Source organism: Peromyscus californicus, unplaced genomic scaffold (assembly GCF_007827085.1).
Source record: "Peromyscus californicus insignis strain IS unplaced genomic scaffold, ASM782708v3 Scaffold_3__1_contigs__length_106647218, whole genome shotgun sequence".
Classification (NCBI taxonomy): Eukaryota; Metazoa; Chordata; class Mammalia; order Rodentia; family Cricetidae; genus Peromyscus; species Peromyscus californicus.
This window is the reverse complement of record NW_026294551.1, coordinates 38,811,532-38,937,352: the sequence shown is the minus strand read 5'-3', so window position 1 is coordinate 38,937,352 and position 125,821 is coordinate 38,811,532. Positions and strand designations below refer to the sequence as shown.

The 125,821-nt window shown below is 43.4% G+C and overlaps 2 protein-coding genes across 21 annotated transcripts; both read left to right on the top strand.

Moving 5' to 3' along the window:
* Nucleotides 1-13,069: 13,069 nt before the first annotated feature.
* Nucleotides 13,070-39,194, top strand: Ddx52 (DExD-box helicase 52). Its single transcript, XM_052759729.1, has 15 exons — nucleotides 13,070-13,198; nucleotides 14,092-14,281; nucleotides 18,848-18,984; nucleotides 20,378-20,563; nucleotides 22,387-22,530; nucleotides 23,605-23,716; nucleotides 25,429-25,501; nucleotides 26,278-26,481; nucleotides 27,608-27,698; nucleotides 30,635-30,757; nucleotides 30,849-30,999; nucleotides 31,520-31,595; nucleotides 33,243-33,314; nucleotides 35,623-35,709; nucleotides 38,197-39,194. Exons 1-15 carry the CDS (start codon nucleotides 13,112-13,114, stop codon nucleotides 38,252-38,254), a joined length of 1,791 nt encoding a protein of 596 aa, XP_052615689.1. The 5' UTR covers nucleotides 13,070-13,111; the 3' UTR covers nucleotides 38,255-39,194.
* Nucleotides 39,195-40,557: 1,363 nt separating this feature from the next.
* Nucleotides 40,558-124,996, top strand: Synrg (synergin gamma). Of its 20 annotated transcripts, none has more exons than XM_052759721.1 (23): nucleotides 40,558-40,914; nucleotides 47,892-47,932; nucleotides 54,449-54,570; nucleotides 57,838-57,968; nucleotides 60,373-60,478; nucleotides 61,312-61,423; nucleotides 63,774-64,076; nucleotides 65,362-65,595; nucleotides 66,477-66,554; nucleotides 68,085-68,281; nucleotides 68,907-69,155; nucleotides 73,585-73,718; nucleotides 82,996-83,108; nucleotides 83,310-83,372; nucleotides 92,406-93,338; nucleotides 103,306-103,764; nucleotides 106,566-106,729; nucleotides 107,597-107,650; nucleotides 108,331-108,427; nucleotides 111,511-111,659; nucleotides 122,064-122,174; nucleotides 122,533-122,568; nucleotides 123,678-124,996. In XM_052759721.1, exons 1-23 carry the CDS (start codon nucleotides 40,688-40,690, stop codon nucleotides 123,807-123,809), a joined length of 4,245 nt encoding a protein of 1,414 aa, XP_052615681.1. In that variant the 5' UTR covers nucleotides 40,558-40,687; the 3' UTR covers nucleotides 123,810-124,996. The 20 variants fall into 20 exon arrangements, with proteins under 20 accessions (XP_052615681.1, XP_052615672.1, XP_052615668.1 ...); XM_052759712.1 differs by having other exon boundaries at nucleotides 40,673-40,914; nucleotides 54,452-54,570; nucleotides 103,402-103,764; XM_052759708.1 differs by having other exon boundaries at nucleotides 40,673-40,914; nucleotides 54,452-54,570.
* The last annotated feature ends 825 nt before the right edge of the window (nucleotides 124,997-125,821 follow it).

Sequence of the window (125,821 nt, the reverse complement as noted above, 5' to 3'; positions counted from 1 at the left end):
AAGAAATTAGTGGAAATTCACCTTCATACCGGAAGGGCTTAACAATTCATCTGTTCCTTGAAGTTAAGGACATCCTGATATGTCTCTGTGCTGATGTTAAGCTGGGTCCTGTCTTAACCATGCCTAAGTACAGTAGGGCAGGAACTGCATCTGCTTTACCATGAACTATCCTTTCCTTTATCCATCTCACTCCAATAGCTCCAGAATAGAGCCATCCACGAACAAGACTCTTGATAGGTATTACCAAACTGAACAAGTGAAGGGTACCTTGAGAAGGATTTTATTGGTGGCCTTGCTGGCTTAGGAGATGCTGCAACCCCGAAGCTTGAACACCCCTTTCTTTCCCCCTCATTCCTCTTTTCATTCCTGCAGCTCCTCTGACAAGCCCACAGGCTGAGTGATGGGGGCCCCAATGTACCAGAGATGATTTATGGTGCTTTGTTATACAAATCTTTTCATATTCCTTCCCATCCATTTTGCAACCAATTCATCATGCTATTTCAACACAACTTCGGATGGTGCACTGTGGTTCGCAGTCCTGAGAACAATTGTCCACACCACTCCTGGTATTCAGGTCTAAAAGAGAAAAAGACCACCTCTCTGTTGGGGTTGTCTTAAACTTCTCTGCTTTTCCAAGACCCAGTGCACAGCCAGAGCAATGAAAAGAGAAAGAGTAGCTAGCGTGCAGCTAATGGGCATGGAAGCTGAGGTCTATGACTGCCTGGTAATTACAGCAGTGGAGTGCACTGCACAGAATGATACGGTCCTGTGGTTTCAGTGAGGCTGCGAAACCACTTTGCAAAGAAATCCCGGGGATATATTTTAATCAGTGCTCTGGAAACTCCAGATCTGTTGGTTCCATTTTATTTCCAGTTCTAGACGTAAAATTCAGAGCCTCCTGCACGCTAAGCAAGCACTCTTCCATTGAGTTACAACCCACCTCCCAACCCAAAGTGAAACGCTTTTGAGACTTCCTTCTATTATGTAAATGGACATTAAACTGATCCAAATACCTTTTGTCATGGCTACATGAGTAAAACAGAAATAAGCATTTCCTTCCATCGTTTTTTACTCTGTGTGTGTGTGTGTGTGTGTGTGTGTGTGTGTGTGTATCTACATCTCTGTGTGTGAACATGGTCGTGTATGGAGGTCAGACAAACCACCTCAGGTAATACAGTCCTTGTTTCCCACCTATTTCAGAATGAGCTGTTTGTTGCTATTTGACTGTGTTCTACAAACTGTCTGTCCCGGCTTCTGGGGAGTCTCCTGTCTTGGCCTCGAATCTCCCCATAGGAGCCCAGGGATTACTCTATCTAGCCTTGTTAGTTTGTTCGTTCGTTTGTTTGTTTTTCAAGACAGGGTTTTTCTGTGTAGCTTTGGAGCCTGTCCTGGAACTCACTCTGTAGACCTGGCTGATCTAGAATTCACAGAAATTCCCTTGCCTCTGCCTCCCAATTGCTGGGATTAAAGGTGTGTACCACCACCGCCTGGCACATGTCCAGCTTTTATGTGGGTCAGGGAGCCAGACTCAGGTCTTTGGGCTTTTGCACAGGAAGGCTCTTACCCTCGGAGCCGTCTCCTTAGCCCTCCTTCCTGTTTCAGTCATGATGCTCATAAGCACATAAGCATGCAAATGTGTGCATCCCAGGGAACACATGTAGAGATTATAGTCCAACTTTCAGGAGTCAGTTCTCTCTACTATGTGGACCTCAGGGATTGAATTTAGGTCATCAGGCTTGGCTTCTACTTGCTAAGCCATCTCGCTGGCCCAATATATGGAATTTTAACAATATTTCTTTTAGCCTGAATTGCTGTAAAAAAAAAAATGGCTAAGGCAGTACAAACACGGATGTTTGTCAACCTTGATTTCTCTACTGTAAGCTGGGTCTGAGAATGAGAAGCATGTGTTGGCTGTGATGTTGAATGAATTAACGTACAGAGTCTTCAGAATGGCATCAGGAAGCTGGGCATTACCGCATCATTACTTCATTACTCCAGTAATCCTACTCTCATTTCTGTGTGAGACTACAAAGACTTTGGAGTATGTCTGCGTGAATAACAATAAAACTTTATAGCTACCGTTACTATCAGACATTTGGAGTAAAATTTACTATCTACTACTTATTCCATTTCTTTCTTACTACTTTAACTCTCAGATCTAAAGACTGTAATCTTCAACTACTTTCCTACAATCGGACACATAGAATTCGTCTCTGGTACACAGCAGAGGTTTTAAGGCCATCTGTTAAAAACTGTGTTGCAACAAGTTTACATCATTTGAAAGTCAAGATGTGTTTTTAGATTGTTTTCAAGGAGACATAGAGCTTTTCCTCTTCTTCCAACTCTGAAGTCCAGCTGTGGCTTCCATAGGTGCAGGGTGGAGGACGTGGGCAGAAGTAACTTCCTATAGTACAACCTTTGTCTTGCCGTCCCTCAGCAACATCTTCTGAGATGCCTCCTATTTCGATACAACTTCAAACTTGTGTAAAAATAGTACCCCAACCCTGTGTACCCCTCCCCCAGAGTTTTAAGATATTGGTACCATATTTGTTTTCACATCTGTACTTTGATCGTTTCATTGACATGGTGTCTGACGGCTAACTCTACTCTAAGCATAATTTTCCTCTTTGTAATGAATAAAAATCTTGTAGGGACAGACTTTGTTGTGACAACGGGAGTATCCTGCTTTTCATTTGAATCTCACCCACCAGTTTTCCCATACATAGACGATTATATTATTACTGATGAGTGTCAGAAGATTATTTTCCAATTCTATTTTCACAATTTTTTTCTACATCTTATTTATTTGCTGTTCTGTGGAGACAGGGTCTTGCTATGTATCCCATGCTGACCTAGAACTCACTCATGATCCTCCTGCCTCAGTCTTGTGAGTGCTGGGATTACAGATGTGTGCTATTATACCCAGCTTATTCTACATTTACTAATTAATATTCTTTATTACTGTTACATTGTGTGTGTGTCTGTTTGTCTGTCTGTCTGTCCATCTGTCTGTCTATCTGAGGACAATTTGCCAGCGTTGTTTGTCTCCTTCCACCATGTGGATCCCCTAGGATCAAGCTCAGGTCATCCAGGTTGGCGGCAAGCCCCTTTGCCCATCGCCCACTCCCCTTGACAACCTAACAAAAAAGGCTGACTTGCTCTCTCCCACGTTTATTTATTTGATTGCTTGTATAGCTACATATCTTACTCAGTGGATTGTGATTCATTATTACCACAACTTTTATACTAATTACCCCAGCTTTGGCCAATCAGAATCTCTTCAGGATGACTCTCTTGGTCATCCTGATTTTTTTTTTCTGAGTAATTCCTAACTTACTGGCTTACTCAAGTGTTTAAAAAACACATTTTACTATCCAAGCTATAGCCAATTTGCCAGGGAGCTATGATTCCTTTCAGTAGCAAGAGGAATTTAGAAGCCAAGATGTGAGTGGAAGGTTTGAGTATTGTTTCTAAGAGCAAGGAAACACACACACACACACACACACACACACACACACACACACACACACAACTTTACACTAAAACCCATGATTATAGAGGCTGGGGAGAGGGCTAAATTGGTAAAGTGCCTGCTGTATAAGTTTGAGGACTTGCATTCAAATCCCCAGCACCAACATGACTAGTGACATGAGCCTGTAATCTTGGTGCTGGCATTGGGGCTGGGGTAGTGACAAGTAGGTCCTCAGAAAGAGACCCTGTCTCAAAAGAACAGAGTGAAGAGTGATAGAGAAAGAGACCTGACTTCACCCCTTGACGGCCACATGCTTCACCACACACACACACACACACACACACACACACACACACACTGTGATGGTTTGAATATAATTGGCCCCCATAATCTCATAGGGAGTGACACTATTAGGAGGTGTGGCTTTGTTGGAGTGGGTATGGCCTTGTTGGAGGAAGTATGTCACTGTGGGGGTGGGCTCTGAAGTTTCCTATGCTCAGGATACTTCCTCGTGTCTCTGTCGACTTCCTGTTGCCTGCAAGATGTAGGAATCTCAGCTACTATTCCAGTACTATGTCTGCTTGTGTGTTGCCATGTGATAATGGACTTAATCTCTGAAACTGTAAGCTGCCACCTCAATTAAACGTTTTCCTTTATAAGAGTTGCTGTGGTCATGGTGTCTCTTCACAGCAATTTAAACCCTTACTAAGGCACACATATACACAAACATACACACACATATATGCACATATATACACACATATACATACACACATACACTACACACACATACCAATACACACAATGCACACACACACACACACACACACACACACACACAAACACAATTTTTAATCCATGAGTTAAACTACCTTGCTCAATCCTAACTACCATTATAGAATTCTATTACTCTCCCTTTCCAGATTAGTGACTTTCTTTTCTCTCTGTTAGGAAACTGAACCTCATTATTTATAGCATATTACTTATTTACCTAATCCCAGAATACCTAGAATGAATCACTGGCAAAAATAAGAGGCCCACTGCTGCAAGAAAACACATTAAAGTTTAATATTAATTTATAATTTGCTTTTTATTTATTCTGAGAGTATTTAGCGAAACAACATTGTATATAAAGTTCCTTGGGCTGGGTGGGTCCTCACTACACACACACCTGCTTTTCCATGTGATTATTATCTTATCCACTTCTGTTGCATTTTAGTAAATTTTTTTTGGTATCATATGAACAGGGTTCTGAGACTCAGAACTACACAAAAATAAATACTCATAAGCCAGGAACAGCAACCCATACCTATAGTACCAACTATTCATGAGGTTGAGGCAGAAGGGTTACATTGGCAGAGAGAATTGGGCAACATAGCAAGACTCTATAGAGACCTGGGTTAGGGGAGGAAGCAAGGGGTAAGGAGAGGGAAGAAGAGAGAAATGTCATGCCCGTCCCTCTACTCACTCCAGCCCCTCATTCTTTTTATTTCCTTCCCACTCACTTCTTCTTTTTTTTTTTTATTTTTATTTTTCGAAACAGGGTTTCTCTGTGTAGCTTTGCGCCTTTCCTGGATCTCGCTCTGTAGACCAGGCTGGCCTCGAACTCACAATGATTCACCTGCTTCTGCCTCCCAAGTGCTGGGATTAAAGGCGTGCGCCACCACGGCCCGGCCCAACTCCCTTCTTACAGGTGATTAGTCTTATTTGTTTCTGGTTCATCCTCCCAGATTTTCATTTTTGGTTACAAAAGCAGACACATGCAGATTTTCTCACCTTGTTTTTTTGCCTGTTTTGCCCCAGTAGAAGCATACTAGAAATACTCTTTTACATTTTGTTTTTTTTTCCCACTGGATCATATATCCTAGAAATCATTCCCTATTGACATACATGTTTCTTCCTGATTCTTTTCTACAGATGTATAGGATGTGCTTATACTATGATTTAGTCAACTACCCTTCTTACACACACCTTCACATGTCTATTTAGGCTGGCTTTATTATTCTCCAACTATAAACACAAGTAGTGCAACAAAATAAGCTTGTGCATGTGTATTTTCACATTATTGGAAGCAATTATTCGAGGTAAGTTCTTAGAAGGATTACTGTCTTGAAAGTCAATGTTTTTCAAGTATGTTTATATATACAATGAGACTTTTAATAAATATAAAGTAGTTTTATAATCATGATCATTATATATTTGTTCAGATGGGCACTTTTTGATTTTGAGTCACTGGACTTTGTATAACATGTTTTGTTTTGGAAGGTCTTAACTATATTACCCAGGTTAGCCTGGAACTCATTATATAGCCCGGGCTACTCTAGAAGTTGTGATGCACTGGCCCAGCCCCCTGAGCACTGGGTGTAGAAGGTTCACCACCACACCCAGCCACTTTATGTCTTTCACACAACACAGATACACCTTAACAAAGACATTCTAATGATGATTGACTGACAACCCCTTCCTAAGCAGATTTAGACTCACATGTATTCATTTAGTTTAACTCCAAGAATAATACTGCATAAAAATACTGGGGGTAGGATCCCTTATATCAGAGAAACAGTAGTAGGTAAGGACAGGTGGCGTCTGCCTGTGGGAATGAGCTGAGTCAGGATATCTCTGCATCTCCAAGGAGAAGGTATTTCATCTGCACAGACCTGGAGTCTTGTGATGAATAGTGAAGGAGCTGATGGGAGGGTGCCACAGAGCTGGCAAGTTGTGCTGTAAATCATGCAACACACCAATATGTTGAACAAAAAGCTTCTCTATACATCTCATTTCTCACTATAAGAACATATATATACATATATGTATGTATGTACGTACGTACGTATGTATACACACATAGATTGGTAATTATCTTAGGTTGATATTACCATGGTTTTCAAGTTGATAAGGTATTGAAAATGCTTTATAATTATTATTGAACACTCTTTTTTTTTTTTTTTTAGGTTTTTCGAGACAGGGTTTCTCTGTGCAGCTTTGCGCCTTTCCTGGATCTCGCTCATCTAGACCAGGATGGCCTTGAACTCAAAAAGATCCGCCTGCCTCTGCCTCCCAAGTGCTGGGATTAAAGGCGTGCGCCACCACCGCCCGGCTATTGAACACTCTTGATTGGGCATCCGAGGAGCAAGGACAGCTATATCTTAACATGACTATGCTCAGTTCAGCGATATTATTCTGAGTTTTGTTATTTGTGTCTTCCTTTGGGATGGATTCCCTTATGCAGGGTGGAGATGCTCTGAGGAACGTCTTTCCTGGAGGAGACAGATTCCATTTGGAAATCTCTGGAATTTGGGACGTTCACAGCTGGAGAGCAAAGATAGGAATCACTCATCTCTTCCATTGCTGACCAACAATGGCAAAAAAGAAAAAAAAATCCTCCTTTGTTTTTCCCACTGTAGAAGAAAAAAAAAATCTTCCTATGGTACACCTTTGCCATATCTGCTTAGCCACTTTATACTTTAATAATTTCCTTCACGTGGTTGTCTACCAGGCTTCTCCACTGTAAACTCCCTTCTTTTTCTCTCTGCAAGTAACAAATACCCCAGGGGATATTCTCTGTGACTATGTAAATATTTCCCTTCTCATTTGAGACAAAGTTTCACGAAGAGATAACAATAGGAGCCTCACAAGACCCTTTAAACACTATTCTATGCAAATGAACTCATGCCAACTCCTGCCATGTTTTATTAATTATTGTTGTCATTATGACATTACTCACCAGCTGTGTTCCAGGAGCTCCAGCCCTGAAATCACACAAATGGGTTCAATATCCAGTGTGGCTACTTGCAATGCACAGGAATGAGAGGCAGGCTACTTCATAGTTCTGAGCCCTGATTTCTTTGCCGGGGGAGGGGGGCTGGGGGGCCAGTGTTAGAGCTGTTATAACAATTCAGAGAGCTCATGTAACCTGAAAAGTACCCAGAACTGCAGCAAACAGGAGATGTTCAGTAAGTGATAGCCGTCAATAGTTACGAAGAGATTTGTTTTAATTAGTTTTGAACTCTGACATAATTTCTCTTCCAGACAGACACTTTCTGCCATCCTACACACTGTGTTGTTTGTCCAGTCGTAGGTCAAAGCTGGTCTGAAAGCAGCATAAGCTGCACATGTAATTTCACCCCAGGATACTAGGCTGTGGGGGTCTATGGACCCAGAGTTCATGTCAGCTCTTCACTGTGGACAGTCCACTTAGGAAGAGGAGTCTAGAGCCTGTACTCCAACAAGACTGGAGTGCCACCGTGAGGTCAACTTTGGTGCAGGTGCTATTTCTTTGAATTCTTTTCTAAGGACAGGAATCCCAGAGCAGTCAACTCTCCATTGCGCCTTGTTTACAGTAAAACTGGCAGAGTGATTTCTGTTGACTCTCATGGCAAAGAAAAGAAAAAAAAAGTAGGAAAAAGCAAACACTTTATCTGTATTCGAAGTCTTGGTGTATCTTGATAATTTGGGATTAAGACCTTAGCTTCAAAGAAACTGAGGAGTGGCGTCACTATGCTAATGGCTGCTGGGTTTGTTATCTATAGCCCACCATCCTCTGCATAAACTAGGTTGTAATTGAGACCTGAGAGCTACAGTCCAGGTGTCTCTGTCTCTATTGTCCTTGGAGATATATAACAATTCCTTTCTCCAAACGACCATTAGAAACTCCACTCAGGACTGGGGAGTTGGCCTAGTAAATAAAGTGCTTACCATGCAAGCATGACGTCCTTCATTGAAACTCCCAGAACTCACATAAAGCCAGGTGTGGTAGTGTGGACCTGTAATCCCAGTGCATCTCTAATGAGCTCAGAGGTGGATACAGGAGAGTCTCCGGCAGCTCCCAGGCCAGGCAAGAGACCCTATGTCAAACAGGGCAGAAGGCAAAGATTGACACCAAAGTTGTCCTCTGACTTCCATACAAGTGCTGTGGTCTCTCACTCTGTAGCTTAAGCTGGCCTTGAACTCACAGCAATCTTCGGGCCTTGGCATCCTGAGTGCTGGGATTACAGGCATGTGCTGCCATGCTTGGTATTTAATGTGCTCTGAATCCACTCCTTTCCTTGAGGACCATCTTTGGTTTCCTCGATTCTGGACCTGCCTCTCTTTTGCATTGCTGTGATCTTAAACTTTCAAAGTGTTTCTATCATTGGCTTAACACCCTTGAATGGCTCTCACTACCTCCAAGCACGTGTAAGGCTCTTCACTAGGAAGCACTCATCTCCCTGTCCAGCTCCAAGTCTTGTTACATCCTTGCTTGCAGCTTTCTGGAACTGTTAGGAGAGCCTCAAACACACCAGGCTGATTTCATGACTCTGTACATTCATTGCAGCTGTTTGCTCTATTTCAATACCTTTACCCACCACATCTTTTAGAGAACATTTTTTAATACAGCATCTCATGTAGTGTTCAGGTTAGCCTTAAACTGGCTATATAGCTAAGGATGACCTTGAATTTATTTTTAGAAATGTATTTATTGAGAATGTGTATGCGCCACAGCATGCGTGTGGATGGAGGTCAGAGGACAACTTGTGGGAATCTGTTCTCTTCTTCCACCATGTGGGTTCTCAGGCATGAACTGAGATCACCAGGTTCGGCAGCAAGTGTCTTTACATGCTGAACCATCTCACCAGCTCCATGACCTTGAGCTTTGGACCCTTCTGCCTCTACTTCCCATGTTCTGGGATTATAGGCATGTGCCACCATGCCTAGTTTATTAGTTAACGGGGACTGAACCTAGGGTTTCATGAACCCTAGGCAACCACTCTACCAACTGAGCTATGTCCCCAGCCTGCTGTGCCAACTTCATCTTCTCTACAAACTTGCCCTAATGTTCTACTATGCCCATGCCATTACCCCCAACCCCCAATGACAACTCCTCCACTCCCTATATCCTCTACTGCTGGTCCTGGAACATTTTCTTACTCTGTTTGAGCTCTAGGTCCCTAGAAGACTCTACTCCTTGAGAACAAAGATGGTCTAATTCATCCTTGCATGCCTAGGCCATGGTCTAAGGTGAACGCTGTAAAAACAACACTCACGCTGAAGCTGGTTGAATGATAAGCAGGGAGTATAAGAGAAAAAAAAAATCCGAAACACACCTTTGGGCCATGGAGTGGTCACTCTGTTCATAACAACAAGCTGTCCCAAGCAGCTGCCACCTTGGTGTTGCACAGACTTTGTGTTCGCTGGCTACAGTTGAGAAACCATGTGTATCCAACAATCACACCATACTAGTTTTTGGAGAAATTCCAGTTGTACAGAGCCAATTTCAGTTGTACAGATTCAATTTCCTCTCCACTTTTATTGACAATACTTCCAAATAGTTTTGTTTTGTTTTTCCCCAAGGGGAAGTGTTCTCTTAATGAGTCAGCTGAATATTGTTGAGGCAAGCAATGGTATTTGTCTGCTTCCATTTGATTTCATTCTTTAGTCTGCCAAAAATCTATTAACACAAAGCACCAGCCTAATGAAATGGGTCCACTGCTAAGTTCATAAAGATCTTTATGTTTTTCATCCCATTTCATTAGCTCGGTAAGATTCACTGGGCTGGGAAGGATCCCATTTCATTAGCTCGGTAAGATTCACTGGGCTGGGAAGGTGGCTCAGTTGGCAAGTGGCTCACCATGAAAGCATGAGGACCTGAGTTCAGAACCAGAGAACCTACATACAAAGCCAAGTACAGCAGCATGTGCCCATAGCCCTAGCACTGAGGGGGTGAGAGACATATAGATTCCTGAAGCTCATTGGCCAGTAAACCTAGCCAATTGGATGAGTTTCAGGTTTAGTAAGAGACCTTTTTAAAAAAAATAAATGTGGGTGCTGGAAAGATGGCTCAATGGTTAAGAGGATTTACTACTCTTACAGAGGACCCGGGTTCAGTTCCCAGCATCCACACAGCAGCTCACAACCACTTATAACTCCAATTACAGGGGATTCAGTTCCTTCTTCTTGGGGGAACCAGGCACACATATGGTGCCCATACATACATGCTAGCAAGACACTCAAACAATAAAATAAAATAAATAAATCTAAAAAAGAATGTGGAGGGTCAGAGAAATGACTCAGCAAATAAAGGTACTTGCTGCCAAGCCTAAAGTCCTGAGTTCAACCTCTGGTATCTACAAGGTGGAAAGAACCAACTCCTGCAAGTTGTCTTGTGACCACCACACATGTGCTGTAGCACATGCATATACACACACAAAATTAATCTGATAAAAATAAATAAATAAATAAATAAATAAATAAATAAATAAAGGTAAATCAAGGTGAAGTGCAATTGAGGAGACACACCTGATGTCTGTCTCTGGCCACATACATTTATGTGCACACACATACATGCGTGTACACACCCACACAAACCTGGACATAGACCAAACAGACAAACTACAACACACACACACACACACACACACACAAACTTTATTGATCACTTAATATGAAGCAGACTACACAGTCAGCAAATATATTAAGAAGAGGCATGACATACGACCTCAACCTCAGAAACTGCAAAGACTGTGGACAAATGTGGAGTTATAAGCACAGTGCAGTAAGAAAAGAACTAAAATTTAGAGGCACATCAGCCAGATGTGGTGGTGCATGCCTTTGACTCCAGCACTTGGGAGGTAGAGGCACATGGATCTCTGTGAGATTCAGACTGAATTCCAAGCCCACACTTTTCGAGTAATGGATGTAGAGCACAAATTCAATGAGCAATACAACTCTATTCTCTGAAGGAGGGACACAAGCTGGGTCATTGGTATAATGTTGAACATTTCCTGGAAATCAAGTCCATCCACAGGACTTTCCTCTGCCTTCTCAGCTCCTGAGAGGTTATCTCTCTAGTGAACATCAGTATCAGATGGCTATAACTGGAGGGGGAGCCATAGTAACCTCCACTGTATTTACCTGGATAAACTTTGGCCCTGGCTAAGCCAAAGGCTACAAACTTCTTCGATACTTTACGTGGTCTTTTGCATAGGTTCCCAGGACCAAAGTAGGATGATCAAGTTCACAGAGTTAGTGTCTTTACCTGTTCGATCACCTCCCCAGTCCCCTCAAAGTCCTATTTTTTGGGGGGAGTAATATACCTAAAACAGCAAGATATCCCCACTGTAAGCTATAAGAAGGAATCAGAGAAGAAATCTCCATCTCATCTCATGCTCACTCCATACCTGCTCTACTTGAGTGTGAAAGTGTCACCAGAACTTTCTTTTCTCTGTCCTGTCATATATGTTATAGATATGATATATATATATCATATATATAATGTGTTTATCTCTATCTATGATACAGATATGTGAACTTTGAGTATATGCCCTGTACTATTTATATGTTGATGGCTCCCAATTTTGTTTCTTCATCCTTCACCTTCATTGATTCTTAGGTCTAAGTTCCTACTTCGATGGCTTCACTTAGTCAACTAGAAATCTTCATATGTATAAAACATAACAATTCCATGTTTTATGTCTCCCACCAAAAAAGCTGTTTTTCCTTTTTCTTAGTTCAGTAAATGGCATGCCATCAACCCAGCCCAAGCCCTAGTACTTAATTATCTTTGATTATTTTTCCTCACCCCAGCACAAAATCCCTCAGAGACATTAAACTCACCTCCAAACTATATCCCAAATCTATCCACACTTGCATAGATATCAACCCAAAGGCAACACCATTTCTACTTCACTCTGCATTTCCACTCATATCCATTCTATGTCCCTTCTTCAAATAACTAGAGTAGTCATGTATGACACTTTCACACATTCATTCATCAAACATTTATTGAGAGCATAAAGAACCGGTGTTATAACAGTAAAGCAAAGTAGATCTTCATGTTCATGGACTTACATTCCAGGAGTGAAACAATACAAAGGTTTAAAAAAAAGGGGGGGGGGTAGTTCAAACATAGTGAGGATGAAACTAAAAATCAAATGTGATCAACTAAAATAGTTGCCCCTTCCATAAATACTTTGGTTTTGTAGCATGTTTACGTTAAAATCCAAATACTTCACCATGCCGTTACAATGCTTTGAGATCTGGTTTGTTTGCCCCTTCAAGCTTGTCTGTAAAGCTCGGCTCCAGCGAACTTTTCTTCCTTCCTCCCCTCTCCCTTTCTTCTTCTTTTTGTCTTTCCTTCTTTCTATGGTACCAGAGAGCAACTCGGATCCTGGCTTCTGTTCTAACAATGTCTCAGACCCTTTCCCTTCTTCAGATGGGTTTCCTCTTATTGGGAATGCTGTTCCCATGTCTTGGAAAAGTGGCCCCTTCTCAGTTCAAACACTTGATTAAACTAGACCAATCTAACCGTAAATAGCCTCCACCCCTTCTCTATCCATCAAACCTTTTAATTTGCTTCACAGCACTTTTCATTTTCCTAAGTTACAGGAACTGGTTAATAGTATCTCCGTCCCCACTAGACTGCAACCTTAAGTGCAGAAGGTGAGCGTGCTGCTCACCGAACTATCCCTAAAAGTCTAGAACACTCCGGCGCACAAGACGGGTCTCTTTTGTGAACGATTTACAACTCAAACTTCCACCACGCCTGCCACAGCCAGGCTCCGCCTCCTGGAGCTACTTCCGCCTACGGCCTCTCCGGAAGCAGTCGCGGAGAGGAAGTCGTGTACACAGGCGCTGTGAGGCTGCGGGGCATTCTGGGTAAAGATGGATGCCTATGATCTGTTTCGCCGGCTCGGAGCCGGCGCCAAGTTCGACGTGAAGCGGTTCTCGGCAGACGCTGCTCGATTCCAGGTGCTTACTGTGCACGGGGAGCCGAGTACCCGGGACGGGGCGGGGTCCGTAGAATGAGACCGCTGCCAGCGGGGTAGCGGGCGCGCTGGATCCCCGGAGGCCTGGCTCCGACCACCCCGGGCTTTCCCCTTCTTTAGGGTTCAGCTTGACTTCAGCCCTACTCCAGACTGCTCGATGACTGTTTGCTGAGCCCTGGTAGACTCAGTTGAGCCTGGCACGGACTCTTTGTTTCCTGGCTTCTTACTTATGAAGTTAGAATCCATTCAAAGGCCCCCTCTCAGAAACTAGGAAAGGAATTTCGAAAACAGTCTTTGACGGAAGCCTACCCAGGTTTGACTTAGTGTGCAGATAGCTGTCATGTATTGGACATGGTTCTTTTCAGCGTTCTACCAGCGACATTTTAAGTAAACAACCAGAAGAGTGATGTTGAGATGCGAGGAGGGGAGTCTTAGAGAAGTAGTGGGCACGAAGGGAAACCAGTCGGGGCTCACTTGTGGAACATTTTGGACATAAACGTTACTGTAAAAGAACAGAGCCTTTGTGAAGGGAGATGTCTGTGTTTCTTTGTCCTGACTGCAGTGCTGTGGTTAAATTGGTGTGAGGATGAAGTAATTTTAATATCTAATAAACTTGCTTGACATGTAGTAAGTATATGTAAGTATTCATTATTCATTGCTGTCACTGTTGTTACTGTAAGGAGGCCAAAGAGGGGTGTGGTTTTTTGTTTGTTTTTTGTATTCCATTTACCTAAATACACTACACAACAGATTCTTGGTTTTAACCTTTTCGGTTAAAATGATGAATTACCGACCCCATGTCCTCCTGATAGTCATGGTTGGATGAAAACAGCACCATTCTGGCAGTAGATCTCATTTAAATTTGGGGGGTTTTAGGTCGGAAAAAGGAAATACGATCGCGATTCTTCGGAGGTGCTGCAAGGACTAGACTTCTTCGGAAACAAGAAGTCTGTCTCAGATGAGTCTGGAGCATTACCAACACACCAAAATGAGGAGCAAACAGAAGAGGGCCTGATGGAAAGGAGTAAGGAGCCCAAGAAGAAAAAGAGAAAGAAGATGATTCCAGGTTAGTGCTGGATTTCTGTTTAATTTTTTTTTTCAGTTGCAAGTGCAAGCTGGTAAATCAGATAACACATACCCATTCCTCTGTTGATGACATTTGGATTATATCTAGGTACTCGCTATTAATTGCTGCCATACTCACACATAGCCTTTTGTACAGGGGTTGCTATTTCTGTAGAATAATGTCCCAAAGTGGAGGCACTCTGTGAAAGGGTATGCACAATAGCTTTAAATAGGTACCACAAAATGATTTCCCATACCTTTGTCAGTACTGGGTTTTTGATGTGAGATAAGGATTCCTAAGGGCTGGGATTGGAGGCCAGTGAGGTGGGATAGCAGATAAAGGTTTTGCCACAGAAGCCGGTGGACCTGAGTTTGATCCCCAGAACCCACATAAAGGTGGAAGGATAGAACTGACTCCACGATGTTTTCCTTTGACCTCTACACACATGCTGTGGCATGGTCTCCCCACTCCCACCCCCAATAATAATAGATTTCATTAAACCAAGGGCTGGGGTTAACCAGATTCTGGGATTACAGACACGAGCTACCACATCTGACCTAGTACTATTATTATTGGTCTTAATTTTTCTTTTTTCTTTTTTGCTAATCTACTTAATGAAACTTTTGATTAATTTAGATCTTACTATTATAATTTTCAGACAAGTCTGTACCCTCAGCTGCCCTTTAACTTCATCTTATAGTTAAGAGTGACCCTGAACACTTGCTCATTTTGTCTCCATCTCCCAAGTGCTGTCATTTTTTTAGATATGCGCCATCACCTGGTTTTATGCTGTGCTGGGGATTGAACCTAGGCTTCATGCACACTGAGCTGTAGCCCTCCCCCTTTTGAATTTTGTGTTTTCTTGATAATTGAGGTTGAACATCTGTTTGTTTTGAGGCAGGGTTGCTCTGTAGCTCTGACTGTCTTGGAACTCACTATGTAGACCAGGCTGCCCTCGAATTCAGAGATTTGCGTGTATTTGCCTTCTGAGTGCTAAGATTGAAGACCCACACCACTTTATCTGGCTTTGAACTTTTTTTTTTTTTTTTTTTTTTGGTTTTTGGAGACAGGGTTTCTCTGAATATTTTTGGTGCCTGTCCTGGATATTGCTCTGTAGACCAGGCCAGCCTCAAACTCACAGAGATCCACCTGACTCTGCCTCCCAAGGCAGTGCGCCGCCACCTGGCTTTAAACATCTTTTTATATGCTTTATGGATGCTTCATTTCAGCTTTTGTGAATTATCTCTTTCTTCCCATAGTTTTTCTTTCCTTCTTTTTTCCCCTGTATAGAAAATACTTTATAGGAGCATTTATGTGTTATGTCTGTTAAGTTTCCTAGCCATTTACCTTTTTTATAAAATAAATATGTAAATTATACAATGATGCTGAGTAAATTTCTTTTCCAATATTTATCTCTTGTTCCCTAGTTCTGTTATATTTTTCTAGAGGTACTGTATTCATACTCCCTTATATCTTTCTTCAAAAAACCTGGGTATGTTATTTTCATATGCTTATATACTTTATAAATTCTCTATATACTTTCTGTTATGACCTTTCCCCTCCTCTCTACTCCTACTTCCTCCCATGTTTTGAGAAGGTCTTGCATGGTCCTGGCTGGCATGGAACTGGGTTTGTAGACCGAGATGGCCTTAAACTTAGGGCAATCCTCTTGTCACTGCGCTCTCTCTCTCTCTTGCTCTCTTGCTCTCGCTCTCTCTCTCAGGTATCTTGGAATTGTTTGGAATCAATAGGAAGTTCACTGAATTGTTCTCTTTAACACAGCATCGTATACCATTATGTTCTACAATTGATTTAAGTTTGATTTCTTTTTAATGGTGTGTGTGTGTGTGTGTGTGTGTGTGTGTGTGTGTGTGGTGTTTTCATACAGTGCTGTACACGTGGAGGTCAGAGGACATCCTGCAGGAGTCTAGTCTCTCCTTCTGTTGTGTACATTTTGGGGATCAATCTCATGTTGTCAGGCTTGAGGGTTAGTACCTTTACCTCTGAGCGGTCTCACCAGCCCTAAAGTTTGATTTTTATAAGGTCATCTGTGATTGACATTTAGTTTATTTCCATACTTCAGCTGTTGTAGTGTCAAAAATCATCGGTGTACTTATCATTGTTTGTTTGTCTGTTTGTATGATTGTATCTGTCCAACAGATACTTAGAATTGCAGACTTGTCAAGTCGATTTAAATTTAGATATTATAGAATAATCTACCAGAAACATTGTGTCACTCAGAAGCAGAATGTCTTCTTTGTAACACGATGTAGTATGCTATGGTACTCTGTAGGGCTAGTCCATACCCGGTTTGACTAGTGCCTGTGTCAGGGACATTTACTATGTTTCCATATTTCTGCTATTACATTGTAGAAGTGTTCTCTTTCCCTAGCTTCAAGGAAGATGATGAAACCTTTGCCTACTGTTAAAAAAGAAATGCCACAAATTTAGAGAAAGGATTCAAATGTTGTGCAATCAGAAATACATAGATGTGTACTGTAACCATTCATTAATAAATGTATGTAGGCTGTTGATCTATGATATATGTATCTATTTTCAATTAGAAATGTTAGGTTTGTGGATTCGTTGGTGATTGGGGTTTATTAGTACTGCTGTCTGTGTTAACCAGGCTTTACCTTGGACTGCTAGGCACAAGTGATTCTCCTCCACAAGCTGAATGCAGATGTGCACCACTACCTGCAGAAGTCTTCCCTCTCTCTCCCTTCCCCCATTCCTCTCTCTCTCTCTCTCTCTCTCTCTCTCTCTCTCTCTCTCTCTCTCTCTCTCTCTCTCTCGTAATTCTTCCCTGAGATACCTCCTGGAAATACAGGGAGTTTTCTCTTTCTGTGAATTTCTCTCTTCATATTTCACATTCCTTTTGCAGTAGGTTATTCATCCATTTCTTCATAGTTTAATAAACTTCGTATATTATGAAAATTAGCTCAGAGTAAAAGAGCCTCTTACATTTTCCTACCTGTTGCTTCATTTTGTAACATTGATATCTTCAATTCTGTTGGTTTATTTGTTATAAAGAGTGAATGGGATGGGTGTGGTGGCACATGCCTTTAATCCCAGTAGGCAGGGGCAGGCAGATCTCTGAGTTGGTGGCCAGCCTGGTCTATATATCAAGTTCCTGGTCAGCCAGGGCTTACATAGTGAGACCCTGTCTTTAAAAAAAGAAAGAAAGAAAGAAAAGAAAAAAGAGTGAACAGGGAACTAAAATCCTTTTCCATAGCTTTGTGTTTGTTTTTTCAGCCTAGTAGGTCCTGTCTCTCCCTCCCTTACGCTGGGATTATAGGCATGCCCAGTCAGACACAGCTCAAATATAACTTTTATTGTAAACTTATTTCCCACTTTTTATTCAAGACTGTCTGTGGACTCTGTTCTATTTGGTTGACTTATGTTCCTGTGTTCTCATACAAGCATCACTTGTTTGAATTGTTGTGACATTATATCTGAAAACAAAACAAAAAGCAGAACAGCAGACAGACTGGCAGGGCATATTATCACACACATATATGTAGTGTACTGGAGACCACCTAGGACCACATACAAGCTAGATAAGCTCTCTGCCGCTGAGCTATATCTCATATACATATACACTGATCCCCAATCCCCCCTCTATACCTTAAAATGTATGCATTTTTCTTGAGTGTGAGTTATGTCTCACACTCAATAATTGTGTTTTTAAAATTCCATAGAGGAGCTGGAGAGGTGGCTTAGCAGTTAAAAGCACTGACTGCTCTTTTAGAGGATCCAGGTTTAATTCCTAGCACCCACATGGCACCTTATACTGCCTATAACTCCAGTTCCAGGGGATCTGATGCCCTCTTTTGGATTCCCTAGATACATGGCATATACATGGTACATAGACAAAACAGTCATACACATTAAAAAATATATATATCAATTAGAAACCCAGGCATTGTGGTACTTGCCTATAATCTCATCACTTAGGTATAGGTATAAAGTTGAGAAGTTCAAGGTGAGTCTTACCTACATAGCAAGTTTAAGGCCAGGCTGGGCTAAATGAGACTCTGTAAAAAACATAAAATATTCAGTAAAGATCTTTGCTCACTACTCATAGATTATTCTCACGTATTTGTTCTGCCATGCAAACATTATAGCTAATCTGGTCTCTAGGACAATTGTGACTGCTTTTAATTGAGCCAGTGTTCTTTATAGATACAGCGAGAATCGCTGTCTTTATAATATTGGTTAGCCCTGTGCATTCTGGTTTTATTGCTGTTGCACATGAAATCTTCCTGTCATCATAATTCTTTCTAGCTTGTTTTTTGGTAAACACAAGCTGCCGTATTACTTCTGTAATTTTCAGTTCATCTCTTATTTGAAGACAACCGAAACAACCAACAAAAGGAAGCGAGCGAGCTTCAGAGCCCTGACTGTACCACCAGTACGGCTTGCCTATTTCTAGCCCTATGTGCACTATGAACCTTTCTTCCCCAGGGGGACCTGCTGATACTTTTTCTGCTTTAGTGTGCCGTGTAGCCAGTGTGGCACACCTAACACTGTTGACCTTGGTAACTTTTGATTTTAAAAATACAGAAATTACTGCTCAAGAAGACTTTGACACTACTATACAGTGGACTTCCTCGGTGGAAGCAAAGATTCAAGAAGAGAACAAAGCCAAAGGAGAAAAGAAGCTAACTTCAGGAAAGTTGGAACATCTCAGGAAGGAAAAGGTTCGAAAATATTTTGACTTCCCAAAAGAATACATAGAGTTTTCCCTGGACTTCGTTTTGTGGATTTATTAAGATGGAAGACTAATTACATTTGTTTAGGTTTTACTGTAGTGAAGTCTTTCTGTAGCCATCGGTGCGGTGCTGGAAGTGTTCGCTTATGATCAAAAATAGATCAGATGGAAAGAGTTTAGTTCTAGTTGTTCATAGGTACATAGTGTGTGTACGTAGTTCTTGACCTCCTCAAGTTTCAAGAGTAATAGTGTGCTTAGAATTAAAACTTTCAAGTTTCTTGGGCTGGAGAGATGGCTCAATGGTTAAGAACACTGGCTACTCTTTCAGAGGACCCAGGTTCAGTTCCCAGGCCCCACATGGCAGCTCACAACCATCTGTAACTCCAGCTCCAGGAGATCTGATTCTGTTCTGGCCTCTGCAGGCATCTCTGTAGGCATCAGGCACACAGTGCTCATACATACATACAGGCAAAAACATTCATATACATAAGATAAATTAATTTTTTATTTCAAATATTTAAACTCCTTTTGATAAACATGAAATCTGGCTCCCTTTCTCTTTGGTGTTAAACTTACTGGTTTAAAAGTATTTTCTCCTGCAAGGATTTCAGGGTTAGAATTCCTTTTGTTGTTTGTTTGTTTGAGATAGGATCTCATGTGGCCTACATGGATCTCCTGATTCTCCTGCCTCTACCTCCCAACTGTCAGGATTACAGGTGTGTGCCACTGTACCTGTGGAGGGTTAAAATTCTTAAGGAGGACACTTTGTGATAAGGGTCTAGGTCATGAAAAAACAGTGACTAGCACCATCACTTCCTGTGCCCTTCCACTTTGCTGGTGGAGATTGTAGTGTTTCTTCAGGGGCTGTGGTGCTGTGCTTCAGTAACCCAGAAGCCAAAATGTGGCTCTCTGTGGACTGGAAGATGAAGAAGTTGCCCAGTCAATATCACTAAACTCTACCCTTGTCACTCCGTTTTAGGAAACACAAGGGCTGATTGGCTTGTTTTTGTTTTTAAATATTAAAGAGCACTGGCATTTGTATGCCAAGATTGAAAACATAATTTCAGTGCTTGCCTTCTAAAAGTTTCTGAAAAGTCATGTAAGTTTACAAGTGTGATGGAAACACATTACAGTGCATGATACATCTCTTAACTTTGATTTGAAAGCACAGACAGGTGGGTCCCATCATCTGTGAGGGTCTTCCGGCTGTGAATACCACAAAATGTACTTAGTGTCTGTGCTGACTGGGGACTTGAATTTAAGCACAAAGTTTCATGTATCATTATAGCTTATCTCAGAACTGTTTCTGCTGTTTTAGAACCTCTAAGGTTGTTGTTGTTGTTTGGCCTAATCCATGGTGGCTCCTGTGTCTCAATTTACAGATCAACTTCTTCCGGAACAAACACAAGATACATATACAAGGAACTGATCTTCCTGACCCAATTGCTACATTTCAGCAACTTGACCAAGAATATAAAATCAGTTCTCGATTGCTCCAGAACATTCTAGACGCAGGTTTCCAAGTGCCCACACCAATTCAGATGCAAGCCATTCCAGTTATGCTGCATGTGAGTGTGAAGATCTAGGATGCCTGTGACATTCCCCTGTGTCCTCATTCTCTTCTGTGTCCCCTGAAATCCTTTCCACCTTTGGTCCCATTAAATCCTTCATTTGCTTTGAAAGTCTGTCTCAAGTGATTGTGCCCATAAAACCTGCTCATCACAAGAAGATTTCCTTTATCAGTACCTCGTGTGTGTAGACATAGCCTTGAATCCATAGTCTTGCTGCCTTTACCTCTTGAGTGCTGGGACTTTGGGTATGTGCCACTGTGTCTGACACTCAAGTATTCTTTTTCAAGAAGCATTTAAACCCTCTTAGCATGAACATTGTGTTTGTCTTTTCATTCTTAGTTTTTTTAAAGTTCTTATACATAATCCAACTTAGTTTTTCCTCGGTACCCTTTATTATTGAACTATCCCTTACATACAATAAAGCACACCGACTTTAAGCATAGTTTAGTGAGTCTGAACAGTGTGTAATCTATGTAATGTAATTGTTCTCCAATGGAGGCATACATTTCTATACACCTCAGAAAATTCTGTTGTGCCCTGCTGTTTATTCCTTGCCCTACCCTGCCCAGAAAAACAACAAAAACAACAACAACAACAGTATTTTGATTACCATATTATGTTTTACTTCTAGGATTTCAGGTAGGGTTGTCACTAATCTTGACTTCTTTTACATAACATTTTTGAAACTTACAACACATCTGTTACTAAATAGCATTCCATTGTATGACTATATTAACTGTGTATTTATCAAATCACTTGTTAATAGATCTGTAAATTAGCTGAGATTTTTGGAAACTAAAATTTTCTGAAGGATTTTTAAAAAATAACAATGATACAGCTGGGCAGTGGTGATGCACACATTTAATCCCAGCCCTTGGAGGATCTCTGAGTTCAAGCCCAGCCTGGTCTACAGATTGAGTTCCATGACAGCCAAAGCAACACAGAAAGACTGTCTCGAAAAGCCAACCAACCAACCAAGTAAACAAACAAATAATAGATGGGGAAAATCCCCTACTTCCCTCTTTTCTTCCGTTCCTTTTTCTCTTCCTTCATTTTCTCCCTTCCGTTCTTCTTTTTTTCCTCTCTCTTCTTCCCTCTCCCCATTTACAAAATAATCAACCTGACCATTAGTTCAGGTAGATAAAGATATGAGTTACCTTTTCACCTATTATATTGGTTCTTTGCTTTGTGTATTGAAATGAGAATATACTCATATTTGAATGATATTATTGACTCACATTTATTGAATTTGCACTTAATTTCCTCTTATGTTATTTCTACAATTATTTCAGCTTAAAGCTTTAAGAATTACAATGACCCCTTTGAAGATTGTCACTTGTAAATACTCTTGGCACCTAGGTCATTACCAGTTTTAAATTCTAACTCTTTGTGTTATTTAACAAAATCTTCCCAAAGGGATTGAGCAGTACAGATACTGGGATAAAAGGTCAATGGTGTATGTGCTTTGGTAACAGAGTTGAATAGGAAAGAAAACTTGAGACAGTAGTTCGGATTCTCTTTGGGTTTTAGTTGTCCATGTTGCTTACCATTCAAATAGACATTAGTGGCTGTGCTCAGAAACACTGTTGGGGCCGCAGTGGCAAGGCTGAGGTGTTAGAAAACAAGAGATGAGGAAGTCAGAGAGGTGGGTAGAGTGTGAACAGTTGGATTTATTTCATTCAGTTTTAAGTGGGTAAGGTGTGAACAGTTGGATTTATTTCATTCAGTTTATTTGTTGTTTCCGTGGCTGCTCACATTGTTTAACCAGGCTCTGAAAACTTGATGAACTTATCCTGTACTTAACTGTGTTCTGTTGTTAGGGTCGGGAACTTCTGGCTTCTGCTCCTACTGGGTCTGGGAAGACTCTGGCTTTTAGCATTCCCATTTTAATGCAGCTGAGACAACCCGAAAATAAAGGCTTTCGAGCTCTGGTTATATCCCCAACTCGAGAACTTGCCAGCCAGGTATGACTTAGAGTTTTTTGTTTGTTTATTTGTTTGGTTTTGGTTTTTTTGTTTTTGTTTGTTTGTTTGTTTGGTTGGTTGGTTTTTTGGTTTTTCAAGGCAGGGTTTCTCTGTGTAGTTTTGGTGCCTGTCCTGGAACTCACTCTGCAGCCCAGGTGGGCCTTGAACTCACAGAGATCCGCCTGCCTCTGCCTGCCTCCTGAATGCTGGGATTAAAGGAGTGCGCCACCATTGCCTGGCTGACTTAGAGTTTTGAGAGAATGCATTCGTGTTTGCTTTGATATCTTTCTTGCTTAAGGGTAAAGCTCTCAGAATGTCTCCTATCATGGCCCAGTGTCCTGTAGAGAGTATTCTGTATATTACAGCATATGGGCTGCTCTTTGGAATGTCTGTAATTTTCTATAACATGATTTTTACAATTATCCTTTTTTTTGTAAAAGCTCCAAGATCTTTGAAGTTGAAAGGGTACAGTGATATAGTCATTGCTGAGATTTGTTTTTCTCATTTAGAAAAGTGAAATATTTCTGGGCATGGTGGCTCATGCCTATAATTCCATCACTGGGAGGTGGAAGAAAGAGGATCAGTATTTCAGAGTCATCTTCAGCTTTAGTTCCACAAGACCCTGTCTCAGAAAACAGCTGAATGTGGTGGCACATGTCTTTAGTCTCAGCATTCTGGAAGCAGAGGCAGATGACCGCTGAGGTTTAGACCAGCCAGAGCTACATAATGAGACCTTGTCTGAAGAAAAGAAAAAAATGAAAGAAACTCCCTCATTTTTCTGAGAAAGTAGACCTCTCCATTGATGAGTTCCACCATCCCATGTGTAGAGTAAGCACATGCTGTGCAGTAGGACGTCTCACACTGCACTCTGAGAACTGCAGCAAATGAAAGGAATTTGCTTTTGTTTCATGGAACTAGCTTAGGATCTTGAGGAAACTGTTGAGTCTTTTTAGCATTACATGTCAGCCTGCAGAGCACTGTGGGTTGGTAATAGATGTGTTAAAGGCATAAGGGAAGCTGTGCATCCTGGCCTAGTATCTTAATGACTTTGGTTTTCTCACTTTTTTGTTTTAGATTCACAGAGAATTAATTAAAATATCTGAGGGTACAGGATTCAGAATACACATGATCCACAAAGCTGCAATAGCAGCTAAGAAATTTGGACCAAAATCATCTAAGAAATTTGGTAAGAACCTCCTGCTTAGTGTGTCTAGGGATTTGGAAATAATAAAGGTCCTAATTGTTATATAAGAGTTGTTACAGTGCAAGTCAGGTGAGTGTGTGTGTGTGTAATTTTTTTTTAAGTCAGGGTCTCATGTAACTCATGCTGTCTTCAAATCTAGTTGAGAATGACCTTGAACTTCTGACCCTCTTGCTTCCGAGTCCTGAGTGCTGGGATCACAGATGTACATATACCACCACACCTAATTTATGTGGTGCTGGGAATCGAATCTAGATCTTTGTGTGTGGTAGGCAAATACTATACCAATTCAGGCACATCTCTAAGCTCCTATTTAGTCATTTGATTTTATTGGACAGGGTTTATCTGTGTATTCCTTGCAGTCCAGGAACTTATTCTGTAGACCAAGGTGGCCTCAAACTCCTGAGTGCTGGGATTAAAGGCGTGGGCTACCATGCCTGGCTTTAATTAGTTTGTTTTTGTTTTTGTTTTGTTGTTGTTGTTCTAAACAGGGTTTCTCTGTGTAACCATTCTGGCTGTCCTAGAACTAGCTCTGTAGACCAAAGTAGCCTTGAGCTCACAGAGATCTACCTACCTCTGCCTCCCGAGTGCTGAGATTAAAGGCGTGTGCCACCACCACTTGGCTCATTAGTTATTTTTGAAGAAGCTGAACATAGATTTTCCTCCCCATTTCACCCAGAAGATCTGTGCCTGCATCCCAGATGACTCTCCCCACCAGTCACCACAGTGACATTTGGCTGTATGTGGGTATTGGTAGTTGTTGCAGCTGGGGAACCAATAGCCCATTGTGGATAGAGGCTAGAAATACCATGAAGACCCTACAATGCCCTAGACAGCTGTCTACAGAAAGTTGTGTGCCCCAACATGTCAGCAGTGCTAGGCTTGGGAAGTCCCACCTCATGCCCTTGATTTTTGCTCTGCCATGGAAATGCCATGGCAGGTAAGAGTGGATTACACATCTCCCCTTCTTTGCACCAGAGAATTTGCTTTTAACTTGAGCTCTGAGAAAGATTTCATTTAAAATTTTTCGCCGGGCGGTGGTGGCGCACGCCTTTAATCCCAGCACTCGGGAGGCAGAGGCAGGCGGATCTCTGTGAGTTCGAGGCCAGCCTGGACTACCAAGTGAGTTCCAGGAAAGGCGCAAAGCTACACAGAGAAACCCTGTCTCGGAAAAAAAAAAAAAAAAAAAAAAAAAAATTTCAAGCCAAGCATAGTGACTCACACCTGCAGTCCTAGCACTGAGGCAGGAGGATCAGAGGAGTTCTTAGGGCAGCCTAGGCTTAGGATGACACAGTGTTGGCTGCTGCAGGTTGAAATGGCTGCAGTATAGTCCAGTGGCCTGATATGTGGAATAGAAGGCCTTGGCTTTTGCTCTGGGGTGGGGAGGAGCACAGCAACCAACGGACTAGGCAGGGATAAGATGGTCATGAGTTTGAGGGAGTCTGAACTACACAGCAAGACTGTCTCAGGCAGTGAAAAGGTTGGGGAGCTGCTCAAGTACAATAGAGTAGAAATAGAGAGTCTCATGCTGTGGTGGAGGAAAAAATGTGTACTGGCTTACTAACAAGCAAGAATTTTTTTATTTAACTGCTCTTCCCTTCCCACTTAAGGTTGTTATCTGAAATTCTGAAGGCTTAATTCTGTGTCAAAGGAATGCCTTTTATTTTTGCAATTTCTACCATTTGTTTTTCCTGTAGATATTCTTGTGACTACTCCAAATCGACTGATCTACTTGTTAAAGCAGGATCCACCAGGGATAGACCTGACAAGGTACAGCATTTTGTATCTTTCGTTTACCTGCTTATTAGTTTTCTCTTTACTTTGACTAAACATATGACAGACTGATTTAAGGAGGAAGGGATATAGTTCATTCATTGGAGCAGAAGGTGAGGCACCAGGTCTCCTCACAGCCACAGTTAGGGAGTAGAAAATGATGGCTGTTGGCTTCTGGCTTGCTTTCTCCTTTTTATTCAGTGCTGGACCTCATCCAGGGGTGTGGTTTGTACAGTGGGTCTTCCAACCTCAGTTAACCTGGTCTAGATAATCCTCACAAACGAGCCCAGAGGCTTGTCTCTGGTGATTCTGGATCCTGTCAGGTTGACAGTCAATATCATCCATCACAGTTCTATTTTGTTCTCAGTTGCTTTTATTATTGTCCTTTGGTGCATACTGTCTGCCAGCTTGTGTCGGTGTAGTGCTGAGAATGTGATAGCTTGATTTAACTAATAGAAAAAAACAACTGGTCAGGAAGAAAATGACACACTTGATAGACAGTTCATGACCCCCAGACCTTTTCACATCTTTCTGCAAAAGCAATGGAATCTCTGTCGTGGCTAATACAGCTTGTCTTTGAGGATTTAAAATAGGTGACTGAGCTACGTTTATAATGTTTCTGTGCTATTTTTTCTTGTACATTTTTTTCTCATTTGATAAAGTGATTCAAAACAGCGTCATTATGGGACTTTTTTCCCATGTATCCTGACAGTTTGGTGAAGTGTCCCAGATCTTCAAGTTCAGTAACCACAGGTTGTCTTGCTATTTCTTAGTGTGGAATGGCTGGTAGTAGATGAGTCGGACAAACTGTTTGAAGATGGCAAAACTGGGTTTAGAGACCAGCTGGCTTCCATTTTCCTGGCCTGCACATCCCACAAGGTCAAAAGAGCAATGTTCAGCGCAACTTTTGCATATGATGTTGAACAGTGGTGCAAACTCCACCTGGACAATGTCGTTACCGTATCCATCGGAGCAAGGTAAAGAGTTGTTCTTTCACATTATCCCTGCACTTGTCTTAAAGTAAGGGGGTTTGTATGTTTGTTTTGACTCAGTGAGAGGTTTGTTTGGCATGACACCAACGAACAAGAAAAGTTTTACTGATAGAAATGTGTTTTTTAAAGTCAAAATTAAGGATTTATTTTCAAAATTGCACAATGAAAGATTCATGTTTGCATGTTATTCTTCCCATCATCATAGCTTTGTTTCATTCACAAAACATGCTATAAGCTCTGTGGCCACTCCTACTTAGTTTCTTTGATTGTTTGTTTAAGTAGGACCACATGGAAAAAGCTGGTGTTACTTAACCACTTGATAAGTAATTCTGGTACAAAACATGATTCTGTTAAGTACCAGGTATAGTTCAGTGATGGAAAGAGCAGTTACTTAGCATGAGATCTCTGTTCCATTCTTCAGCACTAAAAAAGGGTTTGAGGTAGATAGGCATTTCATGCTAAATAAATACACAATCACAGTTTTTAAAAAACGTCCAAGGAAAAACATGGGTTGGCAAGATGGCTCAAAGTAAGGTGCTTTCCACCAAGCCTGCCAACCGGAGTTAGATCCCAGCACCCGTGTATGGAAAGAAAGCCTCAGGAAAGTCGGTGATGTGTCACACAGGTGCATACTTGGTGCTCAGAAGACACTGTCAGGAATTGAATCAGTCTCAGGCTAACCAGTTTACATAGCAGGCCCCTTACCCTCTGTGCCATCCCCTGGCCTGTTTGGTTTTTTTTGAGACAAAGCTTTACTCCATGTCCCAGCAGATCAGCCTTAAACTCACAGACGCCTTGGCCAGCCTCCAAGTGCTGGGATTGCAGGTCCTCACAGCATGCCTAGCTAAAAGTTGATTTTTTTTTTAATTTAATTTTTTTAATAATTTATTTTTTTTTATTTGCATTGGTGTTTTGCCTGCATGTATGTCTGTGTGAGGGTGTCAGATGTTGGAGTTACAGACAGTTGTTAGCTGCCATGTGGGTGTTGGGAATTGAACCCGGGTCCCCTGGAAGAGTAGTCAGTGTGCTCTTAATCTCTGAGCCATCTCTCCAGACCCCTAAGGCTAGATTTATAAAAAGTTGATTCTTAAAAGGTGCATTTTCTTCTCAGGAATTCTGCAGTTGAGACTGTTGAACAAGAACTTCTCTTTGTTGGTTCTGAGACTGGAAAACTTCTGGCCATGAGAGAACTTGTTAAGAAGGTATATTGGACTATATTCTTGACCTTTGGTAAAGGGCATTCATGTTCTATCATCATCCAGCATTATATTTAGTGTTGGTTCATTCATAGTGATCCAGTGGTGGTGAGTCTTGTGTTCCTCGCTTGAGTAGAAGACCTGCCTGGTGACACCTTGATTCTCCATCTGTGTATCCACGTCCCCTTTGTTCCCTCGTCTTTGCTGGTTTGCTTGAGATGATCTGGGGCACTTAGTAAAGAATCATGCCTTGAGTCTGGTTTTCTTTTTTATCCTAAAGTAAGTACTGAGTAGAAACCTTGCTTAGAAAGTTTAAAAGAGAGTTGCCTAGGGGTTAAGAGCCCTTATTATGCTCTTGCAGAGAACCTGGGTTCAATTTCCAGCACTCATATGGTGCCTTACAACTAACTTGAGTTCCAGGGCATCTGATACTCTCTCCTGACCTCTGTGGGCACCAGGCACACACATGGTCACATACATATATGTAGGCAAAACACTGATTTGCATAGAATAAATATTCAAAATTTAAAAATAAATCAACTATTAATGGGTTCAGGAAAAGGAGCAAAAAAGAAATATAAATTGTAAGCCTGCTTTTTGGAATCTGTTCGTACAGGTGAACACAATATGGCAACTGCCTTAGTAGGGGCAGTTAGGATGGTTAGAAGATGGAAAAGAAAGGCATTTGTGTGTCACTGGGGGCTGTGCAAGAGGCATGCCTTAGGAGCTAGGACATGGGCTTCTGAACTGAGCGACCTGGGGATTCTACCTGTACTGTACCATTCTATCTTTGGACAGCTCACCTCCTATACACCCCAACTCTGCAGTTTTCACTTTGGTAAAATATTGTAATATCTATTTCAAAGAGCTATTCTAATATTTAATGTGTTACGCAGAGTACTTATAATAATGTTTGCCTGTGCATATTTACTCCTGTTTAGGATTACTTTTATTTTATTGAGTTAGGATCTCACTCTAAAGCTCAAGCTGACCTTGATAACAAAATCCTCCTGCCTCAGCCTCCTGAGTTCTGGGTTATAGGTGTGTGCTACCATGTACACCCTCATTTTATTGATTTTTTTTTTCAAAGATTTATTTATTTACTGTATACAGTGTTCTGCCTGCATGTATGTCTGCACGCCAGAAGAGGGCACCAGATCTCATTATAGATGGTTATGAGCCAGCATGTAGTTGCTGGGAATTGAACTCAGGATCTCTAGAAGAGCAACCAGTGCTCTTAACCTCTGAATCATCTCTCTAAACCTTTATTGATATTCTTAAGGATGTCCTTTTACTTCTAGGAAATTTAAGGGTTTTGCAGGTATTCATATGGTGAAATTAGATCAGAGATTTTTAGCCATATATGATCTCTGGAAAGTCTTGAACTCCATGAAATGATTCGTAAAAGTTTTTGTAAATAAGTATTTGCAGTTAAAACATTTTGTTCTTTCATTGGATCCCAGAAGAGAATATAAACCAAAGCAAAAAGGAAGAATCCCTGATAGGGACATTTGGAAACATGAGGTATAGGGCAGTGTTTGATGACAGCAAATGTAAAAATAGTGTGCTGGGAGCTGAGTTCATGCTCAGGTGTTACTTGATTCTGTTGGGAATTGGCAGTTTTATTTGGTTTTTTTTTTTTTTTTTTTGGTTTTTTTTCCGAGACAGGGTTTCTCTGTGTAGCTTTTGCGCCTTTCCTGGGACTCACTTGGTAGCCCAGGCTGGCCTCGAACTCACAGAGATCCGCCTGGCTCTGCCTCCCGAGTGCTGGGATTAAAGGCGTGCGCCACCACCGCCCGGCTGGCAGTTTTATTTGTTACATTGAGACAACTAGAACTAAAGACTAAGATAAAGGGAAATTCTAAAGTTAGGGTAAGCTCTGAATTAAAGACATGATTTTTACATTATGTGCAGAATCAAAGTTCTGGGGCTAAGAGTTGGTGGTTTTAACATGGGTATACATTATTGTAGGAAGGCAGGTTTATTGGAATTAGTAAGATAAAGGAATATAGTTCAGGGCTGGAGAGATGGCTCAGAGGTTAAGAGCACTGACTGCTCTTCCAGAGTTCCTGAGTTCAATTCCCAGCAACCACAACCATCTGTAATGAGATCTGGTGCCCTCTTCTGGCCTGCAGTCATACATGCTGTATGCATAATAAATGAATAAGTCTTAAAAAAAAAAAAAGAATATAGTCCAAGGACAGTGAGAAGAACCCATTGTAGAGGGTAGATGATGAGGGAGATGGAGGCAGATTTAGACACTGGCAATGAAAGTGCATGTCTCAGAATTTCTATTGCTGTGATAAAACACTCTGACCAGCCAGGTGGCGGTGGCACACATTTTTAATCCCAGCACTAGGGAGGCAGAGCCAGGCAGATCTCTGTGAGTTCGAGGCCGGCCTGATCTACAGAGCGAGATCCAGGACAGGCACCAAAACTTCACAGAGAAACCTTGTCTTGAACCTGCCCCCCCCAAAAAAAACCCCACTGTGACCAAAAATAAAGCAACTTGAGGAGGAAGGGTTTATTTCAGCTTACAGTTCCACATCAGAATCCATCGTTGAGGAAAGTCAGAACAGGCACCTGGAGGCAGGAACTGATGTAGAGGTGATGGAAGGGTGCTGCTGCTGCTTAATGGCTTGCTACCCACTAGCTTGTTCAGCCTACTTTCTTATAGCACTCTGGGATCGCCTGCCTAGAGATGGTACCACCCACAGTGGGTTGGCCTATCAATCATTAGTTAAGAAAATGCACGGAGGTGGTTTTTCAGGTAATAGTCCCTCTTCCCAGATGACTCAGGTTTTATGTCAGGTTGACATAAAACTTTCCATGACAGTGCACTAAATTGAATGGGTTATTTGTAAACTGAAGACATATTATGAGATGCTGATTGTATTCTTTCTTTCTTATAAGTTATATGTATGTATTTTTGCTTCTTCTAGGGTTTCAATCCACCTGTTCTTGTTTTTGTTCAGTCCATTGAAAGGGCTAAAGAACTTTTTCATGAGCTCATATATGAAGGTATTAATGTGGACGTCATTCATGCAGAAAGAACACAGCAGCAGGTAGAAAGTCAACTGTACTACAAACATTATGCACTGCTTGTTTTCCATTCTAGAATGGTACTAAAGCATTTAACGTGTCTTCTTTCACCAGCGAGATAACACAGTCCACAGCTTCAGAGCAGGTAAAATCTGGGTTCTTATTTGTACAGCCTTGCTCGCAAGAGGGATTGACTTTAAAGGAGTAAACCTGGTCATCAATTACGATTTTCCAACCAGCTCAGTGGAGTACATCCATAGGATAGGTGAGCCTTTCGTTTTCATGCCCTGTTGCCCATTCAGCTTTCTCAGCACCTCTGCTGTTCCCTTTAGACATACTCACTATCTGGGTTTTGGTTCTATGAAAATTCAGTGGCGTGTGTGTGTGTGTGTGTGTGTGTGTGTGTGTGTGTGTGTGTGTGTACATTTTCCTAATTTAATGATGTGTGTGAGCATGCTCATGGTGTGGAAGTTGGAGGAAAACATCAGGTGTTGGTCCTCAACTTTCCATTATGATTGAGGCAGGGACTTCCTTGTCCTTATTGTGTGCATCAGGGTAGCTGCCTGTGAATTTCCATGGATTGATTCCCTGCTCTCTGCTGCCCGTCTTAACATAGGGACATAGGGATTGTAGACACATCTTGGGGCTTCTGGCTTTGCCATGGATTCTGGGGATTTGAACTCCTGTCTTCATCTCTTCAACCCTCAGTGACCATGATGTGAACCTTGAGAGTTTCCTTCCGGTAAAAAACAAAAATCAGGAACTTGTGGTCTGCTTTCTCCTAGGTCGAACTGGAAGAGCAGGGAATAGGGGAAAGGCTGTTACATTTTTCACTGAAGACGATAAACCATTACTAAGAAGGTAAATTAGGGGCTGGGATGTAGCTCAGTGTAGAGCTCTGGTCTGGCATGTTTTGATTGTAGCATCACTCCTACCACCCTCCCCTCCCCCAAACTTAAGAAGCATGTACATTATGGAATATAACTTAGTATTTTAGTTGCAGTTGACAAAATTGCTTCATTATTTTTGTATGTGTATTTTATTACTATACAGTACAGAACGGCTGTGTCCCAAATTCTGTAAGAGGCTCTATAGTGAAACTCTGTCCCAAGAATCAGGAGAGAGATCCAGGGACTGTGTTTTTGCCCTTCCTCTATTAGAATTTGGGAGTGTTGACAGTGGAATATTCAGTTTTAGGTTTTAGAATAACAGAACTCATCGGAGAGCAGCAGTTGAACAGTGCTTCTTACTGCAGGATATTAAGGGGTGAGAGAGAATGAGTGAGTGCGTGCGTGCGTGCGTGTGTGTGTGTGTGTGTGTGTGTGTCAGGGTCTTACTGTGTCCCCTAGGCTTTAGTCTCTGAGTAGCATGGGCTGTCCTCAGACTTAGAGCCTGAGCCTCCCAAATCCTGGGATTACAGGCATGTCCCACCACACTTGGCTTCATTAGTAAGGTTTTAAGTTATCAAATACTATACATGTCTTTTCGGTCCAATCAACACTCTCTTTTACCATGATGCATCCTTTCTCTTACTTTGGGGCCAGATGGAGTTTTATATTTAATCCCAAAATCACTTGCCATAGAGGAAAAAGTATTTTAGTGACACATTTTATTTTTAGTCAGTTGTAGCCCTTTGAAGTCTGGGTATTATACACTTTTAGACTCTTGGGTCTTAATTTAGCCTGTCATTATAGATTTTTATGCAGATTTCTATTTTTGGAGATGGGGTTTCACTATATAGCCTAGGCTGGTCTGAAACTCACAGTCTACCTGCCTCAGCCTCCTAAGTGTTAGTATTACGGGCTTGTGCCACACTCCCAGCTGTAAAGGTACAGGTTCTCTGCATTTTCGCTGCCTATAGTAATCTTTGATTGAAGGATAACTGATAGCACCTCACATTTCTAACAATTGAAATGCAGTTAGGGCAGAGGGGGTGTACTCTGGTCTGTTTGTGAGTTCTGATGAGTGTGATGTCTACCTTCTAAGCCTCCACTCTGTCCCCCTTTGTCTTTCCCATGTCCATAAGTAGGAGTGTGTTCCAAGAGCCTCGATGAATCTAAGGTCTTCACAACCACAAGAATGTGACTGATAACCCCAGCATCAGTGTACCTGTGACCTTTAGTTTTCCACTTGTGAGACTGGATGGTAGACTTTCACATAAAGTGTTGTGATGACTGACTAGGTTATTATACATAGAAACCTTGAAGTGCCAGTCCTTTAGTAAGCACTGTCACTTAATGACTTCAGGCTTACCTCTACTTTCATTTAGGATTTAAAATAGCTGCTACCTAAAGTTACTATCGGTATATTGATTTCAGTCCCATAAATGCTTCTCTCAGGAATCCAGTATGGTTCATTTGGCAGTAACTGGTATTCGCTGAGAAGACTGTGCCAGAATACTTTTGTGTAGTTTTGGTTCCTCTTATGTTGTACAGAAGGCTTTGAGCATAACTAATTTTGTACATTAGTTTAACAAGACACATTCCTGTTTATGGTTTCCTTTTTCAGTGTTGCCAATGTTATCCAGCAGGCTGGTTGTCCTGTGCCTGAATACATAAAAGGTTTCCAGAAACTGCTAAGGTATGCATTTCAGCTTCCTTGAAGCCTTCTCTTTGGGTTTTTACACATGCATTCTTGCTTTTTGCTTGTTTCTTCCCTCTATGTTGTTATTTGTTTCTGCTATTTGGAGGGCCCACCACCCAGCTCCCAAATAAATTCACACATGGAGGATTATTATTACTTATGAATGCCTGGCCTTAGCTTGGCTTAGTTTCTTGTGAGCATTTCTTTAAATTATCCCATCTATCTTTTGCCTCTGGGCTTTTCCTTTTTTATTCCTGTATACCTTTCTTTGTTTCTTACTCTGTGACTTGCTGTGTAGCCGGGTGGCTGGCCCCTGGAGTCCTCCTCCTCCTTCTCTGGCTTCTAGCTCCCCTTCTCCTTCTATATATTTTCTCTGCCTGCGAGGCACCCCCGCACCCCCCCCACACACACACACACACTTCCTTTCTCCTGCCTTGCTATTGGCTGTTCGGTTCTTTATTAAACCCATCAGGTGTTTTAGACAGGCATAGTAATATAGCTTCACAGAGTTAAATAAATACAACATAAACAAGAGTAACACACCTTAAAATAATATTCTACTATACCTCTTGACTTTATTTAGTTTGTAGTTTTAAGTATGTATATCCCAGAATGGTGCATTGTTCAATTTTACATGATTTTTTGTTTGTTTGGAGACATGGTTTCACTGTGTAGCTCTGGCTGTCCTGGAATTCACTGTGTAGACCAGGCAAAATCTGCTTGCCTCTGCTTCCTAATGCTGGAATGTACGTCACTATGCCTGACAAATTTTACATGTTTTTAATTTTACATACAGATGGTCCTTGACTTAAACAGGGTTAAGGTCCATTAAGCCCATTGTAAATTGAAGGTATTATAAGTAGAAAATGGATTAAATGCATTTAATATACCAAACATCTGAATGTAGTAACCCAGTGTGCTGTAGGGTTTCAGGGTTTATGTAATTTTGTTTGTTTTTTTGAGACAGAGTCTCACTCTGTACTCAGGCTTGCCAGAAACTCACAGTAATCCTCCTGCCTTGACTGTCCTAACTACTGAGATTACAGTTGTAGATCACTATACCTTGCTAGAGTATCTGTCACCCTCATTTCTGTAGCGTGGCTTCTGTAACAGTATCACCTGGATGTGCTGCTGAACTCTGTTCTTATCCGATCAGTTTCCCTTGTGTGTGCTGAGTGGCACGCATTGCATTCACACCTGTCTCCAGGACTCTTCCTCCTGCAGAACCTGCACCTCTGTACCCATTAAATAGCACCCATTGGCCTGGCTGGCGGTTGTGGCACACGCCTTTAATCCCAGCACTCGGGAGGCAGAGGCAGGCGGATCTCTGTAAGTTCGAGGCCAGCCTGGTCTACAGAGCAAGATCCAAGAAAGGCGCAAAGCTACACAGAGAAACCTTGTCTCGGAAAAAAAAAAGTGGAATCACACAGTATTTGTCTTTTTGTTTGTTTGTTTTGTTTTTGTTTTCGAGACAGGGTTTCTCTATGTAGCTTCTTTGCGCCTTTCCTGGAACTCACTCTGTAGTCCAGGCTGGCCTTGAACTCACAGAGATCTACCTGCCTCTGCCTCCCAAGTGCTGGGATTAAAGGTGTGCGCCACCAGGCCTGGCTCTAGTATTTGTCTTTTTGTGGTGGACTTATTTCACTTTGCACAATGTCTTTTAGTCAGAATTTCCTCCCTCAAAGCGCAGACTACATTTTGCCTTGCCCATCTGTCTGTCTGTCATTTAGGTTGCATCCGTGGTACATCTGTTGTGAGTGATGCTGTTAAACATTTTGCTTTAGAATATATTATTTCCTTGTCAGCTTTTTCATCTTTGAAATTCAGATTTCTTAAAAAACTATTCAGTGAGTGAAATACGCTTAGACTTACTAGTAATGGTTAATTTTCTGGAGTCAGACTGTTAATGTCTATGGACATAGGATATGAGGTTGTCCCAGAGTGTTTTTTAACCACAGCCAGTGTGTTTTTTTTTTTTTTGTTGTTTTTTGTTTTTTTGGTTTTTCGAGACAGGGTTTCTCTGTGTAGCTTTGCGCCTTTCCTGGGACTCACTTGGTAGCCCAGGCTGGCCTCGAACTCACAGAGATCCGCCGGCCTCTGCCTCCCGAGTGCTGGGATTAAAGGCGTGCGCCACCACCGCCCGGCTAGTGTGTTTTTAAAAGTTGATTTCCTATGTCCTTATGAAATAGTTGTAAGTGCTATCAGCTAATCTGGTTCATTGAAATGAGAGTATAGTCTCACCTAGCTTTAGCCTCTAAATGAACTTGTGTTTAATTAATTTCCTCTCTCATTTCCTAACTTCTAGCAAACAAAAGAAAAAGATGATTAAGAAACCCTTGGAAAGGGAGAGCATTAGTACAACTCCAAAGTATTTCTTAGAGCAAGCTAAACAGTAAGTATATATATGGTAAGAAAAGTACTGCATAATCAGGGTGGACATTGTTTTTCCTTAAGATACATTTTTAGAAGTAAAATGAATAAATAGGTGATCCATTATAGGATATGGTAGAAATTTATTTCAAATTGCCTCTGATTTGGGAATTTGCATATTTCAGTATTGAGTTTTTTCTGTATCTATATGTTAATCATCTGGGTTTCCCCTCATGTTTAAAAATAGATTACAGTTTGCTGTGAATTAGAATTGTACTACACACTTTCGAACCATCTGCATCAGGCCATGCTACTGAAGCCAGTAGTTAGGATCAATGACATTGATTGAGCGTTTCTTGAAGTTTCCATCTTCTGGGCGGGGTTTCGTATAATCCTCTGTTTACTCTGGGGTGCACTGCAACACTTAAAAAGTACTACTTAGCTTAAGGGGCTTTTGGGGAATGGGTAAGAGGTGTTAGCATGGGTCTTGTAGGATACATACAGGTATGTTTTGTCTATTAATACTAGGAAGCTACATGTTTTGGTAGGAGTTTGCCAGAATATTCTGAGTTCTGTTACCCTAGTTAAAGAAAAGGGTACTTTTCACAAATTTCTCAGTACTAGAGTAACTAATAGAATTGATCTAACAGAATTGCTCAGTTCTAGTGATCTCTTATGTGTGTGTTCGTGAGGGTGCCGTTAGTGTCCCAGGATGCTGTGGTGAACTAAGCTAATGCTTCTTTCCATTACCTTAAACCAGGGGGGGAAAGCCATTAGGCAAACTGTTCCGTAGACCAGAACCATTCACTACAGATCACTTGATGCCAGTATGATAGACTATAAAACAGGCCACGTGAGAACATCAGAGTATCTTAAAGAAAGAGCTGGTACAATTACAGGAAGCTTCAAGGAGGTAGATGTGTCTGTGGACAGATGAGATATAGGTCTTTAGAAAGAACAAGGTATGCAAAGTTATGAAGCTATGTGCACCACCCTTGTAAGCAGAACAGGAGTCTTGCACAACATAATAAATAGTACTGTGGAAATGATGTTCACTCCAAGTGTTGACAGTGCACAGTGTCCCAGAATTTGGGTGTATTCTCAAGATTTAACAAGGAGGAATAAACACCACAAACTTATAAAGATTTGGAAGCTGAATAGTTTAAATTCCATTGGTAATTTCTCAATTTTGTGAATTCTTAATATAATTTTGTAGGACGTGTGTGTGTGTGTGTGTGTGTGTGTGTGTGTGTGTGTGTGTGTGTGTGTGTGTGTGTACAGTTTTTGTGGTGCACAGACTTTGTCTAAAGTGTCATGAGGATTATTAGGCATCATTAGAGTCTTACTCCTTGGGAGAGCTGAGAGCTAAGATATCATGTGTTGTCTCTGGCACTGTGTAGAAGCTGGTGGAGGTTTTTCTAGAGGTGAGAAAGTCAGCTGGGGCAGAAGATGGAGGCTGTTGAATTTTAATAGGACGCAGCATTTTTATTTAGATAAAACAATGTTTCGAGTAGCTGTACTTTAAATGTTTTGTGTTTGTAGCATTCTTCTGGGCTAATTAACTTAGCTATAAGAGGACTTTAGGGTACTGGTGTCATTCTTGTGGTACCAGCCACACAGTTAGGGTGCTTTGGATTTCTTTGTTTTCTTCTAATTTAAAGACTGTCCTTAGCATAAGAACAAGATACATCATGATCTAGTTCCTGCTCCTTCTCCATTATAGATATGGGTTGCTTTGGGGCATAGAAGTTCTTATCTTCAGCTCAGCTTCCACATTAAACTTGGAACCTGATTATCTGTTGTCTAGCGGGCCTCACTTCAGGCCCTACAGACTCAACCTGGTGTGATGAGGGGCAGATTTGGATTTGGAGCCTAAAAACCAATTGTAATAGGAACTTTGTTGGGTGACTTTGGGCAGGTTGCTTGTCTCTCAAAGTACAAACTCTGTTCTCAGTGTTAGTTGCTTCAAGAATTACATGAGCGAACATTCCAAAGAACTTCTTACTGTAGTGTGCAAGTATTGTTTATTGTCTCAAAGCTCTTCCTTTTTCTACATCAACACTAGTTAATGCATTCACCATTCTCTGGGCTGTAGAATCAGACTGTCAGTGTTCGTGCCGAACATTTATTACTAATGTGTGATGACCAGCAAGTTTTTATCCATTCTGCCTCATTGACTTCATTTGTAAAATGAGAGTAGTAGGTTGTTAGGAAGATCCCTTGAATTAATGCATGTACAAATAACACTTAACAGCAGTGTCTAGTACTTAACACTGAACCATCAAGTCAAGACCAGACTGTCCTTTGTGCTTGTAACAGTGTAGTTGATTGTGATGTTTTTCATATGGACAGTGATTTTTATGCTTGCACAGAGAACTAGTTAACATCTGTGTTCCGGTGCCTCATTTGCTTTGCTGTACACTAACTTTCAGCACATGTTCATTTACGCCCTTGGTTATAAAAGTCAAGTATATAGAATTGCTGATTTGACATGTCTTCCTTTTTACAGGAGAAAGGTTGCTGGCCAAAATAGCAAGAAGAAAGAAACTCTTGAAGAGAAAAGTTAAAAACAGACACCTTAGAAGGCTATCCCTGCAGTGTAATTTATGAGCTCAGAGTGAATTCTCATGGATACTTAACAACCATCTTTACCAAACATACTAAATCAACAAGGACGTGAGAAAAGAAAATGGTCCTAATTTACCGATGCATCAGGGCAAGCTTCACCTTGTAGGTGAAATTTATACAATGGAAATAACATGCATTGACATTGCTGCCTGAACGCGGAGAGATACTTCTTATAGAAGAACAAGAGTTGATGTTAAAATAACACCCGAATGTGGTGAACTCTTAAGGATTTTGCCCTTCAAGTATGATGCATGCTGTGGAGAGGCATCTGGAACAGAATTTTAAAATAAAATCTTGAGCTTGAATGCACCATCCACACTTGTGTGCATGGAGAGTGTTGTATGTGGGATGCAGATAAGAGCATCACAGGCCATCCACTAGGAAGAAGCCTAGCACTCTCTTTAGTTTGTTAATGGCATTTGTGGTGTGAGCCACAATCAGGAGGTACTTTATCTATGGTTATCCAAGTTCCCGAGGATTGGAAACTTCAGTCTGATCAGCCTCTCCCTCTCTGACTTCATTCTCCATCATTTAACCATGTTCTTTCCTGTCTCTTTCCATTCAAGATGAAAGCTGATAACAGTGTTTTATCCTGATAAGGAAGAACGGTCCTGTTACATGATACGCCTGGCTTCATTTTCTCAGAGGCTTATCTTTGCTGAGGCTTGATAGCCTTCATCCACCCTCTGCCAAAGGAGTGCGATCATATTCAGAGCAAGGCAATGCACGATGTGCAGGTTTTGTACAGTGACATTCAAAGGGACTTTGTACAAGCTGCGGTACTTAGAGCTGGTGCCTAGAGTTACCCGGGATCCGTGCTGCCACAGGACTGCAGTGCAGGTGACTGCCAGTGTCTGAATTAAACCCGTTGAGACCTTTTCAGTGTGGATTTGTTTTGAGAAGGGCTCTCTGTAGCCCAGACTGGCCTGGAACTCACAGCAATCCTCCTATTTCAACCCCTTTACTACTGAGAATATAGACATGAGGGGAGACAAAGATTTTTTTTTCTCATCAAAATTTATTTAAATAGACTGGTTGCTCCAGGGAGTAAAAAATAAAAGTGCATAGGTTTTTATTCTTGCAGATCTCCCGGTCAGTGTGTCTCCTGGAAGTGGGTAAACTGTAGGGACTGTTCGCCTGCTGTGTCCTTCAGTTTCTCAGAGCTTCAACTCCTGTGTCCGAAGCTTTGTAAACTCACAACAAACAGTCCTTCAACAGACATTACGTTCATTATTGTTATTTTTAGGAACATGGGGCTTGCTAACAGCGCCACTCTTGCAATTAAATGGCAGAGATGAAGTACAGGACTAAAATGTGTGGTGTAAGGCCATGATCTTGAACTATCTGAGCAGGACTAACTCAGATGGGGGATGTCATGGAAGGCTGCAAAACAGGGATGCTAATGATCCCCTTGACAATCCATAATCTACTTCCTTATTTTCTCTTTATTCTCTGCTGAGCAACCACCTAATCCATGCAGTAGCTACAAAACATGTATCAGCTTAGATGGTCAAAGGGTCAGTGATGACTTTGAACTCCTGTTCCTGTCTATCAGTGAGGGCTCTGCTACATAAATGTTAGCTTTGTCCAAGGAGGAGGAAGACTGAAAATAGTGAAGAGTCAAAACCAAACAAGAAGAAGAAAAAAAATCCCACAAGTACTTGGCATGGTGCTAGGTAAAGGAACAAGGACTTTGGAGTCAGACTGGCCTGGATTTGAATCCTGGTCTTACTGCTTGTAGTTCTAAGATCTAGGCATATTACATAAACTTCTTTCAAGAGTGATTTTTCTGATTTCTAAAATAGCAGCAATAACTCATAGGGGCACCAGACTTAAATGCATAAAAAATTCCTGTCTGGTGGTTTATGTCTAGTAACTAGTAACGTATTAGAAATTTGCCAGTGAAAGCTGTAAGGCAAGCCGTGGCAGGGACGGATAGTAATTAATCCGTTATCTAAGAGCTCGACAAAGTTTACTCTGAATACATTTTACTTCCAGGTAATTTGATTAGGGCCTAAGGTGTCAAAGTGAAAATATATATATCCTGCATAGGTTCAGCAGAATTGTGCTTGTTATGCCTTGCCAGAGAAGGAAAAACACAACCTGACACGATGGCAGCATCAAACAGGAGTGTATTGGGTTCGTGTTTAAATACTGTCAGTGCCCGTGATGGATCCTGAAAAGAGTGCCAGGGAAAACAGCTGTAAAGCCACCAGAAGCCGTCTGTTGTGTAAAGGATCAGCAGAAGGGCATCTGTGTTCCGTCATCCAGTCCAGAAATCGGTACTTAACTCTGCTAATGCAGACCCGCGTTCGCAAAGGTCTGTGTCAGACCGCAGTGCTGTGAAGCCCACAGTGCTTGATTCCTGCAGCATGCACCGGGGGCGCGCCGCTCGCGCCCGAGGGCTCTGGAGTCACGTGGGCGCGCGGCCCCGCCCCGTCGTCGGCCCCGGCTTGGTGGGGCGGTGTCTGCCCCGGAAGTGCCTGTCTTCGGCTGACAGCTGCTGGCACGGCGGCGGCCCGAGCAAGATGGCGCTGCGGCCGGGAGCCGGAGCCAGCGGCGCGGCGGGGGCGGGCGCGGGGCCCGGCGGGGCAGGCAGGTGGGTCGGCGGGGCGGGGCGGGGCGCGGGACCGGCGGGGCCGCAGGTGGGTCGGCGGGCTGGGCGGGTGGGGCCGGGCTCTGGGGCGGCGGTTGCGGGGCGCGGGCGTCCTGGGGACCCGCGGGGAGCGCGCTCCTGTGCAGGCACCGCCGCACCTGTCGCGGGGCCTCGGGCGCTCGCGTTTCCCTTCCAGGCTTTCTGAGCTTGAGCTACTCTTGGAGCGAAGGCTGTGACAGTCTGGTCACAAAGCTGGAGGAACCGTTTTGAGAGAGTCTGTAGAGTATTGTCTTTCCTCTTATAGAGCGTCCTGTCCTGTCCTTTCTCTTTTCTTCACGTACAAATAGGAAAAGCTGAAGATCTTCGAATTAGTAATTGTCTTGAGACAGAGCTTGTCTTGTAGATTAACTCAACACTTGTCTGTCTCCTTTTTAAAAAGACATTTTAAAACAAAGAATTCACTGAGCAAAATCGGTTATGCTTTTGTTACAACAAAAGCTTCCAGACTTTATTGAGCTCTTAAAAAAAAAAAATCTGCCCTTTGTTATATTTCAGATAATTATTATCCTGTGCTTCCTGTATCCAGAATGGTAAAGTTCATTATCATTTAACGAAATGTTTGTTTCCAGAAAGTCTGCACCCCATTTCTATCATGACTCGGTCTGAGTTTGTTTAATTAACTAACATATACAGCACACACATTCTGAGGTAAAATTAGCTTTTCGTTTTTAAATATCCTAAGTTATCTTTGGAAAGTGAAATGTTTGGGGTTTTTTTCACGTGTAATTTAATTTTAGAATCACTTACACTCTAAATGTGTAAAGGATTTTAAAGTTACCACCTCTTACAGGTGCATATATGTGATATATATATATACACACACACATTCGCACTAGGAAAAAAGCTGTCACTTGAATAAACCAACTGTGTGTGACTGGGTTTTTCACTTCCTCTGTATACCTTTGACTTTAATTTAAAATGTTTTTGTTCCTCCTCTGTTTTTGTTACTGTTTCATTAGGGTTTTTCATTAGTGGTCATTATAAATCATTTTTGCCTGCAGAATATAAATATATACATATGACAATTCCTAAAATATTCCTAAATGGCATTAGTCTAATCAAATGTATGATTAATAATTGGACCAGTTATAAGAATTTTGAAAGAAATTTATATTTTAGGCACAAATGTTTTCTTTCTTTATTTTTTTTTTAAAGGAAGAACCACAGGTACAGGAAGTTAAGTGCATCCCTTGGTTTGATTTATAGTATTTTAACGTCACTGGTCCAACCAGGTGTGCTGATTCACGCCTATAATACCAGCTGTAAGGAGATGCAGGCAAGAGAATCAGGAGTCCAAAGACATCCTCAGCTATCTGGAGAATTTGAGGTCAGCCTGGGCACCCCTGAGATCCTGTTTTAGGAAAAGAACTTAGGAAAAGAACAAGGACAGTGTGTGCACTCCAACAGGTACCAAATATATAGAGGACAGAAAAGTGGTTACAATGGTTCTTTGAAAGGCTTGTGTTGTTATGTTTATTAGATACTTTCTTAGACTGAAAAACTGTATATTCAGTCAGGAATATTTTGGTTTTGGGAAAGCAATACTGAGGGCTAAAGTTATCTGATAAGAAAACTAACATAGTAGTATAGTATACTGGAAGAAAAACAAAAACCAGCACACTCTCTCTAAGCCTTCAGTGGAAAAAAATTACAAACTACAGCTGACTTTGTAGCCTTTCTTCTGCCTTAGATACTACTTCTTGAGTACTTTCTTTAAGCTACTTAGTTTTCTAAAGGCCAGTCAAAGGCAGCCATATGCAAACAGAGGCTTTTGACCAATACACTGAATGGACTATCCTAGAGTAAATAGTTGAGGCTACAAATGATAGAATTTGCCTTTAACCAAGTAAAGCCGCAGAGTTGAAAAAAAATCTTTAGTGACCCTGCATGTGGTCATTAAATGCCTGTATGTGTAAAGTACTGTTTTGAAAATGTTCTTTGAGACAATGTCTTATTAATTTAGCTCAGGCTGGTCTTGAACTCAATATATAGCCCAGGGTAGCCTCAAACTTGTGATCTGTCTGCCTTAATCTCACTAGTGCTGGGATTGTGGGCGACACCACATTCAGCTGAGCATTATTATTCTTGATGCTCTAATGGGTTCAAAAGATTGGAGCCATGTCCCAGTGCTTGGAGTGTGCACAAGAAACCTTAGCACTCCCTGTCTCCCTGCGCTTTTATGAGCTCTGCCAGGGCTTTGTCTCTTCATCTTCTGCAGTTTCTAGAATTTGTTTGTTTGTTTTGTTTTTCGAGACAGGGTTTCTCTGTGTAGCTTTGCGCCTTTCCTGGAACTCTCTCTGTAGCCCAGGCTGGCCTTGAACTCACAGAGATCCGCCTGCCTCTGCCTCCCAAGTGCTGGGATTAAAGGCGTGCACCACCACCACCTCCCGGCTAGAATATTTTTTAATGTAAATATTTGTGGATCCCACCAAAATGGACAATAGTGAAGTTGATTTTCGGCTGCACCAAGTGGGATGGGAGTGGGGTGGAAGGAGTTAAGATTGTCATGTGGGGGGGGGGGGGCGGGTAGCAAGCATTATGGGAGCAACAAACACATCTGCTGTGCCAGATAGGTGATATTGGATGCAAAGAAGAGTTCGATGAGATAAAAAGGAAAGGAAAGGTATGACCAGTCAGAGAAGGCCATGAGAGTGAACTAAGGTAAACTTACGCTGGATGCCAGAGGAATGGCACCCTTTTAAGCCCGGGTGTGCATCTTCTGATGGGATCTTTACTGAAGAGCCCATTAGGAAGATGCCTCTCACCTTTGCTCTATTCGACATATTAGAAACCAGAGCCTGAGGCTGAGAAGACTGTATTTAGGAGGCCAGGCCTGAGACACGAAAGCTGGTAGCAGATGTAGGTTAGTAGCAAAGGCTTGTGACAAGCAAGAGCTCCGGGTCAAAGACTTGGCAGCTCAGTTAGCATTTGTCCCTTCAAGTCAAATTCTTGGAAGCTTTGCTGTCATTCACACCCCGTACCCTACCCCATCTCTGTCCTTCCCTCCAGCTTTGCTGTCTTATAAGCATCTTACTTAGCTGCTTGTCCAGCCAGTCCTAGAATTAGTTGTCAGGGCCTGGCTGGGTGGCAGCAAGTCCCAAGCCTCATGACCTCAGTTCAATCCCAGGGATTCATATGGTACAAGGATCCGAGAACTGACTCCCCCGAGTTGTCCTCTGACCTCCACATGAACACCTGCCCACCCGTCTCCACACACACAATAAATAAATGTAACAAAAAAAAAAGAATGTTAGGGGGCTGGCAAGATGGCTATGATATGAGCACTTGCTGCTCCTCCAGAAGTCCCGAGTCCTATTCCCAGCTCTCACATGGGGGAGGAGGCTCGTAACTGCCTGTAACTCCAGCTCCAGGGATCTGATGCCCTCTTCTGGCCTCCTCGGTATCCACATGCAGAAACACACGAAAAGAAAAAAATGTTAGTCTAGTTATCTAAATATTTCATTCATAAAAATACTGGGGTCACTAAGCAACTTTAGATTGTTAAATTTTTACTAGAAGAAGTTATCAATACAGCTACATTGTTATGTGTGTCTAATTTTTCAAGTAGCTTTTATTTATAATAGGTATTCTTTTAAAATCATTTTTTAAAGATTTATTAATGTGTATGGGGTTCTTGCCTACATGTGTGCACCACACACATACCTGGTGCCCTCAAAGGTCAGAAGAGGGTGACAGATCCCCTGGAAATGTGGTTACAGGTGACTTTGAACCACCATGTGGATGCTGGGAACTGAACCCATGTCCTGCACAAGAGCAGCTCATTAACCATCTCTCCCACCCTGTGATACATCTTCTATCTTGTCTCTGTGGTCTTCATCAGGACAAGCTCTGCAGCAGTGGACACTGGAGCTGCTGTCATGAACTTCGTCCTTAGTTCTGAGCTGCTCCCTTGCCTCTCAGTGGCCACTCTCTGTTCAGTTTCCAGTGTACGACTCCAGGGTTGCCCGTGGTGTGTTCTCGCTGCATGTGTCCACTTCCTTGCTTCCTTGCTGATGGTCTGCATTCTGTGCTTTTGGTTTTTCGAGACAGGGTTCCTCTGTGTAGCTTTGCTCCTTTCCTGGAACTCGATTTGGAGACCAGGCTAGCCTTGAACTTGTAGAGATCCAGCCTGCCTCTGCCTCCCGAGTGCTGGGATTAAAGGCGTGCACCACCACCGGCCTGCATTCTGTGCTTTAAAAAAAAAAAAGACTCTATTTAAAAGATTTATCTGAGCCAGGAGGTGGTGGTACATGCCTTTAATCCCAGCACTCCGGAGGCAGAGCCAGGCGGATCTCTGCGAGTTGGAGACCAGCCTGGTCTCCAAAGCGAGTTCCAGGAAAGGTGCAAAGCTACACAGAGGAACCCTGTCTCGAAAAACCAAAAAAAAAACAAAAAAAAAACAAACAAAAAAAAGATTTATCTGGATCCCTGGATTTTTCTGGGTCTTTCTCTGAGAGGGTTTTCTGTGTAGCCCTGGCTGTCCTGGAACTCGCTCTGTAGACCAGGCTGGCCTCAAGATCTCACAGAGTTCTTGGATCTCAGAGAGATCCACCTGCCTCTGCCTCCTGAGTGCTGGGATTAACGGTGTGCACCACTACGTCCAGCTTGAGAAGGTTTCTAATTGCTTAATGGGTTGCTCCTCACGGTCTCTTCCCCAGCGTCTTACTCCCCAGGCCTGTACTCTAGGCTCTCATATCCCTGCAGTTGTCCCAGCTCAGCACCCCCTCAGCATTCTCTGCTTTCCTACTGCTGGTCCTCACCCTGGCAGCTACCAGCTTCTCTTGAGTCTTCCTTCTTCCTAGCTTTTGCCTACTTTTCCGTCTCTCCTGCCTTATTTATCACTCTTTTTAAATCACTCATTAGGAACCTTGGGGTAGTTTCTTGGCCAGTTCTTTTTACTTCAAGTCTTTCTCTATGCTGCCATTAAAGTAACCTCCCAAAGTACACTTTGTGACATGTTGTTCTTCCTCTCAAAATGTCTGATGGCAGATGTCACATCCAAACCACAGTGGCATACCACTTCATGCCCTTTTGAGTAGCTGTCTTTACATAATGTGTGTGTCTATATATGTATATCTGTAAGTGTGTATGTATATATGGGACTGACAGGTGGCTGTGTGGTTAAAAGTACCGGCAACACTTCCAAAGGTCCCAGGTTTGATTCCCAGGCCCACGTGGTAGCTCACAACCATCTGTAACTCTAGTTTTTCAGAGGATCAAACTCTCTCCTCTTGCCTTTGCAGGTACTAGGTGTACATGTAGTACACAGACATACAGGAAGGCAAGAGACCTATATACTACAGAGAGAGGGAGAGGGAGAGGGAGGGAGAGGGAAAAGTGTTGTGTGGGATGTGAAAACAGTCCTGTGCAAGAAAGAGAGAGAGAGAGAGAGAGAGAGAGAGAGAGAGAGGTGTTGTGTGGGATGTGAAAACAGTCCTGTGCATTGCTGGTAGGAATGTGGACCGGTGCAGCCATCATGGAAAACAGTATGGCAGTTTCTCAAGTACACATAGAATTATCGTATGACCTAGCAGTTTCACTCATGGTACATACCATAAAGAACTGAAGGAGGACTCGGGCACTTGCACAGCAGTGTTCATGGCACAGTTGTTCACATCAGCCAAAAGGCAGAAGGAACCCAAGTGCCCGAGTAGAGATGGGAGGATAAGCAGCATGCTGTGCACATTGAGTTGGGTCGGAGTTGTGGAAGGGACTGAGATGTTAATGCAAGCTATAGTGTGGATGAACCTGAAACAGGTTTGCCTAAGGGAAATAATTCAGATACTACCTGGTTTTACTTAATGTTTAGTCTTGGAATAGACAAATTCATAAATGACAAAAAGTAGAATAACGGGGCTGGGGTATGGTGGTTCATCGTTAATGGTACCAGAGTTTCTGTTTGTGCTGAAGGAAACGTTCTGGGCATGGATAGTGAGTGGTGGTAATGGTTTCAACATTGCGAATGTCCTCAGTATCACTGAACTTTGTACTTGAAAGTATTCAAATGGTAACACTTTGTGATATATGATGTATATAAATAGACACATACATATATAATATATACACAATATATATATATATATATACCAGCCCCTACAGATCATCTTGATTGATGTCCTGCATCTCCAACCTCAGACCTTTTGCCAAAACTGTATATTGTACAACTCTTCTTTTTCCCTTAACAAGCTTAAAGCTACCCCCGCAAATCCTCCCAAGGTATAACCTAAAAATTAACCTTGCTCTTCTGACCTCTTAGTGCTTGGACCTTGCTTAAAATAGCACACTTACCTTGCTGTGTAATTATTTGTTTGTCTGCACCTGTGTATTCAAGATTGCAAGCTGTTTCAGTCCTTCCATATAGAAGATGCTCATTTAATGTTCACTGAATGGACATGAACTCACCCTTCCCATTTCATAGATGGGGAACTTTGACTCCAGGGAGGTCCAAGGCGACAGAGCCAAGAATAGTATCAGGACCTTCTGTTTTCTGTCTCACCGCCCCCCCCCCAAAGTTCCCTCCACATTAGCAAGCTGATACCTTGTATCGTAGGGAAATTTAGTCTTTATTAATATTAATAATTCTGGACCTAGAAAGATGGCTCAGCAGTTAAGGATATTGGCTGCTCTTGCAAAGGGCCTGGATTTAGCTCCCAGCTCCCACATGGCAGCTCACAACTTTTTGAAACTCCAGTTCTGGGGGATTCACCACCCTTTTCTGGCCTCTGTGGGTACCAGGCACGCATACAATGCAAAGGTAAACGCACAGGCAAACACACATGTAAAAATGTATAAATACAAGTCAGCATTGTACTACTGACCTGACACCAGGCTCTGTCTGACTCTTTCATTCAGTGAGAATCAGGCTTTGTTTGAAATCTTATACGGATGAAGATACTGATGTATTTGTGTTCTTGTTTCAGCTTCATGTTTCCTGTTGCAGGTGGAATGAGACCTCCTCAAGGTATGTGAGCTTTCATTTCTCTGTCAGTACTGGGATGGAACCCGGCGTCTCGCACACTCTAGGCAAGCACTCTGCCCCTAAGCCACATCCTCAGCCCCCAAACCGAGGCTGTTTTTCTGTTTCTGAACTTAGAAATTATATTTTTGGTTGTGAGCCTAGCCTTTAACGGCTGAGCCATCTCTCCAGCCCTGAACTTAGAAATTAAATGGATAAGTAGAAGATAAGTTATATTGCTGTCCAATGAAGTCAAATTATCCTATAGTCTTAACTCTATATGACACTTTCTCTTAAAATTTCTTTTAAAACGTGTTTAATTGGCCGGGCAGTGGTGGCACAGGCCTTTAATCCCAGCACTCGGGAGGCAGAGGCAGGCGGATCTCTGTGAGTTCGAGGCCAGCCTGGTCTCCAAAGCAAGTTCCAGGAAAGGTGCAAAGCTACACAGAGAAACCCTGTCTCGAAAAACCAAAAAAAAAAAAAAAAAAAAAAAATGTTTAATTTGGGGAGTGAAAGGATCACTCTTCATGTTTCCCAAACTTACTCACCCATTGTATCAGTGATTATTATTTATTTAACCTCGGAGATGAAGGAAACTTTTCAGGGCAAGAATATTAAGAGCAAATGATGACATTGTAATTCTTTTGTCTTCCTGTTTGGTCTTCTTCCACCTTGTTTGTGCCAGAGGCAGGAACTGTTATCTTGTTTTTGTTTTTGTTTTTTTTAAAGATTTATTTATTTATTATGTATACAGAAGAGGGTGCCAGATCTCATTGCAGATGGTTGTGAGCCACCATGTGGGTGCTGGGAATTGAACTCAGGACCTCTGGAAGAGCATTCAGTGCTCTTAACCTCTGAGCCATCTCTCCAGCCCCCGGAGCTGTTATCTTGTGCTCCCCAGTGTCTCCAGCACCCTGCCTGCACCTGTGGTAGATTCCACGTGCTGTTTGTTGAATGAATAAACAAACCTCTTTAGTATCTCGTGCATGCTTTTCCTGTATGTCACGGTCTTATTATAACGATGCACGTGAAAGAGATCTGATGTTCCGACTTAAAAGTCTTTAAGTCTCAAGCTAGTGGTAATATACACCTTTAACCCCACGATTTGGGAAGTAGAGGTAAGCCAATCTCTTAAATTTGAGGCTAGTCTGCAAATTGAGTTCTAGGCCAGCCAGGGCTACATAGTGAGACCCTGTCTCAAGAAAGACAAGTCTATAATTCTAGCATTTGGGAGGCTGAGGCAGGGTTGTGAGTGTGAGCCAGACTGGACTTTATAGCAAGACCCAATCTCAATAAAAAATGAAAAGATTTGAGTCTCAGTTTTATCCCTGGAAATGTCTCTATTTAGTACACCCCATCTCTTGGTTATAGAACTGGAGCCCACTGGTTATCAATTCTAGCCATGCCTTGAAGGCAACTAGAGAAATTTGACCCATTCTGCTGTAGACGAAAATTGAGGGAAGAATTTACCTACACTTGTCTTGCTTCTTTCTGTTCCCTTCTTCAGCTCCATCATCTTCCCCTCCACTCCTCTCAGCCCCCAGCTGCTTTTGAAAAGTGGCCCTTCTCACAGAGCCAGTGCTGGCTGGCTATGGTAGACCCACTGGGGAAACAGAAACTCCTAGGTCACCGGGAGAGATGGAAGATAAAGGGCGCTCAGAGCAGTGGGAATTAGCTCACTCTGACTTGGTCCCCATCAGCGGGAGAGGTTGAGTTGCGGGCCAACTTTCCAAGGGTCAGTTGTATTCTTTTCATTGTGCACATGTGTATGTGTTTCCTAAGCGAGCTCTGCTCAGGTGTCCCAGATGGACATCAACTGGGTTTAGGTATTCTGTCCCTACAGAGTTGGGTTTACTGTCATGTGTGGTTCGTTCTTTGCATTTTTTTACTCTTTGAGGTAAAAATCCACATACGGACCAAAGAAACCGAACAAGAAAAAGAACCCAAGGATTGTCTGATAGATTTTAATTCTAGAAGTGGGATTTTTTTAAACATTTGTTGTGTGTGTATTTGTGTACCACATGTGTGTTGGAGCTCGTGAAGCTCAGAAGACTAGTCATATTCCCTGGAACTGGAGTTACAGGTGGTTGTGTGCCACCATGTGGGTGCTCGGAGTTGAACCCAAGTCCTCTGTCAAGAGCAGCAAGTGCTCTTAACCACTGAGCCATCCCCTCCATTCCCTGAAATTTGGGATTGTTTTGGAGGGGTGTTTTGTTGTTTTGGTCATTTAAAAAAAATCTCATGTAGCATGTGTCTGTGTTTGAGAGCCACAGTGAGTTCAGGTGTGAGGGTGAGAGGCCAGCCTGTGGGAGTCGGTTCCCTCCCTCCCTCCACCATGAAGGTTCCGGTTATCAAACTCGGGTTGTCGGGTTTGGCAGCAAGCACCTCTACCCACTGAGCCGCCTCACCAGCTCTTGTCTTGTTTCTGAGACAGCATTCATGTGGAACTCACTGTGTAGTTGAGGATGACCTTGAACTCCTGATCCTTCTGCCTCCACTTCCCACGTGCTGGGATCACAGGCATGTACCGCCTTGTCGGGCATGAGGGTTTTTTAAAGTACTTTAGAGTGGACTTTTGACCCTTTGAAGACTTGAAGCACAGATCATTTCTAAAAACATACACAAGAAACCAGCAACAACATTGCCCGCAATACCATGTGTACTTGATCAAGAGACAAGGAGAGAAAATGTAATTTTCAAGTTATGTACTTTTATCCTTAAATGTTATACCAAAACCTAAGTCATCCATTCATAACTGAAGCGAACGTTAGGGCCTAAAGGTAAGAGGGAAAACTGTGGCTGTGTTGGGCCTGTTCTGGTCATCAAGGATACTGCTCAGTCATTGCCTTTGGTATCCTTTGAGAGTCCCTTTTTCAGCTGTCTGTGATGCTTGGCTCCCTTCCTTCCTTCAGGTCCTTGTGCTCATGCCACAGAAGAGCAACCACTGCATTTTCTGGCTCTTGTCTTCCCATTACTAGGCTTTATTTCTTGCCCCAGCTTTTTTTTTTTTTTTTGGTTTTTCGAGACAGGGTTTCTCTGTGTAGCTTTGTGCCTTTCCTGGAACTCACTCTGTAGCCCAGGCTGGCCTGGAACTTACAGAGATCCACCTGGTTCTGCCTCTCGAGTGCTGGGATTAAAGGCGTGCACCACCACCGCCCAGCTTGCCCCAGCTCTTACCATGATCTGACTTGTAGCGTTCTGTTTTTATCATTTGTTGTCTCCAATTACAGCATGATCCCCACAGGGGGGAGCTCTGGTTTTATTCATTGCTGTGTTCTTAGGATGATGCCTGCCATGGAGCAGACCCTCGAGTCTCTGAACAAATGACTAGATGAGGAGCGTGCCTCTGCTAGTTGTTAGCCTGCAAATGTAAATGTGCTCCTCAAAGTAGGCAGCAAGAAAGGTGGAAAGCAAGTGATAAAACAAGAAAGATCCGGTATTCTGGTCTCGTCCTTTGCTGTTTAGTATACATTTATTTTCTGAACTAGCATCTGACTATATATTCTGGTCTCTTAACTTGTAATCCTCCTGCCCTACCCTACCCAGTGCTGGATTATAGGTGTCTTCCATCATGACGGCTTCTGTCCTTTAAGTTGACTATTTGGTTGGTTTTTGTTGTTGTGTTGTTGTTTGTTTGTTTTTAAATAAAGAAGAAAAAATGGGATGGGCGTGATGGCACATACTCTTCATCCCAGCACTCGGATAGAGACAGACAGATCTTTGTGAATTTGAGACCAGTCTAATCTATACAGTGAGACTCTGTCTCAAAAACAAACCTGGAAGCAAAGCTTCTAGGCATCTGCAACATTGCCTTATTGTCCACACTAGAGAACTACACAATCGGGTTTTTATATTGCTCCTGTGGTGTTAAGTAAGCTAGTGATTTTGTGTTGGGCTGCATTTATGACTATCCTCAGATCAGGGGCATGCAGTCCTCAGGTTGGACACACTGCTGGAATCAATGAGATTGCAAGGTGTGGTAAAATGCAAAGTTAGAGTGTAATTTGTGCCCAAGCCGTGTTTTTATTCACTTACGTTCCTTAGGTATGGTAGACATTTACTGTTTACTCAACCCCAGAGGACTGTGCATTGGTTCTTCTCTGCTCTTGGGAATGTTTCACTGGGGAAGTTTGGGAGACACTAGTGTGCACGAAACTTTCCCATGGCTTTCCTGTGCTTGAGTATGTATGCGTCACACAGCAATGACTGTTCGTGTCAGTGTTCTTGTGAGGAAAGGGAAGAGGAATAGCACTTCTTTGACATAATAAGCATTAAATGGTTTTGCAAATGAGAAGTGAAGTTTTGGAACAAAGTTAAGAAAAACTAGGAGTGCTGCAATCCCAACACTCAAGAAGTTAGAGGCCAGCCTGGCTCTACAGTGAGTTCTAGAGAAACAGTCCCAGAGACAGACACACAGACATACAGACATACAAACATACAGTTATAAGCCAGCCTGGCTATGTAGTAAATTCTAGAGAGGGAGTCCCAGAGACAGACACACAGACATACAAACATACAGTTAGAGGCCAGCCTGGCTGTGTAGTAGTTCTAGAGAGAGAGAGAGCCAGAGACAGACATGCAAACAGACAGAGTGGAGTGAGCAAATACTCAAGGGACCACGAGTAGTACGTAGCCCATTCATTTGGCTTCCAGAGTTCATGATCTTTTTTTTTTAATAATTTTTTTTTTTTATTTTATGTGCATTGGTGTTTTGCCTGCCTGTATGTCTGTGTGAGGGTCCCCTGGAACTGGAGTTACAGACAGTTTTGAGCTGCCATGTGGATGCTGGGAATTGAACCCAGGTCCTTTGGAAGAGCAGCTAGTGCTCTTAACCACTGAGCCATCTCTCCAGCCCCTCATGATCTTAAGTGTTATTATCCACTGTTTTATTTTTTTTAAAGATTTGTTTATTTATTATGTATACAGTGTTCTGCCTGCATGTATCCCTGCAGGCCAGAAGGGGGCACCAGATCTCATTATAGATGGTTGTGAGTCACCATGTAGTTGCTGGGAATTGAACTCAGGACCTGTGGAAGAGCAGCCAGTGCTCTTAACCTCTGAGCCATCTCTCCAGCCCAAATAATGTTTATTGGAGTTTCTGGGTTTTGTTTGTTTGTTTTTTGGGTTTTTTGTTTGTTTGTTTATCAAAACAAGGTTTCTCTGTGTTGTTTTGGTGCCTGTCCTGGATCTCGCTCTGTAGACCAGGCTGGCCTCGAACTCACAGAGATCCGCCTGGCTCTGCCTCCCAAATGCTGGGATTAAAGGTGTGGGCCACCACCGCCTGGCTATCCACTGTTATATAACAGATGACCCCAAAACCTTATAAAATAAGCATTTTGAACAGGGTGGTGGTGGCACACGCCTTTAATCCTAGCACTTGGGAGGCAGAAGCAGGTGGATCTCTGTGAGTTCGATGCCAGCCTGGTCTACAAAGCAAGATCCAGGACAGGCACCAAAACTACACAGAGAGACCCTGTCTCAAAAACAAAAACAAAAAACAAACAAACAATAAGCATTTTGTTATTTTGCAATGTGCCTATGAGTCAGGAATCTGAGAGCAGCTTCGCTGGGTAGTTCTGGCTCAGAGCATCTTGTGAGCTGTAGTAAATCTGTCAGGCAGAACTGCAGTCATCTGAAGGTTTTATGGAGCGGAAAGATCAGCTTCCAAGATGGCTCATTCAAGGTGGCAGACACATGCTGCTTCTGTGGAGGAGGCCCCAGATCTCCACATGGACTCCCCAAAGGGCAGCATCCTGTGATGCAGCAGTGGCTTCCCCTAGAGAAAGTCCTCCAAAAAAGCAAGAAGGAAGCCAAGGTGTGGTGGCACACACCTGTGATTACAGCTTTGGGAGATGAAGGCAGGAGGATCAGGTTAGCCCTTGAGTCATATCAGATCTTGTCTCAAAAAGAACTAGGCTGGGGAGTTACATGTTGTCATCACCATGGAATCCTGTTAGCTGTATGAGTTCAACATGGGAAGAAATGATGCAAGCTTATGAATACCAGGGGGCAGGAATCCCTGGGATCCATGATAAAGACTGAGTATTCAGGCCAAGTCAGTCATTTCATATCCACATTCAAGTTCTGTCGAACCAGTGCTACTACTTCCACTTAATACAGACCCTTTAAGACAGTTCCTCGTGTTGTGGTTACCCAACCATAAAATTATTTTCACTGCTACTTCATAACTGTAGTTTTGCTAAAGTTATGAATCGTAATGTAAATATCTGTGTTTTCCGATGGTCTTAGGTAACCCGTGTGAAAGGGTAGTTCCAATTCCCTGAAGGGGTCATGACCCACAGATTGAGAGCCACTGACTCGAGAGATGAAATTCTATAGTTTGTCCAAGATCACATAGCTGAATAGATGGTGGAGTTCTCATTCAAGCCTGTCTCATCAGGACCTTGTGCATTTTCCATTGTACTATGCAGTTTTTCAATTAGCAAGTCCTCCGGGTGTCATGGTTTCAAGGAAATAAACTTGAGAACGTGTTGACTTTAATAAAGCCTTGGTGTCTTCCAGCAGGCCTGATGCCAGTACAGCAGCAAGGATTTCCTATGGTCTCTGTCATGCAGCCCAGTATGCAAGGCATGATGGGAATGAATTACAGCTCTCAAATGTCCCAAGGACCCATTGCAATGCAGGTACTTCTTAGTTGATTGTTTATAAAGTTCTTGTTTGTTGTTGGGCATCTGAATGTCACGAGCTATGGCTTTAAGAGCTCGATGTTATGTTTAGAAATAGCTTGAATTTGGTTTTATCTATCTATCTATTTTTTTTTTTCAAGACAGGGTATGTGTCTATGTATCCCTGGCTGCCCTGTAACTTACTCTGTAGACCAGACTGGCCTTGAACTCACAGAGATCTGCCTGCCTCTGCCTCCCAAGTGCTAGAATTAAAGTTGTATGCCACCACTGCCTGGCATTATGGAGTTTTATTATATCTGGGTTTAGGAGATCCCCTTTGCCCTGGACTCCCAAGTAAGTGAAATTGTAGGTGTATGCCACAGTGCAGTTCAAACTCAAAGACTCACAAATGCAGGTGACTGTCTCAGTTACTTTTCTATTGCTGTGATAAAACACCATGATGAAGGCAACTTATAAAAGAAAGAGTTTATTAGGGGCTTACAGCTTCGGAGGGTATATCCATGGTGGGGAGCATGGCAGCAGGCAGGCAGGCAGGTGTGGCACTGCAGAAGTAGCTACAGGCCATGTCCTTATCCACAAATGAGTGGCAAAGAAAAAGCTAACTGGAAACAGTGCTGGGTCTTGAAGAATCAAAGCCTGTCCCTATGACACACCTCCTCCAACAAGGCCATGCCTCCTAATCCTTCACAAATAGTTCCACCAACTGGGGAATAAGCATTCAAATATATGAGTCTACAGGGGCCATTCTCATTCAAACCACCATAGTAACTGTTCAGAATAATTATTAATTATTATAATTAGTAAAATAGACAGTGGAGCTATATGTTCTTCATTTCTTTCTGGAACTGGGAACTCAAAATTATAAAAAGTGACACAGTAGTAACAATTTCAGAACAGAAAAATATACTAACCAAAAGAAGAATTCTATGGTTAGTTTAACAGGAGATTAGAAATGGCTAAAGAAAGAATTAGTGAACTGGAGAGATCTGAAGAAACTATTTAGGATGAAGACAAAATAAAAAAAGAAATGTGAGAGGAGCTGGGGAGCTGGTTTAGCAATGAAAGTGCTTGATGGCAAGAATGAGGGTGGCATTTGGACCTCAGAAGCTCATTTAAATGTCTGGTGGGCACGGTGCCCTACATATAAATCTGGGCCTAGGTGATGGAGACAGAGGATCCCCAGAGCAAGCCGGCTAGCAAAACTAGCTATATCAGTGAGTACTGGGTTTGAATGAGAGACCATGCCTCAATAAATAAAGTGGAAGAGCAATTGAGGATTATTCTGGGCATCAACCTGTGGCCTCCACATGTATGCCCACTCAGGTACAAGAGCACACACACACACACACACACACACACACACACACACACACACACACACACGTTGGGGGGGAATAATAAAATAAAATTAAAAAAGCAATTGACAAGAGAATTGAGAATTCTGTAAGACCATCTTTTTTTTTTTTTTGGTTTTTCGAGACAGGGTTTCTCTGTGTAGCTTTGCGCCTTTCCTGGGACTCACTTGGTAGCCCAGGCTGGCCTCAAACTCACAGAGATCTACCTGGCTCTGCCTCCCGAGTGCTGGGATTAAAGGCGTGCGCCACCACCGCCCGGCCTGTAAGACCATCTTAATGTTGATTTTTGGAATCTAATCTGAGGAGGAAGAGAAGTGGGAGAAGAGAGGCCTTGATGAAGGTGGTGGGCAGTAGGAAAGCGATGAAATTAACAGAATTGGGGGTTACTAAGAAGAAAGTGACAGGTTTAGATGAGCTGAAAGGGTGGGATGTGGAAGCAAGTGTCGGGATGCTTAAAATAAAGTTTGAGAAGGTAGACTTGTTTTTGCTGATAGACTAATGATGTGACAACAGAATGGAAAAATGGAATGGGAGGTGGGGTATGGTTGTGGTGCTATGATGAGGAAGTCAAAGATCAGACTTGAAAGGCACAGCATTGGATAAGGTATCCGTGGAACTGTTGACTTTACCAACGCTATGCCGGGCGGTGGTGGTGCACGCCTTTAATCCCAACACTCAGGAGGCAGAGGCAGGTGGATCGCTGTGAGTTCGAGGCCAGCCTGGTTTACCAAGTGAGTTCCAGGAAAGGCGCAAAGCTATACAGAGAAACCTTGTCTTGAAAAACCAAAAAAAAAAAAAAAAAAAAAAAAAAAAAAAAAAGACTTTACCAATGCTTTATGGGTTAGAATGGACGAAAAACAAATTTGAAGTCTTCAGTTGAAAATTAAAGGCCTGTGGAAGGGGAGAGGAAGAGGGAGAGGAGAGATCCTCAGTTTAAGCATCCTGAGTCTACTCTGGACAACAAATCGAGACCCCTGTCTCAATAAAGAAACAGAAAAGAGGAAGTTAAGGGTTGGTAGAAAAGAGGAAATGTTTTAAAGGGACAGGTGCTCCCCAATTCCAAGATAGTAGAAGCAGTGGTCTCCAGTGGGCTTCAGGAGCATCCACGGTTCAGAAGGGAAGCTGTCGGGAGAAGCTTCTACTCAGGGAAAATTGCTGTTGTTGTTACTCTAAGTTTAATGTTAGAGTTTGTGAATGGGTATTGTCCTGAGGGATTCTTATTTCTGGATTCTTCAGCTAAGTGTGTATTATTGTATTGGTGTGTAATTTACTATTGATTAAATATATGTTATTTTTTGTAAAAGTTTAGCTTATTACAACTTGATATGAATATCAAATTATTTATCTTTTATTAGATTTTATTTTATTTTATGTTTATGAATGTTTTACTGCCTTTATATGTATGTACCATTTGTGCACCTGGAGCCAGTCAAGGTCAGAAGAATACATTCAATCCCCTACAACTGGAGTTACAGGTGGTTCAAGAGACCATGTGGGTGTTGGAAATCAAACCCCGGTCTTCTGTAAGAGCAACAAGTGCTTATAACCACTGAACCTTCTCATCACCTCCAAATTTTTATTACCTTTTTTTGTGTGTGTGTTGGGGTGGGGGGGCAGTGTCAAGACAGGGTTTCTCTGTGCAACAGCCCTGGCTGCCCGGAACTCTGTAGACCAGGCTGTCCTCAAACTCACAGAGATCCACCTGCCTCTGCCCCCTGAGTGCTGGGATTAAAGGCGTGTGCCACCACTGCTCAGCTCAGCCTATGTTTTTTTTTTTTTTAAATTTTCCACTGGAATGTATCTTATATCTTACTAGTAAAAATACTATGAAATAATTTTGCAAGGTTTTTAAAAATGAAAAAGAACACCCATATATATTATTTCATCTGTTGCCTGTTGTTTCTTCTAGGCAGGAATACCGATGGGACCAATGCCAGCAGCAGGCATGCCTTTCCTGGGGCAGCCACCATTCCTGGGCATGCGTCCTCCAGGCCCACAGTATACTCCAGACATGCAGAAGCAGTTTGCTGAAGAGCAACAGTAAGAGCCGCCCAGGATCCAGGGATAACAGGGTTACACAGGCCCAGGATCCAGGGATAACAGGGTTACACAGGCCCAGGATCCAGGGATAACAGGGTTACACAGCTGCAGCTATTCGACAGATTATTAAAAGTTCTGTAGTTTGAAGCTGAAAGAGATAAATGGTCTTTAGGATGCTTTAAAAACCGGTTGTTTGTTGATTTTGAGACCAGGGCCCTTCAAATACTTTTAAAAGTAAGAAATTTAGAGGGCTGGAGAGATGGCTCAGCGGTTAAGAGCACTGACTGCTCTTCCAGAGATCTTGAGTTCAATTCCCAGCAACCACATGGTGGCTCACAACCGTCTGTAATGAGATCTGGCGCCCTCTTCTGACCTGCAGGCAAACATGCTGTATACATAATAAATAAATCTTTTTTTTTTAAAAGAAAAAAAAAAAAAGAAATTTAGAGCCAGCTGAGTGGTGTGGCACTTACCTGTAAGCCCAATCTCTTGGGAAGCTTAGGTGGGAGAAATGTGAATTTACCAGGAGGGCAATATAGCAAGAGTGTCTCAGACAAAACAAAACAAAAACACAGAATAAAATGTGTTCAGTTCCAAGAAAGACCTGAAATGAAGCGGTTTGTCAGCACAAAGTTACCAACAAACTTGGTTGTCTGGCAGCCCCACCCTCACACCCCCTCCTCAGAGCACGGCTCTTGCTCCTGGAGACACTGCCTTCCTGCCCAAGGAGATTCCCTATATTTTTAGTTGACTTTTGTCTTTTTTGTTGTTTTGATTTCTGGAGTCAGAGTAACAACAAAGGCCCAGGGTGGTCTTGAATTTGCAGTCTTTGTGCCCAGGCCTCCCAAATGCTGGGGTTATAGGTTTTTGCTTCTACACCCAGCTTCCTAAATTGGCTGGTGTTGCTGCTGCTGCTGCTGCTGCTGCTGCTGCTGCTGCTGCTGCTGCTGCTGCAGTTTGATGGTACAGCACTAACTGCTAGGCAAGTGCTGAACCACAGAGCTACCTCCAGCCTGCATTTTACTTTCTTATATGCAGAACAAAGTGTTCTTTTATGTTCATCTGCCTCCCTGGTATTCGTGACTGCTCAGTGCGTCAAGACTGTTTCCTCTGCTGCTGGAGGTCTAGGGGTGGAGAAAGGGGTTCATGTTCTCCGCAGATTAAAGAATTAAAAGCAGGAAGGAAACAATACTGGAGATCTATGGAGTTCCAACAGAGCTACCTTGAGAATCGGGGTCTCCTCCTGGGGTTATTAGTCTCATTGATAATGCAATTTAAGAATGGACACAAAGGGAATTTCAAGGACAAAGAACAGATTCAGACAGAAGCTTATGGACAAAGATAGTTTATTAGAGTATGAGAGGGAAACTGCAGACAGCTGCCTGAGGCAGGAGGATGGAGAGGATAAGATGATGTGGAGGTCAGCATGTGGCAGGATAGGGAACCTTAGAAACAGGGTGAGGAAGCCCAAAGCAGTAGGAGTTCAAGAGCACACTTAGGCTCTGGCCAGCATCCAGAAGAAACAAACCAGAAAAGAAGAAAAACAATTTCACTTTTCTGAGTCAGGTCTCAGAAAGGTGGACACCTCACAGGAACTGCACCAGGGGGAGGGAATTCTGGGAAGGAAAGGCATGTTATCTTTTTTTAATTGATAATTTGAAAAATCTTTTAAAATTAAATATCCCCTCCCCTTTCTCTCCTCCCTTCAAGTCCTCCCATATACCCCTCCCCTGCCTCCTCTCAAGTCTGTGGCCTCTTAAGTGCAACCTACTCAGCCCATATACTTTTACTTCTTTGTATATAATTTCAGGGCTGGCCATTTGGTGTTAGATAACCAACTGAGGGGCTCTTTCCTAAGGTGAACCTGCCTTCCTGGGGTGGTCTCCTAGCCAAGTCCTTGTCCGCCCCATTGAGTTAATCCTTAAGGGAGGAGACAAGGGCATGTCTCCACCTAGAGGTGGATTTCCCTCTTTACACTTGGAACTATCTCAACTGTAGAATGCTGTCTGGCATGCATAGGCCCTGGGTTTAATACTCAACTCCACCACCACTACCCACCACCACTTAAAAAAAAAAAAGATACTTTCTTTGCCTTGCAAATTAGGTAAGAAATAAAAGCATACATGTAAATTAAGTGAATCATTCTGTAGATTCATTTAAAAATATTTTAGAGCTAGTATACAGAAGAAACAGATTGTCATAAGAGAAGTACATATAATTAAGAGTGAAGATTATAATTCTAGAAATGCAAGTTGGTATTGCTGAAGCTGATAGTAAAAACCTGAATGTAACTATTACTACTTGAAGCTGAATGTTGATGTGATTGTTCTCCCATGATAGTAAAAACCTGAATGTAACTGTTACTACTTGAAGCTGAATGTTGATGTGATTGTTCTCCCTTTAGAAAACGATTTGAACAGCAACAAAAACTCTTAGAGGAAGAAAGGAAAAGACGTCAGTTTGAGGAGCAAAAACAAAAGCTCAGACTTTTGAGTAGCGTGAAACCCAAGGTGATGTATACATGCCGCCCCTGCCCGCACCAGCACGCATGCGTGCCCTGCACATGCCTCCTGCTCTCACTCATGGTTTACTTAAGTCCTAAAGGGAAGGGTTTTTCTTTTTCTATACAGATAGATGTGCTGTTGTTGGGAAAACAGATATTAGCCATTGTCTTCTTATCTCTCTCTCTCTCTCTCTCTCTCTCTCTCTCTCTCTCTCTCTCTCTCTCTCTCTCTCTCGCCTTTCCTGGAATTCACTCTGTAGCCCAGGCTGGCCTCGAACTCACAGAGATCCACCTACCGCTGCCTCCCAAGTACTGGGATTAAAAGGCGTGCGCCACCACTGCCAGCTTCTCTCTCTCTCTCTCTCTTTTTTTTAGCCACCATGACAATGTTGCTAATCTTTTTCTTGGGAAGCATTGATGATAAATGGGATGGTAGGAAATGAATTTGTCAGGTTCCTCACAGAACGTTTAGTATCTCATAGCCCTGTCTTAATAGTATTTGAGAATGAACTTTTTAAAGTTTTTATATTCTGTAGAATGTCTTTTTATGACTTTATTTTATATACTTAATGATATCTTTCTGACTTGAAAAATTATCAGAAGTACGTAGTGAGAATATTGGAACTAAAGCCGTTCCTGTGTTCTTGCACTTGAGGGTCAAAAGCAGGAGGATGGCCATGGGTTTGAGGCCAGTCTGGGCTACACAGTGAACTCTAAAACCTTGTCTCAGAAAACAGAAAAAGGGGAAGGGATGTCAGAAACAGGTCTGTGTGTGTTAGTTTGAGAATGGAAGACCATGGCAGACAAGGGAGAACTAAACACAGGTTTGCTGTCTTGCAGACAGGAGAGAAGAACAGAGACGACGCTTTGGAAGCCATAAAAGGAAACTTAGATGGATTTTCCAGAGACGCTAAGATGCACCCTACTCCAGCATCACACCCCAAGAAACCAGGTAGTTTTCATTTTAAGAAACACAAAAATGTTCTTGCCTTGGAAGTTGGTTGCTTGTCTCCCCATGTTCAATTGGCCTCTGTGTGAAGGTCAGTGTTGAATTTTTCCTTCAAGCTAAATTCAGATTTGAACATTTTAAAATGTAAGGGATCTGACCCAGTTAACAGCTAAGCTGGAGGTTAAAATCCTGAGTCCTCTGCTTAGACGGCACTTTAATAACTTCCTGGGAACTATGTATAGTGAGTGTACTGATGTTAAGAATGTCTTTTATGCTGGCGGTGGTGGCGCATACCTTTGATCCCAGCACTTGGGAAGCAGAGACAGGCGGATCTCTGTGAGTTCTAGGACAGCTTGGTCTACAGAGTGAGTTCCAGGACAGCCAGAGCTACACAGAGAAACCCTTTCTCAAAAAAACAAAACAGGGGGGGGGGGGCGGGAGAAAGAAAGAAAGAAGAAAGAAAAGAAAGTCTTTTGTGCCAGGCATGATGGTGCACACCTTTAATCCCAGCATTCATAGGCAGAACTAGGAGGATCTCTGAGTTTCAGGCCAGCCTGGTCTGTCGGGAGACACCCTGATTTAAAAAAAGAAAAAAGAAAGTCTGTTGACTCAAAGGAATGTAGTGAGTTTACTAGTCCATCTTCATTATTGTGGAATGTATACTTCTATAAGCTAGATCAGATTTCATTGTTCATGTGAAAAAATTTAGAAATTCTCAAAATGCCCCATTTTTAAATAGTCATGGCTATAATATTTCTCAGGAAAGTTCAGTTTCTTCAGTAAATTTCTTTGTAGTTTTAAATAAAATTGCCTTTTAGAGAAGCAGGGTAAAGAGATTTTTTTGTTGTTTTGTTATCACTTAAACACTTAGCAGTTGAAATTGTTGGCAAAATGTTTTCTCATCTCTTTGAAATTAAATATTTTGACATTTTGTCATCAGCTACTTTCAATAATAATATATCATTAATAAACAAACCATTTTCATAAATCATTCATCAAATCAAAAAGTACTATATTCTGCTAGAAAATATTATATCAATAAATTTTATCTTAAATCCTGTGTTTTAGTATCTCTTATAAGTTACTATCAGGAGAAAACAATATTGCCACTGTTATTAATTCTTTTTTTAAGTATTTATTTTTTATTTATGTATGTATGTGTGTTGGTGTCCACCAAGGCCATCAGATCCCCCGACCTGGAGTTACAGGCTGTTGTGAAACTGATATGGGTGCTAGGAACCACACTCAGGTCCTCTGAAAGAGTGATAAGTGCTCTTAACCACTGAGCCATCTCTCCAGCCTGTTAGTAATTCTTGATTTTCTAGCTCAGCTCTGACTCTGTCCTGATAATTTCACTTATTCAAATATGTACCTTGATTTCTATTACCAAAATCATGCCCAAAGTAAAGTAGACACTAAAATTGGAAGGCGAATAGATACTATCAATCATTTTGAGATAAGGAAAAGTATATCTAAAACTGAAAATTATAAGCCGTATAACTAGTGATGAAGTGATTCAGGCAGTGTGGTGGCACATCTCAGCACCCAGAGGCTAAGGTAGGGGAGTTGTGAGTTTGAGGCTAGCCTAGAGTACTTACATAGCAAGTTCTAGGCCAACCCGAGCTACATAGCTGAGCCTGTCAGCATACAAACATTGAAAGTTAAGACTAAAACTGAACCTGCACCGAACTTAGAAAGGGCAGAGAGCAGCGGCAGTTGTTAGGTCTGACGTTGTGTTCACACTGAGTTCCCTTGTCAGCACAGACTTGTGGTCAGCAGTTAGCAGCAAGGGAGACATGTTAAGTAATCAGTTGTGTTGTGTTGTTCAGATGCTGTTCATATGTTTGCTTGTTTAGTAAGATTGTCTAGGCCAAGGGTAGTGGTGCACGCCTTTAATCCCAGCACTCAGGAAGCAGAGGCAGGCAGATCTCTGAGAGTTTGATGCCAGCCTGGTCTATAGATCGAGTTCCAGGACAGCCAGGACTTGGTAGAGAGACTCTGTCTCAAAAACCAAACAATTAGACAAACAAAAGAAATAGTATCAGACAGACCACTTGGATTCCAGAAATTATTACTACTTTGATACACATTTAGTACTACCTAATAAAATGAAAGAATGGAATTTGAGTTCGTTTTGTCTGTTTTCTAACCAGATATAAAGTAGCTCTAGAACTTATTTTTTAGAACGAAACAGACATCCAAGTGTTCCCTGAGCACTCTGGTCCCGCTTGACTGTTGGGTCTCACCTCACTGTTGTTATTTCAGGATGTTCTGAGGGTTGTGTTACACCTGGATCTCTCTCTCTCTTTGGTTTTCATTCCTGTGAGTTTCATTGCCATTTTCCATTTTGCAGATTGTCCCACATCATCTCATTCTACTAAAACTGTCTCCCCATCACCTGCCTTTCTTGACGAAGACGAATTCAGTGACTTTATGCAGGGGCCTGTTGAGGTCCCCGCTTGTGGGCCCTCTTCCCCGGCCCGGCCCTTTCAGTCCTTCCTCCCCACCGCCCCACTGGGCCAGTTGCTCACACAGAAGGCTGGAGCACAGCCTCTCCCTGCAGGTCAGGCTCCAGTGTCTTTTGCCTTACACGGTGGCCCTGGGCAAGCTCCTTGTTTCTCTGCCGCTCCAGCTGCACATGGTGTGCAGAAAGCAGGTAACCAGTGTCATCCTCCAAGGGTGAAGATCATCTAGGGAAATGGATTTCTCTGACTTACGTAGAATCATACAGTGCTATTGGCAAAGAAACGCAGATGTGAGTTATGAGAACCATCAACAGCCACCTATGCGAGGCTAGATTAAGTTTTTGCATCTTCATTTGCCAGAAAAGTGATTTAGAACCTTTTGCCACTGTGTTAGAAACAGGTGAAATTACCAAAAAACTTTAAAAGCAAACTGACCTCCTCAGGTTCGCTTTTGCTTGGAAAAAAAAAAATCACTGATATCATGTTATAATAACACACTAGGGAGATCTCCATTAAAAAGCAGTCTTTCAGGGCCAGTGAGATGGCTCGGCAGTGAGAGCTTGCCACTAAGCCTGATGACCTGAGTTTCTCCCCAGAACTCACATTCTGGAAGGAGAGAAGTGACTCCTACAAGTTGTCTTCTCACTTTCACACATGCAGCAACATACACACACAAAAGGAAATAAATGTAAAGCAATCCTTTTAAAGTGTGATCTCTCTAGCCAGCTATGGTACACATATCTGTAATCCATTCCTTGAGACATGGAGGCAGAAGAATCAGGAGGAGTTCAAGGTCATCCTTTGCTACATAGTTCACGGCAGCCTCTGGGCCACATGAGACCCTGTTTTAAAAAGGAAAAGAAGGAAAGAGAAGAAAAAAAGGACTGCATCTAAGATGGGCATGGTGACCCATGTCTGGAATCCCAGCACTAGGCTGACAGAGGGGCAGGACCTGCTCAGGTTTGAGACCAGCTTGCTGCAGTGACATATTTTGTCCTCGGACAAGTCTTGAAACATTTCTGTACTTGCATTTTTATATTTGTGAAATTATGGGGCAGGCACAGTCTATCTAAAGACAGGGTGTGCTGGGAAGGGTTTTGGGAGACCTGTGCTTGGTCTCTAAGACTGTCATTGACAGATGTGGAAACAGGCCAGACAAGGCTCTCCCACTAGTTAGGAGGAGTGTCTGTGTCTGGTGGCTTACCGAATTTCCACAGCAGTGCTCTTCCCCACTGCGTGATTCTACCCACTGTGGCATGGAATCCCCGAGAACCAGAGCAGGGTAATTATTTTAAGTCCCCCAAACCTCTGAAGTCTCTCAAGTTTAAGTCCTACACTAATGGGTAACAATTGAATTATTATGAAATCCATGTTCTGTGGGAGTTCTTCCCCTGAGAATATGAGGGTGGGAAGGGATGATGAAAAGATTGGAATATACAAGTAATGTACAAGTAATCCTTCATGCTGTTTGTTTAGGCCCTTCCTTGGAAGAGAAGCTCCTAGTATCTTGTGATATAAGTACATCTGGGCAGGAGCAAATTAAATTAAACACTCCTGAAGCTGGGCACAAAGCCGTAGTCCCAGGTTCCAGTAAGGACTGTCCCGGTTTAGTGGCCCGTAATGGGGGTGCTGTAGATGGATGTGTAAGTGGTCCCACCACTGCCCAGGCAGAAAAGACTTCAGACCAAAACCTGTCAAATGGAGAGAGTGGTGAGCTCCTGCACATTCAGCACAAACTTTGTTTAACCAACTGCCGCTCAGAAGCTAACACTTTCAGCATTAATCTTAAAATGGATGCTGCTTGATTGTGCTAATTCAAATTATGCTTAAAAAACATTTATGTAATCTTTTCTCCAATTAACCCCTAAGATTTTGCTCTGAATTCTTTGAACACACTGTATTACTCCTTTTCAAATGATTTTGATAACCTGTTTCTTAATCAGAATCACTCCTGGTCTAAAATTTCCTCTCATTTTACAACAGTTCCCTTTTGACTCCCCTCATGCTTTCTGGTTTTCTGTAAAAGTTAAAAAGTTTAGCTGTAACCGAAAAAGTCACCAATGAAAATGCAGTTTTTCTTTCTGAACTAAATTGTATGTGCTGCTGCCTAAAAGATCCAGATTCACACACTCAAGGCCCCGGGCTTGAGCCCACAGCACAGGTCTTCGGGCTGCAGCGGAACGTGCACTCGGCACCCGCCTGGCCCTGGGTCCCGTGCCCAAAACACAAAAGCTGAATCCAAATTTTAACTGTGGAGATGAATCAGGTTGTGGGCAACCCTGGAGACAAACCCCAGGAGGATATTTTATACATGTAATTCTAAGCCGTGTCTATTGTGTTTTTCCTTAACTTGTCAAACACATTTAGTGGTGCTTGCCTCCTGTGTCCCAGATTATTGATTTGGTACCTTGTACTCTATATTTTAATACATAGTTACTGTACAAGAGTTGTTGGAAACTTTTATTACTTTATTACTTTTATTATATTGGTGACTTTTTTCCTAGTGACTCCAGCCAGTGCTCCTCTTTGTAAAAAGCAGTGGCTTTTCTCTTCTCCAGGTCATGTGTACATTAACCATCCTTGCCTTCTAGGTGTGGGTGTGTTTCCCTCTCAGGATCCTGTTCAGCCCAGAATGCCTCCTTGGATTTACAATGAGAGTTTGGTCCCAGGTAAAGTAAAGCTGCTTTGCCCAACATTCTTCTCTGGATATTTTACTTTAAATATTATAGAGGTATTAAATATTTACTGTCGGGGTTATAAAATATGCAGAAGGAGTTGTTACTTATAGTTTTTTTTTTCTGCAAGAGGATAGAAAACTAAATAAACCTCATGTTTAAGACTGCTTTATGGGCTGGGCATGGTGATACATGCCTTTACTCTCAGCACTTAGTAGGCAGAGGGGTTCTCTGTGCGTTCTACGACAGCCAGGGCTACACTGTGAGACCCTGTCTCAAAAAAAAAAAAAGACTGCTTTATTGAGAGTGGCAAGATGGTTTGTGGTACAAAGGCCAGCGGTTAGGATTATTGTGTTTTAAATGATGATATTATCAGATACTTGTTTCAAAGATTATTAATAACCTATCAAGAATCAAGGTATTGGGGCTGAAGAGATGGCTCAGTGGTTAAGAGCACGCTGCTCTTCCAGAAGACCTGGGTTCAAGTCCCAGCACCCACATAATGACTCACCACATTCCAGTTCCAGGGCATCAGACACCCTCTCCTGGCCTCTGCAGGTACCAGGCACACATGTAGTGCACAGATTTTCATGCAGGCAAAACACCCATACACATAAAAGTTTTTAAAATATCTTTTTAAAAGAATCACTCTAGTATGTATAATACTTTCTCAATTCATAAGAATTATATTTTTAAATTTTTTTTCTGATTGTCCTATGAAACTATGAAATAAAAGTTTGGGTAGCGTCATTTTCTACATTGGAAAGTGGTGTTTGTTTTTATGTGTAGTATTATTGCTGAGTTGAGGAAATGACTAAAATGGATCGTGTGGAAGTCCTTGGTAGATACCAGACGATGGTATATTTAAGCCACAATCAATAAACACAGATACAATTTCAGCAGCAGATGCTGAGGTTAGTATGTCATGGCTGCTTGGTTTGCTGCTCAGCGCCCTTGCAAGCTGGAGGTAATGTCCACTAGCTCATCAGTGCTCAAGGTCAGTACAGACAAACTTGTTCTCCCCTTGAGTAAATCAACCTTGATGCAAGATCTCTACAGAAGAATTTATTTCTTGGAGAAATTGGTAATGTCTGCCTTTTATTGTAATCATACAACCATAAATCAAAGGCTAGATATTCTCCCAGACCATTTTGAATCTCTCCCCTTTCCTTTCTTCAACCCTACAGAAATGAGATCTTAGTGTATTTTTACTCCTGTCCTTTTTCTGATCGTTTATCTTTTCCTTCATTCTCCTCCATACACATGCACTTGTCCTCTCCTAGTCAAGTCTTCGGAACTCAGAGGCCAGCCTGTGGGAGTCAGTCCTCTCCTTCCACCTTGTGGATCCCCAAGGATTGAACTCAGGTCATCAGGTTTGGCAGCAGGTGCCTTTCCCCACTGAGCCAGATACCAACTAAAATGAAGCAATTGACTTAAGATTATTCCTTTATACCAACAATGGCAACAACAGAGTCAGTCACCTGCAATGTGTTTGCATTTGTCGTCTGGTCTTTCTTTTAATAGATGCCTATAAGAAAATTTTAGAAACCACAATGACTCCAACTGGAATAGATACTGCTAAACTTTATCCCATTCTGATGTCATCTGGACTTCCCAGGGAAACTCTCGGACAGATATGGGCCCTAGCCAATCGGACTACACCTGGCAAACTTACTAAGGAAGAGCTTTATACCGTTCTCGCCATGGTAGCAGTAACACAGGTAGACTACGTGTCTTGTGTTAGAACAAGTGTGCTGTTACTACAGAGTGAAAGAGTGTGAACCTCCTTTCACTACTGCCTTGTAGATCTCCTTGTACATTAAAATTTAGATCATATGTGATACAGTTTCAAAAATATATAGTCCATATAATGCACATCCTAGTAAGCTATTCCTTTGTTTGAAAATGAAAGTAACTGATGAAATCAGTGTCTGCCATTGTTTAGAATTCCTTAAAGTATACTTAGCTTGGTAACAACGTTTCTTACATTTTGGAATTAGCTTAAGTTACTTGATTTTAGCAAATTAGCCAAACTTACCAGACAGAAAATGTCGCAGCTGATATGTGCTGGCATGTTTAAGTATTAGCATTGGATTTTTAAGTGAGGATAGTTTGGATGAAATAAATAGGTCCGCAAGAATGGCCTTACATAATTACATTCTTAGAAGTATAGAGTAGTGGAGCCTGCGGTACTGTCCTTTTTACTTTTCTCTGGGTATCAGATTCAGGTATTTGAGGAATGAGACAGAGAAACAACAGGAAAGCTATGTGGAGGTCTCTCTTGCACAGATTTTGAGTATGGTCTGCAGTCAACAAAAATGTTTTCATTTCCTGGTGTTCCTGTAGAGGGGTGTTCCTGCCATGAGCCCTGATGCTTTGAACCAGTTCCCAGCGGCTCCCATTCCTACCTTAAGCGGCTTTCCTATGACTCTACCTACCCCAGTGAGCCAGCCGACAGCGATGCCCTCTGTTCCTGCAGGCTCCATGCCCCTCAGCCTTGGACAGCCCATCATGGGCATTAACCTTGTTGGACCAGTGGGTGGAGCTGCAGCACCAACTTCTAGTGGCTTCATGCCAGCCTACCCCTCAAACCAGGTAAGTGGAGAAGCCATGTGTGTGCTAGATCATTCCTAGAAGTGAATGTGGGCAGCTTGACTTCCAGAGAATCAGTCTGCTGTATTATAGTGGGCACTTGACGTGAAAATTAAGTGGTGTGGAGACAGAGATGTGGTTCATCAATGAGCTCTCACCTAGGATGCTCAGGATCCTAAATTTGACCCCAGCTCTGCAAGAAATAAAGTAATTTTTAAGTAAAGATAATACAAAATTTAATTGTTTATTTTTAATTATTCTTTAAATACACAAAATTTGTTGAGAATTAAGGTATTTGCTTCAATGGAAGGCAGTTAAGGAACACATGATGCCAGTCTCTGGTCTTCTGCACATGTGTATACACACACACACACACACACACACACACACACACACACAGGACAGAGAGACAGAGATTTAAGGTCAGATGTGGTAGTCCACACCTTTGATTTCAGCTCATGAGGCAGAGGATCTCTGAGTGTGAGGTCTTCTGGTTTACATAGAAAGTTCCAGGCCAGGACTACATAGTGTCTTAGGGTTTCTATTGCTCTGACAAAACACCATGACCAAAAAGCAAGTTGGGGCCGGGCAGTGGTGGCACATGCCTTTAATCCCAGCACTCAGAAGACAGAGAGGCAGGTGGATCTCTGTGAGTTCAAGGCCAGCCTGGTCTATAGAGTGAGTTCCAGGACAGGCTCCAAAACTGCACAGAGAAACCCTGTCTCAAAAAAAAAAAAAAAAAAAAGCAAGTTGGGGGAAAAAGAGTTTATTTGGTTTACATTTCTACATTGCTATTCATTATTAAAGGAAGCCAGATCAGGAACTCAAATAGGGCAAGATTCTGGAGGCAGGAGCTGATTCAGAGACCATGGAGGGAGGGGTGCTGCTTACTGGTTTGCTCCACATCATTTGCTCGGCTTGCTTTCTTTTTTTTTTGCTTTTCGAGACAGGGTTTCTCTGTGTAGCTTTGTGCCTTTCCTGGAACTCACTTGGTAGCCCAGGCTGGCCTCGAACTCACAGAGATTCACCTGCCTCTGCCTCCCGAGTGCTGGGATTAAAGGCGTGCGCCACCAACGCCCGGCTCAACTTGCTTTCTTATAGAACTCAAGACCACCAGCCCAGGGATGGCAGCACCCACGATGACCTAAGCCCTCCCCCACTGATTACCAATTGAGAAAATGCCTAACAGCTGGATCTCATGGAGGCATTTCCTCAACTGACACTCCTTCCTCTCTGATGACTCTACCTTGTGTCAAGTTGACACACAAAACCAGCCAGTATACATACATGGTGAGATCCTGTCTCCAAAAAAGAGAGAGAGAGAAATTTAAAAATTTCACTTCTTGAATTAGCAAACCAATATTTTTAATGCACAGGTATTTAATGTCAATGAACATGTAGGTAAGAGTGACTAATCCTGTAGGTCTGTTGGCATAACTGAAAACGTGTCCATGTCTTCAGAGATGCTAACTGAAATTAGCAGAGATGGACAGGATGTCAACAATACCACTGCTTGTTAGAATAAAATGTACTGCTCATCATGAAGAAAATGTTCAATGGATTTCAGTTGTTCCATAGAGTGGGAAGTAATCGTCAAAATTAGCAAAATAGATCTGCATTTATGGCATGGAAAGATGACCCGGTTGTGTAATTACATTTTTTAAGTACTGAACAGTGTAGTGTGAGCTTGTTCCATAAAGTAAATGGACCATGAATGGTCTGCTGCTGCTCTGAGTGTTGGCCTAGGAGCCAGGGTTTGCTTTATGCATGTGTATGACTGGTTACGAGGGGCTCATGGAGTGTCTGTTCACAAACATTGCTGTTAGCATCGGTTTGCTGTCAGCAACCCAAAAATGTGATCCAGCTGCTTTAAAACAATTCAGAGGTTAGCTATTTAGGCCAGTCTCTTTACATTTGTGCCAGAGAATACTTTAAAATATGAGACAGAATTCTTGCCTTAAGCACTTCCATCGTTATATCTCAGTTATGTTCTTGCCTGGAGCTATATGCTCAGTGGTAGAGTGCTTGCCTAATGTGCACAAGACCCTGTGTTCACTTCCAGCACGGCATATGTGCATACATACACACACACACACACACACACACACACACACACACACACACACACACTCCATTATGAAATTAGGTAGTTGTAATTAAATTGAGCAATTAAATGATAGTCTCTGAGATTGCTGCTTAGAGAGGAGTTATTTGCTTTGGCAATCTCGTGTTCCCTATGTAATTATCCTTTCTGTACTGGCTAGTTTTATGTCAATTTGACACAAACTAGAGTTATCTGAAAGGCCCCAATTGAGAAACTGCCTCCATAAGATCTGGCTGTAGGGCATTTCCTTAATTAGTGATTGATGGGGGAGGGCTCAGCCCATTGTGGGTGGTGCCATCCGTGGGCTGGTGGACTTGGGTTCTATAAGAAAGCAGACTGAGCAAGCCCTGAGGAGCAAGCCAGTGAGCAGCACCCATTCCATTGCCTCTGTGTCAGCTCCTGCCTCCAGGTTCCTGCCCTGTTGAGTTCTTGTCCTGACTTCCTTCAGTGATGAACAGTGCTGTGGAAGTGTAAGCTGAATAAACCCTTTCCTTTCCAAGTTACTTTGCTCAGGGTGTTTCATCACAGCAATAGTAACCCTAAGACAAGTTGGTACCAGAGTCTTGGGGTATTGCTATGACAGACCTGGTCATGTTGTTTTGGAGAGGATTTTAGATGACTTTGGAACTTTAGACTAGAAAAGCCATTGAGGGTTGAGAGCAAGATGAGCTGTTGTGTAGGAGCTTGGGAGATAAGAAATGTTAAGAATAGTGCAGCTGATGGAGGCCTGGCTTGTGAATTTTCAGAGGAAGCAAAGACTCTACTGGGCCTTTTGTGTGAAGAATCTTAGTGTCTGGTCAGCTGAAGCTGAAGAATCTGCTGTGATTAAGAAACATCATTGAAGCTAGGTGCTGGTGGAGCATGCCTTTAATCCCAGCACTTGGGAGGCAGAGGCAGGCGGATCTCTGTGAGATTAAGGCCAGCCTGGTCTACAGAGCGAATTCCAAGGCAGCCAGAGCTACACAGAAACCCTGTCTCAAAAAACAAAACAAAACAAAAGCATCATTGAGATGAAGTCCTCTGGAAAGTGTTTCCAGAGAGGCAGCACACACTGTTCCTGTCATGGCCAAGGTTGTACCTTGTGCTGGCAGCTGATTTTGTAATGTAAGACTCACCCAGGTGGTGCTGGTTTTGAATGTGTGAAGGGGTTATGGAAAGCAGCTGAGGCTGGGCAATGTGTGGTAGGGTTGGAGTCCCTGAAGAGAGCGCCCAGGAGAGAGGCTGTTGGTGAAAGTGCAGCCCAGTTGCAGCCAAGTACCTCAGCAGTTTTGGAGATGCCAGTGCCATGGGATGACCACCAAGAACAGCAGCAGCTGTGGAGTGGAGATAGCCTGAAAGTAGAAGACAAGCTTTGTGAGCTGCAGAGGGCAGAACCAGAGAAGTGACCCACGCCCCTTAGAGTAAATCCCAGATAATTGGACATTGAATTATTTACACTGTTGAAGTTTGGTTTTGCTTGGTTCAGATTGTGACTGTGCCCTGGTTCTTCTCTCTTGAAGTAAGAAAGTATTTCATGCCGGGTGGTGGTGGCACACGCCTTTAATCCCAGCACTCGGGAGGCAGAGCCAGGTGGATCTCTGTGAGTTCGAGGCCAGCCTGGTCTACAGAGTGAGATCCAGGACAGGCACCAAGACTACACAGAGAAACCCTGTCTTGAAAAAACAAAACAAAAGTATTTCATTTATTTTTTATTTTACAGGAGCTTACAGTTGACAGACTTTGAATTTTAAAAAAGTCTGTTAGATTTTAAAAGAGGCTGTTTTAAAGAGACTACATTTTTAAATACTGTGGGACTTTTAAAATTTGAAATTTTATATTGTAATATTGATAGTAATGTGTGATCTTGGAAAACAAGAAAGGAAAGGTTTTGGCTTAACAGTGATGTGTTTGTGTGTCAAGGTGACAAGGGGTCAAATGTGTTGGCTAGGTTTATGTCAACTTGACACAGACTAGAGTTACTTGAAAGAGGGAACCTCAATTGAGAAAATGCCTCCATAAGATCTAGTTATAGGACATTAGTGATTGATGGGGGAGGGCTCAGCTCATTGTGGGTGGGGTTATCCCTGGGCTGGTGGTCCTGGGTTCTATAAGAAAGCAGTCTAAGCAAGCCATGAGGAGCAAGCCAATAAGGAGCACCCCTCCATGGTCTGCATCAGCTCCTGCCTCCAGAATCCTGCCCTGCTTGAGTTCCTGTCCTGATTTCCTTGGATAATAAGCAATGTTATGAAAGTGTAAGCCAAATAAACCCTTTTCTCCCTAAGTTGATTTGGTCATGGTGTTTCATCACAGCAGTAGTAACCCTAATTCTAAGACACCTTCTAAATCTAGGTGGGAAAGACAGAAGAAGATGACTTCCAGGATTTTCAAGATGCTTCCAAGTCAGGATCCCTTGATGATTCTTTCACTGACTTCCAAGAGGTGTCTGCTTCCTCAAAAACAAGTAATTCCCAGCATGGAAACAGGTAGAAATGAGTTGAATATATTTAACATTGCATTTTATCATTAGGGAAATGATATAAGAAGCCTGAAAACAACTGGGCAGCGGTGGCACACACGTTTAATCCCAGCACTCGGGAGGCAGAGCCAGGCAGATCTCTGTGAGTTCGAGGCCAGCCTGGTCTACATAGTGAGATCCAGGACAGGCACCAAAAACTACACAGAGAAACCCTGTCTCAAAAAACAAAAAACAAAAAAACAAAACAAAACAAAAAAAGAAGCCTGAAAACAACAAATGTCCTGTCCAAAGAGCATTTATGTACTGATTTCTCTCATGTCCCTGGCTGTCCTCTGCCTTCATACTGTTATTCTCTGCTGCTGTGCTCTGTGCCCACTTGAACTTTGGTGTATCCAGTCTTTCTCTGTCCCACCAGCCAGTTCCCAAATCATGACACAGAGACTTCTTATTAATTATAAAAGCTCGGTTGATAGCTTAGGCTTGTTTCTAACTAGGTCTTATAACTTAAATTAGCCCATATCTTTTAATCTACGTTCTTTTACTTAGCTCCGTTACCTTTACTTTGTAATGTCTATGCTGCTTGCTCTGCATCCTGGTATTTCCTCGAGACTCCACCCTTCTACCTAGTGTCCTCTATGCCTGGAAATCCTGCCTAGCTATTGGGACTGGGTGTGGTGATGTCCCCCTTTAAGGGAGGTAGAGGCAGGTGGATCATTGTGAGTTCAAGGCCAGCCTGTTCTGCTTAGTGAGTTTCAGGACAGCCATGGCTACATAGAGAAACAGTATCTAAAAAGGAGGAAAGAAAGAAGCAGGGAAGGCAGGGAAGGGAGGGACAGTAGGAGGGAGAGAGAAAGGGAGGGAGGGAGGACAGATGGACGGACGGACGGACAGATGGACTCTGACTGTGACTGCTTAGTGCTTGTGCCCCAGTGGCTTTGAGTTCTTTCATTAGATCCAGTCTTCAGCTGTTGAAAAGAGTTTGAAGCAGGAACATGTAATTTTGTACTTTTTAGTAGTATGATGTACCCCTGATTTTCCATGAAAGTCATAATCCAGGGCTCTGGATTATAATTATTCATGTGTCATTTTTTTTCAATCAATGGCTTTTGACCTACAGATTTCTGTTTGTCTGCATACAGATACACAAACTTTTCACTTAGATTTTCCTCTCGAGCAGTGGTTCTCAACCTTCCTGATGCTGTAGCCCTTTAACACAGTTCCTCGTGTTGTGGTGACCCCAACCGTAAAATTATGTTTGTTGATACTTCATGACTGTAGTTTTGCTACTGTTATGAATTGTAATGTAAATATTTGTTTTCCAGTGGTCTTAGGTGGCCCCTGTGAGAGGGTTGCTAGTCCCCAAAGGGATTGCCACCCACAGGTTGAGAACCATTGCTTTAGAGATGGTCATCGATTCAGTGAGTATTTGTCCTTTCCTCCCATGCTTTCTCTATGTTCAGGTAATTCTTCCAGAGATTGGGAGACCAAGCAGAGTTCTGTGGGACAGAACACATCTGTGTTTCTCTTGTGTTCCTGTTTTCATAGTTGGTACCACCACTTCCATTTTAACCAGTCAGCCCTCCCTACATAACACTGTAACTAAAGATAGGCAGGATAGAGGATTTTTCAAATCAGGAACAGAAATTATTCTTCTGAGTATAAGAATGTATCATACAAGCTAGGCAGTGGTGGCACACACGTTTAATCCTGGCACTCAGGAGGCAAGGCGGCTGGATCTCTGTGAGTTCCAGGACAGCCTGGTCTGCACAGAGAAACCCTGCCTCAAAAAACCAAAAAATGAAAAAAAAAAAAAAAAAGAATATATCATACACAATTGGACATAGTGGCTCACACCTGTAATCCCAATTTAGGAAGCTGAGGAGATGTGCCATGAGTAAGAAGGCAGTCTGGGCTATGATGTGAGGCCCTGTCTCCAAAAACAACAAAAACATACACCAAACATATGTAAGCATCATGTAATGTCTAGTACTATGATGCCAGCATGTGTATCATACATCTCCTAGACAAAGCATTACATCACATATCTATCCAGATCTCTTCCTTCAAACAAAATTTACACATACAATCTGGGTGTTCCTATCTGAATGACTCAGGCAAGACATCTCAAATTTACTGCATAAAATTAAATTAATTTCTTACTGACAGACAAGTATTTGTTACATCACCATTACTAATCTTCCTTGGTCCATGATATCACCACACCCAGACACCAGTATGGGTCCTCTCTCTTTCTCACCAGCTTTGCCTGGTGTGGTGATCTTGCTCCTCCATTGTCATGCAGCCCACACTCCAGCCTGCCAGAGAGACTTGCTTCTCACTAATCCCTTGTAAACTTTCTGGCATTTGTACTTTCTCCATCCCTCAACCTGGAAAATCTTACCTTGTTGGTCTCTCTAGAGTTAATTCAAAAGTTATTTCAAGCCAGCTGGTGGTGGAGCACGCCTTTAATCCCAGCACTTGAGAGGCAGAGCAGGTGGATCTCCAGGTTCGAGGTCAGCCTGGTCTATATAGCAAGTTCCAGGACAGCCAGGGCAACACAGAGAAACCTGTCTTTAAAAAATTAAAAATTATTTTCTAACTCCTCCAGCAGCCCATGCATCTGAGATGAGTTAGCATCCCTCCTTTCCTACTAATTGTATCTGCCTGTATTCCTCATGTTTCACCCCAGGAGTGCTTAGCCCATATATAATTATTAAATGATTATTATATTATTGTATGTGGACTATAAACTGAGTCTATCAACTGGGTGGTTCATTCCCTCGGGGAAAGGTCTTTCAGTATATTAAGTCAAAATTTGTGGGTAAAAGTTTTAAAATGATAGCCAGACCTGAGATGTATGAGCTTTTGACAAGTTTTTATTTTTTATTTTGGGGATTTTCTTTGTTTATTGGTTACTTGCTTGGTTTGTTGTTGCTGTTTTTCTTTTTTTTTTTTTAAGTGTGTGTGTGTGTGTGTGTGTGTGTGTGTGTGTGTGTGTGTGTGTGTGTGAATGTATGTCACGTGTGCAGGTGCCCAAGGAGGCCATAAGAGAGCGTTAGATCCCCTGGCAATGAACTATACAGGTGGTTGTGAGCTGCCTGACAGTGGGGTCCTCTGGAAAAGCAGGAAGTGCTCGTAACAAATGAATAATCTGGTTTGGTTGTTTTGAGAAAGAATATTTGCTACACAGTCCTGGCTGGCCTGGAACTTGGTGGGTAAACCAGGCCAGGCTTGAACTCATAACTCTTCTTCTGCCTCTGCCTCCATAAGTGCGAAGGAGCACCCTGTCCAGCTGCTGCTGGCACTGTTTGCAGCCTGGTCTTCATGCCATTTCCCCTCACACACAGCTGCCAATGTGCCGTTTACAGATTGATTCACCACCTCCGTGCTTTCCTTCAATGAAATAGCTTTCTCTTGTCTAAAAGTCTGCACTTGTGCTCAGATATTCATTCAGCATGTGTTTACTTAGCAGCTACTTTATACCAGATGCTGGGATGAAACACAAGAAATACAGACCACAGTTCCCAGTTGCTGCTGCATCAAAGCTCAGTTTGATCTGGGTGCTTGTCCTTTAAAGCGCTCATGACTCAATGTGAAGTACATGTCTGCTAAATCCTCAGATTCAGACAGCTGAAATTGGAAAATATTTAGAAAAAAATCATGTGTCTACTGAAAATGAACGAAGTTTGGTGTCTTTATCTCTATACAATACTCACACTGACTATGTGCACAGCCTTTACAATGTTAGGTACTGTAACTCAGGAGACTGATTTCAGGTGTTCAGAGAATTTGAGGGGATTACATGCAAATACTACACTGATCATACTGGAGACATCCGTATGTGAATTCACTAGAATATGATAATCCATATTCTGTATTGTGAATTTATTTGAAAAGCAGTCATAATATGAATAACTAAGCCTAGAGAACCTCCCTTGGTCAGTGTCTATAAGCAGAAAATGGGCATTATTTGTCAGAAAAGATGACAAGACAAGGGTTTAGTGATAGACGGGGGTGGAGAGTGTAAGGTCAGAGAGGGACAGACAGACAAGGGAACAAATGACTACCGCGACACCACCTTTATTTGGGAAGAGGCCTGTGGAGGGAACCTCTCCAGTCCAAGAAACCAGAGAGGCCGGGCGATGGTGGCGCACACCTTTAATCCCAGCACGGAGGCAGAGCCAGGCGAATCTTTGTGAGTTCAAGTCCAAAGCGAGATCCAGAACAGGCTCCAAAGCTATACAGAGAAACCCTGTCTCGAAAACAAAAAACAAACAACAACAACAAAAAGAAACCAGAGAGTCTGCCACCACTTACAGGCTGGAGCACTTATGGGGCAGAAAGGGAGAGGCAGAAGGGGACTGAAATTTCCCTTTTGGGGGCGCCTGTTGTTAGGAATAGCTAAGGAAATAGGTGCTTGGTGTGTAAAAGAATGTTAGGCAATCCATAACCATCTCTGTGGCCACCATTACTGGAGGGTTGACAGAGTGGAGAGGGCAAGAATCTAGAACAGAAAGTTGCTTTAGTTCTGAGTGCCAAATTACTTCAGTTCCTGCAGTTGCTGTGCGTAACCAGAATAGAGAAGCTTTCCACAGTAGAGCGGTGTGCCCGACAAAGAACACTGTTAGTGAGAACACAGCAGTTAAGAACAGCCCTTGTTGTGGGAAGCCTTGTGACCTCTGGTCTAATCTGTACAGCATCTTCAGAATAAGAAATGGCTTCAAGAAGGGCTTTTGCTGCCATGTGGGGATCCCCTTACTACTGCGAGCCCAGAGAGCAGTAGCAGGGAAGTACTGTGTTCCTTCCTCACACCCTGATCCAACTCAGTTCTGATGTGAAAAAAGAGAGAGCATCCCGAGGCATGAAAGCGCCAACATCCAGTGTTCAGAAGATACTCGGGAGGAGTGACCAGGGGAGCCAGCTGGGCAGATGGGGCTCTGAGGCAGAAAGTTGTTACAAAGTTGAAGCAGCAGGACTTGGGGGGCTGGTTCGTTTGTTTCATTTTGCTGAGAACTAAGCCTTTCTTTGTTTTTATTGACTGTTGATTGGTTGTTGAAACAGGGTTTCTGTATTACATAGCCCTTACTGTCCTGAAATTCACTAAATAGACCAGGCTGGCCTCGAACTCACAGAGATCTGCCTGCCTCTGCCTCTCAAGTGTTGGGATTAAAGGTGTGCACCACCACACTGTACTCTAAGCACTTCTTATAAACTTTTATATTTTATAAAAGTGAGCAAAGCTGTCTGGGGAAGAAATAGGGAATCACACACGGAGGCTTATTCTTAGTTACGAATGCCTGGCCTTAGTGTGGCTTTGTTTTTTGCCAGCTCAACTTAAATTGTGCCATCTGTCTTTTTGCCTCTGGGCTTTTCCCATCTTCTTCTGTAAATCTTACTCTTTCTCCGTGGCTTGCTGTGTAGCTGGGTGGCTGGCCCGTGGAGTCCTCCTCCTTCTCTGGCTCCTAGATCTTAGCTCCCTTCTCCCAGTTTTCTCCTTCTATATATTCTCTCTGCCTGCCAGCCCCACCTATCCTTTCTCCTGCTTTGCTATTGGCCATTCAGTTCCTTATGAAACCATCAGGTGTTTTACACAGGCACAGTAACTGGGCTTCACAGAGTTAAACAAATGCAACATTAATAAAAGTAACACATTTTTTTTTTTTTTTTTTTTTTTTTTGGTTTTTCGAGACAGGGTTTCTCTGTGTAGCTTTGCGCCTTTCCTGGAACTCGCTTTGGAGACCAGGCTGGCCTCGAACTCACAGAGATCCACCTGGCTCTGCCTCCCGAGTGCTGGGATTAAAGGCGTGCGCCACCACCGCCCGGCTAAAAGTAACACATTTTTAAAATAATATTCTACTACAAGGAGTCCTTTCTATCACATAGTATAAAACTTGTGTTTGGGACAAGGGATTCAACTCTTTTTACCTCTTTGTAAAACTTAGATGCAAAATGTTTTAATCCCTACCACCACCATCACCAGCCAGTAAAACGTTTGTTTATGCAAAGATCCACTGCTCTAGTCCAGGAATTTGAATGCCTAGAGCAGTGACCCTTCTCCCTTTCCTTTATTTCTTTGCTAGCTCCAATTCTTTACAGACTAGCCAATTAAATTAAGACTGTGCAGTCAGACCCCAACCATTGAGTAAGAGATACAGTCACCATGCACATTAGAATAAAAACCAGATGCACTTCCGGCCTGTGTGTTTGCTCTTGAGAGCACACTCATGATGGGGAGTGAAGTTGACCTTGTCTAGACACTTCGGTTGGAATGATGGTCTCTTCTTTCTACCATCTGCCACAGCCATGTGGAAGTAGATTCTCTGGGGGAAACAAAATGTGTACTTTGATGACTGAGTTCCCAGTCTTACCTTTCGATGGAATGCAGATTCTTCTTACATTTTAAAACAGTGTGGCCCTCTCACTTGAGTACCTCCCTTCAAGAACAGAAATGACTGTTTTCATGTATAAAACAGATAACAACTGCTATATATAACTGGCATAAACACTCTGATGGTGATTACAGCCTTCTTTTAAAAAATAATAGCTCCAGAGAAGGGACTGGAATGAAACACTGATTTGTGGTGTGCATGTAATTAGTGTGTGTCAACTTTCTGGAAGGAACTGAATTCTGTTGATTTTCATCAGTGCTATTTCATTACCCTGAAGAGTTTCTTTTTGTCCAATCCTGTGAATATAATTTTAAAATTAATTACATTCAATTAAATGCCACATTTAGTAGAAAGATTTTGCCACTGAGCTTTAAAAAAAATAGCTAAAATTGGACAGTTATGAAAAGCAGGCAGGTCATCCAGTTTCCTGGGCTCTTGTCCTTAAACACCAATTACCTGTACTCCTGTGTAACACTCTGGTCAATGAGCTGCAGTTTAATTATTTATGGAACTGTAAAAGCAGCCACCTACATGTATAGATGATAAGCTATTACATTTGTTAAGATCATATAGTAGCAGCTGTTAGGCAATGAAGTGAAATTTTTATATTCAATGCCTGTAAGTCTTGAAACATCATGGACCCCATTACCATGCATGTAGGACAGCCTGGCTTTTGCCTTGGTTGTGGGCCACTGATAAGAAGATTTAAATGACTGTGGAAAGGCTTTTGCTCCTGGGCAGAGATCTCAATAGAAATCCATTTCTCTATCTTGTGTTGTGGTATTGAATGACACTAGCTGCTGGTGGAATGCAGTCATTCATATGTAAAGGTTGTTCTTCCAGGGAACTGCCTGGGTCTGATAAGAGAAACAAAGCAATGCTTCTATAGTGTGTTGAAGCTTTCCAAGAACTGCCCACACAGATGCTGCTCGTTATACTATTTTTCCATCCAGAAAAAAAAATATCCACAGATAAAACTATCTTCATCTAATTTTGAAGTGATTGTTGTTTTGCTACAAAGATAGCTCTCTGGGACCACTGGTGTGATCCTTGTAAAAAATGTGCATTCTCTTACCTCTGTGGTTGCTTATCAGATGTCTGCGCTTCCTCTAAATTATCAAAAGCAGAACTTATGTCTTGGCTTAAACAACATTTTACAAATAGACTTTTACAGCCTGAACCCATTTTATCGAAGTCTTAGGTTATAATTTATCTTTCAATATTAAACACACATATTTGGTGGAATTTACTGTTAAATTATTGTGAACTGTTAGCTAAAAAGGCAGCAGGTGGTTGTTCTTTTTCTTTAATGAGCATTGACTGGTGTTTTGCCTGCATGTGTGTCTGTGCGAGGGTGTTGGATCCCCTGGAACTGGAGTTACAGACAGTTGTGAGCTGCCATGTGGGTGCTGGGAATTGAACCTGGGTCCTCTGGAAAAACAGCCAGTGCTCTTAACTCTGAGCCATCTCTCCAGCCCCGAGGTTGTGGTTCTTTGATGATCTATTTTCAATGTCTTTATGATTTAAACAGACTCAGTCAGAACAGTTAGTACTTGAGTGTTAGTGTTTATTTTCAATAAAGGGCCATTGTTTTTAGTCATTTGTGGAGTTTCCAACTCTTGGAGCCGAGAGCCACAGGGCTGAGGACACAGCCCAGTCGGCAGCCTACATGCACAAGCCCTGGATTCAATCCAGATCACACTGCTGTAGTCTCAGCATTCAGGAGGTAGAAGCCAGAGGGTCAGGAGTTCAATGTCTTCCTCAACCACATGAAGGATACATGAGACACTGTCTCTCTCGTTTAAAAAGAAAATGGCATTCTTTAGTTTTTGTGAGGTGGCAGGTGGGTGCTTAAGTGCCACAGTATGCATATGGAGGTCAAAGGACTACTTTGGGGTCAGTTCTCTCCTTCACCACATAGATCCCAGCATGGAACCTTTATCCACTGAACTGTCACCAGCTGTTTGGGGGTGTTGGTTTGTTCTTTAGTGGTAGCAAGGGCTGGAGAGATGACTCGGGTGGTTACAGTTAAGAGTGCTAGCTGCTCTTCCACAGTAAGGGAGAGTTGGGAGAACACTTCCTTTCTCATGGGAAGGGCAGCAGGGAAGAAAAGGCCTGCCCAGGGACAGACATGTGGGTGAAAGGGTGAGAAAACAGAAGGACTGAGGGTCTTAGAAAGTGCCTGGCCCTGAGCCCCCACCCCAGGGCGCTTAACTGTTTCCCTCCCATCCCCACAGACGTCAGCCTGCTTCAGTAAGGCATTCTGGAGTTTGTTTGTTTGTTTTCCTTAGCTCTCTCTGTGTTTCTGTCTGTGGTCTTTCCCAGGCAGTCTGTCTGCCTCACAGAATGAATACAGCTAACGCCAGGATGAGTTCATTCCCAGCACCCATGTCAGGCAGCCCATAGCTGCTTGTAACAACAGCAGCTCCTGGGGTCCAGTGCCCTCTTCTGGCCTCCAGGTGAACCTGAACACACGAGACATACACACAGACATGCACATTTTGTTTGTTTTTGAGACAGGGTCTCACTGTGTAGCTCTGAATGTCCTGGAACTCACTATATAGACCAAGCTGGCCTTGAACTCGCAGAGATATGCCTGACATGCATAAGTAATTTTTAAATTTTTTTTTTTAAGAGAGTCAGGTGGTAGTGGCTCACGACTTTAATCTCAGACTTGAGAAGCAGAGGCAGGTGGATCTCCTAGTTTAAAGCCAGCCTGGTCTACAGAGTGAGTTCCAAGACAGCCAGGGCTACACAGTGAAACCCTGTCTCGAAAAAAACAAAACGAAAAGAAAGGAAGGGCAGAGGACCGTGGCCTCTGGCTGTGTCCTCAGCTCCGTGTGGTGAGGAGGGAGGATTCATCGGTCTGATCAATAATTTCCTCCTCCCTTACAGTGCTCCATCACTGCTGACGCCACTTTCTGGAACCAAAGCCTCCACAGACAAATACTCAGTGTTTAAAGGAATTTCTGCTGACAAGCCCTCTGAAAACGCTGTTGCATTTGGAGGTAAAAGCAGTTGTCAGTTGATAAATCTGTGGCCGTAACTTTGAATGAAGTTGTATAAATCTTGAAGTGGCAGGCTTGTTATTGAATGTATCAGGTGCTGTTCCACATGTTAAGTATGTTTGCTCAGCCCAGTCTGCCATGCTTCTCTGGCTGTGGTCTCCGGGTTCCTCGCTGTAATGAGTTTCTGTCTCTCTGTCGTAGAGTCTGGTGATAAATACAGTGCATTCAGGGAACTTGAGCAAACAACAGAGAGTAAGCCTTTAGGTAAGTTTGGATTCCACCACTTCTTTTTTCCTTTTTGCTGCTCTGAGGGAAAAAAACCAGTGCCTTGTGTGTGCTAGAAAAGTATTTTACCACTGAGCTACATCCTCCAACCCTTTAAGAATTTTTTGGGTTTTTGTTCTTGGTGACATCCATAAACATTCATTTATTTTATTGTATGTGTGTTTTAAAAGAAAAACAAAAACAAAAAAAAATATTTTAAAGAATGGCAAACCAGATGTTATAGCACACACCTGTAATTGTGGCACCTTTTGGGGGTATAGACAGGAGGATTGCAAGTTTGGGGCAAATCTGGGTTACATAGATTCCAAACCAGCCTGGGCAACCTAGTGAGAGCCTGTCAGTCACTTGGTATGCCCAACTGGCTGGGAACTCTCAGAGATCCACTTGTCTCTGCCCTTCAAATGCTGAGATTAAAGGTATGTGTACCACCATGCCCAGCTTGAAAAAAACCTGACATATTATTTTATGGCATAGTAATAATTGTTGTGATACATACTTAGATGGCAGGGTTTTAATTCAGAAGCCCTTAATGGTTGTTGCAATGCTTAGTAAGTATTGTGATGGGCTGAGTAGAGCACTATCTTGTGGGATTTGGCTAATTTTGGGGAGCCTTGAAATTATAGTGAGGCAATGTGGCTCATTTTTTTGGAAAGTACTTTTAAAATTTTAGGTAAATGTCAAATCAGTACAGTTTCCTCTGAAAACAGTACGTTGCCTTTCACTGGCATCTGCCAGGCAACTTATATCCTGTATCAGAGATAGCTGTAACTGCTCTATCCAGACATGCCAAAGGCTGCTCACAGCGCCCCTGCGCACTGTGCGGAAGTGGCCACCAGTCTTAATCAAGACTGGAAATCAGTTCCTGGTATGGCACTTGGCATTATTATTGTTTTCTTGGTTTCTCATTCACCATTTGGAAAGAAAAACATTGTAGAATAACCTTATTCAAAACAGCTCTGGGGCTGAGGAGATGGCTCAGTGGATAAGGACACTTGCCGCCAAGCCAGACAGCCCGAGTTCTGTCCCCAGAGTCTGCAAGTCATCTGTGAACTTGACACATCGGCATGTAGTAGCATTCTTGTACTTATGCCTCCTTGTGTGTGTATGGATGGGTGCAAGCACACAAAAAATACATAAGTAAACCTAATTTTTTTTTTTTTAATTAAAAAGGAAAAAGCCGCTCTGATGAGCCAAGTGAGTAGAGCCTGTAAACCTCAGCATGGCCCTGCCAAAGTAGGAACAGCAGGAGCTCAGGTTTGTCCTCGATACATAGAAAGTTCAAAGCCAACCTGGGAAGCAGCAGGAAACATCTATGACAAAGCAGAATGTATCATCAGGCAGGAATGCGGCATTTCACACTCACAGAGGTGGGGTGTGGCACTGCCTGACAGCAGGAGAGCAGCAGGCCACAGCTTAGAAGGCAGAATCATGGGAGAGTTGATCTATTGTTCCCAAAGAGAGCCTGAGTGTGGTGCAGCACCACTAATAAAGAAGTGGACGTTCTTCTCCGGATTTCTCCTCATTAGTGACACAGTCCTGTCTACTTAATACTCTTCAAGAACTAAAGATCATTAAGAAAAACAAAGCATTGTATTTATACAAAATGACAAAGTACAGGCAAGCAAGACTCGGCCTTATTAGCGTTTTACCAAATCTACCTTGTTGGCACAGGTAGTGCTATATGGCACAAAGCGGATACCAAGTGGCCTTCCAAAGCTTCTGGGCTAAGATGTAGCTCAGTGTAGAGTGAATATTTAGCATGCGTGGTCAGGCTCCTGGTTTCCATCTCCAACACTGCTAAGTTAATCAACTAATTGAATGAATAAATGAGTCAATCAATCCAGGAAGGAGAAGTCAGTTACTGTGCTGTGCTGGACTCAAGTTACCAGTGTTCAGGATTTTCAAAATCGGCTGTGATTTAATGAGAAAGATGAAGAGGTGCGAGTGTGCGCGCGTGCCTCTGTGTGTGTGTGTGTGTGTGTGTGTGTGTGTGTGTGTGTGTGTTTCAACATGGCATGTAGTTTGAGCAATCCACCTAAACCTTCATTCTGCATATTGTGAAATGTTTCTACTCTAATGAGGATCCCTCCTGAGAATACAGTCACATTCTGCCTTTATGTACTCAGTGTTGGTTATGCCGCTGAGCTGCCCCTCGTGGCTGGTCACCGCCCGCGGCGGCCATGCCCGCGGAGGAGCGTGCCCGCGGAGGAGCGTGCTGATTGAAAGAATCTTAGCCATGGTTACCTTTTTAGAGCTTTATTGGGGGGGGGGGGAGACAGAAAAAGACAGAGAGAGAGAGAGAGAGAGAGAGAGAGAGAGAGAGAGAGAGAGAGAGAGAGAAGCGGGGGAGAGGGAGAGAGGGGGACCGACGGGGGGAAGGAGCGCAAAGGAGAGAGGACAGAGAGAGCCCACAGAGGGCCCAACCGCTTTTTAGGCTGGGAAGCCGGCGAAGGCTGATGACGTAATTAAAGGACGTAAATAAGGACCAAAACCTTACATCCCAGACTTTCCCTTATTATAAAAAAAAAGCAGGTAGATGGGACTAGGGGCGTCGTTCCTCTCAAAAACTGCTTCCAGCTGACTTTTGGACGTTGGTTGGCTCTTGGGGGAATGGAGAAGGGGAGTCTTCCGAGGTAGACAGGCGTTGTGGGATGCTGTCTGTCATCCGTTTGCTCTGGAGACATGTATCCCTCTTGGCTGTGGCTGGGAACTTTCTGTTTGACAAGATGCTGGTGACACAGAAAAAAACTTAGAGAGAGAAAAGAATCATTATTATTTTATGTTGACATTTATCTGAGGTAGATCCGGCCTGTCCCTATGGATTTTGAAACATGTTAAGCTTTATCAGAGACAGATTATTTTAAAGTACCTGTTTTCTTTATTGGTTCAGCATCTAGGAGACAGGTGATCAATTGTTAAAAGCATCTCATAGTAATAGATGTTTACATTAAAGTCTTTGTAGTGCCCAGACGCTTTTGGGTCTGGGGGTGTAAATACCTTTTAGCTGTTACAGTTTCTTATTTGATGATCTCTGGACTCCGGTTCTGTGGTGGTCCTGTACCATTAGCTGAACAGTGAGTTAGAACAGGAAACTGGGAAGAGAAAAGCTTGTGGTATATGAGAAAAAAAAAATTTTTTTTTTTTTTTTTTTTTTTTTTGGAATTAGGGACAAGGCAAAGATCAGGGCCCTGTCTGTATGCACATGAGAAACACAGGCAGTGGATCTGGAGTGAAGCAATGAGCTCTTATTTTAGGTGGAAATCTTTTTTTATTAAGTAACTCTGAAAGTGCAATTAAATCAGGTGAGGTGGTAAGGCTGTCCTCTGTACCCGACAATAAAGGAGAGGTAGCATCCCAAAACTCCAGGACTGAGTCAGTGGCTCTGGTGTCCAGAAGGAAAGAATCGGATCGCTTCCCTGCTGCGTTCTGGGTTCCCTGCCATGTCTGTAGCCAAGCCTAGGTCTGCTGAAGGTCTTAGCTTGATGTACCCATGCATCTTGGTGCCTGGGGACAGTCAGCTGACTCTGTCTTTCTAGGTGGCACTTTTAACAAGGCTGTCGATGGCCTGGCAGGGCATTCGCTAGCCCGTGGCCTTTTCCTCACTTAAAACAGGGACCCAACAGCGAGTGCCAGCACTTGGCAATTTTGTTTTCGGGCTTTTATCTTTTCCCTGGCACACCTTAAATGCCACAGATGACTCTTTTGCCTTTGGGGTCAGGAGCCTTACTCTCCAGATGCTTAAGTTTTAGTCGGGGAGGTCTGGGGAACAAGAGACGAATTTTACTCTATGTCCTGAATTTTTTTTTTTTCCTGCTGATTGATGGCTTAAGGACAGCTTTTGGAAGATCTGCCAGTAGGCAGACTATAAACTGATACTTTTCGGAAGACTTGTCTGAGGCTATAAGCAGTTTTTTTGGCTTAAGAGTCATCCTGACTACTGTAAACTTATTTGTATGGATCTTAGCCACTTCCAGACCCATCTGTGCTTCTCAAGGCAGTTTGAGAACGAGTGGGTGGAGTTAAGGTGAGTTAGGGCGAGTCCTAGAAGCCGCCCAAGCCCGCCCACCGCCTACGGAAGTCAGACAGAAAAGGTTGCACGTGGCAGATGCAGAAGTGGGGAGGGAGCAGGGTTTCAGGACTTTAGCAGAAAGCTTGGAGATAAAGTGACTCTTATTTGCCCGTTCTCTGGCAGAAGTTCCCGTGACTCTGTTATGCGGCCAGATTTACGCTGTTATGAGGCCAGGTTTACCGGTGCCCGCCCCTATCCACCAATATATCCGCCCTTTTGTTGCATGGCTGTAGCCGAGAGAAAAAATAAAAAATTAAAATAACAAACCGGGATCAGACTACAATCTTGGGCGTCCCCAAAGAGTGGAGAGAGATCCATGAATCAGCTCAAGTTCACCATCCTCTTCGTCAAGGGATGTGAAGGGCTGCAGCTGCGGCGCAGTTGATCCACCCGGTAGACCAAGACAGCATTTACTTTCTCGTCAGAAACGGAAATGTGCAGGTGCTGGTGCAGCTCGAGGACACCCCCGGGGTGTCCGTCGCAAATAATATAGCTCAGACTACAACCGCGCGAGAACGGCGGACTTACTGTGGTGAAGAATCATGGCGGTGGCGGTGTGGGGATCCAGTGGAGGCGGCAAGGGACGCGAGCGCGCGCACACGCGCGCTCGCAGTCTCGCAGTCTCGCTGGATGGGGGAAGAGGCGGCAAGCAGCAGCAGTCAGCAGGTCCTCGGTGTTCGGTGGTGTATCCGAGTCTGAACAGCACCAATGTTGGTTATGCCGCCGAGCTGCCCCTCGTGGCTGGTCACCGCCCGCGGCGGCCATGCCCGCAGAGGAGCGTGCCCGCGGAGGAGCGTGCTGATTGAAAGAATCTTAGCCATGGTTACCTTGAGCTGCCCCTCGTGGCTGGTCACCGCCCGCGGTGGCCATGCCCGCGGTGGCCATGCCCGCGGAGGAGCGTGCCCGCGGAGGAGCGTGCTGATTGAAAGAATCTTAGCCATGGTTACCTTTTTAGAGCTTTATTGGGGGGGGGGGAGACAGAAAAAGACAGAGAGAGAGAGAGAGAGAGAGAGAGAAGCGGGGGAGAGGGACAGAGGGGGACCGACGGGGGGAAGGAGCGCAAAGGGGAGAGGACAGAGAGAGCCCACAGAGGGCCCAACCGCTTTTTAGGCTGGGAAGCCGGCGAAGGCTGATGACGTAATTAAAGGACGTTAATAAGGACCAAAACCTTACACTCAGTGCTCAAAGCTGACTTCTCCACTTTTGCTTGGGGTGCGAAAGATTATATAAGAGTAGGGGAGGTGTAGTAGATATCTCTACACAGGAAGGGCCACTTCTTAGAAGTCAGTCTCTCCTAGATCTTAAGTTCCAGCAATATTTTCTTGTGTTTCATCCAAGCCTTTAAGATGGGAAAGCTATTTCTTCCTCCATACTTGTGTTAGGCACTAGACATTCAAATGTGAACCTTAGAGGAATCCTGACTTCATTTTGTCTTAGGCAAGTTTTGAGTAGAGGCTGCTTTTATGTCAGGATTCTTTGTGTGATATGGCATTAATGATCATGATATAAATGTTACTTTAAAATTTTTTTGTTTTGCCGGGTGACGGTGGTGCATGCCTTTAATCCCAACACTCGGAGGCAGAGACAGACAGATCTCTGTGAGTTCGAGACCAGCCTGGTCTACAGAGTAAGATCCAGGACAGGCACCAAAACTACACAGAGAAACCCTGTTTCGAAAAACCAAAATAAATAAATAAATAAATTTAATTTTATGTATGTGTTTTTGCCTGCATGTATGTCTATGTACCACATGGGAACCCAGTGCCTAACAGAGCCCAGAAGAGAACATTATCAGCTGCCATGTGAGTGCTGGGAATTGAACCCAGGTCCTCTGAAGGAATAGTCAGTGCGTTTAACTGCTGGGCCATTTCTCTAGTCCCATAAACATTATTCTTATTAGAGACAATGGGAAAAGGTAGTGGTGCCCAAATTGTAAGTGGCGCCTTAGTCCTGCTTTCTCAACCTGAACTGAGGCCCAGTTATTGTCATTTTGATTTGCTTGTTTTCATTTCTCTGCTTCACTCAGTTTAAAGCCTTCTGAGTTACTGACTTTGATCAGTTATGTTGAATGTTTTATTCTCCTAAACTTTAAAAAAAGTTTCCTTGGTCTGAGCCATTTGTGGTACAGACCTTTCCTCCAAGCACCTGGAAAGTAGAGGCAGGAGGACGAGGAGCACAGGTCATCCTTGGCTACACAGCAAATTTGATCCAAAAAGTCGGGGAACAGGGGTGCTTAATGCCAAGCCTTAGAGACTCTGCAGGATGGCAGTTCAGAGCTGAGATTCTCGCATTGCTGGGTCACGGTTTAATACACGCTCACAGGTTAAGCCAGAAGTTCCACGTAAGTTCTGAAAAATGTTCTCCATAAAGAAAGGACACTTCTTATTGGAGCTTTAGCCAAATACTCACTTGAAATTTTCCCAGGGCCTGAAAAGTTACAAAAATCAAAGGAGGAGGCCGGGCGGTGGTGGGGCACGCCTTTAATCCCAGCACTCGGGAGGCAGAGCCAGGCGGATCTCTGTGAGTTCGAGGCCAGCCTGGACTACGAAGTGAGTTCCAGGAAAGGCGCAAAGCTACACAGAGAAACCCTATCTCGAAAAACCAAAAAAAAAAAAAAAAAAAAAATCAAAGGAGGAGCTTGCAGGAATCCACAGTGAACTCAAAAGCTGCGGTGGAATGAAGGTTCACTCCCAGCTAGCTTCCTTGCTGGAATGTGCTTTGGTTTTGAAGTTATAAACCCCCGTTTTTGTTTCCTTTTGACCCCAGTTTACATTTCTGATGGAAAAATTTGCAATTCATCATCAGTAAGTTTAGTTTGCTGTGTGATTTGTGTTTAAAAATCAAAACCTGTCAATTTCACAGATATTTCAAAGGAGTACATCAAAAGTCTATTTAGGACATGATCTGGACATCGTAGCTCACGCCTCTAATTATAGCATTCATGAGGCTGAGACAGGAGAATTGCCATGAGTTAAAGGTCAGCTTGGGCTACCATGTGAGATGAGACCCTGCCTCAAAAAAACAAAACGACGACGACGACAACAAGAAGAAGTTTACTACTAATTACCATCTCATTTACAGAAATAACACAAACGTCGTCATGTGTCTCCAAAGTCTTAGTGTAATGTTCGCATCTGTGTTTCCTGTCAGTTTGTGAAATTGACTGTTTTATGTTAATGACTTTTAATGTTATATCTTGAAAACAAAAATTATAGGAAACTTGAAGGCTGCTCCTTTTTCTCAGTTTCTCTGGTACTGTGAATGGATTTGTATTGATGACTTTTGTTAGTAAATAGGTTCAGTATCAGATTAAGAAGAAAAATCACACTGTTTCCAGTGTTTTTTCCATCTGGAAAATCAAAGTGCAGATCATGCATCAGGCACAATAGGTTTAAACTCTATCTTCTTTGGTGTCAATTTTAGAAACTGACTTTATGGTTTGGGTTTTAAGTACATTTTTATGGTTCATATGTATCTGTTTCATTTTTTAGGAAAAAATTTTTTAAAAAATGAGTGAGAAACTGGACATGTAAGTGCATGCATATAATACCAGCACTCAAGAGGTAGAGACAGGAGACTGCCACAAGTTCAAGGCCACCTTGCTCTATGTAGTGAGTTCTAGGCCAGCCAGAACTACAAAGGTGGACTGTCTTAAAAAAGAAAAAAGTGTGTGTGGAGTCATAAAGAAATTCAGGGTTTTTTTATTTTTAAATCTCTAGAAGTGATAGTCGTATTTTTAAATTATCAGTGATGTTGGTTGGTATAGCAATATTCATGTTTGGTATTCTCTGGATTTCATTAAATGACATGTCCTAGTGGGCTTCACTGTAGATCTTCAGACACTGTAAGGGACCTGAGGTCATCTGCATCCTGCCACTGTAGTTATGAGTGATGAGATTCGATACTGAGGAAGAATGGAAACCTTAGGAGGAACCCTGGCTCCAGAGCTTTAATAATTGGTCCTCAGGGGCTGGAGAAAGTGGCTCAGAATAAAAATGTCTGCTGCAGAAGCCCAGTGTCCTGAGTGCAGTCCTCAGATTCCATAGGAAGAAGGAGAAAAGAGTCAGCACCTCAGAGCTATCCCAACCTCCACATGTGCACATCACACTCCTGCACATAACAACAGCAATCAAAGGGTTTTACGTTTTCCTAGTGCTCTTATCTAGGGCACTGAACTTGCTTTCCAAATAAGTAGTTATTTTTTCAAAGAGTTTTTTTGCCAAAATATCTTCAAATTAATATGTCCGTGTACTTGAGCAAGTCCTCATTACATCCTGTCTAGTAATTTGTGTTCCTGTGTGTGTGCATGTATGTATGTGTGCATGTGTGCTCTGCATTGAAACTAGGTCATGATTGTATCATGCATGAGCTTTACCATTGAGCATTGAGCTACAGTGCTAGCCTCTAGTAATTGGGTTGTTTTGCTTTTGGTGGTGGTTAGTTCATTGGTTGTTTGGTTAGTTGATTGGTATATTTGAGACCTGGTCTTGTTATATAGCCCAAGTTGACCTCAACTTGTGATCCTTCTGCCTCAGCTTCCCAAGTTCTGGGAAGGTGTGTGCCACAACACCCAACTTCTAAATCTTCTGAAAGTGCATTCTGAATATCAGAGGCAGACTTTTTCTAAGTACTTCATTGATACTTCGGATTTTGTTTAAAACTATATAACATGTTTCATCTTTAAAGGGCTGTTATTACAGTGTGCCTTTCTGGAGCCTCCAGCTTCTCTTTCAGTTCTGACCAGGGGAGGAGTCTTGAGGGTAGTACTTACTTGCCTGTGTCCATATCACTGTTAGTGAAGAAACACGTTGTCTGATAAGAGTGTGGACTATGGTTACTGTCAAGCCAAGGAGAAACCTACAAAATTACACTTCAGTTCAATATGCATTGCACACGTGGTCTTCAGCTCTGCAGCTTTACTTCACTGCACTTTTTTCTTTCAGGAGAGTGCTTTGCTGAGTTCAGATCCACCGGAACCGATGACGGCTTCACCGACTTCAAGACCGCCGACAGTGTGTCACCCCTAGAACCACCACCAAAAGACACTTTTCCGGCAGCCTTTCCCTCTGGAGCTGCACAGCAGAAACAGACACAAGTGAAAACCCCTCTGAACTTAGCAGACCTAGATATGTTCTCCTCAGCCAATTGCAGTGGTGAGAAGCCGGTGCCCTTTTCAGCTGCATTTAGCACGTCCAAGTCAGTTTCCACGAGACCTCCGGCAGCCGGCTCTGCGGCAGCCTCGGCAGCACTGGCATCCACTAAAACTTCTAGTTTGGTAGATGATTTTGGAGAGTTCAACCTCTTCGGGGAATATTCGAATCCTGCATCTGCTGGGGAGCAGGACGACTTTGCAGATTTCATGGCTTTCGGTAACAGTTCTATTTCATCTGAGCCAAAAGTAGATGACAAATATGACGTCCTCAGAGAGGAAGTGAGTCCCAGCTCCTTAGCCAGCAGCACAGTGGAGAGTGCCCAGAACCCACCTGCTGCATCTTCCAAGTATGATGTCTTCAAACAGCTTTCCCTCGAGGGAGCTGGACTGGCCATGGAGGAGTTCAAAGAGAACACCCCTTCTGCAAAGAGTGACGATGACTTTGCTGACTTCCACTCCAGTAAGTTTTCATCCACAAGCTCAGACAAGTCCCTGGGAGAGAAAGCGGTGGCTTTCAGACACGCCAAAGAAGACTCTGCCTCGGTGAAGTCTTTAGATCTCCCCTCCATCGGTGGCAGCAGCGTTGGCAAGGAGGACTCTGAAGATGCGCTTTCTGTTCAGTTTGACATGAAATTGGCTGATGTGGGAGGAGATCTTAAGCATGTCATGTCTGATAGCTCTTTGGATTTACCAACAGTTAGTGGCCAGCATCCTCCTGCCGCAGGTGAGGAATTGGTGAGATTGCTCTGGTGATGGTGATGTAGATTTCAAAGATGATTCTGTGGGTACTGACAGACAGACTGAGGCTCTGGCCCGTCCTTGGCGGATATCTAGTAATTAATTGGCCTCCTGTCGTCTGTCTGCTTGAAGCAGTGTTAACATGATGTCATGGAGCATGACTCTACGGGTACTCTGACTGCTCCGAAGCTTAGATTGGAGAGCCGAAATATTTTTATTTTTGAAACCCAATGCTCACTTAGTGTCAGAGGCCCATAGAAACCCACTCCTCCGTGAACCCCACACAGGCAGGAATTTTATAAAGACTTTGCAGTGTGCACAGTGTTTCTTCACCCCTGGGAGCAGATCAGTGCTCCCGCTCCCCTTCTGTCTTCTCTTGAGCATATTTAGAGTTGCTAAGACAGTGTTTGTTTGGTTTACAGAAACTGACTCTTCCTAGGCCAAGAGACTGAAAAACTCTTCCCACTTGTAATGCAATTTGCCAGCTTCCTTGAGAAGAGGGAAAGAGGTCACATAGGGATGCTCCCTGTGTGAGGACCTGGCGGGGAGCAGGCCTGTTTTCAGTGTTACTGTTTTGCAGTGTTACTGCAAGTATTAAGTTGTAATAACCCTGTAGATGCTAGGGTAGGGTAACTACTAACTTCTGATAGGATGTGTGCAAACCTTTTACTAGGGCACCCTCTTTAAACCCTGTGTGGACTTAACGTGTAGCAGTTTATTCTCTGGTCCAACTTCCTGTCACAAGAACTAGATTCCCAAGTGTCCTAGTTTCTATTTTGTTTTGTTTTTTAATATGTATATAGAAAGATAAACCTATTTTGTGGCCTTTAATAATGAGAACTCTCTCGGCATTACTGTATTATTCTAGAAAATGTAGTGTGTACATGCAGGGTTTGTTTCTTCACCTGAGAAGGGCAGGTAAGACACTTCCAAGTTTACAGGCTCAGCAGACATTGCGAAGTGCTGTAGAGTCCACAGATTTCAAACTGGCAGATAGTGTCTGTCCTTTGCTACTGAAATGGGTTTCTTATGCTGGGTTTGGAATGGGAAGCAAGTTAGCAGAGATGCGCGTGTTTCACCTGCTGCCGGCCAGAGGGCTTTCCTAGGGCAGCGGACTGTCTGAGCTCCTTCTGCCCTTCGCTGTTATTTCCTCATTTGTGTTCTGTTTTTCCTTTGCTGCTGTTTGTTTGATGGATGATTTTATTCTTCTTTTTTGTGGGAGCTGTGGGAGCCACAACACTCAGTTGCAAGGGGCATTGTTTTTTTAAACGACAGCATTTGACTTTTATTTAAAAAACAAGTTCACAACATGTATACTAGCCATTTGGACTCTGAAGTTATTAATTAGAGGCTATTTTTCTGAAAAATGAATCTATATTCTTTCACAGTGCCAAACCACATATCTTTGTGAAATGAGTGAATCCAGGTTTGGGAATGTCTTTTTCCCACCTTTTATTCGGGAAGGGGGAGGTTGGCTTTTGACGGAGCTCATTCCAATGGACCTGTTAAATTATCTGTGCCCGTGCTCTCTCTGTATGTCTGGAACATTCCCAGAATGGAACCTGTCATGTTCAAGCCAGCTGTCTTCAGAGGGAGGAGACCTGAAAAGCAGATTGTTGCCTTCTGTTGCTCTGTAAACCTCCAGTGGGAAAGGAGCAGTAACCCTTCAGAGCGGTTGTTAAGAGGGTTGATGGCTGACCAAGGAGTTATGCCTATGTGTCGTTGAGCAAGATTGCTGCATAAATAAATATACTAGCAAGGAAAAGCGGCAAGCATTGCTTCAATGCACCGTGACTTTATTTGGCCCTTCCGCTCATCATGTAATCTCTTGCTCTCTTAGTCTGAGGGTTAAAAGGATATTCTGGAGAAATAAGAAGTGGGCTGATGGAGCAAAAAGAACTTGGGTGTTTACTGTCTATGGACCATGATCCTGGTTGGAAACCCTAACTTAACTCTGAAGGGGATACTGTCTCTAACCCGTGCTGTTAACTCTTTGTATGGAAGGTAGATATACTAATAACATTGCCTGGTTTCTCTCTGCACATCATTACATTTACCCTTTAGCCCTTGCTGCGTATAATTTCAATGAGGCTGCTTTCCCATCCCCCTAAATTTACTCTCTCTGGTACAGCAGTGTCTTGATGTTCAGTCTTTAAGATCCTTTGTTTCTCCGCAGCAAGAGCTTACTTTAATTTGTGACTTTATCAAAGAGTCAGCAAGACCTCTGCGGCTACCTACCTGTGTAGTAGCTCCTTTTGACATGGAAAATCTTTGTATTTTAATCAGCACCTTTTTTTTTTTTTTTTTTTTGGCTGCTTTTCTGATGTCTTTTTTCAACATAGACACTTGTGTGTGAATGTGCCCTTTGGAACTTGCTTTATTCTCTTTCTCTGCGAACACTGGCCTGCATGCTTACTCTGATGGCTCCTTCCCAGCTCTTCTGTACTATTCTCTTTTGCGATCTGTAAGTCCTGTGTTAATAAACGATTCTTTGGCATATTTTGAAAGTGTGGGGATGTGTGTAATTTGTGTTTTTCAGAATTAGACTAAAAAGATACCTGGCTGGTATAAAATTGAAGTCATGTCCCTTAAGACTGGGTTTTCTTTTTTCCTCCTGAGAAAGCAGGAGTATGGTTTAGCCTTGGCTCCTTGTAAGCCCATTGACAGAAGTCCTTAAAGTGGCATCGAACTGACATGTAGCTTTAGGCTCTTAGCTCAGACAGTAGCATCCGCAAAGTACTTGTTTAATCCTCAGCACCAGATAAATCAATATATGTAGGGGAATATATTAATATTTATATATTATCCCCAGCAATGTAAAAATAAGGCTCAGCCGGGTGTGAGACACACACCAGTGATCTTGGCACTTGTGAGGCTGAGACAGAATTGTGAGTTCAAGGACAGCCTGAGTATACTACTGTGTCTCACTAAACAAAGTAAAAAAAATAAAAATAAAAAATAAAAAACCATGAACGAGTGGAAGGAAATGACCTGGACACTCACACATGGCACACTTGTACTCAGACATAGACATGCCATACACACAATAGTAATAAACATTGAAAACTAAAACAACCCACAAAGCAAAAGAACCAAGCTTTAAACTATTTTCATTTTTAAGAAAACGGTTTCTGGCCTGGCTCAGTAGTAAGAGTGTTTGCAAGGCACTGGATTTGATCCCAGAATTGCAATAAATCAATCAATAAATTAATTATAAAAATCTCAAAGACCAGTGAAAGTTAGCAATGAGTACCCAGACTTGGAAGCTATTTGCTCTATTTTGGAATAGGATAAGAGTGAGGAACCTTGGAATAGAATTCTTTTTCAAGTCTCAAACACAAGCTGCATAAAGATTTTGGGGAAAAGAATCATTTCAATGTTTTCACTTTTTTTTTTTTTTTAAGACAGGGTTTCTTTGTGAAGCCTTGGCTGTCCTGGCACTCTCTCTGTAGACCAGGCTGGCCTCGAACTCACAGAGATCCGCCTGGCTCTGCCTCCCGAGTGCTGGGATTAAAGGCGTGCACCACCGCCGCCAACTAATGTTTTCACTTTTCACGAATGATTTGAAGGTTTTAAGTTTTTGATCATTTTTAGAATTTGTAGAAGAAAGGATATTAAACTCCTGAAAATGAGAATTTTGAGTAGGATTCCAGAGACCGCTTTCATATGCCACCCGAGAAAGAAGAAAGTTGGGTGTCAGGGCTGAAATGGAGTCACAGAAAAGCCGAGCCTTCACTTGAGATGGAGAGTGTGTTGAAAGCTGAGAAGTCACTGTTAAAACCTCGTACAGGATGCTCTGCATTTTAACTGTGTGCTACTAACAAACTTGGGAAAAAAGCCTCCAGCTGGTGGTTCCAGCAGCTGCACTCTCCACTGTGAGAGCCACCTCATGGGGCTGTGTCCATAGATTCTCCAAAGCCAGAGCAGTCTACGGGAACTGCATTAACTCTTGTGAGCAGAAGTGACTGTCCCTGTGTGTAACTGTCATTCACTGAACAACTCATTGTGTCTAGATAGCGTATTTTTAGGGAGGGAGTTTTAATAGTATAACACAACTTCCCTTTTTTTTGGTGATAAAGACTTGCATTCTGTGCTATAGGTCCAAACAAATAACACTGTGGTGTTTATCCTGATGCCAGGTAAGACACAGTTGGCTAATGCTTGTCTCTGTCAGTGCATGAGACATCACTGAACACATCACAAATGTGCTGGTGTTCTGCAGTCACTGTATTGTTCCTGTTAGAATCCATGCTCATTACCAGAGGGAACAGGTGAGAACAGAGAACACTGGCAATGTCATACAAGCTGTGCTACCTTCTAAAATAATTAAAATATTGTTGTGTGAGACAGGGTTCCTCTATGTGACCCTGGCTGTCCTGGAACTCACTCTGTAGACCAGGATTGCCTTGAACTCGCAGAGATCCACCTGCCTCCACCTCCTGTGTGCTAGGATTAAAGGTGTGCGCCACCACCACCTGGTGATGATTTTTGTTTATACTTCTTTTGTTTTTTTAAGTCAAGGTCTTATTATGCTGTCTGTGCTGATCTTGAACTCCTGAGTTTAAGTTATCCCCCTGCCTCAGCTTCCAGAATAGCTAGGACTTCAGGTACATGTCATCATGCCCAGCTATTTTTACTTATGTATATTTATTTATTGAATGCTAAACAAGTGCTCTACCGCTGAGGTACACCCTCAGCCAAAATTGCTTTATTGTTTTTCTTATGAGTAGCTTCTACTTGGTTCTCTCGTTTGAAGACTTTTGATAAGTTGTTTGGGAAATGTCAGCTAAGTGAGAACTTAAGAGGGCATATACCCCGGAGGCTCTGTCCCCTAAATCTGCTCTCTCCCTTTTGGTAGCCAGAAAGCCTTCATTGTAATTACCATCTTTTGTGCTCATTTGGTATCATTTTCATGGGGTTTCTATTATTTTTTACTATTTTTAAATGTGTGTGGGGGTGTGCACTTGGCGTGCAGGTGCTACAGAAGGTAGAGCTGGAGTTACAGGCAGTTGTGAGGTGCCTCCCATGGCTGCTGGGTCCTCTGGTAGAGCGGTACATGCTCTTTTTTTTTTTTTTTTTTTTTTTTTTTTTTGGTTTTTCGAGACAGGGTTTCTCTGTGTAGCTTTGCGCCTTTCCTGGGACTCACTTGGTAGCCCAGGCTGGCCTTGAACTCACAGAGATCCGCCTGGCTCTGCCTCCCGAGTGCTGGGATTAAAGGCGTGCGCCACCACCACCCGGCGAGCGGTACATGCTCTTAACCTCTGAGCCCTGTCTCCAGCCTGGGATTTCCCGGACTGACCTTGGACAATCTTACTATCTCTTGCCTTCTGGCTTCCTCTGAGTTTAGTATTCTCATGCTTGCTGCTTTTCTTTATTGAACTTAAAGCATTGACCTAGAAACCTGAAAATACTTAGCGTGGACACAATGTAGACCATAGCGTCACAGGAGTCAGTGCAAACATGTAGAACTGGGAGTTTCTATACAGATTAGAAAACACAGGAAGGCGATCAGGCAGCAGTCTTGTGTAGCCTGTTCTCTACAGCAGTGCCTATCAGGAGGCTTGAGACTTAGCAGGACATAGTCAGACCGGGCTTTACAGTTAGTGGAGAATATTCTCTAAGGGAGAATTGGGCCCAAAATGGGGAGAAATTAAAATAAATATTTTGTGGTTTGTGTTGGTAAATGAAGGCTGGGTTAACGCAGCATTAGACATTAGAAGTTGTTCTCTCTTTGAGCCACCAAACGTTGCTACTGCTATGCAGAACACTCAAGAATAATGGAATTGTGCATGTAATTCTTTTTTCCCCCCTTCCTCTAAACTCCTTCTTTAAAAGCTAGTAACTCTTAATCTCTTGGGCATATGCCACCAGCTTTAGAAAACATCCACAGTGGCTCTCATCTTCTATGTCCTGTGGTGGTGGCTTGCATGCCTGAGGATACCCTGTTTCATGAACAACATGCATTCAGAGTGGATCTGAATAGAGGTTATGCAAGAGCCTGATAGGGTTAGCTGCCTGTAGGAGAGAAAGCCACGTCTTGATTTGTTCCATGATGGGAAGCCGGTCATACTGTTTATTCTTTTGCCCTTTGTCATAGTGAATTCCTGGTTGCAAACAAATCCATGAGTGAAAGCACCCAATTTGGCTTGTTACCTGTGCCCGGTTGCAGCTCTGGTTAGCGTCGCCCAGGAGCCCGAAGAATTGGAGCTACAATACTCTTCTTTGATTGCAGTCATTCTCCATTTTCTTTTTTCTTTTCTCTTGTAATTTTCAAAATTCAGCTAGGAAAGTGCAAAGCCATCTCTAGTCATTTTGGTGCTTATAGCATCCTGTATCATTTTTCCCAGACAGGGCTCCTGTCCTTCCTGCTGGAGGCCTTGTTCTTTATTATTTTTAAGCTCTTTATACAGTAATACATAGAACTGGGTTGCTAAGCAAATAGAGAGCTGCTAACATGGGCAAATGGGTAGTTTTCATGTTTGTTCTTTACCTTCAATCAACTTACGTGCCAAATTTTTCTTAGAAAATGGCTTACCAGTATTCACTATACCAAAAAAAAAAAAGCACACTCTGCATTTATACCGTGTGTAGATGCTAAGGCTTAGGGAAGGATATTATGTAATTGTTTGCTTTTTGGTTCTTATGTAATGCCAGTTTAGTGCTTATGTGTTCAAATTAATTACTCTTTAGTAAATTGCTTTTTCACCCACTAGTAGCCAGTAAATAAGCAAAAATAAAAACATTGTTTCAAAGCTTGTACTTAGTGACTCATAACATGTCTACTCTTCAGTTAATTTTATACACACACACACACACACACACACACACCTCAAACATTTCCTTGTAAGTCTTTCATTTGGTTTTTCATTTAGTCTTTGGCTCACCTCAGTGAGTGGCTCCAGAGGTGAAATGTTATATGATTTCATTGGAGTCCTTCATAGTTAGAAAATCGTAAGAGCTCTTCAGCTAAGGTAACGCTTATTGCCTACAATGCCTTTTACCTGATAATGTGCGTCATTCTTGATTTAAAAAAAAAAAAAAAGGCTTGCTTTCTTGTTGCATAATTGCACAAAAAGGTCTTTTTATTACCATAGCAACTTGGTTGCGGTGTTTGAACCAGAGCTTCATTCCATAAATTTGTCTTTGGTCTGAAAAACAAAATCACTGCTTTTTAATAGATAAGATAGTAGAAGCAGTTTCTGATATGGTTTCCCCAAGGAGTCTACTGGAAGGGTCTAATAATAAATGTATCTGTGTGGTGAAGCATTCTGCTGAATGTACCCCTGACAAACTGGCCTTGAGTTTAACCACATCTGCCTCCTGATTGAATGGCACCTCCTTTGAGCCTGCACACCTAGATCTAGGTAGATCCTCCACATGGAGAGGAACCACTACAGTGAGAGACTAAGAAGGTGCCTTGTCTAACGGCTTGCTTCATTTATTCTAAATGATAAATTGGTTGCCCAAGTCATTTTTCCTTCTTATTAAGCAGGCCACATGTGAACGGGTACCGTTTGCACTGCAGAATTTTAAAGTACTCCATCATTTAGCAGAAGAGATTGGCTTTTTACTGGTTGACTATGTAGCATTTTTTTTTTTATTTATTATGTATACAGAAGAGGGCACCAGATCTCATTACAGATGGTTGTGAGCCACCATGTGGGTGCTGGGAATTGAACTCAGGACCTCTAGAAGAGCAGTCAGTGCTCTTAACCTCTGAGCCATCTCTCCAGCTCCGTAGCATTTTTATTATTAATTTAATGCTCTTATCGGAGCACAGGGAGATGTGTGGAATGATGGTGGGAGAGCTGTGGAAGTGTCTGGAACCTTGTACCTATTCTAAACTATGTGTTATTGCTGTGAGGGAGGGAAAATGACCAGTGTTGTTCCACCCATTGGCTTAATTATGAAAATCCGTTCACAGAACTCTGGATTCCTTGTGAGATGTGTGTGTGTGGTTGTCAGGGTGATTGGCCTTCTCATCTTGGCTACATTAAGTGAAATAGGACGCCTCTAGCCTGCCCCAGTGCCCCGCGGAAAGGAGTCTCTTCATCCAGCCATAGGCAGCCTTCTCTGGTTTTGCTTTTTGAAAACTAGCTGAAAAGCCAGGCCTATAATCCAACTACTCAAGAGGCTAAGGCAGGAGGATTTTGAGTTCAAGGTCAGCCTAGGCAAGTTAGTAAGAGCCTGTCTCAACAGAGTTAAAAACAGAGAGCTGGAGATATGGGTCAGTGGCCAGGCACTTGTCTAGTGTGCCCAAGGCCCTGGTTCAGCCCCCTGGTTGACAGAAGGGTAGAGAGGAGAAGAAAATGAGCAGATCAGCTTTTCCTGATAAATCACTAAGATGGGGAGTTACCTTTTTGTTTTGACTCTGAAAGGATTCAAGCTGTTCTATGTGTTGCCCTCTGGGCACTGAAGAATCTTCCACACACGTCATCACAACTGATTGTCCTCACAATCCTTCAGATACGTATAGATTCCTCTCCACTTCATAGATGAGCTTACCAAGGCTCAGAAAAGCTCACTTTGGAGGCTGAGGTGGGAGAGTGGCCAGGATTCAAGGCCAGACTGAACTATAAAGCTAATGGCCATGCTAACAAAGTAGGTGGCAGAGTCAAACTCCGATCTTTCCAGACTGAAAAGCTGTATTCTTTCTGCTGTCTCTGCCATCTCGTTAATCATTCGTTCATTCATTCATTCATTCATTCATTCATTCATTCATTCATTCATAGATCAGGCTGGCCATGGAGATCAGCTTGCCTCTGCCTCCTGAGTGCTGGGCTCAAAGGTGTGCGCCACCTCATCCAGCTTACTCACTTAAATGTAGACAAAGAAGATAGGGGGTCTTCTAGCCCAGCGCGTCTTTCACTTCTTCCATTTTCCAGTGGGTGTGGGGAGGGAGATGCGTTACTGAGGCAGAAACAGCCCAGCAGGACCTCAGACTTTTCCTTTGCTGGCCTGGGACTCAGAGAGATCCACCTGCCTCTGCCTCCTGGGATTCAAAGCGTGCTCCACCACACCCAGGCACTCTGTTCTGGTTTTTTTTTTTTTTTTCTTAAGGACTAGAGTAATTCAGGTTGATTTTTGTTTTTCTCACATTCTATCCCAGCAATAGGATATCCAAACTGACCAAAATAAAAACGAGGTAAGTGACTGCTTGATTAAAATCCTGTATGTGTCTTTGCCTGACACAGAAATTTTCAGTAATCTATTAAAAGTTAGATGAGAACGTTTTTACTTTGTTTTGAGAAACTGGACTTTTGGTTTGTCACATTTTCTATAACTGTGTCTAAGAGGAACACTGTCTAACACAGTCTAGAGAAAAGGAGATGTGTTTTGGGTATGGAATATGTAAGAATGCCTTCAAGCTCCAAAAGGAATAATTCATTAAATGATCTGAATCTTCTATCAAACTGTGGACATGACTATATAACCTAACTTTGTAGTAATTTTGTACATATAACAGAAAGGATTTGTTGTTTGTTTTTGTTCTTTTGAGACAGGGTCTCTTTGTAGACCTGGCTATCCTGGAACTCTGTGTAGACCAGACTGGCCTCGAACTCAGAAATCTGCCTCCCAAATGCTAAGATTAAAGGTGTGTAACCCCATGCCCAGCTAAAAGGATTCCTTAAAATCAAATATAAATGCTAGCTGAAAATGAATATGGTTTCTTAAAGATCCAATGTGACAGCCCAACTCCTTTAATTTTAGTGCAGGCTTTGACTGTAGTTTCTGCAGCATGGTATGGGACTGATGCAACGTTCTAGGCATTTTGCCTAACTTAGGAGCATGCCTCTGACTGTGGGACTTTCCCCTCCAGATGTAGAGGGCTTAAACTGTGGTGCTTTCGGAAGCTATCGTAGCCATTTTGCAGTGAGCACACTTAGGAGCTATGACTGGCCAGACAGGTGATAGATCTCAGGGCAGAAAACTCTCTCCATTTGTCCCCTCAGCAGGAAGTGTGTCTTTCTCAGCCACCTCAAACCTTCCAAAGAAAGAGACCTCATTTGGCGGTTCTGAAAACATCACCATGTCATCTCTCTTCAAAGGGATGGCCTTGGCAAGCGAGGATGCTCTTCCAGAGACTCCCTTCCCAGCCTTTGCCAGCTTTAAAGACATGATGCCTCAGACCATTGAGCAGAAAGAGTACGAAAGTGGGGACTACCAGGATTTCACCAGGCAGGACCTGCCCACGGTGGACCGGAGCCAAGAGACCACGTGTCCAAGCCCGGCTTCCAGTGTCGCCTCTCACGAAACCCCCAAGGAGTGTGCCGATGACTTTGGAGAATTTCAAAGTGAAAAGCCCAAAATCAGCAAATTTGACTTTTTAGTAGCCAATTCACAAAGCAAAATGAAGTCCAGTGAAGAAATGATCAAAAATGAGCTGGCAACCTTTGACCTTTCTGTTCAAGGTAAGATTTCCTGTGAGCTTGCTCCACATCCTTGCCTGAGAATAAAATGGTGATTTTTAAAACCAGGCATGGTGATGCCGGTCTGTAACCCTAGCATTTAAGAGGCTGAGGCAGGAGGATCATGAGTTTGTTTGAGGTCAGCTAGGTTATATAGCAAGCTTCAGGCCAGCCTAGGCTACATGATGAGTCGCTGTCTCAAAAACTAAAAAATAATTAAAAAAAAAAGATTCCTTGTTTAGCAGGACATAGATGTTCCAACTTCTAAGACTAGGGTTTCCCTGGAGCTCGGGTGCAGTCCCTGCCCCTCATCACTGCTTATTGAAGAAGAACAAGTAGAGTGTGTGGCTTTTCTTCACACTCTAGTTGGCTTAGAAGTGTGCTGTAGGCCAGGCGTAGTGGCAGATGCTTTAATCCCAGCATTCAAGAGACAGAGACAGGAGTATCTGTGTGAGTTCAAGGTCAGCCTGGTCTACATAGCCAGTTCCAGGACTATAGAGAGAGACCCTGTATCCAAAACAAAACAAAACAAAACAAAAACAACCAAAAAAAAAAAACAAAAACAAAAACAAAAAGAAGTATGCTATCTGAAACAGCCGAAGAAGTGGATTTGATCATTTGGGGGCAGGCTAGCTCTGCTCTTGTTCCCTAAATTCAATATGGCTATGAGTCTTTATTCAGCCTACAGATCTGGGAGTTTTGTTTGTTGTTATTGTTTTTTTTGACAGAGGGTCTCATGTAGCCCAGACTGGCCCCAAACCCATTGTGTTACAGAGAATGATCTGTTGAGCTTCTGATCCTCCTGCCTCAACCTCCCAAGTACTCCTAAGTGCTAGTATGCACCACCATGCCTGGCACTGAATGTATATTTATTTATGTATGTGTGTGGGTACACATACCAGGGCACACATGGAAGTCAGAGAACAACTTTTGGAAGTCTGTTTTCTCCTTCCATCATGTGAGTCCTGGGCATCCAACTTGAGTTGTTAGGCTTGGCAGCAAGAGTCCTTACCTGCTAAGCCATTGTGCCCATGAATGCATTTTTAATGCTCTCTTTGGGGCCTAAAGAGATGGCTCAATGGTTAAGAGGGTACAGCAAAGGACCCCGAGTTCAGTTCCTAGTCCCCATGTCAGGCACAACTGCCTGTAACTCTAGCTTCAAGGAGGATCCTACACCTCTGGCTTCCATGTGCACATGTACACACACAATTTATTTAAAAATAAAATAAGTGGGCTGATGGAGCAGTGGCTCAGTAGTTAAGAGTATTTGTTCTGGGGTTGGGGATTTAGCTCAGTGGTAGAGCGCTTGCCTAGCAAGCACAAGGCCCTGGGTTCAGTCCTCAGCTCCAGAAAAAAGGAAAAGGAAAAAAAAGAGTATTTGTTCTTGAGGAGGACCTGGGTTTGATTCTTGGTTTCTAGCTTGATGGTTCACAACCATTCATAGTTCCAGTTTCAGGATATCAATGCCTTGATTTTTGGGGGCACCAAGCACGAATATAGTACACATACATACACACAGGCAAAACACTCACACATAAAGTAAAATGAATAAATCTAATAAAAACATTTTAATAAATTAAACATTTTAAAAGATTTATTCGTTTGTTTGTTTATTTTATGTATATGAATGCTATCTCTGCATGTATGCCTTTATGCCAGAAGAGGGCATCAGATCCCACTAGAGATGGTTGTGAGCCACCATGTGGTTGCTGGGAATTGAACTCAGGACATCTGGAAGAACAGCCAGTACTCTTAACTGTTGAGCTGTCTCTCCAGCCCAAACTAAATATTTTTTAAAAGCTATCTGTGCTCAAGAGATGAGTCAATGGTTAAGAACATGCCGTGTCAGTCATGGTGGCGCACTCCGAGTTCGAGGCCAGCCTAGTCTACAAAGTGAGTCCCAGGACAGTCAGTTACATAGTGAGACCCTGCCTCAAAACAAACAAACAAACAAAAAGAACATGTAGTGCTTTTGCAGGGGACTTGAGTTTGGTTCCCAGCACTCACTTCTGGCAGCTTACAACTAACTAGAACTCTAGCTCCAGAAAATCTGATGTCTTTGGCCTCAAGTTTATGAGTGGGCACCTGCACTCATAAACACATATCCAAACATATAGCACACATACATAATTAAAATTCACAAAAATCACCACCTTTTAAAAAGGTATCTGTTTTAATTGACCCATAAAACCTAAAGTAATAGCAAATATTTTAAAATTCTATTTCTCAATCTGGATTTTTGGTTTTTCTTGCAAAGTTGTAATGTCTGGCCGTGCAAGACCTGCATTCCCAGTTCATAACAGTCAGCCAGAACTGAACAGCAGCACACGGCAGAGGTGGAGGGGTACCTCCCGGTTAGTCAGCATTTCTGCCATCTTTCTCCACATCTTCTTCCTCATTGCTGCCTCACTCCCTGTCTCTGCAGTTCTACATCTGCAGAACACAGCCTACAAGCAGGGAGCCAGGAAGGCGCAGGCCTACGAGCAGTAACAGGAAGGACTGACTCATGGCTCCGAGGCACCGGTATTTAGAAAGAAAGGCACTTTGCATCTAGACACCTGTGATTCATACTTAGATTATGTAGTGTAGTGACAGATCAGAGAAGAGTAATGGAGGAAAACCAGAGGAAGGCCCCGAGCAAGAGACCGAGATTCAAAGAACTTCCCGCACAGAGTGAGCGAAGACTGGGTCTCAGAATGCCTCCTGACAAGACCATCTGTAAAAGATGGTCTCATCGGCAAACAGGCCCCTGCTCAAGCCAGGTTGAGTAACAGAACCTTTGTGCCTACTGTCCCCTCACCCAGGATCACACAAGAGGAGCTTAAGCCTTGGGGATAAAGAAATAAGCCGTTCCTCTCCTTCTCCGGCCCTGGAGCAGCCTTTCAGAGACCGTTCCAACACTCTGAGTGAGAAGACAGCGCTGCCTGTCATCCGAGACAAGTACAAAGACCTGACTGGAGAGGTGGAGGTAAGCTGGGCAACTGCCTGGGAGAGCACCCCAGGAAAGAATGCTTTTCCTCTTTCCCAGGGGAGCGGGAGGGGAGGGATGAGGAGGAGACACTCTACACCAGATGGCAAATAGATCATTAGAGGTAGAGGCTGGTAGCATTAGCCCAGGATGAAAATGCTCCCTATGTGTGACAACCACCGAAAGTCATGACTAAAGTTGAAATTGTCCATGGGACTTTGCAAGGAGAGAAGGAGTTAAGATCTTTCCCCAAACTTAGACTTTATCATTCTACTGAATTTTACAACATCAACATAGAGGAGAGGAAAAAATGTTTTGGATCTTCTGTTTCTGTTTGTGGTATCTTAATTCCATTCCTGTTCCTGTGACACATACAAGTGTATACACACATACACATGCACACACAGTAGTGAACTGTGGAATGGAAAGCTGTATTCTGTGGAGTTTTTGTTGTTGTTTTGAGACAGTTTCATGTAGCCCTGGTTGGCCTAGAACTTTCCATGTTGACCAGGCTGGCCTTAAACTCAGCGATCTTGCTTCTGCGCTGCAAGTGCTAGGATTTTGGGGGTATGTCACCATGCCTAACTAAAGCTGTAGTATGGCCCTAGCTCATATACTAGGTATGTCCATGGTGAGTAACTGGAGAGACACTTGCACTGTTACTGACTTGGACAAAGGAAGCAGCATTTACACAGAGAGGCTGATGTAAAATAGGTCTTTCAAGTTCCTACTCTTAAATGGTAACTGTCTTTTGCAAGCATATGTTCAATAGAAAGGCGTCTTCCAAGCTCTTTGTATTGAGAGAAGTGATAAACAGAGGACCCCAAGCCTGCCTGTTGAACCCAGTTCCTTTTATAAAACCCACAGGAAAATGAGAGATACGCGTATGAGTGGCAGAGATGCCTGGGGAGCGCCCTGGATGTGAGTATGTCACTTGTGTGCATCTGAGCACACTCTCTTGCACAGTTCTGTCTCCTCCTTGGTTCTTTTGAATGAATGCAGGCAAGCACAAAGGATGCCTTACTTCCATCACCATGCAGGGGTCTCGGAGAGATGGTTCAGTTGAGAGCACTGGCTGCTCTTCCAGAGGACCCGGGTTCAATTCCCAGCATCTACATGGCAGTTCACAACTGTCTGTGACTCCAGTTCCAGGGAATCCGACACCTTCACACAGACATATATACATGCAGGCAAAACACCAATGCACGTAAGATTAAAAATAAATACATTTTAAAAAAGAAAGGAAAACCAGGCATCCTTCAAGTGTACAGTAGTAGACACTGGCCCATTTGTCAGCTGTCCCCTTATCTGTCACCGTATTTAAGAAGTGGCAAAGTGGTAGGTATCATTACCTCTGACCTACATGAAAATAATATTTAAACTAAAGAACCCGTTTCTCTCCCCATACCTCTCTTCCTCCCACAGAAGTGAAGGATGGTCTCTTCAAAGTTAAAATTAAGTTCTTAGACTTGTCTCTGCATAGGCACTTGCACACCGGTTGGGCACAGCTTTTCACACTGGTTGGGTTTTCTGCTAATGGGAAATTGATTTGCAGTGGCCTTTCTTGGTTGTATCAGATAATGTGATTTCAATTCTTGCAGGTCATTAAGAAGGCAAATGACACCTTAAATGGCATCAGCAGCAGTGCTGTTTGCACAGAAGTTATCCAGTCAGCCCAGGGCATGGAATATCTTCTAGGTATGTTCTTCGATATTTCGCATAGTCAGACCATGGCCTGTTGCATTAGTACCAGTGTTCGCTCACTCTAAGTAGTTTAGGTCTGCGCTCCACTGTATACAGCCTCACTAGCTGCTGCCTTCATAGGTAAAACACTGAACTCACAGGCAGCAGCTATTGTACTTGAGGTCTCCATAGTGAAGTTTTCAAGCCTTTGTTTTATATCTGTGGGGGCTGCAGAGATGGCTCAGTGGTTAGAGTGCCTGCTGCTTTTGCAGAGGACCAGAGTTCAGTTCCCCACACCTTGTTGCTTGTCTCACAACTGCCTGTAAATCCAGCTCCAGGGAATCCAATGCACTTTTCTGGCCTCCACCAGACCCTGTACGTACATGGCGTACATTCACACAGGTTTATACACATACTCCTGAGTAAGAATTAATATCTTAAACCAGTAACAGATAGAGCTCATTTATTTTTATCATCGAGTCTTAACTAGTAAGACATCTCAGTGGCATCATTTATGGGTCAGTCCTCCCTGTTCTCTCTGTGTTCTTCCTCTTTGTCCCTAGTGACTTACCTTCCTGGCTGTCTTCAGCTGTTAACACCGAACCTGGAGCCCCAGTCTGATCTAGTGCTCATCCCTCCATAGCTCGGGCTGCCCTGTGGCCTGGGCCACAAGCCCAGGAGCCTGACGTCTTTCAGACCTTCCTTCCTGTCCCCTTGTCAAGAGGCTTTGACTCTTTCTCAGAATCCCATCTCCACTCCTTAGCCCTGTTACCTTGAGTATCTTACACTTCTTACCATCTGCACTACCTCCCTTCACTAGGGTGACCCTCTGAGTTGGCAAGAATTGGGGCTTGTTTTGTTCATCCCCACCCCTCCAAACCCCGTCCCAGTTCCTGGCACAGAGAGCACACTGTGTATTGGCCGATGAGCTGCTATGATGGAGGGCCGGTCGGTCCCCTTGACTCTGTACCAGTCTCTTGCTCACACAGCCATAGTTCTCTCATTAGCTGATACCCACTGCCCGCCAGGAAATGGTGCCTTCCCTTCTAGGAGCATTCCTAGTATATCCATGGAAGGTTCTATTGGAACAGACCTTACTTGTTAGGGTGGACAGCCACTCTTGCCCTTCATCTGGAGGAGAGGAGGCAAAGCCATGGTGGTGTGCAAGGTGATGGGGCCTGTTGGCTACCGTTAGGATGAGGAGGAATTTGGTGCCTCTCCTTGCTTAAGAATTCAGCCTCTGGGGGCTCGAGAGATGGCTCAGCAATTAAGAGCACTGGCTGTCCTTCCAGAGGACCCGGGTTCAATTCCCAGCACCCAAATGGTAGCTCACTGACATCTGTAACTCCAGTTCCGGGGTACCAGACACCTTCATGCAAACAAAACACCAATGCACATAAATAAAACAAAAAACAACAAAAATGAATTCAGCCTCTGCCAGGCATGGTGGCGCACACCTTTAATCCCAGCACTGGGGAGGCAGAGGCAGGTGGATCTCTGTGAGTTTAAGGCCAGCCTGGTCTCCAAAGTGGATTCCAGGACAGCCAGGACCTATGCAGAGAAAAAGAATTCAACCTCATCAGAGACCACAGGAAAAGAACAGTCCTGGCCAGGCTCATGCCTATAATCCCAGCACTAAGGATGCTAAGGCAGGAGGATGGCTACAAGTTGAAGGCCAGTAGGTTACATAGTGAATTCCAGACCATCTTGGGCTGCAAACAAACAAAGCTAAAACCCAAAATCAATGCCGGAGATGGCTCAGTGGGTAAAGGCACTTGCTACCAAGCCTCATGATCTGTTTAATCACCAAGACCTACATGGTGGGAGGACCAGTGCATGCAGCTTGCCCTCTGACCTCTGGAGTGGCACTTGTGCCACCCTCCCATGTACAAATAAATACATGTAATTTTGTTTTATTTTACTTGATATTTCAAGACAGGCTTTCTCTGGGTAGCCTGGGCTGTCCTGGAACTCACTCTGTAGCCCAGGCTGGCCTTAAACTGAGATCCACCTGTGTCTGCCTCCTCCCAAGAGCTGGGATTAAAGGTGTGCACCACCAGCCCTGGCAATAAATGTAATTTTAAAAATTGAAATTTATGGCACATAGAAGCCTAACAATGTGTTTTTTAAAAGGATTCAGTATGGATTACTCTGTGATGACATTAACATTTAGATTCTTTAAAGCTCTATTTCCATTTTCAGTCAGTTAATGGGATTTCCCTGATTCAGCCAGAAACTCATAAAGAAATCTGAGCTAAACAGCCCAGTAGCTCACATAGTGTCTCCTGTTCAAAAACCCCTATTATGAGCCTTGTACAGCGTTCACATGTGCCATCCTCTCCCTGGTCCTTTGAAGAGCTCTACTGTCTTAACTTGAGGCACAGGGAGCTTCATAACTTGCCCCAGGATACATGGCTGGTAAGAGATGAAGCAGTGATTTGAGCTCATAGTGTATAGCTCTGGAATCTGTGTTTCTACTTAAAAGCCTCCAGCAGCATTGGGTAGCACAGTGGTCTGGTGACAGCCACAGTGAAGGCCTGGTGATGTGTCTCGTGACCATCTTAGATGAGGAGGTGCTCAGCACCCCTTCTTGTTGGGAGGGTTCGGCCTCATTGAAGACCACAGGAACAGAACTGTCTGATCGGGGAGGCTTGCACCTTGTGGTGGTGTGAATGAGAATGACCCCCATAGACTCATAGGTTTAAATACTTGGTCCCCAGTTTGTGGAACTGTTTGGAAAGGATTAGGAGGTGTGGCCTTAATGTAAGAGGTGGTGGTGGGGATAGGGATGCTTTTGGGCTTCAGAAGCCTCCTGCCATTCCCAGTACATTCTCTGCCTCCAGCTTGCAGTATGAGATATGAGCTCTCAGCTGTTCCCACTGCAGTTATGGAGTGTAGATCTATAAGCCCAATGAAGCCTTTTCCCTAAGTTGCCTTGGTCGTGGTGTTTAATCGAGGCAACAGGAAAGTAACCAGCACATGTCTGTACTCACAGACCTGTCTCTGTGCAGTCATGCCCCTCCTAATCAGTAATCAGCAAGCACTGCTTTGCCCTGCCTGCTTTTCCCACGCCTCACTCCCTCCTCTCTCCCCACCAGGTGTCGTGGAAGTGTACCGAGTAACCAGGCGTGTGGAGCTGGGGATAAAAGCCACTGCTGTGTGCTGTGAGAAACTCCAGCAGTTGCTGAAGGACATCGATAAAGTGTGGAACAACCTGATCGGCTTCATGTCACTTGCCACGCTCACAGTAAGCCTGCTGTTTCTCTTTCCAGAAACCTGTTTGGAAGCAGAGACTATATTCTTATGATGCACTTATTAGAGGATGAGTGTGCCAGCTGGACTGTGTTGTCTTAATGGAGTTCTGAGATAGCAGTCTAGGGGTTCCAGGGCCCGCTGGAACTTGGCAAAATAGAAGTGTACCAAAAAGTCTTTATCTGTAGTTCTTAATTTGTGATGTGTGTGTGTGTGTGTGTGTGAGAGAGAGAGAGAGAAAGAGAGACAGAGAGAGAGAGAGAGAGAAAGAGAGACAGAGAGACAGAGAGACAGACAGAGAGACAGAGAGAGAGAGAGAGAGAGAGAGAGAGAGAGAGAGAGAGAGAGAGAGAGAGAGAGAGAATGTATGTGTGTGGGGGAGAGAGTATGGGTGTGTGTCTGGGTATGCACATGCCACAATGTGTGTGTGAAGGTCAGAGGACAACCATGGATGTCTGTTCTATCTTGTGTGAGACAGGGTCTCTGTTGTCAGCCTCTGCCCACTAGACTGGATGACCCACAAGCATCTGGAGGGTCTCTCTGGCTTCATAGCACTAGTAGTATAGACACGTGGCTTCTTTCCCACCCCTGGCTTTATAGAGGTTCTGGGAAACTGACTTCATGTCCCCACGCTTGCCCAGCAAGCGCTCTGCCAACTGAACTGTCGCCCAGCACCAGTCACTGTTAATTTTTACACGTGCAAGTTTTACCAAAAGTAACGATTTGAGTTCATCCCTTTGCATTTGACTTATTTATGCTCCCTAGTGTCCTTTAGAAAGCTGTGTGGTGTGGATCATGGTGGTGCACACCTTTGGTCCCAGCACTTGGAAAGCAGACGGATCTCTGTGAGTTTGAAGCCAGCCTAGTCTAGAGAGCGAGTTCCAGGACAGGCTCCAAAGCTACACAGAGAAACCCTGTCTCAAACAAACAAACAAACAAACAAACAAACAAAGCAGGTTGTGTGGTAGACCATCATGTTGCTGTCCTACAGTCCATTCACCACTGTTATTACTTTTATTGGATTCCTTTTTTCCATGTTATGAATAGCTCTACCCTGAATAAACAGATGACTAGCTCCCCTCTGGGTTTTACAATCTCTCAAAGTGGATGGAGAAGGCAGGCCAGAAAGTGCACATGCATGCAGCCTGCATGGCTGCTGCAACACTTTCCAGGTAGTGTTTAAGGCCTTGTTATATTCTCAAATGATAACTTACTGGTCCTGTTTCCACCTTCTGTAAGCTAATCACTTCTTTGGACCATTTCAGTATTCTTTCGGTGGAATACAGCTGCTGACATGTTTCTACTCATAATATGTATCCTAGTAAGTGTACAGTTTGTGTCCTGCTGTTAACTTTTCTCTCTCTTCTCACACTTCACTGGGCAGGATCTTTATGTTTAACTGTTCAAACCCAGTCCGTCAGTCCCTGACGGAGTCCTGTATTCACAGCAGTCAGGACTGGATACATGCTGCCTCTCCTCCGGTTAACCTGTGACCCTCTGACCAGGGTTGCCGCTCTGCAGGAGGGAGGACTTCTTAATGCTCTCAGCTGACAGCCGCCGGTGATAGCCAGCTATCCCATTGTGTCCTAAACAGCAGATCTCACTGGTGTTCCGTTGCTTCTGGTTTTACTTTATCAAGTTTTTTTTTTAAAGAGATTTATTTATTTATTTATTTATTATGTATACAACATTTTGCCTCCATGTATGCCTGCAGACCAGCAGAGGGCACCAGATCTCATTATAGATAGTTGTGAACCATCATGTGGTTGCTGGGAATTGAACTCAGGACCTCTGGAAGAATAGCCAGTGTTCTTAACCTCGGAGCCATCTCTCCAGCCCCTTTATTAAGTTCTTAAGGTTTAAATAAGGGGCTGCAGGGATGGCTTCTGAGAGCCACACACTCGTTTGTTTGGTTTGGTTTTTGTTTTTTCTTTGGTGGTGCTAGGGCTGGACCTCAAGACTCATGAAAGCCAGACAAGTTACCTGCTACTGAGCCATACACCCTACCTAGTTCTTTCCTTTTATTTCTTTCAAAAGCTCTTATCAATCTATTCTTTGTGCTACTACCAAGCTGTTCTCTTGTAAAGCTGGCTGTGTCATTTAAATCCCATTTAAAATCCTTCAGTGGGCTTGGTGTGGTAGCTCACGCCTTTAGACAGCACTCGGGAGGCAGAGGCAAGTGGATCTCTGTGAGTTCGAGGCCAGCCTGGTCTACAGAGTGAGTTCGAGGACAGCCAGGACTACACAGTGAAACCCTGTCTCGAAAAACAAAAACAAAAAACAAGTGTGTGTGTGTGTGTGTGTGTGTGTGTGTGTGTGTGTGTGTGTGTATTCCTGGAGAGGGTCTCCATGGTCTTCAGGACCTCAGCCAAACTTTTTAGCTCAGTGTAGAGCTTTCCTGTCACTGAACTAAGCTGCTTTCTGAGTTCTGCATAGTTTTCCCCAGAAGGCATTCCCAGCGCACTTGATTAGCGTGAATCAGAGCCCCTTCCTATGTGAGTGTCTTTAGCCCATTTCTCTCTCACATCCCATAGTGCTTACCTCACTAACTGCTTTTCTTGTTATAACAAAATACCTCATTGAAACAACTTGAAGAAGGGTTTGTTTGGCAGCCAGTTCTAGGAGCCGGCCATCCCGGCCGAGAAGGCGTGGTGGTGTGAGCTCCTCTAGCTATTGTGGGAGCTCCAGACAGCTGATCTCATTGTGTCGGTAGACAGGAAATGAAATGGTGATCTGTGGAGACTGGTCCGCCCCTTTTCTGTCTCTTGTGTTCCAGCTGAGTTCCATGGTTCACTGTGTTGAGAGCATAATAAACTTGATAGTCAGGAGGAGTTTGCTAGCAAGAACACCAGAAAGGATTTCTTCTGTTTACCTTTTGGGCTCCCTGTAAGCCCAGCACTTCAGATGTAGCCCTGTAAAAGCGAGTGCATCAGAGGGCTCACACATCCAGAATCACTGTTCTGCTGATGCCACTTCTAAGCCAACTTTGTTCTAAATGTGCAGTCACAAAAAGAAGCCAGCAAGTGCAGAACATTGTTCCTTGAAAAAGAAAAATGGGAAACCACCTGAAAGCCCTAATCTAGAGAGTGAGTGAAGTAACCTGTGGTGGTCTTCATTCGGGTGTTGTGGGCATTTTGTCAGGGAGCACTCTCCAGATAACAGGACTGTCTCCACACGGCTGGGAGGAGGGCTGCCAACATGGTGATTGGGTTGTGTGTAGTGATAAAATACCGTGTCTATAACTATACTCTGCCTTTCTCAACTATATTTGGGGGGGGGCAGTTTGAGACAGGGTTTCTCTGTGTAGTTTTGGTGCCTGTCCTGGATTTCATTCTGTAGACCAGGCTGGCCTTGAACTCACAGAGATCTACCTGCCTCTGCCTCCCCAGTGCTGGGATTAAAGGCGTGTGCCACCACCGCCCTTCTCAACTATCTTTAATGAATATTTATTGCATTTGTAACGGGAAATACATTTTCCCTCTGGTAGAGAATTCTCATTGCCTTCACACACTTGAACCCTTTCCCAAAAACCTTTTTGGTGTCGTGGCCACTTCTCAGTCGTTCTGATGGGTTATCCGGTGGCTGAACTGTGTGGTAGGGTCTTTAGCTGCATTAAATCTACACAGCGACTGGACAGCTTCACTCTGCCGCCATCCTGTCCTGAAGCAGGGAAGGACCAGAGGCATCCTCCGGCATGCTCTGTGCTTCATCCTACCCTGAGAAAAGTGAGTTAGGGAAAACCGAAGGTGTACAAAGGCCGTTGCTGGGGAGCAGATTGGCAGAGCGTAAGGTTAATGAGAAGAGCAGCAGGGGCTCGTCCTGGCGGATTGTCAACCTGAAGTCAAGTCACTCTCTCTGTCCCCCCTCGGTTTATATCCCAGCACGGTAGAGCAATTACAGGCCTCCCACTTTGTGTTTAGATCTGAAGGTCCCTTGTTTTGGTGGCAGTCAGTTCTCACTGTGTTGAACCTTTGAAAACTAGACCTCCAGCCTTCCTTCAGTCGGCCACCAGCCCTCCTCTTCTGGTGCTGCTGGAGAAAGTGGATTAGGGTTAGAAAGCATCTTTCCTTGCCCTGAGCTCTTAGAAAACGTCACTGAAGCCCAAGTACATCGGCCAAGCTCGTTAGGTATTTGTCCAGTTAGGGTGAAGCACAGCCAGGACGTGTCCGGCCCGGTTGCTAACCTATGTTCATTGTGTGAAGTAGCTGCTGTCACTGGGGGCAGCAGAAGCCATTTTCCTCTGGGTACATTTGCCTTCTAGGCTCTGTCTGTCACTCCAGGCTGCTTTTGAGATCACACACAACAAAATGCCAAAACCTTAGTAACTTCGCACCGTGAGTTTTGTGACTTTCCCCATCCGCTGACACACGCATGGCCCCATCTGTATCACATGTGCCCTGTCAAACTATGGACGATTTCACCCTCCCAGACAGCTTCCTTATCCACCTTCCCAGTCCCTGCCTCGCTGCAGGTTTTCACACCAAGCATCGCTTTTGACCAGATCTTTTCAAAGAAGCCATGGAATTTGGTTTTGTAACTTTGAAGGAAGTTCGTCACTTATTTACCTAGAATGTTCTGCTCTAAGTTACTTAGCAGGGCCAAGATGTTAGGTAAATGGAGAAGAGGCTTCACATTTATGCCTTCTCCCAGTAGCCATATCTAGACTTACGAGGGTAACTGGCCTGGCTTTTCAGGCACACATAACGGCACAGAGATTGTTATCTCACCTCCACCGTGCTAGGATACATGCAGAGTGTACATGAATACTGCGTTTTCACTTACAAATTAGCCATGGTCTTCAGTTATAACTGCTTTTCTTTGCCAGGGTAGCTCTGACAGAGCAATGATGTTTCTGTTCAGATACTTTCCTAGGTTACACCATACCATTTCCTCTCGAGAGTTTATAAACTTAGTCTATAAACCTTAACTTGAATTACCCATTGCATGAGGAATAGCATATATCTCACAGAAATGTAAGATGGGAGTTGTCATGAATGAGTCTTTCCTGTAACAGAACTGACAAAGCCATATAATGTCAAGAGCATAAAACCTAACATCTGAATACTTGAGTCCAGCTGTAACAACTCTGAAAATCCGGCGACCCTGGATGAGATGCTCAGAGCCAGAGAGAGGCAGGCTTGAGGTGGTACTGAAGCCTTAAACTTAGTACCTCTCTTTGATTTGAAGTAAATGAGCTCCTTAAGGGACCACATCACCATTCAGAGGCTCATTGTTGTTAATATGACTACCAGTGCTGATGGCTACCATTCCCGTTTGCAGCTAGGACACTATGGTGGTTTGAATGAAAATGGCTCCATAGGCTCATAGGGAGTGGCACTGTTAGGAGGAGTGGCCTTGGACTGGTGTGTCACTGGGGGTTGGGCTTTGAGGTTGTAAATGCTCAGCTCTGTCTCTCTCTTGCTGTTGTCTGCTGATCCTAATATAGAACTCTGAGCTCCCTCTCCAGCACCAAGTCTTTCCCACTGTGACAAGGGACTGAACCTCTGAACCTGTAAGCCAGCCCCATTGAATGTTTCCTTTACAAGAGTTGCCGTGGTCATGGTGTCTCTTCACAGCAATAGAACATTAACTAAGACAGACCTGCTTCACATTATTCCACATTCTTCACATTCATTCTCACTTAGTCCTGGTAATAACCATATGAGGTCAGTATCATCTCCATTTCTTTTAAGAATATCTGTATGTATGTATGTATGTATGTATGTATGTGTGAGTGTGGGGGACATGCATGCCATGGTGTGCACATGGAAGTCAGGGATGGTTTTAGGAGTCGGTTTTCATCCTCTCCCTTGCTGGGGCAGGGTCTCTTATTCTAGGAGTGTCCCCTGACTCTGCCCCTCACCTCACTATAGCAGTGCTGGGAATAAGGCACTCTCCACCACATGGAGCCTTTGGTGGGTTCCAGGGGTTAAATGCAAGTAGTCATTACATAAGATGAACACTTTTCCCTGCGGAGCCTTCTCACTGGCCCGTCATAGGGGGAAGAAATCAGGGCTGAGACGCATCAAAATGTAATTGAAACCATAAAAATCTAGATTTTGAATCTATATCATCACTTTAGAGTCTTGTAATTTCTAGCTTTCAGTAGACCCGGCAGCACTGGAGCCAGGGGTCACTCAGTGGTGGGCAGTGTGTTTGCTCTTGTGTCTTGTTATGTTTTTGAGAGAGTGCTTAGTGTGCTTGCAGCGTTGGTTAAATGTATTCCCCAGCTCTCCACAAACAAACAAACAATAAAATGCCAGCTCTGTCTTTTCCACCTAAAGATGTCCCGTGTGTAGTGTGCATAACAGTGGGGATGCCTGGGCAAAGCACAGTCTCCACTCTAAAATGGGACTTAATATTTTATTAAGCTGAATGTTACAGGGCTCTCAGAGAGATGACTCAGTGGTTAAGAGCTCTGGCTGCTCTTCCAGAGGACCCAGGTTCAGATCCCAGCACCCACATGGCAGCTCACAACTGTCTGTAACTCCAGTTCCAGAGGGTCTAACACCCTCCCACAGGCATACATGCAGGCAAAATACCAATATACATAAAATTAATAAATAAGTAATTTTTTTTTAAAGCTGGATGTTACGTAGCAAAACCCTTTAATGCTCTGGGTGACTGTGGACTGAAACTCCCTCTTGTGGTAGAAGCAGGTGTTTCTCTAGCAGGAAAAGCCGTCTACTTGAGTGACTTGTGGATGCTCTGATGGCCCTGAGTGAAGGTCAGCCAAGCTTTTATCTTGTGGATCTGTTGGATCAAAGGAAAAATTCAGCCCCGGGAACAAAATTTTGACATATAAAACCTAATAAAAGAAAAAGGACTTTTTCTCCAGCTTTGTGGCCAACTAGAAGCCATACACGCATGCCGTTTGATTCCACTGTCCCTTGGTAATTCCTCCCAGTGTGATGACTTTCAGAGTGTTTACTTCCTTAATGCTGCAAAATATCAAGAGAACACTGTGCTTTGATGGTAGCCCCTCCCCACCCCTGCCCATCTTGTAAACACCATACTTTAGAGACAGCGTCTTTACCGTGTCCTCAGCTGACAAATGGCACTCTCAAACATGCCAGGTGACCCTAGAACCTATTTTACCTTATATGGCAATTAGAACTTCAGAGGAGGGCAGGGCAGTGGTGGCTTATGCCTTTAATCCCAGCACTTGGGAGGCAGAGCCAGGAGGATCTCTGTGAGTTCGAGGCCAGCCTGGTCTATAGAGCGAGATCCAGGACAGGCTCCAAAACTACACAGAGAAACCCTGTCTCAAAAAACAACAAAAAAGACAGCATTTCTCTGTGAATCCCTAGCTGTTCTGGAACTCGCTCTGTAGACCAGGCTAGCCTTGAACTCATCGATCCACCTGCCTCTACCTCCTGAGTGCTGGCACCACCATTGCCTGCCTAGGAGAGCTAATTTTATCATTTGGAAGATTACCTTAATCACAGGGCAGTTTATGCAAAGCCTACAGTTCTGGCAGATTACAGTGTACCCTTTTCATTTGCTTTCCTGTGTGCCTCATAAACAGATACTGATGGGCTTTTATTAATTTGGCTGATTTCAGGCCTCATAGTTTTCTCATTTTCTAGTTATTTCTCCATTAGTCCCTGATGTGGTAACAAGATGTCAAACTGTCCTTGATCCTCAGAACTGGAAGAGTTATTTGGTGCTAAAGCCAGAACAATCTTGGATAAATGCAGCCAAGAGTGTGGTTGGTCAACCTAATCTTGGTCAGCCTAGAGTAGTGGTTCTGGGTGGTATAATCACCAGGTAGTTCTGCTGCTGCTGCTGCTGCGCAGCTCTTCCCAGCTCCATGTTCAGAGATGTCACAAAGCAAGCTTGAGAGTCAGCCAGGATGGGGTACTTAAAATACGGAATTCAGCAAATGTTTCCCCGGAGCTTGGCTTGTTGTTTTACTGGCTGTTTACAAGGGGCTGAGCAAGCCGGGCGGTGGTTGCGCACGCCTTTAATCCCAGCACTCGGAGGCAGAGCCAGGTGGATCTCTGTGAGTTTGAGGCCATCCTGGGCTACCAAGTGAGTTCCAGGAAAGGCGCAAAGCTACACGGAGAAACCCTGTCTCAAAAACAAACAAACAAAAAAAAAAAAAAAAAAAAAAAAAAAAAAAACCAAGGGGCTGAGCAAATGCTCAGATGTGTCAAGCTGTGGCCTGGGAGCAGCACCAAAGCTGAGGAAATGAGCCTGTGGCCCGCAGTCACTCAAGTCTTCGACCAGTGAAGTTTTCAAAATGTTCTTGTTGTTTCAGTTTAGTGTTGAGTCTGATCAGGACCTGGGGGGATGGCTCAGTGGTTAAGAGCACTGACTGCTCTTGCAGAGGACCTGGGTTCAATTCCCAGCACCCACATGGCCTCTCACAACCATCTGGAACTCCAGTTCCAGGGGATCTAACATCCTCTTCTGGTGTCCATGGACTCTGCCTGCATGTGGTGCACAGAAATACAGACAAACAAAACACCCATGCACATAAAAATTATTAAAAATTTAAATCATCAACATTCATGCCAGTATTATACTTATTTGTGAAAACAAAAGTTGACTATGAATCCAAAGGATGGCCAAAAATGAAAAAAATATATATGTTCTGTGAAAATCATTTGGCAGTTTGAAATTTACAGTGAGGTGAACATATATTCTCTGCTGCTGTTTTGGCTTTTAAGGAGTTTTGTTTGTTGTCTGGTTTGGTTTTTTAGTTTATTTTATGTGCATGTGTGTTTTGCCTGAATGTATGTCTGTGTAAGCGTGTCAGATTCTCTGGAACTAGCGCTACAGAGAGTTGTGAGCTGCCATGTGGGTGCTGGGAATTGAACCCAGGTCTACTGGAAGAGCAGTCAGTGCTCTTAACCACCGAGCTAGCTCTTCAGCTCCTGGTTTTGGTTTTTTAAGACAGGTTCTCACTATGTAGCCCTGGCTTGCCTGGAACTTACTATATAAGCCAGGCTAGCCTCCAAGTCTCTGAGACCTGCCTGCCTCTGCCCCTCCGAATACTGTAATTAAGGTCCTGTGCCACAAGGACTTTAAGGCCTGGAAAATATTCAGAATATTTTCGTCCCTGCCTAAAGTTCACTGAAGCTCTTTGAGAGTCAATCCCTGATCTGATTCCAAAAGCAACCAACCTGATTTCCCTAGTCAGAGATTCCTCTGTTTTAATACTCTATAAACATGAAGTGGTATTAAATGTTAGCATTCTTGTGTCTGGTTTGCTTAGTAGCATAATATTGAAATGCAGTCATATTGATCAAATGTCACCTTGCTCCCTGGCTAAGTAGTAGTCTGTTGTATTAATACATCACAACTTGTTTATCCATCTTCTTATTACTAGACACATTGTTGGTGCCAGATTTGGCTAATATGGATACAGTTGCTATGAATGCTTTTTTTGGAACCAGACTTGTTGACATATATTTTCATATTATAATATAATATTTTTGTATTATCATATATCATAATATAAGCTTATCACTTAGCACAAGCATAAGCCTGGCTCTTGCTGCTGACTTTCAGACCTCACTCTTAGCATTAGCTGGCCTATACGACCCCACAACTGCACTTCCGACCTTGGCAGCTACAGCTCGGCCTGAGCCAAGCTGTACTCTTCTGTCCTTGAGAGCTTAAAGTGCATCTTCTCAGCTGCCCAAGCCTCCCTCCTTCCTTTCTGTCCTGCACATGCTCGTGCCTGGAGAGTCTGCCCCCTTCTCAGCCCTTCCCCTCTGCTGTCTTAGCAGTCATCCAACTGAAGCCGCATCTTGAGGACTGCCACCCCCAGTCTCTTGCTGACACTGCCACAAGACAGCAGGGTTGTACCTGCGATGCATACTTGGTCCTGTCTCACTCCTCCCGTTCCTTTCTGGTTCCTTGATGTTCTAGCCTCATCTCCTCCCCCTCTCCTTGGCTTGGCTCCCACCCTCGATTTCTTCTCTTAGCTGGAATTTGCTTAGACGTCTTTGCTTTGTGCTGCTTGTCTGCGAGATATCCTTCCTCTCTCCTGCCCCTCCCGACCCATCGACCATCACCCCATCACCCCATTGACCCATCACCTTCGATAGTATCATCAATACTCCGGCAGGATGATTCTGACTTCCAGGAAGCATTCCCTGGCTAAGTGCCCCTGTTGAGGGTCTGGATACTCAGTCCTTATCCCAAAGTAAGTACTCTAGCACTAATGGCCTTGCATTGCTTGACACCCCATAGCTCCACCCTAGACCACCCCAAGGCTAGGAGGTGCTTTTCTTCCCACTGGCGTCGCTAGCACCTAGTCATAGCAGCTACTTGGCAGATTCGGGAAACTCAGCACTTGTGTTATTAGTTGACTTAATTTTACAGTTGACCTACACAGCGTTTGAAATTGCTATGTCCTTACCCATCTTTACCCATTCATCCTCAGCCAGATGAAAACTCCCTGGATTTTTCCTCCTGTATGTTACGGCCTGGGATTAAAAACGCTCAGGAGCTGGCTTGTGGGGTGTGTCTCTTAAATGTGGACTCCAGGAGCCGGGTAAGTCCTCGCCTTCCCCCTTTAAGGGTAAGGTTCCTCCCTAACATGACCTGGGGGACAGCCATATGTAGCCCACTTTACAACAAGCTCTGTGACCAGAGGTAGGAAATTTGAAGTCTAGAAAGTTCTGTAGAAGCAGATCTGCTTTTTTCTACAGGACCGTGGAGAAGGTGCTGAGGGAGTGGACAGAGTCCTTCCCTCCCTGTTGGGCATGCAGTTCACAGGGTCTCTCCAGCACTCCATGAACAGGGCATGGGGAGAAAATGGCAAGCCATGTGGATTTACCTGGAGGCAAGAGGCCTGTTCTAGGGACTTTTTTTTTTTTTTTTTTGACTTTATGGTTTCAACATTATTTCAGAAAGAAGAGAAGCCTGCAGAAGAACAGCCTAAAAAAGTATGAGCCAGTTACAGGTTACCTTAGTGTCTCCGTCTCAGTCTTGTGTGTTGAGAGGTCAACGGACAATTCTGTGGTCGTCCTGGACTGTGCCAATCGTGAATCCTCCACTGACTCATTTTTGTCCCCATAATGTTTGATCAAATCAACCAACGTGTCTGTGTGGAGCCGCTGCTGTCTTGTTTGCATGCTTGTCGCTGCCAGTCAGCTTCCGGTGTTGTCGTTATCCTTCTCTGCCACGCACGAGCACCTTGCGGAAGACGAGAAGTTGTAGTGACACCCGATTTAGAGGATGACAGACAAAAACAGATCATTCGGGTTTTAAGGTTTTGTCTGTGGTGTTTAAGACAACCAACTGCAGAATGTCACCTGCTGTGGGTAACCGGAGCTGCAGATGAGGGGGGCTGTTGTATGTCCACGCAGGGGTCAGCTCCCGATAGCATTAGAACTCAGCGTTCTCAACCTTTCCAGTGCTGTGACCTTTTAATACAGTTCCTCCTGTTGTGGTGACCCCCAACCATAAAATTATTTTGTTGCTACTTCTAACTCTAATTTTGCTAATGTTCTGAATCATAACATAAATATTGGCTATGTGATCCTAGAGTGGGTCGTGGCCTACAGGGTGAGAACCATGGCGTTAGACTGTAAGAGTTAATGTCAGTTGATTTCTAGCTCTTTTCAATGTTTTCAGTCCTGATAGGACTGTAGTTAGCCATGGAACTCTAAGGGTTCACATGTTACAGTAATGGCAGCCTCCAGGGAGGGTGGCCCTTACAGTGAGGGACCCAATTACCCACAGCCCTTGGCTATTTTAGTTCCCATGTCCTGCTCATTCCTCTCTCCGGTAACCTCTGTCTGCCTTTTCTGTGAAGATTGGGCCCTTTGCTGAAACTAGGTTGAATGGTACTGATTTTATACCTTTAATTAGCAGTAAAAAAATAAATAAATAAGACTTTCTTACTTGAATCCTATAGCCACCTGCTCAGCTTTTGTCTGTGTGTGCCCTTCAGGCCTCAGCCTCTGTGACACCTGGGGTTTGCCTGTGGTGGCTGCTGACAAGCTCTTAGATGCAGGGAGAACCTGACTTGACCCACATCTATTTCTGGCAGGCATTCAACTCGGAAACAGACAGTTTCAAGCTGGCCTATGGAGGACACCAGTACCACGCCAGCTGTGCCAACTTCTGGATCAACTGTGTTGAGCCCAAGCCTCCCGGCCTCCTCCTGCCGGATCTGCTCTGAGAAGCTGCTCAGTGAAGCTCCAGCTGAGTTCTGGTTGTTCCTGTCACATAACGTGGGGTGACTGGGACCAATAAACAGAATGCTGCAGGAACTGCAAAGGTCCCTTCCATCCGTCTCTTTGAAGCATTCCCCAAGAGGTGGAGTGGAAAAACTGTGTCGGAGGTTCCCATCAGACAGCCTTTGACCACCACTTCCCCCAGCCCTTTGAGACTTGAGGTAAACTGCTCGACCTAAACTGCACACGGCACCGGACGCTTGTTTCTCCTCTCCTCTGGTTTTTGTTGATGGTGGTGTTGGTTTGATTTTAAGGATAGGATCTTGATGCATGCCCCTAGCTGACCTTGAATTTGTAGCAGTCCTCCTGTCTCTGCCTCCCAAGTGCTGGATCACAGGCATGTGCCCCCATATCCTATTTCTCTTATTCTCTTAAGATAATTTAAAATGTAGACCACCGTTTTCTGTAAGGAGTAATCTGATGCTGAAATGTGAAAATTAACAAAAGAAGAAAAAATAAGTTATCCTAGGACTGGAATCTGCAAGTTTGTCTCCAGCATGAGGGTCCCATGGAGCAGGACACAGTTCTCTGCATTTAGCTTGTAAATACTTGAAATGAATAAAAGGGGATTGTGATTAAACTGACACTCTGTACTCGTCTCCACTGGACAGTGGCAGGCAAGGAGGGCACAGCTCCCTACTCATGTCAGACCCACCCTCCCCCCCTTCCTTGAAACTCAGCTCTCAAGGAGACCCTCCCCACTTGGACAGGGCCCAGAGCCTGTGTCCAGATGCACAGCCTTCTCCTTGGAGCCTTGACCGAGATCCTGCCATTTTGCCTCTATATCAAGACTGGCACAAAGCATGGTGTTTTTCCTCCAGACAAAATCTATAACAGCCATGGAATGAAATCTCTTCATAGTGACCTCTCTCCACATTCCCAAAGATGACTGCATTGGGGCCAGCAGTGCTGGACTTTGCAGGACTTCCGGAGAGACCTGAGAATGAACCCAGGGTGAGAGTGGAGTTCTCGGCCTCGTGCAGTGGTTCTCAACCTTCCTAATGCTTCGTTCAACCTTTAATACAGTTCCTCATGTGGTGGTGACCCCCAACCATACAATTATTTTCATCGCTACTTCATAAGTGCAATTTTGCTACTGTTATGAATCATAATGTAAATATCTGATATGTGACCCCTGTGAAAGTGTCATTGGATAACACCCCTGGGGGGTTGTGACCCACCAGTTGAGAACCACTGGCCTAGTGAGAGGAACAGTCAAGGTGTGTGTGTATGCACGTGTGTGTGCGTGTGTTAGAGAAATGAACCTCAGATGAGGCAGAGGAAAGCAGTTAGCAACAGCACTGAATTTTCAAAGGAAAAACCTCACTCTGGGGTAGGAATTTGTCATGTAAACAAAATGCAGAAAACTAAGAGACCTGAAGCTTCAGCGCTTAAAAGGTGGTACTCCCAGGAAAAGCCAAGCAGTCTGAGTCAGCGCCTCTCCGGCTGTTGGTTTTGTGCATTGGGAAGGACTTCAGGGCTTACATGCTTTGCTGACCTGACTCAGTTTTTTTTTTTTTTTTTTTTAAAGATTTATTTATTTATTATGTATACAGTGTTCTGTTTGCAAGTATGCCTGCAGGCCAGAAGAGGGAGCCAGATCTCCTTACAGATGGTTGTGAGCCACCATGTGGGTGCTGGGAATTGAACTCAGGACCTCCGGAAGAACAGCCAGTGCTCTTAACCTCTGAGCCATCTCTCCAGCCCCTGATTCAGTTTTTATTTGGAGATCTAAAATGCTGGCTTTAGTCTATGTCACTGCTGCTTCCACATAATTCACCATTCCTCCTTCCAGGACAAAGTTTGGGATTCTGTGTTGTTCCGTCTTGTACCTTGTATATTTTCTCCAAGAGGTGGATCATTTTCAACTGTTGCTGTGGCTTCTCCTTGGCCTTGCTGTAGCTCAGAGTGTGGGGAGGAGAGCTGATGAATCCGTTTACTCATCTGTTCCAGATGA

Coding starts and splice junctions, on each gene's coding strand:
- Ddx52 (XM_052759729.1), top strand. CDS start 13,112: ATGGATGCCTATGATCTGTTTCGCCGGCTCGGAGCCGGCGCCAAGTTC. Junction 14,282..18,847: donor GAGAAAGAAGATGATTCCAG/GTTAGTGCTGGA, acceptor TTAAAAATACAG/AAATTACTGCTCAAGAAGAC. Junction 27,699..30,634: donor TGAGAGAACTTGTTAAGAAG/GTATATTGGACT, acceptor TGCTTCTTCTAG/GGTTTCAATCCACCTGTTCT.
- Synrg (XM_052759721.1), top strand. CDS start 40,688: ATGCACCGGGGGCGCGCCGCTCGCGCCCGAGGGCTCTGGAGTCACGTG. Junction 73,719..82,995: donor AATTCCCAGCATGGAAACAG/GTAGAAATGAGT, acceptor CCTCCCTTACAG/TGCTCCATCACTGCTGACGC. Junction 111,660..122,063: donor TGTCACTTGCCACGCTCACA/GTAAGCCTGCTG, acceptor ATTCATCCTCAG/CCAGATGAAAACTCCCTGGA.